We start from the raw sequence: 144,179 nt of genomic DNA, 5'->3' as shown, positions 1-144,179 counted from the left end.
TCTTTTGAAAAACAGTGTCTTTTGAAAAACAGTGTCTTTTGAAAAACAGTGTCTTTTGAAAAACAGTGTCTTTTGAAAAACAGTGTCTTTTGAAAAACAGTGTCTTTTGAAAAACAGTGTCTTTTGAAAATAGCGTACCGTACAGTACTCTATGGTAGTGGTTTGGTTCACCCCAGAGTGGTTTGGTTCACCCCAGAGTGGTTTGGTTCACCCCAGAGTGGTTTGGTTCACCCCAGAGTGGTTTGGTTCACCCCAGAGTGGTTTGGTTCACCCCAGAGTGGTTTGGTTCACCCCAGAGTGGTTTGGTTCACCCCAGAGTGGTTTGGTTCACCCCAGAGTGGTTTGGTTCACCCCAGAGTGGTTTGGTTCACCCCAGAGTGGTTTGGTTCACCCCAGAGTGGTTTGGTTCACCCCAGAGTGGTTTGGTTCACCCCAGAGTGGTTTGGTTCACCCCAGAGTGGTTTGGTTCACCCCAGAGTGGTTTGGTTCACCCCAGAGTGGTTTGGTTCACCCCAGAGTGGTTTGGTTCACCCCAGAGTGGTTTGGTTCACCCCAGAGTGGTTTGGTTCACCCCAGAGTGGTTTGGTTCACCCCAGAGTGGTTTGGTTCACCCCAGAGTGGTTTGGTTCACCCCAGAGTGGTTTGGTTCACCCCAGAGTGGTTTGGTTCACCCCAGAGTGGTTTGGTTCACCCCAGAGTGGTTTGGTTCACCCCAGAGTGGTTTGGTTCACCCCAGAGTGGTTTGGTTCACCCCAGAGTGGTTTGGTTCACCCCAGAGTGGTTTGGTTCACCCCAGAGTGGTTTGGTTCACCCCAGAGTGGTTTGGTTCACCCCAGAGTGGTTTGGGAAGTGCGTCAGGCTGCGACAGCAAAAGCAAAAAATGCAGTGTGACTCCCCGTCAGCGTCAAGTGCTGGGGTTTGATGCTGTGTTCAGCTCCAAACTAGCTATAGTGTGACCGAGACTTTATGTAGAGTCAGGAACTCAGAGATGGCAAACTCCGCAACAGGCACATTGCACTACTTTTCGAAGTGGATCCATTCTCACACTTTGAAGCGAGAAACTTTTGCTGCATGCAAATTTGGTGTTTTCGAGGATCGCACTGGGGTTCACGATGAGAAACTTTCTCGGTTTTATCTCTTTAGTTGGATTCTGTATTGTTAACAAACATTTTGCGAATGTGTAGTGGTCGCAAAAATAGACAAACATAGTCTCTAGCGAAAGCTTCTGACTTCACAGTATTCAGAGCAAAGTGCGCACCTGCCATTTGGGACATGAAATAGCACATCTAAAGTGCGCACTATACTCCGACAAATATTATAGTATACACATTGTGCTTTTGGTCCTAACGGTGTTTGTGCCTTCCATGTGTGTGTGTGTGTGTGTGTGTGTGTGTGTGTGTGTGTGTGTGTGTGTGTGTGTGTGTGTGTGTGTGTGTGTGTGTGTGTGCGTGTGTGTGTGTGTGTGTGTGTGTGTGTGTGTGTGTGTGTGCATGTGTGTGCAAGTGTGTGGGTGTGTTTTATGTGTGTGTGTGCACACGCAGGGTGGGGAGGGGTGTTGTCTGCTTGCTATGGTAATAATCGTGTGGAGAGCTAATTTCCCATTTTTGGGTTGATTTGCATACCATATTTTCCCCATTAAACGGACACGTCTCCAATACTAGTACATCTCCAATAGTAGTACATGTTGAGTGCGGATCAAAAATATAAAAGGACAAAGTCTGTAATAATTGTGTTGGGTATTTCACAATAGCAGACGGACGGAGCGAATCGGATTCGAGGTAAGGTCATCAGTACAAGTCGTCAGAGAGAGATTGTTGCAGAGAGAGAGAAAGCTCGACTGAGAAACAACGCAATATAAAGGGCCTGGGTAGCTATGGCAAACATAGGCGCGCAAGTAGCTACCCAGGCCAAATGAATAATACGAGAAGTTTGAAGCAGGAAAGTGTGCATGCCGTGTGTATGAGTGCGTGTGTACATGCATATGTGTGAGAAAGGTCGGTTGGTGTGAGGGTGCGTGCATTTTGTGGGCCTAACAATAGTATATGCCGGAATGATGTGATGAGCATTACTGGGGTACAGGCCATTCAATGGCGGTTGTCTAAAATTCCAGAGTTCAATGGCACATTGTATGTAAAATGCAACTAGAGTGGCACGCAGTTACAAAGATGCCAATAATAGGCAAATTCCAAACAGAGAGACGCACATACACAGAAACAGACGTGCTGATACGCTCCTATGTATACGCATGCACGTACATTGATGTATGGGAGGGAGTTGAAGTTATCATTCTTTGGCAATACATGTAATACCACTACATGTGCTGTGTTTGCATTTGTATGTGTGCAACACTCCAGGACCAGAGCAATGTTGGCCTATCCATGTCGACTTGGATAGAACTCGGATAGATATTCCAGCCAATCTTCCAGCCATGGAATATTACAATGTAGAAATCTTCCAGTACAATGTTTCCAATGGTCGCTATGGCAAAACACTGCCCGGCAGTCCAACACGGACAATTCGTCAAGTATCACTTCCAGCCTTGATCTGTGCCAGCCGCCAACACATGACAATGATCAATATCGTGGGTGTTGACAGCAATGGCTACTCTTATCATCTGACAAACAACTTTACTGACTTCACTTTCGGTAAGTCAAGAAGCAAAGGTCAGGGGTTAGGGCTAGGGTTAGGATTAGGGTTAGGGCTAGTGTTGGTCCAATGATTCCTGTGCTAGTAAGACTTTGTTACAATGTACAGTTACAATGTACACATACAATGTACATGTAGGTATGCACACAATACATGTACTGACTTACTGACTTACTGACTTACTGACTTACTGACCATGGCCAGCAATCAAGGACATCTGAGAGTTGTAATTTTTGTACTCCTCCGAGGTGTGATTTTTGGCGTGCTGGGCCAAGCACAAGGAAGCCATCTGCAAAAAAACTGCAGAAAATGGTTGTTGTTTGATCCTTTGGTGTAATCTTTGTTTCTAGTCGAAGCTAGTTGCTGTTTGGAGCAGAAACGCTGAAATTGACTATTTTCTGCATGTACTCATACATGTACTCATGTACTCAGGCATGCAGTCTCACTCGTATTTTAGCTCTTTTTCTGGAATGGATGCTGCTCTGCGCCCCTTGGTGAACATTTCCTGCGCTCGTGGAGCAGCTGAAAAGGACCACTGGTATGTCTGGTTCCTGGTTTGAAAGTGGAGAGTCGACTTTTGTGCCTTGAAAAAGGAGTAGAGAGCGATAAAGGTACGTCTGTGGCTGATTTTTGAGTGCTCCTCGTACATTTTTGATCGTGATAGAAATTCTCAGACCAAAGTCAGACCAAAGTCAGCGCGATGATGGTCGTACAGTTTTCTTGTGAATTTTTTAGTTGTTTCATCTCGTATCTATGTCAGTATCATGATGGTGAAGTGGAGAGGGTGATTTTCTTCCTCTAGGCTTCGTTCGGCCGACTTTGCTTCGTCCTCGTTGAAAAGTGATCCTGAAAAAAAGGTCGATTCGCAAAATTATGTTGATTTTCAATGTACGAGATGACATGCGATTGCTGGCTATGCTACTGACTTACTGACTGACTGACTTACTGACTTACTGACCTACTGACTTACTCACTTACTGACTTACTGACTTACTGACTTACTGACCTACTGACTTGCTGACCCAGGGATAACGGGGCAGAAAGCAGAAACAATGCTGACATGATTGTTTCTGAATACGACAACCAGAGATACATAAGAGCCTCAGCGTAGGACGTTCAGGTTGGTTTTAACTCTGAATTTCATGCTGCCAGAGTTACATAAAGATTTGGTTCGGTTGAGACGTTCCATGGTACGCTGAGGAAAGACCCTAGATACTTTGTCTATGTAGTGTTAATAAATTGGTTTCCCAATGTTTTCCAATCTTCGTGTTGCTGCTGCTGCCGCCGCCGCCGCCGTCGTCGTCATCATCGTCGTTGTTGTTTGCATCACATCTCATAGCACCCACTCCTGTTGTTGGCGATGGTGTTCAAGGTGCATCTGTCTCAAAACATGATGAGAGCACGGACCTGCTCAAAGTAGAGCTGACGCTGCCTGAAATACCCAAGCTGCTCACTTGGAAGTTTACTGATTGGAAGATTTCTTATAAGATGGTAAGAGAATGCCTTTTCAGCTTTATTAACTACTTCGAAGTATCATCATGTACGCAGTGTACTTCTCCATTTTCAGGTGACATGATCCACCTTTGGACCACCTGATTGAAGCCAGACAAGCTTGTGTGTTAAGTATACATCTCACAGTACTCATATGATTGTACTGTTTTGCTTCGCTGCATGCCATCAGCAGCATTGCTTGTTTCTATTTTACTTCTATATTATTGTGTTTTCATGCTTGCCTGGAAACATACACCGGCACATGTTCCTCTACTGGAGAATTCTCTTGATACAATATGCTGGCTCCTTGTCACCTATCTTGCCATCTGCATGAACCATGTACCGTAGTGACGCACATATAAGCACGTGTGCCTATACCCGGGCATAAGCGCACCCTCACAAATAAGCACATGGGCTTATTTGTGAACCTACATGCAGTCCATCCCGCGACACACAGACACCACAAAAATACCATGTTCACATAGTTCAATTTGCATTGCGGTATTGCACTATGTGCGTAATTATGCAAGGTACCGGTACACTAGCAACTCAAGCGCATTCGCCTATGTGTGAGACAAAACGACCCGCAAAAAATAGCAAAAATGCAAAAACTTACTCATAAGTGCATGTGCCTTTATGTGCGTCACTACGGTATTGCTTGTGTTTCTCTGTAATATAGGCACAGTGGAGTTCTTACTCAGAGGAAACATCACCAGCCACCAACCCAACCATGGTGCTCTTGCTGGAGAAAGGAATTTATGAGTACATACTGACTCTTGTCAGCAGTCACACTGATGCTGAAATCATATTCGGCGGATTCTTCTTTTACAGTAAGTTCTAGCACTACCGTATTTTGCCGTTTGTAAGTCGCACCCCCTCCCCCCCCCCCCCCCCTCATTTCCAGGTTCATGTCATATTGTTTAAAGGGGAAGTTAAGGCAAAAATTAAAATTTCACCAGTTGTAGTCTTCGGGGTGCTGAGTCGAATGGTCTTGGTCCGAGAAAGCTGAGACGCTCCCTTCCTACTTGAATCCCAATCGAACTCGGGCACTTCCACCGAAACTGGGTGACTGCGCCCTACTAGATGGGGATTTGTATGCAAAATATCACTAAAAGCGCCATTTCGTTCTTATAAAAGCACGGATGACCGCGATTGGCCCATATGTTGTAGTCTTTTGGACGCTGAGTCGACTGGTTTTGGTCCGAAAAGGCTGCGATGCAGCGTTCCTCCTTTATTCCAAATCGAACATGGTTGAAGAAGCGGTCACGTGCTCCTGGGTGCCCAAATCACCTGGTCACCACGCCAGCAGGTGACAACTTTCACACCAAGGTTCAACTCGAGTTCAACTCGAGTGACAGGACTGCACCCAAAAAAGGTCAAACAGGCTAGTAAGTTGTACCCTGCAGGCACAGTGACCAGGTGACTGGTGTACGCAGGAGCACGTGACCGCTTGTTCAACCATGTTCGATTGGGAATAAAGGAGGAACGCCGCATCGCAGCCTTTTCGGACCAAAACCAGTCGACTCAGCGTCCAAAAGACTACAACATATGGGCCAATCGCGGTCATCCGTGCTTTTATAAGAACGAAATGGCGCTTTTAGTGACATTTTGCATACAAATCCCCATCTAGTAGGGCGCAGTCACCCAGTTTCGGTGGAAGTGCGCGAGTTCGATTGGGATTCAAGTAGGAAGGGAGCGTCTCAGCTTCCTCGGACCACGACCATTCGACTCAGCACCCCGAAGACTACAACTGGTGAAATTTTAATTTTTGCCTTAACTTCCCCTTTAAATCTATTCACTTCAGTAATATGTCATGCTCGATTGTAAGTCGCACCCCTTGGATGACTTTGAAGATTGATGTATTAACCCTTTGAGGCCCATAGTACGGATATATCCGTACCAGTGTACAGTGCATACTTTTCAAAGCGCAACCTGGCGTAACTCGGCTGCCCCTTGACCAAATCGGACAATCGAAAGGGCTATCGACATTAGAATTGTCTCAGCTGTCGGCTCAAAAATAACCGAAAGCGATCCGAGTTCGGAGAGCGGAGATACGAGACTCGAACTAAATTCGCTCAGCAGAGTCAACTCGAGCGAGTGCATTTTGAACTCGTTTTTAGGGGTTTCCCCTGACTCGCGGCCCACGCAGCTACAGATACTTCACGTCATCGCAAAGGCATGTTTCTCAGCTCTCCAGTAAAAAAAATTTGAGCGATCTGCGATGCAATTTGTTGAAATGGCAGAGAAATTGAGTTGGGCGCTCGCAATGCTGGCTTTGGAGCGCCGTATCGCGCTGCGGCGCTGGTTCTGCGGATCGAGTGATGTATTGCTAGCTATCGCTGTGTTCCTCTGGCCAAGAGCTTTCCAGAAAGCCCAAGATCACCAAAATCGGCCAAAGGACACCAAAGTTACGACCAGATAAGTACCTGGGCTCGCGTATGCAGCGCATTTCTTGAAATAATTGTGGGCCCTAAAGGGTTAAGGTGCGACTTATAGCATGTATTCGGGGAAATGCGGTACACACACACAGTGGTCTTTGGCAACATGACCTCCACTTCGGGCAACATGACCTCCACTTCGGGCAACATGACTTCCACTTCGGGCAACATGACTTCCACTTCGGGCAACATGACCTCCACTTCGGGCAACATGACTTTCACTTCGGGCAACATGACCTCCACTTTGGGCAACATGACTTCCTCTTCGGGCAACATGACTTCCACAAAGATCACGTTTGAAAGTACTTGTGTTTGTACCTGCACTTATATTGATTCATATGGTGTTAAATACACACCTGGCAATATGGTGTTAAATACACACCTGGCAATATGGTGGTAAATACACACCTGGCAATATGGTGGTAAATACACACCTGGCAATATGGTGGTAAATACACGCCTGTCCACACACACACGTGCGTGGGCAGATGTGTATTAACTGCCCTTGTTGCCAGGTGTATATTTACCGCATCATATGAATCAAGCACAAGTACAGCTGCAGTGGAGTCTTCAATTTCATGTACATGTACCTGTGCTCAGAAGTAGCGAGAAACTCGGCCATTTAGAAATAGTTTGAACTGTCCACCTCTCCACACTGCGCTCTTGGCCCACATTCACAACACCATACTACATGGCAAGGAAGTTCGTTCTTGGATAGATGCTCCATATCCTCCAGACAGCTGTTTTGCTCATTAAGAGCTGCTCAGTGGAGGTAGATAACAAATGAATAGCAGATAAAGGAATGAGTATGTTTATAGGGTAAAAGTGGTGCAATTGTGCACTTTCTACATAGAAAAGTGGCATACCCAAAGAAGTTGAAGTTGACAAAGTTCTAAAGGTGACAACGAAACGCACAGTGCGGCTGGGACATGCATACACATGACGCTAGATTTTAGACAAGCGCATGAAGCAGACAATCTATTAGAAGTTTGCACTAACGTTGCCACACATACATGCATAATGTTCATACATGCATATTAATGGCATCATGAACATTCCACATACGGCACGGAAATAGCGGTATCCGTCTGCTTCCATCGGGTAGCTGAGTGCCTATATGTACAGTCAACTTTGCTTATAACGACACTCGGCGGGGCATCAGAAAAGTGTCCTTATTTGCGAAGTGTCGTTATACCCGAAGTCTCATATGTATTACAGTTGGATGGGACTTTGCTCTGGGCATGGAAATTCTGTCGTTATTCGCAAATTGTCGTTATATCCTCAGTCGTTATTAGCGAAGTTGACTGTAGTAACGTTCAAAGTACTGGAGTATGTCATCTGCTTCTGGAGAGATATGCGACTCCAGATATTCATAATATTCAATACAATCCCCTTGAGGAACGAAGGCCAGGGCTGCGAACTGACTCATCTCGAGGTTGAAGTTGTCGTTTGTGATGTAGAGCTCTTGATGGCCGCTGCTCTGAACGGGTTTCCATATGTTTGGGGCAAGATGGAAGAAACAGCCACGTATTTCGACCTCCGGCATCTTGATTCTGATAGTATTTACCATCCCCTTCTCGAAGTCTTTATGCATCGTATTTGGCTCAGCCTCGATCCTGTGTAACAGAACTGGCATCAGTCGCTCATACTTCAAAGTAGGTTTGCTGCGTTTTGTCCGGTAGTAGGGAGTACACTAGAGGGATGAAGGAGCTGTTCTGCTGCACACCGATGGTATACAGCTGCTTAAATAAGAGCGGCACTGTTTTGAATGTTCCATTGCCATACAAATCATCGTTAGTTTCGAGAATTGCAATATTCGCATCCGCAGAAAACACTAACATCCGTTGTGCACCCGAGGCCACACCAGAATCGTAAAGAAGGAAATTGTCGCCATTTCCTGTCTCCGTGTACATGTACGGTTCAGGCATCCCCAGTGCAGCTAGCAATGCTGGATTGGCAAGCACTTTGTCAGCTCTCACTCCCCATTCAATTTAATCCTCCCTACCCAATATCCCTTTGGTGCGTCCATGGAGCTATGAAGCCGAGACCTCTGGTCGGCGGAGCTTAATGGGCCCGACCACCACACTCCATCATTCACCCCAGTGTCTGGAGATATGTGGAGTTTGTAGAAAAAAAAGAAAAAAAACTCTTTCTCGCTAGACAAGCCGCTTGAGAGATTTAGAAGGCGGCAGTCTACATGCCGTAACGGGACTTGCTGTAGATAGAGCAGGTGATACAATTTGGTGTAAGGATTCCAGTATTTCTCTACTTCTTGCCACAACATCGTCGCTCGTCTGCGCTAATGACGTCCTGCCTGGCTCGTGTGCGTGGCAGTGCTCACCAACAACCTTGGTCACCTTCATATACATTGTAGTCAATTGACCCTTGCAATGGAGTTCATCCTTGCTTTCGTTTCCATCTCCAGTAGACCACCGTATTTGGCCCGTCTTTGTCCTTAACGTACGCATATCCTCGGTAGATGATCTTGGGCTTTCCTCTCTTGGTAGATGTCACATAGTCTAGCTCCTCCGCACGCTGGTCGCAATTATCTCCATTCTCCATTGTTGGCTTGCAAGTGGCACGTGTTATGATATCCAACTGTCCCCGAAATCTAATATTTACAGTCGCATCCTGTCATGCTCACGCTGAACACGACAGGTGAGAAAATGTAATGGTGCCGAGCGGGTCACTGTGGCATGTCGTGCTGTGAAGAGAATTGGCTGTGAATCGCTGTGTCTGATGTAATGGTGACGAGCGGATCACTGTGGCATGTCGCACTGTGGCATGTCGCACTGTGAAGCGAATTGGCTGTGAATCGCTGTGTCTGATGCTCTAGCACATCTTGGATGAGACTTTCAGCTCGTGCTTATCTTGGTTGCGCTCACCTTCCCCTCCTTATGTTATTTCTATAACTTAGAACCTTCCAAGTTGGAAGGCTGTTGGAGTGCGCATCCAAGATGTGCTAGAGCTATTAGCCAGTTAGTTGGAGAACGTCAGTACCGTCGGTCAGTGTAGTGCAATGTTATCGCATGAGCTGATTGTTTAGTAACTGGTGGTGTTAGTGGACAGTATAGCGTAACTTGTAGTTCCTTGGTCTTTCTGTTTTGTATAAATTCAACCTTGGCTCTCCATCTGAGTCCTTTCCTTTATCTGCTATTCATTCCTTGTCTACATCCACTGAGGAGCTCCTAATGAGCAAAACAGCTGTCTGGAGGATACGGAGCATCTATCCAAGAAATGAACTTCCTCGCTATGGAGTATGGTGTTATGAATGTGGGCCGAGAGCGCAGTGTGGAGTGGTGGACAGTTCAAATGATGTACCTGTACTGTACAATTTAAAACAAAAAACAGTGTCCAGTGTGGGTTTCAAATGCTGGTGTATTAAGGCAAACCAAGTCATGGTGCAGTTGCATAATACACAGATCAGGCTACGGCCCATGGACCCATGAGTGCAATTCAGCACCAATTGCTTTCGAAAGTGTGACCCTCACAACCTGGTATATATTTTATGACTACTGCAGGGTTAGGGTACACAGGGGATTCCCATATCAGATTTTGAGTTTTTTGCGCTCCATACATAATTTTATTTTCATTATTTTATTGGTTTGGTGAGACTCCCATGATAGGTATCCATTTACCTCTGGAGAATCCGTAAATAAACAAACAACAACATATCACGACTTCTGCTGCACTCTATGCATATTTACTAGGGTTGAAACTGCATATTTACTAGGGTTGAAACTGCATATTTACTAGGGTTGAAACTGCATATTTACTAGGGTTGAAACTGCATATTTACTTGAAACTGCATATTTACTAGGGTTGAAACTGCATATTTACTAGGGTTGAAACTGCATATTTACTAGGGTTGAAACTGCATATTTACTAGGGTTGAAACTGCATATTTACTAGGGTTGAAACTGCATATTTACTAGGGTTGAAAGTGCATATTTACTAGGGTTGAAAGTGCATATTTACTAGGGTTGAAACTGCATATTTACTAGGGTTGAAACTGCATATTTACTAAAGTTGAAACTGCATATTTACTAGGGTTGAAAGTGCATATTTACTAGGGTTGAAACTGCCTATTTACTAGGGTTGAAACTGCATATTTACTTGAAACTGCATATTAACTAGGGTTGAAACTGCATATTTACTAGGGTTGAAACTGCATATTTACTAGGGTTGAAAGTGCATATTTACTAGGGTTGAAACTGCATATTTACTAGGGTTGAAAGTGCATATTTACTAGGGTTGAAACTGCATATTTACTAGGGTTGAAACTGCATATTTACTAGGGTTGAAACTGCATATTTACTAGGGTTGAAAGTGCATATTTACTAGGGTTGAAACTGCATATTTACTAGGGTTGAAACTGCATATTTACTAGGGTTGAAAGTGCATATTTACTAGGGTTGAAAGTGCATATTTACTAGGGTTGAAAGTGCATATTTACTAGGGTTGAAACTGCATATTTACTAGGGTTGAAACTGCATATTTACTAGGGTTGAAACCGCATATTTACTAGGGTTAAAACTGCATATTTACTAGGGTTGAAACTGCATATTGACATGTTTCATTTGTGGGAGGAATGAAAACGGTGAAAAGTGTGAAGAAAATTTGACTGTCAGAACCTGGACTCGAACCGCTAGAAGCGAGCAATGCTGTACCACGAACTTTTGGTGTAGTTGTTGTCCAATCAAAAACAGTTTAACCTTTCCCCCGACTTTGAAACTAAAATTTGCATGTTCCATGTTCAGATCATCTGTGTGTCACGAGCAGCCGCTGCATTGTGTTCTTGGGCATTGTCAAGAGTGCATACCAGTACTTAACCTTAAGTAGTGTGCAACTGCCTGTACAACCCCTATCCAGTGCTGCGACAGCATGCCTGTACAACCCCTATCCAGTGCTGTGACAGCATGCCTGTACAGCCCCTATCCAGTGCTGCGACAGCATGCCTATACAACCCCTATCCAGTGCTGCGACAGCATGCCTGTACAACCCCTATCCAGTGCTGTGACAGCATGCCTGTACAACCCCTATCCAGTGCTGTGACAGCATGCCTGTACAACCCCTATCCAGTGCTGCGACAGCATGCCTGTACAACCCCTATCCAGTGCTGCGATAGCATGCCTGTACAACCCCTATCCAGTGCTGCGACAGCATGCCTATACAACCCCTATCCAGTGCTGCGACAGCATGCCTGTACAACCCCTATCCAGTGCTGCGACAGCATGCCTGTACAACCCCTATCCAGTGCTGCGACAGCATGCCTGTACAACCCCTATCCAGTGCTGCGATAGCATGCCTGTACAACCCCTATCCAGTGCTGCGACAGCATGCCTGTACAACCCCTATCCAGTGCTGTGACAGCATGCCTGTACAACTCCTATCCAGTGCTGTGACAGCATGCCTGTACAACCCCTATCCAGTGCTGCGACAATATGCCTGTACAACCCCTATCCAGTGCTGTGACAGCATGCCTGTACAACCCCTATCCAGTGCTGCGACAATATGCCTGTACAACCCCTATCCAGTGCTGCGACAGCATGCCTATACAACCCCTATCCAGTGCTGCGACAGCATGCCTGTACAACTCCTATCCAGTGCTGAGACAGCATGCCTGTACAACCCCTATCCAGTGCTGCGACAGCATGCCTGTACAACCCCTATCCAGTGCTGTGACAGCATGCCTGTACAACCCCTATCCAGTGCTGCGACAGCATGCCTATACAACCCCTATCCAGTGCTGCGACAGCATGCTTGTACAACCCCTATCCAGTGCTGCGACAGCATGCCTGTACAACCCCTATCCAGTGCTGCGACAGCATGCCTGTACAACCCCTGTCCAGTGCTGCGATAGCAGATCTTCACATACCGTGACATGGTTCGATAGGTTATGTTGGCACCGAGTGCAAAGTGATTACCGGAGAGTTGAAGCCAAAGCAGAATTGCTGACAACTATGTATCTATCATGCATGAGACTCAAATAATAGAGAGGTTCCGTGCTACGTAAAGATGAGCAACTTTACATAAGTGGACGGGAAACGCCTTGAATTCGCGAGTTTGCACTCCACTTACGGAAAGCTGTCTATGGAGAGTATGTAAATGGAGCTCCACTAATGGAGGTACTCCGTAAGTAGATTGGAGTGTAAGTTTACGACTCTCTCTTTTTGGGTCGTACACTTTTGTATCCGGAATTGGCATAGGCACTCCCGTGGTTTGAAAATGCCGTATGGCGGAACACGGGTCTGCATGCAGTGTGCGCAAGACTTTCTATAGATCGCTTAGGTTTTTTGCTGACGTAATTATGTAGCGTGGAGCCTCTCTAATATGAACGAGTTTTTCATGCAATGTCAAGTTCGTGCATCGCAGACCTCATAGACTGGAGTTGCACACTCTTGGGGGTATGTATGTACTCTTGGCATCATATACAATCCCCATGAAAAAGCTTCACTGGATCTCAATAGGCATTGATTGATTGGCACACTGATAGGAGAAATCCTGTCATGTTCAAGATGAGGATATGGCATATCGAAGTGCATATTCTAGTATGTGTTTTACAACTGAAAGTTCCATATTTCATGCATTTGTTTTCCATGTACAGGTTTGGAGGAGCCTGGCAGTCAAACGGGGCCCATGGAGCCTAGTGGAGGTGCAACATCAAAAAGTGTGACTGTGTTCCTGACAGAAGTAGACGTTGGACCGGTGGACGCACATCTTTACAGGTGGTCTCCAGAAATATATGGATGGATTCGCAGTGGTGAAGCTCTTGCACTGACCACTGGAAGTGGTGTTGAAAACCATGTCTTTGAGGGACTTTCCCCAGGAAAATACTCCTACATCCTATCTGCTTACAAGAACGGAACTTACAATGTTTACTTCCAAGGAGTCGAAGAGCCAGTCGGTGAGTCACTTGATCATTTTCCTATTCTGTGATCAGTGTTCTCCACAGTGGTGACTACTAGTGAGGCTGGTAGAGTGCTGATCAACAGTGGTGAGTACTAGTGAGGCTGGTAGAGTGCTGATCAACAGTAGTGAGTACTAGTGAGGCTGGTAGAGTGCTGATCAACAGTAGTGAGTACTAGTGAGGCTGGTAGAGTGCTGATCAACAGTAGTGAGTACTAGTGAGGCTGGTAGAGTGCTGATCAACAGTAGTGAGTACTAGTGAGGCTGGTAGAGTGCTGATCAACAGTAGTGAGTACTAGTGAGGCTGGTAGAGTGCTGATCAACAGTAGTGAGTACTAGTGAGGCTGGTAGAGTGCTGATCAACAGTAGTGACTACTAGTGAGGCTGGTAGAGTGCTGATCAACAGTAGTGAGTACTAGTGAGGCTGGTAGAGTGCTGATCAACAACCACAGTAGTGAGTACTAGTGAGGCTGGTAGAGTGCTGATCAACAGCCACACTACCAGTATAAACTCCTGCAAACATTCAACTGAGACCAGTGTAAACATTCACCAAGACGGTGCACTGGTTTTTCAGGGACCTGCTGAAGAAGAAAGCTGGCATTATCAAGACCACTTGATCATTATCAAGAGTAATTGATGATGAAAGCACTGGACAATTCCACGCATACTCTACACCTATAAGAAATAGTGGGGCTACTTTGGCATTTGTACCGAAATTATGTGTTGCTCTCTACTCGGGAGTTGGCACTTTCCCTGAAGATTTGACCTTACACATGACTGACTTGCAACTGCTAGTATCATTAACATGAAAAATGCATCGCAACTTCCACTCAAGAAACCTGCAAGAAAGCGCCACTACCTGCTGACTACCTGCTCACTACCTGCTCAATATACAGTCTGTCAGGGAATTCAACCCTCATTAGTTGAGCTTGAGTAGGCTGATGAAATTTGTGCTGCAGGAGCATCACAATATATAACGCTCCAAGCCAGCTAGTAGCAATGGCATGCAGAGGGTAGTGGACGGTTCTATGGACTTCTTGTGTGCTCTGTTGTGAGTCAGTCAAGTATCATGTCCAGTCTGTCGGAAAGGTGTGAGCTCCCATGTAGGGAGCGACAGCCACACTCACTCACTCCATGCCAAATTAGCTGAATCAATGAGAATAGTAGGGAGGGGGGGGGGGGGCACAGTGTCTGGCAGTGAGCTGCAGATCAATCTCTAGCAACACATCTAGCAAAACGGGTCAGCTAAGTGGAGAGTGTACTTCGTTTCGAAACATAGCCCCTTTCAAACACAGAAATCAGCATTTGAGACTCTACGTGGAGAAAACGGTCCGCTCGGCTAGTTAGGTCAGACCAACCCAGCTATATATTATGCATTGAGGGAGAATTCCCTTTTTCCACTGTTGAACGGCATCACGATTCACCCTGCTTGGCATGGCTAGGCTTTAGTGCATGAGATATACACTATGTATGCAGGGGCGTGCATAGGGCGGTTCCCGGGATGCCCGGGAACCAGTAAAAACATTCGATATGGCCATGGTGACGGAGAATTTTTTGATCCAAGACCAGCGCTCGCAGTGCATGCACTAGTGCCATCGGCCTCTTCATATTTGTGCAGCTGCACTGTTGAGCTTCCGATGTAAAACAAATAATAATAATAATAATAATAATAATAATAATGTGGAAGAGAAAAAGACATATGGATACGAGTTAAGAGTAACTCTCCATCACTGTAACATGATACTATTCCATATGTCTTTTTCTCTTCCACATTTATTTATGGCTCAACATCCGAGTTTCAAATAATAATAATAATAATAATAATACGTATTCGCATGCAACGACGCAAATCCACACAATTCAGTAGACACTTTTTCTATCAAACGTTTTCTTTCCCTTCTCTTCAGGATAGTACAGGGAATGTTGGAAATTAGAAAAACACATAACTATATAGAGAGTGAAAGAAAGAAAAAGTCAACACTTCAACATAGGTGTTAAAAATGATTAAAGTGTTAAAAACTCAAAAACAAACAGCTGCAAGTTGTAGACAAACACGTTGAACACATCAGGGAACACTTGTCACACTTTCACGAGGTGTGACACCAAACAACTGCAACGATAACACATTCTCCTTCTGTACACATAGTTCTGGATCTAGTTTACGAATATACAGAGCTTCTAACACAGCAAGATGTAACTTAGACCTTCCACGAGTCAAAATCGAAAAGATATCATCACTATACAACTTACGACAACTTTGTCGGGCAGTGCTAGTTGTCGTAAGTTGTATAGTGATGATATCTTTTCGATTTTGACTCGTGGAAGGTCTAAGTTACATCTTGCTGTGTTAGAAGCTCTGTATATTCGTAAACTAGATCCAGAACTATGTGTACAGAAGGAGAATGTGTTATCGTTGCAGTTGTTTGGTGTCACACCTCGTGAAAGTGTGACAAGTGTTCCCTGATGTGTTCAACGTGTTTGTCTACAACTTGCAGCTGTTTGTTTTTGAGTTTTTAACACTTTAAAGGGGAAGTATACCCTAAAATCAAATTTTCACCAGTTGTAGTCTTCTGGGTGCTGAGTCGAATGGTCTTGGTCCGAGGAAGCTGCGACGCTCCCTTCCTACTTGAATCCCAATCGAACTCGCGCACTTCCACCGAAACTGGGTGACTGCGCCCTACTAGATGGGGATTTGTATGCAAAATGTCACTAAAAGCGCCATTTCGTTCTTATAAAAGCACGGATGACCGCGATTGGCCAATATGTTGTAGTCTTTTGGACGCTGAGTCGACTGGTTTTGGTCCGAAAAGGCTGCGATGCAGCGTTCCTCCTTTATTCCCAATCGAACATGGTTGAACAAGCGGTCACGTGCTCCTGGGTGCCCAAATCACCTGGTCACCGCGCCAGCAGGCGACAACTTTCACACCAAGGTTCAACTCGAGTTCAACTCGAGTGACAGGACTGCACCCAAAAAAGGTCAAACAGGCTAGTAAGTTGTACCCTGCAGGCACGGTGACCAGGTGACTGGTGTACGCAGGAGCACGTGACCGCTTATTCAACCATGTTCGATTGGGAATAAAGGAGGAACGCTGCATCGCAGCCTTTTCGGACCAAAACCAGTCGACTCAGCGTCCAAAAGACTACAACATATTGGCCAATCGCGGTCATCCGTGCTTTTATAAGAACGAAATGGCGCTTTTAGTGACATTTTGCATACAAATCCCCATCTAGTAGGGCGCAGTCACCCAGTTTCGGTGGAAGTGCGCGAGTTCGATTGGGATTCAAGTAGGAAGGGAGCGTCGCAGCTTCCTCGGACCAAGACCATTCGACTCAGCACCCAGAAGACTACAACTGGTGAAAATTTGATTTTAGGGTATACTTCCCCTTTAATCATTTTTAACACCTATGTTGAAGTGTTGACTTTTTCTTTCTTTCACTCTCTATATAGTTATGTGTTTTTCTAATTTCCAACATTCCCTGTACTATCCTGAAGAGAAGGGAAAGAAAACGTTTGATAGAAAAAGTGTCTACTGAATTGTGTGGATTTGCGTCGTTGCATGCGAATACGTATTACGAAACTGTTTTTCCCACCGCCTCCAAACTACTGTTTGAATAATAATAATAATAATAATAATAATAATAATTTTACAAGAAGTCGGAGGCGGATAATACTTTAATAACGAAGGTACGTGTTAGGTCGTAAGTATCCACGCAAACACACATCCAGTCAAAATAAGGCACTTGTCAAAGTATCCGAACGTTTTCGGTCCCTTCTCATCAAGGATTATACAGGGAATGGCTCAAGTTGGAAAGACTAAAACTTATATAGCGTAAAGATATGAGATAACAACACTCGTGACAAGGTGAAAAAAAAGTATCAAGTTCAGCACGACACAAAACTCGAAGGACATAATAATAGCGACAAGAACATAGTGAGCAAATTAAGTTACATTGTTAACACCTCGACGAGGAGTAACACCAAACAATTGTAGCGACAACACATTTTCTTTTTGTACGCAAAGTTCAGGATCTAACTTACGGATATACAAAGCTTCTAACACAGCCAGATGCAACGCACATCTACCACGTGACAATATTGAGAACACATTATCACTGTACAACTCACGACAATTGGTACGGGCTGACAGATGTTGCTTGATGGACGAAGTGCGATTCTTAGCTCCGTTGGGTGTAGTCTCCTCCAATGTCCCGTCATCTCGCCTCTTCGCGGCATCACCACTAACCGTCTCTTTGCTTTTCCGCGGCCTTCCACGTTTTCTGACACTAGCCGTTGTGTGCGCGATGCCCAGTGTCCTTTCAGCTACGTCTCCTCCATTGCGGATTTCTATTGATCTTCTTACTCCAACTTGTCCGGTGTTCGATATTGAGGTTCGTTTTCGCGGTCTACCACGTTTTCGAATATTGACTGTTGTTGTCACTTCCGTTGTCGTTGTACGTGCGTCCTCACCAGTCCGTATTTTTACTTGGCTTCGCGTAACCCTTCCCGACGCAGACAGATCCTTTGTCAATTTCGGTGGTTTACGTGTCGGTCTTTCACCATCTTTCACGCTGTTCTCAGCTGGACCCTGCGCTATACACGCGGAGGAGGACGGGCATGCAGTGATATCTTCACAGGAAGAGGAAGATCCACCGATGGACTGGACAGCACATTTTGGAGGACGACCACGGCGAGGACGACACTCACGCGCATCAAGCGGAACAAAACTTAACGGCACATGTTGACGAATGCGCGCGCCCAGGTGCTGAAGGGTTCTACCTACATACCGATCTTCACATTGTCGGCATTGAAAGAAATAGATAAGGTTACTTTTACTAAGGGTAGGTAGAACATCCTTCTTCACACTGAACGCACGCACTGTACCTTCGTTATTAAAATAATAATAATAATAATAATAATAATAATAGTGCATGCGCATATGCAGTACATGCCTAGCCTAGAGTCCGCCTGACGGTCCGAGGACGGTGACTATGTGTAAAAGTGGTGCTGGGACACAGCGTAGGCCTACTGAACTGGGTGCAACAAAGTCTCTAGTTACATCGCCGGTTTTCTCGATCTCAGAGTCAAATTTTCCTTTGCAGTTTGTTTTGACAAAGTTGGTTGTGTTTTGGACGATGGTTTCACTTTGTGGAAAAAAATGAAGCGTCTACATCCAGAGGGCCAGCGCTCTATTCAGAGCTATTTTGAGCAGCAGGCAAAGCGTGTAGCCAGTGGCGAAGGTCAAGCGATAGATGAGAATGCAGACGCACCTGACTTGCAAACGGAGTCTGCAACGAGCAGCGCCGAGGAAGGAATCGTCGGCGAAGCTGTAGAGCGAGCGTTGTTGGAAGCTGCTGGATCATCCAAGACTTACTTCAGTGACATGGGAGTGTGTTGGAAGGGATATTCTGAAAGTCTACTTCCACAGTGGAATCCAATCACCCCAAATTTGCCGGACACGGAAAAGATTTCCGTCATCGACAATCATTGTGCGCCACCGAAGGCGAAGAATTTCCTGAATTTCATTTACTGTGCGTGTCCAGACGGATAGCAAACAGCGCCGCCTTCAACTATCTTTGTTGGAGGAGTTTCCTGGGTAGTCTTTCGACAGGCGTGCAATGGTGGCTTCTGCTTGCCCTGTGTGATGCTTGCTCCAGATGGTTCGAAACTTCGGCAGCTTTACCGCAGTCCTCTCGAGAATTTAACCTGATTCAAGACTGCATGTAATCGTCATGCTGAACAAAACATCCATAAAAATGGGGAAAGGTTCAGTCTTTATAAATCAAAAAATGTCTAGCAATGACATCGTCCAGCAGCTTGCGGATGTTAATTCCACCCAGTCTGAGAAGAATATGCAGAAACTACTTGGGATACGAAAAACAGCACTGGCAATTGTGTGGAATGTTAGTTGATCAGTTGGCATGGGAACCACCCCTGGAGGCGAGCGGTGTACGCCCCTGGTATGTACATGTCATGTAAGCTTGAGCGAATGAAGACTGCTGAGACCAACTACGTAACTGCCGACTTGCATGGACGTATTTGGCCCGTCCCGGAAGTAGCTGCCATTGCCTTTTTCCTTCACCGCCGGATCTTTATCCGTAGATAAATATAACGACTTCGATGCCAAAACAGCCTATGAGGACGAGGATGATACAACACTGGACACCGCCTCGGGGAGACATCTCTTTGGCGGACAGTTGGCGTGCTGATCATTGGGCATCACATACAATGGCACGTGCAGACGAACGTTGCTTGTATTCAGTCCTCGACTCCTGATGGAGGTAACGAGCTTAAAGGTCGTACCCTTTCTTGAGCATACCTCGAAAAGTATGTCTTGTCGTTAAAAGAAAATCAATCGACTGTGTGATGGAGACCAGGCTCATATTAATGGTGGTTAATTCATCAGCCTTGGAAGCGCTTGAATGGTGCAACCCATTGCTTTGTGTACCATCGATTTTAGCTATTTCTTCTTCAGCCTTCTGGCATGTATGTGTATGTGTATGCAAGTGTGTGTATGTGTATGCGAGTGTGTGTATGTGTGTGCATATGTGTGAATATATATGTGTGTGTGTGTGTGTGTGTGTGTGTGTGTGTGTGTGTGTGTGTGTGTGTGTGTGTGTGTGTGTGTGTGTGTGTGTGTGTGTGTGTGTGTGTGTGTGCAATGGCGTACCCAAGGGGGTGCACAGGGTGGTTTTTCATCCAGTTACTATATTGCAATCACAAGGTGACTGGGCACAAATGATAACATCATTCTGTCTCTGTTACAAACGATTTTTGTGGTATTCTACATTTTACGATGACATCACTGCATCGTGTATGTGTAACGTTACACCACATGAAGGGTCCCTAATTTAATTACTATCGCTGAGATTCATATATCTGTCTTATGTTAGATGTTTAGGAATGGGTTTGCTCCCACACTGGAGCTCACGCTATGTTAGATGGCGAAATCTATAGAATGATCCTGTTTGGATTATCATAATAACAATTATGCCATAACATGTACCGCTGTGGATATTGAAATTCAGTGGAAGGATTGGGGCGCCCTAAATGTGTAGAGGGGATGGTTTCAAATTGGAAATAGGTTGCAAACCGGAACGGATGCAATATTCACTTTCTCTCTTGGTATTTTTGATTAGAAAACATATGTCACCAACGCATATGGCTGATTGGTTTGCAGGCCTGCCTGCGAATCATGAGGTCCCGAGTTCAAGACCCGCCCTGGTAGCAGGGAGCGTGTAAAAAGACCTTTCACGCGTGTTGAACTGCACCGACACCCACGGTCAACTGGGTGCTCACAGCTCGGAGTGAGAATAACAAGGATGCAGTACACAGGGTTATGGGCAGTTACACGCCCGATTGGTTGAGAGACTAACCTCCTCTCCCCTGACTCACTTGTGACGTCTGCATTCGCCACTAAGGTGAACAGGCATAGTGGTGGCCTGCGGATGCGAAGGCTAGTTTGTGTGTTTCTGAACATTCAAGCGATGCCGACGCGGATCCCGCGAATATTATTATTATTAGCCCACCCAGAATCAATTCGTTGTTTCGGGTCACTTCACTCATCCGTACCAGGGTCGGTCGGTCGGGTTTATTATATATTTTATTTAATTTTTTTATTTTGGTTACTGCGGTGTGCATACATGATTATGCATATCCAATGGCTTTTGTCCATCAAGCCAGTCGATCAAATCTGACTGTACATTGTTGTAGACGATCCAGCACGCGCAGTCATTGTCCCATTACTACTGGCATTAGATCCAGGTCCCCTCCAGGACCAGATCTTTGCCTCGCTGGCAAACGAGTCTGACGAGCAGCTCTCACCAAAACCTTTGTCAATGAGCGATGCGGTAGCGGAGCTGAAGCTGTTTCAGGACCGATTGCGGATCCGAGATAATAGAAGACAACCTCGTCACCAAGCGCTGCATCATGTCATTTGGCTGCTTCTGAGCATGAGGTCGATGTCTAGACTGCTATTATAGGATCGCGTGTGTGTAGTCGACACTAGCTGTACATTTGCATGCACAATATAAAAAAAACATTTTGCTGTCGGGTGAAAAAAGACGGTCGGTCGGGTGACCCGAAACAACGAATTAATTCTGGGTGGCCTTATTAAAACATATGTCACAGTGAAACTACGATGTGTTTTACTCCAAGCCATAATTTCATGGCTCTGCCATGACCAGAAGTGCCCTACCCAGTAGGTGAATTTTGGACTTAAAATCAGCTTCCTGTCGCAGGTAAACAGCGGCTCGCCTCTCGCAAATAGAGCACCGTATACCAATGAAAACTATTGGAAGCACTCTATTGCTCTGTACTGGCCGTCGTGGAGCGATAGCAATTACCTAATTTCAGAACTCAGAGTGAATTTGACGTGCACTCTAAAACCTTTCCGGTTTGGAGCCACCTCTGATTTGAGACGAAAAATTGGGCATCTTGGAGGCAACGGCCCAACACAAAGGAGTGGCTTAGTGCGATCAACTCTGGCCTCAGAGCAAACTTCAACATGCCAGTTTCTTTCCACAAACATACTTCGAGTGAACAATCCACGCTGATGATCGGTTTGGGTCTACACAATTTTGAAGTGAAAACGTTCCGGTATCGAACCGTCCCCTCTACACATCAATACGTAGGGAGTTCATACAACAAAAGCCTACATGGTGAATGTGTACCAGATCACGGTACATACCCTGTGTCCACTGAAGAAATCGAACGCCCAGTACAAAGTCCAGTGGAAGATAAAAGATCGCGCCCGAGTGTACAGTAACATCACAAAGCGGTGTTTCCTCTGTACCAGAGAAAAGTACCACATCGGACGTCGGAGGCCATGTCCATTGCCGGACGTCCATCTCGAAAAAGAATTCCATCTTCGTCTCAATGCTACACTGCGACTCGTCGTAGAGTCGTAGAGTCTACAGAGTCGTCGTAAAAGTCACGCGATCATTGAAATAAATTATTTTTTGCGGGCAATATCGCATATTATTTCCCGCGGCGCGAAAGGTGCTGATTCGCTGGAGTACAGGCAACAATCACGTGCCATGTGACAATATACATATACTCTGCGCTAACATCACACTGCTAGCTCGGTCATTACCTCTACAGCCTCCTGCCTACAACATCCATGCACCTTGCTCACAACCGCCTGCCAGGCCATCCACACATTCTGCGCTACCATTGCACTGCTAGCCATGTCACTGCCTCTAGAGCCCCCTGCCTATAACAACCACACACTCTCCTCGCAGCCTCCTGTCGCAGCCTCCTGTCTAAAGGGTTATAACACCGCTAGCCTTGAAACCTATACAGCCCCCCACATTCACACACAGCCTTTTTCACACAGCGCTACGCGACCCACCCTCTCCTGGCATATATACCGGCATGACCAGTGCCATCCTCATGTTGCGTGATGATTGCGAAAGCAGGAAACTTTAAGTAGCAGCAAACAAGCCTTGATTGCCCCTGTTGTTCTGTACCCTGTGCCGAGATGTTCCTCTCTTGAGTGGGTAGATCTGGACAAATGGAAAAGTGGAGTACAATTTCTGAACCCTGACTAGAATTCGGAGACAGAGTACGGTATGCGTATATACATGTACAATGCAGCAAGGCCGGCGCCTCCGGTTACGTACACAGCCGGCGCCTCCGGTTACGTACACATTTTGTCGAATGTCAATATCCACAACTGTACATTGATTTCCATACAGTCATTATATCAATGTAGTGCTCTCTATTTTGAATTCACTGTTGATTCAGAAAACCAAATGGTCGGTAACATGGCTGGAGTGTCGGTTGCCCTTTCCAATCCCTACAATGGCATATTGACAATGACCGTCGGTCAGCCAATTCCTGGTACAGTTAATGTGGGAAACATTCGTCGTCAGGATTTCACATTGAAATCATTCAGTGGTCGTGAAACTCAATCAATGCTTCTTGAATCCGATACTGTGTATTATGTCTATGTGTCGAGATACCAGATTTTCCCTCCGGCCCTTTCACCCCCATCACCTCCACTTGAAATAAGGACCCCGCTCATTGCTGGTACATGTGAACTTGGATGCATGGATCCCTGAGCAGAAAATCCTCAATGCTGTGCTCGTTGCAAACGTGATCCAGAATAACCATCCGTTGTCGACTTGGGAAATTATTTCAATCTCCACGCACACACATACCGAATGTATGACCATGATTTCGTTACACCACTCTGCTTCATTCTTTTCCTTGTTTCAGTTTTCCTATTTTTTTGTGTTCTCTAACAGCATTTGCGCTCTTGTGTCGAGAAGTCGATTGTGTGTTTCTTTTGCAATCCTTCCCATCTCTTTCACTTCTTTTCATCCAGAGTGAATATTGCTTGTATGTTAGCCAAGTTTAGGACCTATCAGCTCTGGCATGTACTTTTTTTGCCTAGCCTTTATGCGAATGCATAGTAATATCTGCTTTCACGTAAATTCTTGTGCAATTTCCCAGAGCACTTTTCATCGAGAGAATTTCCAGGAGCACTTTTCATCAAGAGGATTGATTGATCGATAATAGTGTGGGATACACCGATTTAATAATAGTGGTTAACCCACATGCATGCACCTGCCACCGCACACCCAGGTGTGCGTGCACACACCCGCTAGGCCTTGTGGCCAAGCATAATAATATTATGTATACACACGCATACACACGCGTGTATTCCACATTGCAATATGCTTGTAAAACTTGCTCGCACCAGCACACCAAGCATAGAACCTAGTTGTGGGGGTTTGCCATTATCTTTTTTTCTTCACATTTGTCACTCTTTGAAATATCACCAATGACAGCAAATTGCTGTGTTAGCAAGAGCCATTGGCATTGGGCACAACAAGCCAACGCATGGCTCATAATTTGTATCGCCTCATAACGCGCACAGCACGGCAATTTGTAACAAGCACAATTGGCAAATATGTCACCTGGCAACAGCAAACGGGTACATCGTTACAAACATGGTGCCCGGCAGACTCAACGGGAACGCACCAATCCAAACACGGCCCCGGCAACAGCAAACGGGTACGCCGTTACAAACATGGTGCCCCGGCAACAGGAAACGGGAACGCACCAGTACAAACACGGCCCCGGCAACAGGAAACGGGTACGCCGTTACATACATGGTGCCCCGGCAACAGCAAACGGGAACGCACCAGTACAAACACGGCCCCGACAACAGCAAACGGGTACGCCGTTACAAACATGGTGTCCCGGCAACCACAAACGGGAACGCACCAATACAAGCTGGCCTGGCAACTTCAAACAGGCACAACTGACAAACTACGGTACCCAGCAACAGCAAATGGGTACACTGTTACAACATCAGTCCATCACATCAAGATGCTGTCCCCGGGGAAAATTGCGGAAAAAAATCGCAAAAAACGCGGGAGAAAACGCGGCATAATATGGCATAATTTGCGGTGAATTTGCGGTAAATATGCGGTGAATGCGGCAATTTTCAGTGAGTATGTAGTGAAATCAATCAGTTACAAGTCTCTGGTGTAATAACTCGTCATATTTGAGTAAAAAGCCGCCACGATGAGACGTTGCTGACCGAACAGTGCACTGTGTGTACGTGTAGTGCAACAAAATAGTTCAAAAAACGCGGGAAAATCGCGGAAAACGCGGTCTTTCAAAAAATCGCAAAAAACGCGGCCGCGGAATCGCAATTTTCCCCGGGGACAGAAGATGCCGCTGCCACAACATTGCAGCAGCAAAACAGCAGACATGTATACGTGGCCCTCCCCGCACAGGAAGTGATTGCAAAAGGGAGGGAGGGAGGGAGGGAGAGAAATTACCAGCCTGACACGGAAAGCACTTCTTGTCCAAAGGAAAAGACAACCAAATTGCAGTCGACTAGCTACTGCAGCGCACATAAAGGCAACAGTAGCAGCAGTGCAAAAATGCAAATTACAGACCATATTCGGCACAGAATAATAATTAATGATATGCATCATGAGACCATCACTGCGCATGTGCCCACGTGGGCTAACTTGGCTTTGATACTCAAAGCCGGCATTTTGCATGCCTGCAAAGTATCCAGATTTTTTCGGGATTATCCCGCAATTTTGGATGAACTCCCGCGATCCGGAAATTCCTGTCGATTATCCCGAAATTTACTGTACAAGAAACAAGCTTAATATTGTACTTGGAGCACTTCAAATGACTTGTCACAGGCCAGTAGTTGTCCTTATTGATTTCGGACCGCCATAGCATGCAGTACCAGTGGATCTACTGGTGCCCGCTAGGTCGGACGGTGCGTTGACCCTAGGGTCCAGCGGATTCTGCCGGCAGAAAAATTGGCAGAATTCGGTACTTTTTCTGGTAAGTTCCATGCATGTTTGGTATGTGGATAAAGAAAAGGAGCAGAATTCGAGGAATTGTCCGCCATAAAGTTTGTAGGGTTCTGCCAATTTTACTGCTTTTCCAGCAGAATCTGCCACCTTTTCGAGCAGAATCCGCCGGTCCCTAGCACTTGACCCCGTTGAACTTTTGCTACTGCAGTACAACGCCCTCTACAAAAAGAGCTCTTGCGCTAGTCGTCATGCATGTACAGATGTAGGTAGGGGGGGGGGGGGAGGGGGGAGGGGGGGGGGGGGGCCCACTGTGACGAATTCCCCTGTTATTTTGCACAGAACCAATATACGTCATGTACATTTATTTATTTATTTCTGCACCTCGTGGCATGGTCAAGACAGCCAATTGAATTGAGGAGAGGGTGAGACCAACCACGGAAGAAGAGAAAAAAAGAAAATGAAGAGCACGTACACAAAGTGGGAAGGGATTAGCAACTTAAAAAGCAATGGGATGCTCAGCGAGCTATGCAGCGGAAGTGGTGACTGTAACTTTGTTTACTGGGAGCATTAGCAGCATACGTGTATGTGAGCATAATATTATAACTTTTAGCATAAAAATTGCATAATTCTGCATTTTTTCACCAATGCGAAAAGCATAATTTCACAAAAATATTAGCATAATCCGTCAAGGCCTAACGTACCCAAGGCCAGGCCTTGGCACAATTAAATTTCGAATACTTTGCAGATTCTAATAAAAAAACCACTCATATTGGCCGAGTCATAAAAGCTTGTGGCGAGCCATTTACTGAAATTCTGCTCCTCTTCGTAAATCCATAAACCAAGTATGCATGTTTATGATGATGCACACCAGAAAAACAACAAAATTTTATGCTGCTGCATGTGTGAGGCCATCATCACGGTCGTCCTCGGTGAAAATTCGGATGAAACGAGTCGTGTGTGGTGTATGATGGTGTACCATATTTCTGTCCCTCCAGGAAATCGCGATTCCACGGATGCAAAAAAATTCGCGATTTTGGCCCAAACGCGCGGTATCCCGACGGTTCACCGAAAACGGGTTCACAGAACGACCATTCACAGAACGACGTTTCACCGAAAGACATTTCACAGAGTGTGAGATTTAGCGACTGTTCATTTCGCCGAAAATCAGGTTCACAGAAAACAGGTTCATCGAGAGCATGTTCACCGAATATCGGTTCACAGAATAGCAGTTCTGCCGAATAGCAGCTTCACCGAAAAAAGGTCGCTGATGACATCGATATAATTATATCGCATTCGAATCCTCTAAAGAATAGCAGTTTCACCACATAACAGTTTCACCGAAAACATGCCACCCAGCGACTCTGATATACATCGAATTTGAGTCCTTTTACTTGTGAAACAAGCCCTTGCTTTCATTCCGCTGGGAGACGTTGCGCATTACTTTTAGTCACTGGAAGCCGACTTTCCTCCCGAGGCGGAGGAAGTATAAAACGTACTTTGAAACTTACTACATAGGCAGTCTAAGAGCTAATGGGACCAGAAAAATGCCTTTGTTCCGGCATGAGTGGTGGAACGCGCACACAAGAACGGCTAATGGAGAACACAGAACGAACAACATCCAGGAAGGTTGGCATCGCCGATTTTCAGCTGAAGTAAACTGCCATCATCCGACATTGTGGAAGCTGATCGAGAACATAAGGAGCTAGCAACGAAGCACTGAAGAAAATCTGGAAAGAATGCATGCTGGGCAAGATGGGCCAACAAGGAAGGAGCGGTACAGGAAGGTTGATCAGCGCCTGCGCACTGCAGTGACCACATTTGAGCAATGCCCGCCACTGGAGTTTTTGCGTGGTATTGCCCATAATCTGGCTTTCTTTGTGGAGCCGTGATGTGATTATTTCCATCAAATTGCACCACAAGACTTAGTCTTCTTCTCCAGTGTTGTTTGGGATTTTATTTCATTGTGTTAGTTTTAGCCGATAAGAGAGGCTTGAGTACCTTTCACTACACATTTTATAAGCGGCCATGATTTTGGGTCAATTATAAGTAATTTTCGGTGAACTGTCCATTCGGTGAAAAAATGCGTCTGTGAACCGGGATTCGACGAAACAGAATTCTGTGAATGAAAATTCGGTGAATAGATATTTCGGTGAATGTGCAGTGGCGGTGAACTGTCATTCTGTGAAATGTCTTTCCGTGAAACGTCGTTCTGTGAATGGTCGTTCTGTGAACGCGTTTTCGGCGAACGGTCGTAGATCCCAAACGCGCGATTTTCAGCAAAATCCGCGATTTCCCGCGTTTTTTATTGTTTTCTGCACTATAATTATCTCATATTTTTATTTGAAACTCGGATGTTGAGCCAATAATAAGTGTAGAAAGGAAAAGGAAATATAGATACGAGTTGAGAGTAACTCTCCATCACTGGACCTGTGTACAAGGAAGTGAGATATGCGGATGCAGTTTTGAGAGCTCTGCATCCTTTTGTGGAAGTAGTCCCAAACCCGCACCTGGCCGCGGGGTCTTTCAACCCTGGAAATGGCTCTAAATGCTGATATGGACCTTGCCCTACTTGGTTATGACCAGCTACAAGAGCTTGGCCGAAAACACGGTATCAATGGCTGTGATGGATTTGCAAGGCCAGAACTGGTCTGCGCGCTTCGGAATGCCGGCATCGGATCCTCCTGGACTTCCGCCAGTAAGTGCCAAGTCGATGTCTTTGCAAGTCTTACCGAGCAAATTCTTCACCTGACCACGGAAGTATCATCATTAAATTCATTGAAAGCCGAAGTAATCTGTATCAAAAGCGAATTAGGTGAATTGCAGAAATCCAGAAAGCAATCGTATGCAGCTACTGCCCGCCCATCAACCTGCACCCAACCACAATGTACGCACACAGCAGACACACGCTCGCCAAATGCACATGTTGCACCGTACAGCACTATGGACCCTTACGCACATTCAACCAGAAAAGTCATGGGTGCACCGGATCAGCAGCAGACCATGCCTACGCGACCAAACCCCCAGCTTGATTTAGACTGGCAACAACAAGAAACCAGGCGCGAACGTCGTGCCCGTACTCAACAGGAACGCGACAGACAGGGCCCACTTTCACATGGCGCCAGCACCCCTGCAGAGATAGGGGAAGATCCAAAGAGTACGGAACCCGCACTTAGGCGCACTATCACCTCCAGCTACAAAAAAACCCGCCCCCCTGCACCAGGGAAGTCGCAGCTCTGTTGCGTCCAGCCCGTCAAATATGCAGCTCTATATGTGGGAGGGATTAATCCTGGCTGCCACGCAGATGGAATCGTACATTGGTGCAGGGATCGGGACGTTGAGGTCGTATCATGCAACATTTCAGAATCCAAATACTTTGGCACCGCTTTTGCACATGTGCTGATAGACGCAAAGGACATGGATACAGTCAGAAAACCCGACTTCTGGCCATCAAACGTCTCTGCCCGACCCTGGAGATTCAAATCCGATGATGATCGCACTTCAGGCAGTGTAGACCAGCGTCGCTACTCAACAGACGAGAAACAATGACTGAAGTCAGATCAAATCTAAATCCTCTTGCCCAACCCTTTGTGCCCCACGCAAGTTCATCACACCCTTCCCCTCATTGCATTACATATTCTTCTATATCTATTGGTCATATTAATATTTGTAGTTTGCGAAATAAGCTTTTCGTGTTGTCCAAGCTTGTCCGGGTCCATAACTTAGACATTTTAGCAGTATCAGAAACATGGCTCGACAACAGCATCTCGGACTCAGAATTTGACATCCGGGGATTCTCAATGCACCGTCTCGACAGAAAGTGCAATTAAAACTGCTCCTGTACAAATGGAACACCTTGCCAAAAGCGCGGCGGTGTAGTGATTTACAGCAGGTTGCAACTTGGGTTTAAGCGGATGTTGATTCAGCACATCGACCTGGAAATGGTTTGGTTGCGTTCCAAAAAACGAGAAGCAGGTGAATCATTCCTCATTGGCTGTCTCTACAGGCCACCGTCCGCACCGGCGGCTTTTTGGCAATCTTTACAGCAAGTCATGTATGACATTCAGGGCGAAGATCTCATTCTGATGGGCGACTTAAATGTTGATTTCTTGTCCCCTCAAACGCATCATTTTGACAATTTGAACACATACCTGCTACTTCCCCTTGATCTGAAGAATATGATTACGCACCCTACAAGGATCACACCTACATCTAAAACACTTCTCGACTGTGTACTAACGAACATGGATTGTGTTGAGCACGGAAGCGTTCACTCCTGTGAGTTCACCGATCATGAGTTTGTTCACACCAGTATTATTTTTCCGAAGTCAATTCCAACACAAGGACAAATATATCGATCCCGCCGCCGTGATTACAGTAAGGCCTCTGCCTCTGATCTCTCTCATTTATTGTCAATTTCTGATCTCGGATCCTTCTCGTCCCCGTCGGTCGATGTAATGCTAGAAGAGTGGCAAGGAAAATTTGAAGACGCCTTGGATGTGGTTGCACCCTACATAATATCACGGAGACAATCCCCTGGAAAAAGGAAGAAGTGCCCATTCATGACACCGGATTTACTAGCTCTCATTAGGCGACGTAAAACCGTCTACAGAAAGTACCGCTCGTCTGACTGCAGTAGTACGGTTCTACAGAAGGAGTTCAAAGTTTTGCGCAGCAAATGCAATAACCTTTATCGCCAACTCCGAAATGCCCACTTCCGCTCCATCTGTGACGATTACCGGCGAGATCCTAGGCGTCTCTGGAGCACCATCAACTCAGTCACCCGGCGCACAAACCCAAGAACTGAGCCTCTCGTCCAGGCAGATACCTTGAACAGGTATTTCCATAGTATTGTGTCAGATCCGAACCCGGCTTATGTTGTTCCAAGTGGTACCTCAAGACCGTGTGACTTGCACGAGTTTCGCCCTATTTCTGAGGATGAGGTACTTCGGCACCTTCAGAAACTCGACGGTACGAAAGCGCCTGGGCCAGATGGTCTCCTCCCGAGCATCCTGAAGGCCGTTGCACCAGTTATCGCCTTCTCCCTCACCCTAATATTTAATACCTCTTTGTGCACTGCTGTGTTCCCGACACAATTCAAGTTGGCTAATGTCACGCCGATATTGAAATCCCGTAAGGGTGATCCTACTTCTCCTTCGAACTATCGTCCTGTGTCACTCACGTCGATTCTGGCTAAGACTCTGGAACGCCTGGTTCTAAATCAGGTATGTGACAGTTTGACCATCGAAAATCACCTCCACGATCACCAATTTGGGTTCCGACCAGCTCGTTCCACGACACAACTGCTCACACTTGCTGTAAATGATTGGAAACTGGCTCAGGACCGCGGAGAGACTACCAGTGTAGCCTTTGTCGACCTCAGCAATGCGTTTGATCGCGTCCAGCATCAACAGTTACTCGTTGCGCTCCATGGCATGGGTGTTCATGCAAGCGCCCTGCGTTGGTTTGCGTCGTACCTCGCCGGGAGATCTCAGCGTGTCGTCACGCAAGCCAGCCAGTCTTCAAGTCTTGCAGTGTCTCGAGGAGTTCCTCAGGGAAGTATTTTAGGCCCTACCCTCTTTAATGTCTACCTGAGGGACCTTCCCCGGCTTGCGGAGACAGCGGGTTCAAAATTACTGATGTTCGCAGATGACAAGACAGTCTACTCTAGTGATCCGTCGAAGGCGCGTTCCGAAGCCAAGTTGTCATCGGCACTGGAGATACTAAACAACCACCTTGGCTCCATTGGTATGCAGATAAATACCGACAAAACCGTTGTCATGCAAATCCATCCCAAACGTGCCACAGGGAGTCAGCAACAACAACAAAGGCAACAACTGCAAATCACCTTGTCAAATGTTACGCTAGGGGAAGTGGAAAGCACCAGATGCTTAGGAGTCGTTGTTGACAATAAGCTGTCCTTTGACCAACACATTAACAATGTCGTCCGGAAAGCCTCACGGAAGACCGGTGTACTGCGTCGATCTTTCCGCCAGATGAACCTGTTTGCCCGCCGTACTTTCGTTGTCGGTGTTATTCAGCCTGATCTAGAATATGCTCTCCCTGTATACCTTTCGTTTATATCCGCTAAAAATAGAAACAAGCTAGCCTCACTCCACCGGCGCGCTGTACGAGTTGCTTGTGGCGCATCACCCCAAGCTAATATCACGCCACTTCTTCACCACCTCAATGTTTCCTCTTTCCAATATCGATCAGTATTTTTGTTCCTTGTATTCATTTTCCACTGTTACTGTATTAAGCCGGCTGTTTGCTTGCAGTCCCTCTTTCCCATCTGTACGTCTACCCGAACTACTCGCGGCTCTACAACTCATAACATGAGTATCAATCGCTATAGATCTATGTCTGGCTTTCTGTCCTTTTCAAGTAAATCGGCTCTTGTTTGGAATTATTTACCAGACGACCTGAAGTCCTGCACTACTATCGCAGATTTCCGCGTCAAATTGGCTATTTGGCTAAAAGACAGCTTAACTCTTAATCATTGTTGTGATTTGCTTTCAAGCAATGTGCATAGTCAGTAACTTGATGTTGCTGTTTTTGTTTTTTTTGTTTTTTTGGTTTCCCGTTCTCGGGGCCTTCTATTCGGTACTCTTTGTAGTTGTACAGTCGTCCCTCTCTAATCCGGCACTTTATAATCCAGCACCCTCGATAAACCAGCACAATTTTCAGTAGCCAAATGTCCTCTTCATGCACATTGCAGCAGTAGATCAGATTTGTTAATCCAGCACCCTCCCTAATCCAGCAGATTTTCGTGGCACAAATGGTGCCGGATTATAGAGGGACCACTGTACTTCTGTACTGTTGAGCTATCCGAATTCAAAATAAACATTAAAAAAAAAAAAAAAAAAAACTGTAACCAGATACTATAATACAGTCAGAAAGTGCAACAACTAGGCACAAAACTGACAGAGTACTGAGACATTCGACGTCCTGACACCTAGCTTAAACACATCTCCGTAGCGCTAACCGACAGAACCTTGAACCTTCCAAGTTGCAAAGGCTGTCGGTTAGCGCTACGGAGATGTGTTGAAGCTAGGTGTCAGGACGTCGAATATTTCAGTACTCTGTCAGTTTTGTGCCTAGTTGTTGCACTTTCTGACTGTATAATTATAGTATCTGGTTACAGTGATGGAGAGTTACTCTCAACTCGTATCTATATTTCTTTTTCCTTTCTACACTTATTATTGGCTCAACATCCGAGTTTCAAATTGCACACCTGATGAGCCGTCACGAACCATACGGCAAAACGTACGTCGTGTGAAACAACTTGTTTTGTAGTCAACTAGTCCATCACAATGTCAGGCATGAGGAGTACTGTAGGAGTTTGGCTTTCGGCTTGTACAATTCTTTTTCGCAAAGCTTCCCTTTCTTTACTTATCTTTGATATTTATGACCCACCCAAGTTGGGTGGTGTGCTGCTTTGCTGCTTCGAATTGTAGTTAGACCGCTTCGTCAAATATCCTGCTGGTCTCGTCATAGTCCAGTAACAATCGATATTCTTTGTTCCGTTGGGGCTGTAGCTTGTGCTCATTTTCGTTGCGCTTGCCTTCCCTTCTTTGGTCTTTCCATAACCTTGAACCTTCCAAGTTGGAAGGCTGTCGGTTAGCGCTACGGAGATGTGTTGAAGCTAGGTGTCAGGACGTCGAATGTCTCCGTACTCTGTCAGTTTTGTGCCTAGTTGTTGCACTTTCTGACTGTATATAGTATCTGGTTACAGTGATGGAGAGTTACTCTCAACTCGTATCTATATTTCCTTTCCCTTTCTACACTCATATTTTTATGCCCTTTCGCAGTGCTTTCAATGATCCTGTAGGTTATTTACACAGTACGACTCGTACTACTCCCGAGTAGATACATGTATACGATGCAACAGACCCTCTCTCTTTGTATTGGCCGGTGTTCTCACTGTGCTATGAGATGCTGTAATAAATAAATAAAATAAACAGATTTCGTGATTTGACCTAAATCCGCAAGTTTCTGCAAATAATTCCGCGAATTCCTGGCAAGCTCTACAACATTCCGCATTTTTCGTCGCATTTTTTGTTGTTTTCTGCCGCAATTTCTCGCGCAAGTTTTCGAGAGTTTTTCCGCAAATTCCTGCAGGGACAGGTATTTTCCCCAATAAATGTACATGTACTGTGCTTTTATTTTTCAAAGGTGGTCAGACCTGTACTACTACAAGGAGACTGTACTGGTATTGGAGACGTGTACTTTTATAGTTTCTGGAAAGATTGATTGCCTGGTTTGGGTGGCGAACAACTCGTGATAATGATACTGTATGGCTGTAAATACTAAATACATTGAATGTATTTAGTATTTACAGCCATACATATATTATTTCAACCATGGTAAGAAACAGTGTAGAAAGACACAAAGATGACGAACAGGTAAGAAAAACGATGTAAAGTGGACCCTGGTACCTCTACCCTAGTATTGCCCATCACATCATTCCGGCACGCACTATTAATATTATTAGAGACGTGTCCTTTTATATTTTTCAATTTTTTGATCCACCCTCAACATGATGAGACGTAGATCTACTGTTGTGGACATGGAAATCCGGTCGCACGTCTAGCGGCCCCAGGGCGCTGGCCATGCAACCGTGGATAAGCGGTACACACAATCATGATGCGCTGCAGCGCGCTGGTCTCATCGGCTCAACATGACTGTGCACTGCACGCAGCGTTCTGTACGCGCTGAGGGCGCCGGCCCCGGTCAATCGACTGGATTTCCAGCAGCAATGTCATAGCTTCGTGCGGAGTGTGCAGCTAGCTTCAGAGTTCCCAAAAATTAATTACCGGTATGGACTAAGTCAGCAGACGATTCATGAGTGGACCGTATGCGTGTTAAAACAAAATGGCGTCACGATTTATTGAAAGTGGTATAGTTGGTGGTACGAGTGTTCAAACCCATTTGAACTTCATACTGTTCGTCTTTTTTTTGACATGCTCTCTTTCCATCGTCCTTAGCTTTTGTTTGTTGAGAGCTGTTTTGGCTTTCTCCTATACCTCTGGGGGATGCCAAGTGATGGTTTTGAGAGGCTGGTGATGGCTGTGAGCGAGAGTTTGCCGATCGGCGTCGTCCTCGCTGTAGCGATGAAAATACTAGTTACTGCGCACCTGGCAGATATCACAACACGTCGGAGCGGCCAGGAGCAAAGGAATCTTGGGTTTTCACTGGAATCTAGTTCCTCCAGCATCGTGTAGCCCACCGTCGGTGAATGGCGGTCCAGAAAAGTCGAACCTGGTCTTCTGCAGCATCTCGCAGTCCTGCGAGGCACACTGAATACGCCTGTCATGTATTCTACAAATAAAAATCACGAAGTAGTGGACTTTATAGTGATGAGTCTATCCTGTATGCTGCAAAAGACGCAGGAAATGTGACTGGTGTCCGTACACTGGACGCCAATATCATCCCAGTCTTCTCCTGCAGGATCTGTTTGACATTGACATACCGGTATGCAGTGGGTCGACATTGGCCTGGTTTGGCAGCTATCTGCCTGGGTGGATGTAGCAGGTTTGCATTGGCGCGTCGTCAAGTCCGACATTTTCTTGTAACTGTGGAGTACCGGCAGGGTTTGAGAGGTTGCTCGTGCTGTGAACACATCTCTACTGCCTGTCTCGTCCTGGAAGTGCCGTCTCGCCGCTTCCTTGCTCTACAGTCACGCCGTTATTTCGCTTTGTTTCGTGGTGCAGCTCAAAACCTGCCCAAACAACTGTGAGCTCGCAACATGGTATGGACAAATTGCACCACTCATGCTGGTTAACTAAAACCGGGATAGTCGAGTAAGCGAGTTCACTCCCTGGGCCATGGCAAGATCTGTTCAGCGCGGGCTATTCCAACCTCCAAGTGCAGTCACCGATCGATCCATGCGATGGTGGTTGACCTACAAAGAGCCAAGGTCTACGAGTACTACTATTGGATGCTGTCTACATGCAGTCAACAACTTTAAATCGAAAGTACCTCAGTATGCCCCAGAATAGGGCATGTGCATCTATAGCATGACACAACAGGGGTTCTGGCGGCACCTGTCAAACAAGCAGTAGCGACTAGTGCCAGCTACCTATTGGAGGCTAGCCGCTACAGTCGGTCACTGGAGATAATTATTATGTTCACAGTTTAGACTGAGCACAATCAATGATGCCCAATCAATCTGCCCAATGTGTGTTCTGTTCCACCTAATTATAACGTCCCATCGCATCAACCCTACTACACGCACATGTCGTCACTCTAGCATGACTTGTGTTATTATTGTTTATTTTGATTCGCACGATAAATAGAGCACAATAAACGTTAACTTGACCGAAGGATAAAGGCGACTGCAGATAGAGGAACACATCGAGGTACAGGTACCGGCATCAATACAGTATCAGAGAGAAACAAACAAAAATGAGAGGTACGCAGAAAAAACTCCCGTAAGCCCAAGGAGAAGTGGTTGATGAGGGATGAATGCACTCTCCACGCTCATCTACACTGTTCGTGGAAATGCACACATACATACAATAATATACAACATAGCAATAGCATGCACAGAACCGAACAATTTCATGTTCACACATGAAAGCACAGACCTGAACATTAGTACCAAAAGCCGATACAGACAATATCCCCATACACACAGACGCACACACACACACACACACACACACACACACACAATGTCCCATGTATGCGCCCGTGGCGAGAAAAGCACTCAAATCTACAAATGCACTGGATGTGAACCCACAAATTTTCTCTTGTAGCAACGATAGCGGATCTGATTCTAAATGAAACACACACACAATACAATCATTGAATGCCCATCCGCAGATGATGGCAAGTCCTGAAAGAACAGGCAGTGTTCCAGTAATGGGGAACAGAACTTCGAGTGGCGAGTGAGGTATACACACACACACGTGCGTGCGTGGGCACACACTAAAGTATTCAGAAATAGAATCGACATTGTAGTATTCATTGGTTGGGGAATGGAAAGGAAAATAAAACATTGCTGTAGGTTATTGTTGTAAGGACACTGGGAGCACAACAGAAAGGTAAGCAACTTGCTTTGAAGCAAAGAAAGTTATTATTCCACGGATCTCGAACGTTCCAGAATGCTGCACTGGCAACAGGCGGCCTGCATGTGCGCGGCCCCTGCAGTCGGTCCAGCTGCCGGCCTTGCAGTGCTGAAAAGAATGTGCAGTACAGCATGTCACATAGTATCGCAGCCTGGACAAATAGGCGCAGGGAAGTCCTAGTTATGTGCTCACCTACACCACGATGCACCAATCTTCTGAGCTACTTTGGCAACAACTTTGTCCACTTGAGACTCCCATGGGCTGAGCCAGTTGTTGAGGGCTGCACCAAGGTGGACGGCAATGACCGCTGATGGCAAGGCAATCCATGACACACAGTCACTAGGGCATCGTCAACATGGCGCTGAGGCTGGATCGATAAAATCAACCTTTAGGCTGTCGCGGGGTTGACAACGAGGCCGCTGTCTCGAAGCTAGTCAGTCAGCCTGGTCACCGCCATTGACGAACCAGTCGCCACCGCCAGCAGTGGCGGTAGGTTGTGACAAGTGTGGTGCAATATTGTCAGCAAATTCAGTACTTAGGATAAGATGAGTGACAAAGGGAACGTTGTGTTTGATATTGAAGTGAACAGGGATGATCACAAACCCTGCGCGTACTCCACCGTGAGTTACAAGAAAATTCCGGACTGGACGACGAGCAAACGCCAACCTGCTACATCCAACCAGACAGATACTATTACGATAGATGCCAAACCAGGTCAATGCCGACCTACTGCATAATGTCAATGTCAAACAGATCCTGCAGGAGAAGACTGGGGTGTTGGCGTCCAGTCACTGAGTGTACAGACACCAGTCACATTTGCTGTGTCTTTTGCAGCATACAGGCTGAAACTCATCACTGTAGAGTCCACTACTGCATGAGTTTTATTTGTACAATACATGGCAGGCGTACACGGTGTGCCTCGCAGGACTGCGAGGTGCTGCAGAAGACCAGGTTCGACCTCTCTGGACCGCCATTCACCGACGGTGGGCTACACGATGCTGGAGGAACTAGATTCCAGTGAAAACCCAAGATTCCTTTGCTCCTGGACGCTCCGACGTGTTGTGATATCTGCCAAGTGCGCAGTAACTAGTATTTTCATCGCTACAGCGAGGACGACGCCGATCGGCAAACTCTCGCTCACAGCCATCACCAGCCTCTCAAAGCCATCACTTGGCATCCCCCAGAGGTACAGGAGAAAGCCAAAACAGCTCACAACAAACAAAAGCTAAGGACGATGGAAAGAGAGCATGTCAAAAAGAAGACGAACAGTATGAAGTTCAAATGGTTTTGAACACTCGTACCACCAACTATACCACTTTCAATAAATCGTGACGCCATTTTGTTTTAACATGAATATCGCGGGTTAGGCCCACAATCCCCTGTGCGCAGCTCAGAAAGCACGGTGAACGTAGTGCGGCATTTTACCCGTAGATCTATGACATGCACTGCCTGACGCGAATGGAGAAGTAACGTCCCTATCCCTAGGCTACATTACAAGGTGCGGTAGAGAACACAAACATTTTACTTCCCTAGACTAGAGACAGTAGAAATTTAGTGTTCGGAAGAGGAACTCACAGAACACTCTTTTCTTCGCTTCAGCCATGGCTGCCAGTTCTGTGGTACTATTTCCGACAGCCATCTGTCTCCGTGCAAATCAAGAAGGAAGAGGAAAGGTCGAGATCAGAATTGTCGTCCTCCGAAGACTTTTCAGTGCTGTACTGAATGAAAGCAGAAGTCAGAAACGAGAACAGTCCAGCTCTGTTTCAATCTCTTTCACCAAGCCGCACAACCTCGGCACAAGGCCAAGATAACCTGCTTGACCGGACACGAGCTGCATGCACCACCGTTTGTTCCCCAAAGGCTGCAAAATACATCGCAGGTAAGAAAGCTACTTACTCAGTTCGTTTCCTCTTTTGCCATGCCGTTGTGTTTGAATTTGACGAACTTACTTATCCTGTGTGTTTGATATAACTTACTTATCGGGTTTGTTTGTTACTACTTGAATGAATTCCCTAAAGCCGGGTTACTACTAGGCCGATTTAGCCGATGCTCCGACGCCGACTCCGACATGAAATCGGCCGACTGTGTTGGACGAGTCGGATTACCTGCTCACACAACGGCGAACTATTTCGCTTGGCGCTAGGCGCCTGTCATGCACACACGTACATGTGGTAGAGGAGACGGTAAAGCCTACTAAAGGTATAGTTTAGGGTCCCAAATTATTTTAGTGGGCCAGCATGCTCTACAGAGTCCCAGGCATGCACATTACACATAGGCCTTGGCCACAACTGACATCGAATATGATGTGGATGGACAACCACTGGTGTATGCAAAATCACCTTACGATGCGAACGAAGACGGCGCAAAGGACCATGAAAATCGCCTGAGTTTGAAGCTCGGTGATGCCGTGCGTGTCTTGAACACCTCCATGGGCAAGGGATGGTGGTGGGTAGAAGTCAATGGCGAGTCTGGCTACGTTCCATCATCATTCCTTGGCACTGAGGATGACCTGCGCGGCGCGGAGGAAGCCTCCTGGCAGAACGACGAATATTTTGACTTCTACCCACCACCTTCCCTTGCCCATGGAGGTGTTCAAGACACGCACGGCATCACCGAGCTTCAAACTCAGGCAATTTTCATGGTCCTTTGCGCCGTCTTCGTTCGCATCGTAAGGTGATTTTGCATACACCAGTGGTTGTCCATCCACATCGTATTCGATGTCAGTTGTGGCCAAGGCCTACGTGTAATGTGCATGCCTGGGACTCTGTAGAGCATGCTGACCCACTAAAATAATTTGGGACCCTAAACTATACCTTTACCGAGGAGACGGTTTCAAACAGGAACGGTTTCAAACAGGAACGGTTCGACAGCAAAATAGTGTAGACCTAAACCGATCATCAGCGTGGATTTTTCACTCGAGGTACGTTTGTGGAAGGAAGCTGGCAAGATGAAGTATGCTCTGAGGCCAGAATCGATCGAACTGAGCCACTCCTTTGTGTTGGCCTGTTGCCTCCAAGTTGCACGATGTTTCCTTTCAAATTTTTAGTGGTGTGCACGGGTAGTCGGGTACCCGTGCTACCCGTGAGGACCTCGAGTAGGCGGGTACAGAGTAGTACCCGAAAATGACATCATCATGTGTACAGTGCACGTGTACAAATTCATGTAATAGAGAGGTTTAAGATGCACGTTATTGACGTGACGCGAAAGTTCACCCCGCGCTATTTGGCTCGTGCGTTGAAAAACAACGCGAGTGACCTGCACATGTTGAAATTTGGAGTTTTACGCCAAATTTGACGTGAAATTGCGCATCACGTCGCAAATAACGTGCATCTTAAAGGGGCACTCCGGCTTCTTTTTCGATGCCGAGTTTTCGATGCCAAGACGAAGGAAGGTGAAAGAGAAGACCCCTCGAACAAGAACGAGTCTCCAGAAGCGATCAAGTCGAGCGGGAAGGCGACTTTTGAATTTCTCCGAGCGAGCGCTGATGACGTAATGAGGGATTAGCTTGCCAGTGGAAAGGCACCTGCGCATATACATTTCACATACTTTTTGGCCAATTTTCAATCGAAGGGGAGGTTGTTTTCTATGCTCTCCCAACGTAATGAGCGATCTCGTCTTCTATACCCTTCCAGGTATCCTGAGGGTCCTCCAGAGGAGAATTTATCTCCAGCAAAGCGTTGTTGATAGGCTAAATTCGTCTCGAGACATATCCACCCAGTGCTGATGAAATAATGTAGAATGTTGAATCTGTGATAATTGTCGACGAGGGAGAGAGAGGTTGATAGCCGCTGTCGCAGGGAGAGTGAAGCTGCTGGAAGTAACAACGAGGAGCCCGTTAGCATCACATGAGCACTCAGATTTCAAAGCAGCTTGACGGAATCGGGGAGTACTCTACTATTTGTCTCACCCTTCTAGTGAATTTTATGACCAGAAAATTATTCGATCAGGATCTCTTCCTCACGATGTGTAGTACAGGTGATTTCTGAACTTGACGATGTGGAGACCGACCAGTAGACCTACCAACAACGTGTACTTGCAGGAGGTTCACCCAAGCCTGCTGCTATCCTCTTCAGTGGCTGTTGTTGTTCAGTAAAAAATATGTTCACTTCTCTCAACATACTTCTGCATGGCAGCAAGAAAGTGCGCTATGGAATTCAACGCCACATTCTTCGCCCAGCTGTGGATGAAGCATGGTCAAGTCATGGCAGTACATATACTTGTAACAGAGGAGAAATTGAAGTTCATTTGTGATGGGAAGTTTGACAGCCCCAGTGACAGAGTCAAGCATTGTTATGTACTTTTGCCGTGGCACAAATTACAGAAGAATCCGAGATGGTCTTGGAATTATGCACATAGATACTACCAGAAATAATGGTGGCATGAACGATGGAATGGGACAGCTCACGGAGAATACTGGAGTAGCCCAAATATCTTTAGGTGATTGTAACTAGTTCTGTTCTGGCTGATAGCTTCGGCCTGCTGCGCCCGTAAGTGGTGGCAATCGTTAGGAATGGGCCATGGGCCGTGAGCAATCGTTAGGAATGGGCCGTGAGTTGTCAGAGTTGTCAGAGTGATGTAGTATATCAGAGAATGCTTTGTTTGTCTAATCGACGGCTCGTTTGAAGTCAGAATTGTTTCAGTCGACTTGATTCTAGACAGTAGTCGAAGGAGTACTATGAAGCATACACCAGGCGTAGTCCATGAGGTATCTCGTGAGAATTCTGTAGGTGCACATCAGGTATCAGCCTTGCCAAGATGGCTCCTCTCTGTTTCTTGAAAGCCTGTATAGTTGGACTGTGGCTCCAGCGCTTCCCTTCTCAGAGCAGATACCATACCCACTACGGTCAATGCATATTGGACAGACCTGTATGCACAACAGAAATAGTGGAGAGGAATCTCTCAGCTCATGAACACTTTGAAGTTTAATTGCCGTTGTTTGTGGCCGTCAGTATGAACCTATCGACCATAACTATAATGTGCAAAAACCTCTATACCTACAGCTGGGGGCATGGAATTATAAAGCATCTCACTTAGGGAACTGCCAATTCTGATCTGAGTTGCGTTCGAGGCCTGCAATTCATGATGGCTATTGTATGTTGCATTGACCAGAGATCATGTAAAACTTCCAAATGCCACATCGAAACGCGCACCGCTTCGAGTACTATGGTATCCCCCATCAAATGGGCATTCGTTCTCGGGGTGGCAAGCGCCACCATTCTTTATGCCTGGATCAGATTTCATTGACACCAACTGTCATGAAGAATCATTTTTACTTCGACTGGATTTCAGTACAAGTGTAGTTGTAGAACTTTAGAATCGACTTTGTTGTACTTGGGCAACCATTTCTCTACCAACGCTCTATTTGGAGAATAGAATTATTTTAATAATAATACATGTCCAGTTTCCACATCTACCCAAATCGGAATACTTGATCACGTATTCAGTACTACACGGAAATTTAGAAAACGCCAGGGATAGGAATTAGCTAAAGAGAACTCCAGGCCAGGGTACTAGTATACGAACAAAAACAAGAAAAAAAACTCACCAGTATACGTGTAGCAATTCATGTCGGTACAATATTCACGATAAGCAACGAGGGAAATAGTCAGTACCCTCCGATTTGGTCAACCTGCTTTGAAGTCTGGTTGTTCAGGTGATACAAACGGGCTTCCCGTTGTTACATCCAGCAGCTTCACTCTCCCAGCGACAGCGGATATCAACCTCTCTCTCCATCGTCGACAATTATCACAGATTCAACATTCTACATTTTATCAGCACTGGGTGAATATGCCTCGAGACGAATTTAGCGGGTCAACAACGCTTTGCTGGAGATAAATTCTCCTCCGGAGAACCCTCAGGATACCTGGAAGGGTATAGAAGATGGGATCGCTCACGGCGTTGGGAGAACATAGAAAACAACCTCCCCTTCGATTGAAAATTGGCCAAAAAGTATGTGAAATGTATATACGCTGGTGCATTTCCACTGGCAAGTCGAAAACGAAGCTGGAGTGCCCCTTTAACCTCTCTAATACTCCGCATGTCTACCCAGTGTGTAATGGAAGGGGTGCATCGTGGTGTTACCATGGAAACATTACCCGATAAGGTACCCGTGCTACCCGTGGAAAACTACCCGAACCCGATACCCGAAGAAATGCTACCCGGCTCGGCCCTACAAATTTTGGTGTCGCAGAGGTGGCTCCAAACAGGAAAGGTTTTGGAGTGCACGTCAGTTCACCCTGAGTTCTGAAATTAGGTACAGTATTTGATATTGCTCCACGAAGGCCAGTGCAGAGAAACAATACGCCTTGTGTGTGCCTCCATTAGTTTTCAATGGTATACGTTGCTTTATGGGGGGTTAGGGTTAGGGTTAGGGTTAGGGTTAAGGTTAGGGTTAGGCAAAGCAACACTTCAAAACTCACATACTTGGTATGGCGCTTCTGGTCATTGCAGAGCCATGAACGTTTGGCTCGGAGCAAACGCGTCGGTCTCACTGTGACATGTTTTCTAATCAAAATACCAAAAGAGAAAATGAATGTTGAGCCCATTCCGTTTTGCAACCTATTTACCGTACCGTCCCCTCTACACCCCCCCCCCCCCCCCCGAGACCGTAGACCCGTGTGCTTGAAGGCCGACCATGTATCTTAATTCTGACCGCCCATAATTATTTTTATTTATTTATTTATTTATTCAACATCTTATGGCTTCCGATGGCAGCCAAAACGGGAAGATGTGGGTGATAGCCAACCATGGTAAAAGAAGGAGAAGATTATACATGAAAAGGAAACAGCCGAAAAGCTATATTGATTAGTTTTTACTTGCAAGTTTTATTATTATGGTGCACTCAGTCATCAGCAGGCCCTCAGATTCACGTTAAATTCTTTCAATGATGCAGAAGTCTTCACTGAGTCAGGAAGTTGTAGCCATGCAGGCGCGTACGCAGGGGGGGGGGGGGGTTCCCGTTGCCCGGAAACCCCCCAAATGTTCCAAACGAGCAACGTTTTTTGGGCTTTTTTGGTAGGGCGCACGATCGATCTGGCAAGAATGCGAAACTTCAACAGATCGTAACTCAGTCAAATCTCGTTCTTATCCAACGATCCAAATATCCAGGTCGAATAGAAAACTCTCAGCTGTCGGTTGAAACAATTTGCGACGCGCTGCGAGCTATGTCTCTTGAGATAAATCATTTGTAAGTTGAGCCGCGATCTCGGCAATTTCCAAATCGCGCAGAGCGACTTGAGTATCGAGAATTTGAGACTTTTCGTCACCCTGACTTACTCAAATTTCCAGGGGCTTCACTGCACTTGTGATATTTTCAAGAGTACACAGCAAAAAATCAAAAGTCTGCTATCAAGAAAAACGAAATCGCTGGAGCAGGACGTGTTTGGGCCTTTGGGGCATTTTTCGCATCGTCGCTGCACTCCACTGCTATCGCTGGATATGTACATGACTGTACTGTGTCCTGGCTATCATGGTTGACCTCGTTCTCTCCCAGGTACCTTTCCACTTCCAGGAAGCCCAAGATAAGGCCACACTTTGTTTTTTCTATGTTTCTCGTCGGCTAATTTTAACAAAAGGTAAGCGGGCGGGCGGAAAAAAGAACAAAAGCCAAGAAAAAACAAGAACAATTTCTACTGAAAACTGCGCACAGTTTGTGTGATTCATACAAGACACTGCCTATACTAGTCCCATAGTGCATGATTCTACTATTATCATACCATGTACCAGTCCACGAAGTAGTAGGCAAAGTGCAACAATAATGCGAGTATAAAATTTGATGGCGAGATGGCGAAGAGAACATACATGACATTGTACATGTACCTGCTATTAGTATTACATTAACAAACTTCACTAGTTTGAGGGAAAGAGACAAACGGGAAAAGTCTGAAGAAAAAATTGACTGTCACCACCAGGACTCGAACCAGGGACATTAACAAACACTCGTCTTTTCTATTTCGTTACTTCAACGTTCTTATGTCCGCTTCGTTATTAATACTTTTGATCGCACTTGTAAAACTCTTGTCTCCACGCCTGTCAACATTTCCTCGCCATGTGTCCATTGTTCAGTTTTTCTGCTCGCGTATGATCTCCACAACGTCGTTCCGCAGACGCCAGTTGCCACAGAACTTGTCCGATTTGCGGTATTCCTGGGACCCGCGATGCTCAGGCAGTGAAAGACTGAAAGCTTCGTTGCGGCAGCCTTCATCGCAGACAACGCACGGGGAGCACTCCTTTGCTGCTGTGGTGCAAAAGCTTACGATTTTGATTGACGCATCTAGCTGCTGCAGCATGTATATGCACAGCATGTTCATGTACATGTATGAACTTTTTTCTTCTTCTGAGATTTCTGAAAACCTACGCGCGCGGTGACGAGAAACATAGAAAAAACAAAGTGTGGCCTAATGAAGATTGAGAGAGTAGAACCGAAGTTATGATCAAAAGAACACGAAAAAATGTATTATTTTCAAAATTTCCTAGGGCTCTTTACAAAGGGTTAAGAGAGCATGTCTGAGAATACCAAAGTATGTGTGCAAGTGGATCTCTCCGATTTCGCTCAAAATTTGCAGGTAGGTTCCCTTTGGGGTGTGGATCGCTCGTGCAAAGCCCTTGAAAAAGTTTCTGAAGGGAACCTTGAAATTTGCATACCCCTCAAAAATGGCCGAAATATCACATTATTTATGGGTCTAGAAACGAGTCACGCCACAGCGTATACGAACAAGCTATGAACAAAACTCCATCAAGCCAACATTGCCTCACCTTAGAAGAGTTCCTGGAGCAGTACCGCTTAGCCACGCCAGCATCCCAGAAGACGAGGTCCATCACCCCCTGACGCCACAAATGATCGTCTTGAAAATAGCCAATTTACAAGCGCTGGCAAAACAGCCAGCTACGTCCTCAATTGGCCAGAACTATACACCGGCAGATAGTAGAACACCTCTTCTAGCGCTGAGGACATGTCCCCCATCTTCCTTTTGGGGTTTTCTTGAAATAAACTTTTTTGAATTTTTCCACTCGACCATGCTGAAATACGGCCAAAGTCATACCTGCGCAGGAAAGCTCGCCCCTCCGCGACGTCTCCTCAGCAATTTCTACTCCAACACTACTCCCAAGGCCGCAGAACAAAGTGTAGTGTTGACTCTGACAAGGAAAAGCAGCGGTGATCACTTGTCACTCCAAACGACAAGCTTCTCCTTGCGCCACCAATAAATTTTTGTGCGACTGTTGATGCAAAAGTGACTGAAGGCCTGAGCGCAGTTTTTGAATCTTATTGCAAGATGCACGATGAGATCGCGTGCTCTGTGACGTAGGATGACGCACGATACGCGGCCATCGATCGCGAATGTGCCTGGAACGCTACTCGGAACAGACCATGATGGCAGAGGTAAGATGAGCTTCATTTCCTGCTTGAACTGCTGAGAACCCCCACAAACTGTCCTAGGAGTGTTGCAATGGCAGCAAGCCGTTGAAATATGCCCCTCGTACAGCATGGAGAGTTATTCGTCTTTCACACTTACCTCCTGCAATCCCGAATATAGTCCAACAGTAAAGTCCCTTGTTTTCATGTCGATGCTCGACAAAAGCGGCTAGCTCGGTCCCTTTGTGTTGACTGGCATGTAGCACTGGCTGCACGCACTTGTTGCGTGAACTGCACGAGAGATTTCTTACGTCATAAAGAATGTGATTTCATCATCATTTCACTGGTCTTCGACCTACATGGTCAGGGAAAGTCCCGGTTCGTAGGCCTACAACACGGTCAGCGTGTTCTTGAGCGCAGTAACAACACAAGTGTGATCACTTCCAGACCAACGGGCGTTCAAGGCGAGTAACAAGCGCACTTGACAAAGGTGACTCTGAAATCTCGTGAGCCGTGATCCACGCGACTTGGCATTCTTGCGTCACAAGGCACGTGATTTCACCGTGCATCTTGCAATAAAATTCAAAAACTGCGCTCAGGCCTTCAGTCACTTTTGCATCAACAGTCGCACAAAAATTTATTGGTGGCGCAAGGAGAAACTTGTCGTATGGAGTGACAAGTGATCACCGCTGCTTTTCCTTGTCAGAGTCAACACTACACTTTGTTCTGCGGCCTTGGGAGTAGTGTTGGAGTAGAAATTGCTGAGGAGACGTCGCGGAGGGGCGAGCTTTCCTGCGCAGGTATGACTTTGGCCGTATTTCAGCATGGTCGAGTGGAAAAATTCAAAAAAGTTTATTTCAAGAAAACCCCAAAAGGAAGATGGGGGACATGTCCTCAGCGCTAGAAGAGGTGTTCTATTATCTGCCGGTGTATAGTTCTGGCCAATTGAGGACGTAGCTGGCTGTTTTGCCAGCGCTTGTAAATTGGCTATTTTCAAGACGATCATTTGTGGCGTCAGGGGGTGATGGACCTCGTCTTCTGGGATGCTGGCGTGGCTAAGCGGTACTGCTCCAGGAACTCTTCTAAGGTGAGGCAATGTTGGCTTGATGGAGTTTTGTTCATAGCTTGTTCGTATACGCTGTGGCGTGACTCGTTTCTAGACCCATAAATAATGTGATATTTCGGCCATTTTTGAGGGGTATGCAAATTTCAAGGTTCCCTTCAGAAACTTTTTCAAGGGCTTTGCACGAGCGATCCACACCCCAAAGGGAACCTACCTGCAAATTTTGAGCGAAATCGGAGAGATCCACTTGCACACATACTTTGGTATTCTCAGACATGCTCTCTTAAAACTCATTGTTTAGGATTCAGTTGGAAACCCCCCTGGAGGTGACCCTGCGTACGCGCCTGCCATGCACAGTAGCCCTGGAAGAATAGCGATCTTGTGAATTGCGTTGACTTGGCCTTGGGAAGAGACACTTTGTTTCTGGTTGAGCGGCCCGAAACAAACCAGTTATAAGGCTTTATATGTTCAGGAACACAACCCAAGAGCATTCGATGAACCAATATACAGAGGCAAGTTAGTCGGCGTTGCTCTAACGGAGTAGTCTGAGCTAATAAGTACAACTCATTGGAGGGAAAGGAAGGTTTCTTCGAGAACAACATTTTTAGAACTTTCTTATGATGAACTTCAATGGAATCGGATAAGACCTTAGCTAGGCCACACCAGGCTGTGGCAGCATATTCAAACAATGGAAGGAGATACATTTTATATATAGCGGAACAGCACGGAATAGAGAGATGTTTACAATAACTTTTAATATAGCCAAGAGCACGGCTGACTTTATTACACATGTAATCTACATGAGCCGACCAGGACATGGATGAATCGAACATTACCCCTAGGTGTTTGTGCTCCTTTACCGTCTGAATTTCTGTGGGTGAATTGGGAAAGGCGTCAGGCGAAATAGCACGTCATAGTACATTTGAGATCAGCGGGAAGAAGATGACGACGTCCACTAATTTAGTATCTGTGCACACGAATCTGCTGTGTGTGTGACTCTGTGTGTCAGCTATGATATCATCTTCTGTGGTTCCATGCCTAGCATGTACGTCTGAGCCATCCTGCAAAGTTTGAATGACGTAGGTTGAGCGATCGCTCCGCGAAACATACTTTTTGAAATTCTCTTCATAGTATATCTTCCACCATTGAAATTTCGAATTTCTTCAAAAAAAGTGCCGAGAGGGGGGGGCTTGAAACCTCGATATGGCTTGTTCCAGGCATGCTTTGGAGCCATCTTCTGTTGAAGTAGTGGCGGGGATCTGCCCTGCAACTGCTACAACAAAAAATGATTCGATCTGAGAAAGGGTGAGACCGCGAATTTCGGTTGAATATGGAGTATTTCAAGCCTTTTCACGACGAAGATGGAGTTCTTTTTGGAGATGGACGTCGCGGCAAAGGACATGGTGTCCGACTTCTGGCGTCTGGTGAAGCCAGTGATCATTTGCCCAGTCAGGTCGGCAGCCTAACCGTCGGTAAGCTTGTGTTTGGATCCCGTTCTGCTCGATGTGGTAGATCACAAACAATTTGATATCGCGCAAATTGATCTCAGCATCGTGCGTACGGTATTTTATATTCAGAAAATCCCAAAGTGTCTCTGTGTGGCCGTCCTATGCCACGAGAAACTCCAATCAGGCTCCTATGTCCTCTGCCTTCATCATTGAATGTCCACTTTGTTTGAACAACGAACACAACAATCGAGGACGGCTTTGCAATGAAAAATACAGCTATACTGGAGCTGAAAAAAAAAGAAAAAAACGTGCTCAGGATGAGACTCGAGTACACGCATACTCTCCCAGCACCTGAAACGCAAATTTTTGTGAAAAATGCGTGTCGCCGACTGACCAGTAATTTTGCCTGACGTGAACTTAAACATTGAGGCAGAATCTGTTAGAAACAGTACTCTGGTTTTTGAAACGTTTGCCTGAAGCCTCCAACTGGACATCCAGGTGACAATCATATTTATCGCGTCTTGCAACTCTGACTCAAGCTGTTTGACAGTTTTACAGTGGCGCAAAGCAGCTGTATTGTCAGCAAACAATGACATTCCGGAAACATGACTTGGTAGATCATTAACATACAAAACAAAAAGCAATGGTCCAAGAATTGAGCCCTGAGGCACCCCCGACAGCACGGGTAGCTTTGGAGAGTCTGCTCCCGACACGGACACAAACTGGCTTCTCCCAGAAAGATAGCTCTCTATCCACTTCAACGGTGTGTCAGAGATGTTAAATATGACTTTAAGCTTTCTCAAGAGACCTCTATGCCACACTGTGTCGAACGCCTTGGCAAGATCGAAGAAGCAAATGCCCGTGTACAACTTTTCTGCTCTTGCTCCGATAATGTCCTGTACAAGGCGAGTCAGCTGCAGTGAAGTTGAGTCTCCACGACGAAAGCCAGACTGAGCAGGGTGAATGGCAGGGGCAACATGGCTATACAACTGATCATAAAATATTCGTTCACATAATTTTGAAATGCATGATAAGAGAGAGATTGGCCTGTAATTTCCAGGAGTAGCTTTACTACCTTTGCCCTTAAATCGGCGTTATTTTGGCCACTTTCCATACAGATGGAAACTTCCCTTTTCTGAAAGACAAATTAAATAGAAGACATAAAGGATATGATAATGATGGTGCTAGAGCCTTAACAACTTCATTGGAGATGCCGTTCATACCAGGCGATTTGTTAAGCTTAAGCTTCGCAATAGCTTTGCGCATTCCAGCTGTGGTTATTATCGGAGCACGAAACGCATTCGGGAGGCAAGGGTGTTGGTCTAAGGACGGCAATGGTATGCGTGGGTCGTCAACAACCGCCACTGATGCAAATTCAGGGCTCACAGCATCACACAAAAGCTTGGGCGCCATTTTGGACAGGCCGCTGTCACACGAGCCAGCCAGCATGCCAGAATCGTGTACATGCGATCAGGCAGATATCTCTGAAAACTTGAAAGTGGGGTGCATTCAAAATGTTCATTTGTACCAATGCTTTTGCCGAGGCCTCTGAAACTCTAGGAACATACTCTCAATACCCATTGTAAGGATTTGTCCGAGAGTTTTTTGTTTTAATCGATACGGTTTGGCGTACATATGGAGCCAAAGTATCAGTTGGTGCAGGCGTAATTCTGATTTGGATTATTGTACTAAAATTGAAAAGTCTCTCGGAGAAGTTCTTCTAATTTTCCTACTTCCTCCGCGTCATCGAAATTGTCGCAGTTTGACTAGTAACTTGCCACTTGTTACTGACAACTCCATAAGCTAAACCATTCAAAACTTATTACACAGTATGATAGTCTGAAGACTAGAGTAGCATTCCAGGACAGTTGGACTGAGAGTTTTCATGCAGAGATGAAGTCCTCGTCGTCGCTGATGTCAATGGACGCAAAAATATCGTTCCGAAATATTTCAAGGAAGGTTGAAAGTTGGTCGCGCCTCATCTCAGACGCTTTGATTTTCTCCACAGGACAAGAGCTGCTATGTTTGTCGTCTGCTAGCTCTGGATAATTTCTACTTCACCACCAACGAAGCCTAGTAAGAATAAACGATTGTTGCGAGGTCGGTTGATTACCGTCGGCGGAACCACCTCGATCTTGAAATGAACTTTTTTTAGCCGTGGCATGCCCATATATTTTAGCTGTGTGGTCACAGCTCATGCAGGTAAGTGTACTATCATCCAGCGCGCCCTCTTTTTCGGCATCACTGGTACGGCACCTGCGCGTGCATCACTAGCACTTTGTGTAGAGTCTACACCGTAGTACACTGCTCTTGCAGGTAAAATCATGTACTGAGTGTCTCAGCAAGAGCAACAAATTTTATCGCCGTTGCATGCATTTAGTTTGCTGACCCCTCGATGTTTCTCCGAGCGCTGCTACTTGTTCCACGAAGTCATTCTCACCCCAGCTAAGGTACAACAGTGATGAGGCTCGAGTGAATGGCCATAAGCACGAGAAATGTGCAGGCTGCAACGCCTGACTGATCTCAGCGAGTTGAAATTGCCATCGCAGCGACATCAGCGAAGAAATTGCGTCTAGTTCAAAAATTTCAGATTCCAATAACAGAAAATAGAACTTTGCCGTCACCCTATACTGATGACTATCGCCTATGTCCGATTCCTTGCCTCTGGTACGAGTGCTGGTGAGTAAATACCCCGTTTTATGTCAAAAGTCAAACTGCGACAATTTCGATGACGCGGAGGAAGTACTGAAAATTTTAAGCTATTGGCCATCAAAATCGGGCCAGAGACGGGTACAAACGAACATTTCAAAGGCAACCCTATCTGCTGTGCAGCCGCGAGGAAGAACCGCGCGCGCTGCACTTGTTGTGAATGCGGAAACAACACTAGCAGCAAAGCAATTTTTTGAAATGTTTTTGCTACTCGCCTGGCGCTTCATCGCTGTGTCCTCCAGGAGTTATCATGGTTATGGCAGACCGAAGAAATACATGGCCAGCACAACGGCAAAGCCATTGAACTTGTTCTCTTGCAACGAAACGGAGTGGCGAATCAAATAATTCACAACTCTACATCGTCACCACTGCGCTACACGGCTCTTCGCAGACCAGCCGTATATTTACGTTTACACAACAGGACTTCACGGCGGAGAAACTAAAACTAGAACACGACGTGAGTCATTGCTCCATGCCGTCAAGGAATGCTAGTCCTTTCCCTCTCCCATCATCCGCGCCTGTGCATCAGCGGCGTAGCTGCCCGGCTGTAGATGTTGAACTCTTTCGTCAACGACTGCAGGATTCTGCTCGGGGCTACTTTTCGCAGGACTCCGTGTGCGGACAGTCTGAATGAAGCCTTCGGCCGACAAGGCCAACACTGCTCGCGAAATAATCCACTTGGAAGGAAACAAGAACTACCGAAATGAAATAGAGATAGTGAGACAGTCTCCGGCCATCTCCTTCACCATTCACGACTCCCGTCCTTGTCACAGCAACTAAGCCCAAGCAAGTCAAAATCTCCTTGCGCGACTGCATTCTACGCCTGCGCTTAGCGGTCACGCGAGTTCGTTTCTATGGTGATCAAATCCAAGATGTCCTCCCACGTAATCGAGGTTTTGGCATGGTTGCTGTGAGCCCTGAAATTGCTCGTTCAAAGCTGCAGCTTTAGCTGCATGGTCTGCTGCCAACTTTCCATTTGATGCGAGGTCAGGTATTCCATGGCTATTTCCCGAACATCTCTGCATGCGAATGAATTTATGCAATGAAGGGTGATTACTGGTATCGCAAATCAGGACCTGCAGCTTTCGGATATACTCCCGGTGACATTTCCGGGACAGCGACCTCACAATATTTCGTTGCTTTTTATACAGATATTTGTTGACAGGACTTGGGTACTTCCTACTCCGACTATGAAGTTCCGCCTTGTGACGGATAGCACCTTTCAATTCCGCATTAATCCAGGGCGGAAGTTGTTTCGACAGGCGTGATCTCCCTGTATCCCTGATGGAGCAACGCTCATAGTGCTGGACACTAATGTGCTGCGTAAAGATGCGGTCTAGAACAGTCTGAATATTTGCAAGTGATTCGTCCACATCTGACGTAACAACCGTATGCCAGGCAACTGCCGCTAGATCATCATTAATACCTGCCCACGTGGTAGGTGTCACTCTCTTAAAATTGTACTTACGGGCAGAAGATGACTGCACAAAATCCCTGGATGAAGCACAAGAGGGAAGCGGGTCCATGGGGATATCAAACGGGCATGAAACGAGGAGGTGATCCGATGCACCCAGAGCACAGGCTGTGTCTATGGACGACACTAGTTGGCTACGATTGCTGAAGATGAGGTCCAAGCATGCCTGGTTGCCTGAAGGTGCGGTGTGCGTGTTTGTGGCGACCAGTTGTTGAAGACCAAATCAGCGAAACTCTCGTTGTATTGCAGCACCAGCAGGGCATGTATTGTCTGTTGAGCACCAGAGGCTGTTTTTTCCATTCAAATCTCCAGCAATGATGACGTGAGAGGACGATACAGGAATCATCCTGAGGGAATCACCAATCATGTCGCAGTAGCGAGTTATGTCCAAGCTCCTGGTTGAAGGCGGTCGATACATACAGCAAATGACAATTGGTTCAGTACGGCTTGACCTGGGCGTGAGCTGGACACATACAGCCTCTCACATAGGACGGAGTAGATCCGGGCGATATCGTATGGATCTAAAACGGTGTTCTAGAACAAGGATTGCAACACCACCGTATGCCCGGGAGGTGGTGCCAGACTTGTTTTCACAAGGCGGTCTGTCTCGCCGATAGGTTAGGTATCCCGGAATACAGAAAGGTATAGTACTTCCTCCGTATACAAAAACTTCGTGACTTTTTTTTGAAGGCTGCGCATAGCTCTGGAATTGTTCCGTTTGACTCGGAATAACACTCGTGGCATTGTGTAGCCTGTTTACAAGCTATATACAAAGAAAAAAGCAACTCAGACGAATGAGATTGAGTTTATTCAGAGTCTTCGTCGCTCCTGTCATTGTCACCTGACGACGCTGACTCCGCATCGCCAAAAGTCGCTGCTTCCGCTCGCATTTCGTTCAGATTCTTTTCAGCTGCAATGATGATCCGACGCGGGACTTTGGCTAGCGTACTCTTCATTTCCAGAGCTGTGTACGAATCGGTGTCGACTATTCAGTCGTTCCAACCCGCGACCTTCATTATGGCGTGAAACGAGTCGCTCAAGCGCATCCACACGCTTCGCATTTCCTCGGCAGGAGAATCCTCCCAGCATTCTACAAGTACAACGGCTTCGACGAGGTCCCTGCCATTCCCCTAGGCCACAACGGAGACATCTGACTGGAGTGGAGAGAGGCGAAGAAAGCCAGGTCATCGACATTCCGATCCGGAGTCTGCGCTGGTTGCACGACGACTGAAATGTTTCATCTTTCCGTGCGAGCGGAACCGATTTATGTTCTCACGCTGCGTATGGGGCCGCGCACCGCAAGTACGAGCCTGGCCAGTTTCAGGGCATCGAGTGCGGCGTTAGTCGTGACTCCGTGCTCCAGGCGCGAGCTCCACTTCGTCACGGTGTCAGTTTCGAGCAAGTACATGTGTTAGTTTTTTTGTCATTTGACTCGTGAGTTCCTGTCGGCAACGTCCTCATACGCATGGCTTCCGTGGAGAATCTGTTCGAGATCAACCAAACCTACCTCAACATGAATGTGGGTTGTCGATGACAGCCTTTGGCGCGGTTCGTTGAGCAGGTTCTTGCTCAAAAACGCTGTTGAAAAAAAGTCACGAAGTTTTTGTATACGGAGGAAGTAGGCTCTAGCCAAGTTTCAGTTAAGCAAATCACATCAGGGTGGTGTTGTTCGACGATTACGGACAATTCAGCATGTTTATTGACAATTGAACGGCAGTTTGTTGTATACAATAGGAGCTTCTCGAAGCTAGTCTCCTTCACTTGCTCAGCTGGATGACGCAGAGGAGCATACGGCCTGGCATTGGGGTTAAGGTTAGAACAGACACAGGATTCGGGGAAGAAGAAGAATGGCGCTGCATCTGGGTTCAACGAAGCCACGGAAGGAGAGAGCAGTCACTGAGCAGCGATGTCCGCAGACACCCCCACCCCGTCACTGAACCTCCATGGCCGAACAGCATGCTGAATAGTCTCCGGCCAGAAAGAGTCACCCATCACCCGATTGGTGGTCTCCTCAGGTACGGTAAGTCTTGCGTAGGAGGTGCCAAAGTACCGCGATGTGGCTACGGAGCATGCAAGCACCTCTACATCTCGCTCTTTACACCAGTTGATAATAGATGTCGCCTCACAGCCAGGAGTGATATTGCCGATGAAGAAAACCTTCCTCCGGGTTCGCACGGCTCCGGTTAGCACGTTCGGAGAGGTATTAACGGGTGTGGGCTTTTGATGGGCAGAAGTGACAGTCCTGGTCAGGGCCTCATTATGGGTGGTTGAAGCGGCAGCAGTCGGGGCTGTGTCAAACTTGTTGCGATGCCGCCGCCAATTGACATCCCGCCAACCGGAAGCAGTAGAACTACCGGCCCCAGGACCAGTGCGAACAGAGTCAGGACGAGCAGATGCAGCAGCAGCAGCACAAGAACCCACAGTCCCCTGCAGAACAGCGCTATACGGAGGCTGAACTCGAGAGCGGGACTCCACCGGCAGAGGCCTAGAAATGGCTGGGGGTGGTGAGGAAGCAGGCTCCTGCGCATGAATACGAGATTCAGACTCTGAGGCGTAAACGTCTTCTTTGAGAGATCCAAGTGAAGCAAGACGGAGAGCCTCTACTTCACTCTCGAGGTGTATGACTCGTGAGTCCAGACTTGCTACAACAGACGCCTCCCGTCGCCTATCAGCTCTCATAGCCACCAGCTCAGCTGAAACGCAACCCACAGCATGCACCAATTCATCAAATTTGCCCGTGACGACGCTATCAAGACCAGACTGCACAAGGGATGGCAAAACACCAATGCCAGCTTTCCGAAGCTGCGGTACCAGCTCTGCACGAGTCAGGCCGTCCGGTGCCCAAACGTTATGGCCCTGGGCAACGGCACGGAGTTGCTCAAACGTGAGCACCGCCAGGTCCAGCTTCGAGGTGGTGTCCATGGCAGTATCCATGCCAACACACAGTTCACGCCCAGAGGCGATGCACTCTACCCAGCACTTGACAGCTCTGATGCACGGAGGCCAGGACCAGTCCCAGCACAGCCCAGGAGAACGCAAGGCAAGGCGAGATACACAACCACGGAACAGAAAATGGCCAGCCTGAACAAAGCTGTTTAGCTTTGTCTAGGCTGGCCATTTTCTCCGCTGCCTCCAAACTACAATGGACCAGTCCACAATACCTCTATCAAAATTCAGCAGGCAAAGCCCAACACAGCACAGAATGTAAAGGGCTACGGCAGGGACCAACAAACTCCCAAAACCGCCAACTCAGACACCTGTAAAGCAGAGTGACAAATCGTCTACCAGCCAGCTCTATGTATTGCGGTTACATGTTGTGTGATTGAATTGGACTCGAAATCTTTGCTGAGGGAATACTACAATCATATACTTCTAGCACGCCAATTGTAAGGGCCCTGCGCTAAGGAGAAATCCCATACCACGCGGGTGAGTTTTCGAGTATTGTTGCAACATACCAATAATTGAGTTACATTTCATACTAAAATCAACTTTAACCAGACCATCTGGTAAAAGGAGAGCGATCGCTCTCGCGCGCCTTCGCTCTCCTTATTTTCATTTCGGGCGCACTTTTCGTCACGCGCCTTCCGTATCACTATGAAGTCCATTCTGCAAACACTCAAATATTTCGTAACTCGGTTTTCCCTGAACGGAATTGCGTAATCGAAAGGTCTATTCGCATTAGACAGTTCTCAGCTGTCGGCTCCAACAAAGCTGAAGTCAATCCGAAGTCGAATAGTGGAGTTACGGCACTCACAAGGTATTTTACGTCCCGTTGCAGATTTTCACTTCCGCACTTGGGTGGCAATCATCATTATTCCCGTAGCTATGCAGAAGACGTTACTTCAGTAACGTCTGGCGCTAGCCAGGGTCCACACAGCTTTAATTTGGTGTTTGTTTGTTTGTGGCGGATGGACCTCCGTCTGGCGCTATCCCGTATCTGTCCCGTACTGTACCGTACCATCAAAGACAGCTGGCCACAAACAGCTGACCAAATAGGGCTTTCGAATGCAAGATCATAACGTGAAGCAACTTGGAAGAATGAGTTTTACCTGACAATTGTCCAGAGTACCTTGGACTATGCCAGCACATGTTATGTTCACTGCTTGTCTGCTAAACTCAGAGACAAACTTGAGTCAACCAGCAATAGGTGCCTAAGGCGAGTGTTTGGCCATGATCAAGATACTTCTATCGATTTCATTCTCACCAAATATAACCTGTATACTTTCTCTCGCCGTGTAAACTTGAAGCTGTTTGTGTTTGTTTTTAGGTGTCTATCTCGTTGCACCAGTCCTCTTTTAAGCACGATATTTACCCCCTGCTCTGCATCATGCCGCACAAATGCTGCTACCCGCGGTCAAGCTTCAGCCGCTCTGAACCTACCCAGAGCTACGTCTCGTTACGGCCTGAATGCTATTTCATTTTTGGCAGCAGACAGATGGAACATGCTTCCACCTGGATGTCGTCAAGCTAAGCCCCTTTCTGCATTTGTCACAAGCACCAAGTCATTCCTAGGGTTCCCAGTAAAAAGGCAACGCCTGTTGGGAGTTCCCTAGTAAAATAATAAATTCTACTACTACTACTACTACTACTACTACTACTACTACTACTACTACTACTACTACTACTACTACTACTACTACTACTACTACTACTACTACTGAGTATGAATGCGAAGTGTATCGGGTAATGCATGTAGGGCGATTGTGCGGGTTCGAATACCAGGTTATGCCTTAAAAAAAAAATAGGAGAATTGAAAATTTTATAACATCCCTATGCTTTTTTGCCTAGGTCATCAAGGTGGTAGACGGTGTCGTATTACCCTCGACCGTACCTGTCCCGTACCGTACCATCAAAGACGGCTGGCCACAAACGGCTGGCCACAGTCTTCAATTAGGGCTTTCAAATGCAAGATCATAACGTGAAGCAACTTGGAAGAATTAGTATGTATGCAAAGTGTATCGGGGGATGCATGCAGGGCGATAGTGCAGGTTCGAATCCCAGGTTATGTCTTAAAAAAATAGGAGAAATGAAAAATGTATAACATCCCTATGCTTTTTTTTGCCTAGGTCATCAAGGCAAAAAAGCATAGCGTAGGGCCCTGAGCTTCCAAGCTCTCTCGTTATTTTGACATACGAGTAAAGAATTTCCCTCTGTTGCGTGACAGTCCGCGATCCGGGCATGCATAGACCTGTGTGACGTCAGGCACAGGTCTCTAGCGGTTAGCTACAGAAGAATGGAGCGCTCTACGATGAATACTACAAAAAAATAACATGGATCTTAGCGAATTGTCTCAATTTTCCGTTGCTCGTGTCTTCCCAGCGTTATTAGCCCTAGGCTATAGTGCCACTGCAGTAACACTCCAGCTGGTGAAAATCCCACTGGTGTGTTCCTCTTGCCAATAGCTTTCCAGAATGCTTGAGATTCATTGTTAAAATTGATGAAGGGAAACTAAAGTTGTGGTCCGAACAACTTCCATTTGTAGTGCGTACGGCGATTTTCCAGATTGAATTTGGCAGCTATTGGGTATTGAATCCGATTGGAGTATGGCAAGATGTTGAAAAACCCGTATTTTGCTCGCCTTGGATAGATAAGACGAGCAATATATTTTTTTTGGGGGGGGGGGAGTGGGTGTGCCCACCACTCTCCTTGAGAGGATAGCAAGAGTGATTGTTCACTCTCCTGGATTTTTCTTACACGAAGGTCTGTTTAACACAACCGATTTTGAGTGCACCCAGAGTCCAACAGCCCTTCACTCAAACATCAAGAGCCAGCTAAGTGATGAAAATGGCGAGACAAGAAGAGGTTACCAAGAATCACCAATCATTGCAGAAAGGTGGACACTCCTGGCATCTCCACCATTGTGTTCCCTCGGTTTTCACACCGCAGCTGCTTCTTCATCGATCCGACTAAAACAGCTTGCCTTTCGCCAACCCTTTTGCGAAGTAAACTGGTGGAGGCACACACCAAATGTATGGTTTCGGTGCATTCGTCGTAGTCGAAGGACAGCAAGTTGGATATTGGAGAGATAAGCGTACTTGGTCGAACTTATTAAAATGTGCGCTTTACTTCAAAACTCAATCATATGTACAAAGGAGCACCTGTACTAAAAAAAATCAACCAAGAGACGGTAGATAGATAACTACTGTGTCGTTTCTTGGCCTGACCTTCTAGTTTTCATCGCTGCTGGTGTTTCAGGGCACATGTGCAAGTGCATCCCCCCTGCAACACATCGACATTTTTTTCATCTCCTCCAAGCTACGCTGCGCTTCCTTGATTTTTTCACTCCATAGGCACGATTTAGATGATCGTCTTCGCCTCCTCCTCGTGCAGTACGACTGCCAGAATGGTGGCTGTAGGTGTTTTCGCCTGACGCTCCCACGACACCTTCAAATGAGGCGAACAAGTACACCACCACACATAAAAAATCACTTCTCATCACCGTGTGCCGCATGCGTGCTGAGTCGACTAGTCTGATCTGTGCCGACATGTCATGCAGTCACACCATGCGTGCTCTTCCCTGTTTTACGAATCCACTGGCCCCGGAGAGTGGCGATCTTGTGATGGAGCTTTAGCATAAGCTTGATGTAGCGATGAAGCATCGCGATCGCGGCTCCGAGAACTCCGCACCATTCACGCACCGTACATATGGGCAGAATGATTTTCCCTCTCCGTGCTTCAGTTTTCCAGCCAGGTTGTCGCCTGAGAGGCAACCTCGGGGGGCGGTTATTTATTTCGGTCAACTTCTCGGCGATCTCTTCTGTGATCTTGTTTCGTCGGCCGCCACATCTTGAAGGACTGCGACTGATATCAGCAAACTGGACGGAGCGATGCTGGTGCTTTCTGCACGAGTTTCTGGATGACACATTTGCTGAAATTCTGCCAAGGAAACAGCGACTGCAGCGATTTCAATCCGCGATGAGGCACTCGAGAACGGTCGCCCAGAAGTTTCTGGTACTCTGTGACAATTCTCCATCGCATTGGGGTGTTGATTTCAGCACTAGGCTTTCTCTGTGTTGCGTGAGAAGCAACAGGAGTCCTCTGACGACAAAATTTGGACGCGAAATGCTCGAGTCGACTAGGATGTTGAGGCGCTGCCTCCTTTGGAGTTGGAGCCATTTCTTCTTTAACATCACAAATCGACAACTGAAGGACAGTGTTAGGTATCTGGATAGTTTATTCCATCCTGAGATTATTTGAATTTGTTTGGTTTACGTTTGAACCGAAGCGCACATTTTAATAAGTCGGACCAAGTATATATTTCAAGTTCCCTTCTAGCCGGCCAGAGTCAGAGCAGCCTCTGTGACACCAAAGTTTAACGTGAAAAATCAGCACACTTGAGAGAAACAGATCGGATCGAAAGGTGGCTTGGTTCAATTCAGCCTGGCCTCAACACAAGCTTGGACAAGGCAGCCTCCTCCACAAACAGGTTTCCGGCCAGTGATTATATCTGGTATAATGAGAACATCCAGAACTGTGCCTCGAGTGTTCATGAAGACTTGTTAGTCAATGCGTATGCATGCGGCGTCTTTTGGGACAGATCTTCAGGGAATCTGCGGAACTTCTAATAGCATTCATCTTTGATGTCATTATTATTAATATTATTATTATGCACTTACGCGTCAATGTCAGCGGTGGTAAACCGCCCACAAATTCGCACGTGCTAAATGGACTTGGGAAATGAGCACCGAGTATTCGGTGCGGCATGGAAATAGAAGAGCAACGACAACAGAAATAGAAATACAATAACAAGACGTACCTGCTAAGGGGCACATGACAGCATTTCTCAGATTGAACAGAGGATGCACACACAGAATATAGGGCATTGTCGACTCCGTTTTGAGAATAATCCAGTAAAATGGTGGCAGATGGATGCAAATCCACGCACTACGTTTTAAAGAGAGGAATTGTGTTGGTATTAAAGATGTTAATTATTATTACCACAGCAGTTATGAAAAGCAGTATTGTGATATTTTGGAGCAATATTATTTGGTTTTAGTCGTAGACGCCACTATTGGACTTGCAGACGTCGATGTCATTACAGAAAAAAGGACTTAAAACAGTAATTTTATTCCATCCTGCTCATCAGAAGCGAAGGAGCAAACTTATATGCTATTGTCATAACTAAGCTAGCATTAATGTTGAAGTTCTCTGTATGAAAAAGTGGTAGCGATTTCGCGATAATTTCATAGGACAGGGTTTGCTTCCCACACTGGAGTTCGCACTTTTCCTCCGATTTGACTCACGACTGCCATCCAGAGTGAATGTTGAGCCCTTTCCGTTTTGCAACCTATTTCCTATTGGAAACCGTCCACTCTACACCCCCCACCCATAGCATGCGAGAAGTTCGTCAAACCTTCAACTCAGGAAACCTTCAAGAAAGCACCACTTACTGTTTAAATAGCAGGCAGGGGTGCTTATGCATGGCACGATTATCTTGTGATGTGTGATGTGTGTGTTTGTGTGTGTGTGTGTGTGTGTGTGTGTGTTTGTGGCATCGGCAGACTCGGTCCGGAAACAGCCGGTTGCCCTGCTCTGCTGCAGAGCGCATTGTCTCGGCTGCGGTCGCTGCTGCAAGTCATCCCGTGGTTTTGACCTGCATAGCTGTGCTAATTTCCTGTCCAGGGAGTAGAGCGGCGTTTCTGGATCAAATGCTGAACTCAGTGCTGTCGACCCCTGCACAGGGGACACGTGACCATTTGATGGCAGTGTTACCAAGGACCAAGGTGTATATATATTATATATACATGTGTGTGTGTGTGTGCTTGTTGAAAGCAAGTGTAGGGTGTGCATAGGTAACTGTCTGGCCGTCCGATGTAGTCTGTGCGGTGTAGACAAGGTGTGCATTCCCATTGGTTGTCGATTCACATGGCTTTGCAGGTTGTGTGGATTGGGCAATTACTTGGCGCTAGTCTTATCTGTCTCATTCAGATCTTGTCCGCTATCGTTGCTATAAGAGAGATTCTGTGGATGAGCATCCAATGCACTTTGCAGATTTACGTGCTTCTCTTGCGACGTGCGTATACATGGTACCAAGAGTACATGAAAACCAGAGTGTGCAGCTCGGACGGGTTGCGGTCATGGCGGAATTCCGTGAATACATTATTTTAGTGATGTAGTGCGTACAAGCAGGATTCAAGCAGGTATCTGCCTGCACAACTGCAGCTCAGTTGTACGCACTACGCCATTTCCCGCCTCAGATCTGCACCAAATATGATGTAATCACCGAATTCCGCCGTTACAGACACCCATAGTAGAAAAAGCCCCAAGCTGCACACTCTGGTTTCCATGTACTCTTTATGCTGCATGGTACATGGTGTGCTTCTTGCCAAAGCATTTGGAAGTTGGACTAGTTTCGGCTTCACAATCCCGTGTGTTGTTACTATAATAGCTTTCATGGTTGAATTTGTTGTTATGTCTGTTGGCCCTAGGTTCCCAGTACTCATTTGCCGAAATTGGTTGGAAAATTAACTCCAATTTGACTTCAAGGTACGAGTGCATCTAGGTACCAGTCTGCATATATGAAAACAGCGTGCTGTCTATGCTGGTTACCCCAGCAAGTGTTAGGTGGACATAGGTAGCTGTCTTGGCCGTCCTATTCCGATGTGCTCCGTGTGGTGTAGACCAGACGTGCATGGGGGGGGGGGGGGTCGATTCACATGGCTTAACCAGTTGTGTGCATTAGACAGATATCTGGCACTAGTCTTGATCTCATTCAGATTCCTATACCTTACCATTGCTATAAGAGAAAATCTGTGGGTGCATATCCTGTGCATTTGCAGATTTGCTTGCTTCTCTTGCGACGGGCATATACATGGTGCATGGTGTGTGTGTGTGTGTGTGTGTGTATGTGTGTGTGTTTGTGTGTGTTCGTGCGTTTGCCATACATTGGTGTATGTGGGTTGCTCTGCAGACTAAATTATGCGTCTACTTTATAAAATATATGGCAAGGGCATCAACAGGCTGTAAGTACATCACATATTCATCACGGAACAATGGGTGGCCCGTAGCTGTTATATTCCTTTCATGAGCAAAAGAAGCACGGATACCACTGTAAATGTTGACGAGGCCTTTGAACCATCACCCTTCAAAGTCGGTACTAGTACATTGATGATGAGAGTGGCAGCAAACAGGTCCTTATATCTAGCTTGCTAGCCGAGCAAAGCCGTGACAAAATGGCATCTAAGAGAGCGCAAGTCTCGCCAAATGCACAGGGAAATTCCATGGCTAACCCATCTATTTGGAGCGGAAAAAGTGCAGTATTCCAAAATGCTCGAAATTATTTATTGCACCCAGAAATGTTCGTGGTTATTGCCACCAATTCGTTTTGCAAACCAGGTTGCCTGGACTGCAAACAGCCTCTTCTACACTGGCAACGTACAGAAGTCACCGTCAAGCGAGTCTGTCATGTGTTCAGGTGTACAAAAACATCTAGCAGTACGTAGTCACGCGAGGCCAGGTCAGTGGGAACCTACCAAAAAGTCCTGTGTGCACGAGTTGTAAGTCTTATGAGAGTACGTCGAATCCATACACATTTGTATGTGCGCTTGTGGGAGGAAAATCCGTGCGACGAAAAAGGACCGTGCTAAGCAGGTGTACATTTTACCCGGATACATACTAAGCCTGGGCAAAACACATGAAGCATTATTTGAACAATCTCAAAGTAATACACTGTCTTTCTGAAGACCAAATTAGGCGCCGCGATAAATACACGGAAAAATTGCTTCTAAAGCCTTTAGCCATAGCCCATAAACATGACGACCATGCTATGGTCATGTTCATCATTTGACGATTTTTGTTGTGTGCAGCACCTCAACATGTTCCAATCCTGGGTTGTTCACTGAGTATGCTAATGTCATGTTCTGTTATCTGTGTTTGTGTGCAAATTTATTGCTTCCTTTCATTGGAGAGAACGTGTTATGACTTTGGTCATGGATCCAGTGATGAGGCTGCGTTGGTCATACATCCAGTGATGAGGCTACATCGGCTACACATCCAGTATTGAGGCTACATCTCTCACAGACCCAGTGTTGAGGCTACATCGGTCACATATCCAGTGATGAGGCTACATCGGTCACATATCCAGTGATGAGGCTACATCGGTCACATATCCAGTGATGAGGCCACATCAGTCACACATCCAGTGATGAGGCTACATCGGTCACATATCCAGTGATGAGGCTGCATCGGTCACACATCCAGTGATGACGCTACATCGGTCGCACATCCAGTGATGAGGCTACATCGGTCACACACACAGGGATGAGGCTAAATTGGAAGCAAATCCAGTGCAACGGCTATGTCGAAAAACAATAATGTAAGTATAGGGTCTAAAGACCCTCTGTATGCAGACTGTCCACTGAGCCACGTTTAAGTACCCATAAAAAATTATAATTAGTTGAACATGCAGGGCTTGCTTTGCACTGAAACGGACATGGACGGGTAAAGTAAATACCTGGATTGCCATGAACCAACACTGGTGTGGAATCAGAGGGGATGCCTATGTGTCCTTCTTTAGCTTCAGTTGAAAAGAGAACCACCAGTGCTTCCCAAAGGCCTGTGGTGCCAGCAGTTCCTTGTTTTCGCATCTTGGTGCCTCGGTGGCAGTGTGCCACAGGGTCAGTGTGTTGTAGTGTCAGCCTGCCGCAGTGTCGGTGTGTCTCTGTGTGAGTGTGTCATAGGGTCCGTGTGTCTCATTTGCAGTGTGAGACCGGGTCAGTGTGTCTCGTTGGCAGTGTGTCACAGGGTCCGTGTGTCGTAGTGTCAGTGTATCTCGGTGTGAGTGTGTCATAGGGTCAACGTGTCTCGGTGTCAGTGTGTCATAGGGTCAACGTGTCTCGGTGTCAGTGTGTCATAGGGTCAACGTGTCTCGGTGTCAGTGTGTCATAGGGTCAACGTGTCTCGGTATCAGTGAGTCATAGGGTTAGTGCGTCATAGTGTCAGTGTGCCGTAGTGTCCATGTGCCGTAGTGTCATTGTGTCATTGTGTTGTAGTGTTGAGTAAGTACCAGGATGTCGTAGTGTCATTGTGCCTGTCTGTCATTGTGTCATTGTGTTGTTGTGGTGTTGAGTAAGTACCAGTATGTCGTAGTGTCATTGTGCCATACCCCAGTGTGCCATACCCCAGTGTGCCATAGCCGCAGTGTGCCCCAGGCTCAGGGTAGCAGTGCATCGCAACATACGAGTCTTCGTGCGCTGGTGTATGATGTTATCTGTATCTGCCGTATTGTCAGTGCCTGCTTTAGTGCCAGTGTCCGTTGTAGTGCTGTCTTTTTGACCTTTGAGTGGTCTAATGGCCTCTTTTGCCAGAGGTGTGCGTGTGGAGTGAGCCTCTGCATGCGATGCTGCGCGTGGAGTGAGCCTCTGCATGCACTGCTATGATCAGACTCTGCTCGGGTGCGTCACTGTGCACAGACTCTTCTTGCATGTACTCTTTGGTTCTCCTTCTCTTGTTGCCCTTTCTCTCATTGAATTTTTTCTCGTTGTCTCCCCTTGTTTATTTGACTCATTGTCTTCTCCCCGAACTCTCCTTTTCTGACACAGGAAGCTGTTGCTCTGTGTGTGGGTCAGTGGGATGGGGCGTACTGGAAGAATCGTGCTGAAGACACTGACAACGAAGGGTTAGTGTCTTTTATAGTGTCAGTGTATGTTGTAGTGTTGGTGTCTGCTGCAGTGTCGATGTCTGTTGTCATACTGGTAGTAATAGTAGTAGTAGTTTTTATTTTTTTACTAGGGGAGTCCCAACAGCCTACTGCCTTTTTACTGGGAACCCTAGGTGAAAGTTTAACCATGTTAAAGGGGAACTGTCACCAAAATTTTTCTTTGTCTTATCTTGTAGTTCTTTGGCTCCTGATCACGATGGTGTTATTCGTTTTTCTCTGCGATGACTGGAAGTGGGTGAAAACTTGAAAAGAAGGTGCCCAAAATTGTCCCGAAGTACCGAGTGACGTCACGCCGGACTTGACCTCCACGCGTACTTTCATCGTGAAAAACGAAGTCCAGCCCGTGTGCTCGTCGATCGAACCAACTGTTCGATGTACGGTGCACGCTTGCCTTCTGAACTCGAACACTCGATGTGTACTTTGTACACAATGAGAACGCCAAAAACTGAAAAAGGGACAAAATAAACAAAAGTCGACTGCAGTTTGTCGCACTGGTACTCCCTCCACGAAGCTCCAGCTCTTTGTTTTATTTGTGATTACGAAGGAGTGGAAGGATGTTTGTTTGCTGTTAGTGTTACACACATACCTCGTACTTGAAAATGATGTCGTTGTATCAAAGGTGGCGATGTTGCCCACCCGGCTCTGAAATGAAAGACGTCGGAGTTCGTCATCTGCATCTTGAGCAACATCGCCAGATGAGTGGCCTTCACATAACTACATTGCGTTCCTTTGGGGCTCGGGTTGGTGGTGTTATCGCCGGCCGGAGGAGTTCTGTTTTCTGCAAACGCACTCATCATCGTGTTGTTCCTCGCACGAAAAGTTCAAAACAACGACGCACTTCCGTGCTCACAAAATAAAACTAATCCTTGCGGAAGAAGTCAAAAAGGTGAAAGCTCAGCTGCTTTTTATTTTGATTTGGCTGTGTAGCTCCACGTGGGTCTCTGCCTCTTGGGCATTCTCCTTCGGTACGACGTACCCATCTGTGTTACAGTTCAAAAGGCACACGTGCACCGTACATAGGAACAGCTAGCTCGATCGACGAGCACACGGGCTGGACTTCGTTTTTGATGACGAATGTACGCGTGGAGGTCAAGTCCGGCGTGACGTCACTCGGTACTTCGGGACAATTTTGGGCACCTTCTTTTCAAGTTTTCACCCACTTCCAGCCATCGCAGAGAACAACGGATAACACCATCGTGATCAGGAGCCAAAGAACTACAAGATAAGACGAAGAATTTTTTTGGTGACAGTTCCCCTTTAATGAACAGAGCAAGAGAGTGGGCCTGTCGACAGTCAGCTGGAAGAGAGTGCCATCTGCCTGCCGCCAGAAAATAAAATAAATAGAGCGCATACCATTCTGCGTATAAACAAGTGGGAGAACTAAGGTTTTCTGTGCCTTGCCCGGTTGCATGCCTGATGACCAGGTGCAGTTCTCCGAAGCTGGTACAAAGACTGGTGTCTTTTGTAGTGTCGGTGTCTGTTGTAGTGTCGGTGTCTGTTGTATGGTCGATGTCTGTTGTAGTTTTTTGTATCTGTGGTAGTGGCAGTGTATGTTATGATACCAGTGTATGTTGTAACGCAGCATCATAGAGTTATAAAGCGTTGGTGTGTTTGCGTCACAATGTCAGTGTGTCTTAGCCTCAATGTGTGCCGTAATGCCAATGTATTTTTGACATTGTGTTAGCGTAGCAGTGAGCCCTACTTCAAGCTTTGGCTATTACTGTGTCGTACTACAATGCAGTTTCATGGTTTCAAGGTGCCCTGGAATCAGTGCGTGCGCCTTAGTAGCACAGCATACGCATTAGCATCAATGTTTCGGTAGTGTATGGCAAAGTTTCTTTTGGGTTAGATCTGCCATCTTTAACTTTATTGGTACCTTCATCTTGCCCATTTCTTGTTGCTTATCTGGTGCATTAGTAGATGGCAAAGAAACGAAAAAGATGTCCTGACGATAAAGGCACATTGCCTTTGATCTCACTTCTGCAATGTACTCACAGCAACGTAATAGTATCTAGTCCAATCATAAGCTAGGCTTCTTGTCACTGCTAAAAGTGCTCGTTACAGCGAGTGCAAAGCTGTGTGACACAAGTTTTCGATGAAATAAGGCCAAGTTTTCTTGTCACTCTGGAGTTATTGTGTAGTGATTGGCTTTGATGAGATCAATTCACCATACTCAGTCTTTCATCAATTTGAAGTACAAGAATCACGCTTGATGGAAGTCGAAGTGGAAGAAGATCTACAAGGCTTCGAACTTCCGAACAATTCCAACATCTATATGTGGAGTTTATGCTGCGTACCGTTGTATGTTCGGGTCAATCTGAAGCAACCCTTGGTGTCAATAATAGCCTCGGGACATGTCACACTGTCAGTGTGTCCTGGTGTCAGTGTTTTGTGTCAGGGTGTCCTAGTGTCGGTGTGTTGTGATAACACTGTGCCATAGTGTCATTCTGTATTTCCATCATTATGTTGTAGCATTAGTGTGCCAGCAGGTCTGGTGCTGAGTCTGGTAACTTGTTGTGGAGTTGTAAGTCGTGACGTAGTGTTGTCCAGTTTGTGTGTATTAGCGCTAGTGTTCGGCAAAGACATGATATCATTCGTTTTACGAAGAAGACAATCGCCGAAGGAATGAAATAATGATATCAATATCAATCAGTCTAGTCTTGCTAATGTTGTGTGTTCTGGGTATAGACCGTTGCAGTTAGGGTTGGTGTGTGGTCTGACTATATACCGTTGCAGTTAGGGTTGGTGTGTGGTCTGAGTATATACCGTTGCAGTTAGGGTTGGTGTGTGGTCTGACTATATTCCATTGCAGTTAGGGTTGGTGTGTGGTCTGACTATATACCGTTGCAGTTAGGGTTGGTGTGTGGTCTGACTATATACCGTTGCAGTTAGGGTTGGTGTGTGGTCTGACTATATACCGTTGCAGTTAGGGTTGGTGTGCGGTCTGACTATATATATTGGTGCAGTTAGGGTTGGTGTGTGGTCTGGGTATATACCGTTGCAGTTAGGGTTGGTGTGTGGTCTGGCTATATACCGTTGCAGTTAGGGTTGGTGTGTGGTCTGACTATATACCGTTGCAGTTAGGGTTGGTGTGTGGTCTGACTATATACCGTTGCAGTTAGGGTTGGTGTGCGGTCTGACTATATATCGGTGCAGTTAGGGTTGGTGTGTGGTCTGGGTATATACCGTTGCAATTAGGGTTGGTGTGTGGTCTGGCTATATACCGTTGCAGTTAGGGTTGGTGTGTGGTCTGACTATATACCGTTGCAGTTAGGGTTGGTGTGTGGTGTGACTATATACCGTTGCAGTTAGGGTTGGTGTGTGGTCTGACTATATACCATTGCAGTTAGGGTTGGTGTGTGGTGTGACTATATACCGTTGCAGTTAGGGTTGGTGTGTGGTCTGGCTATATACCGTTGCAGTTAGGGTTGGTGCGTGGTCTGACTATAATACCGTTGCAGTTAGGGTTGGTGTGTGGTCTGACTATATACCGTTGCAGTTAGGGTTGGTGTGTGGTCTGGGTATATACCGTTGCAGTTAGGGTTGGTGTGTGGTCTGGCTATATACCGTTGCAGTTAGGGTTGGTGTGTGGTCTGGCTATATACCGTTGCAGTTAGGGTTGGTGTGTGGTCTGGGTATATACCGTTGCAGTTAGGGTTGGTGCGTGGTCTGACTATATACCGTTGCAGTTAGGGTTGGTGTGTGGTCTGGCTATATACCGTTGCAGTTAGGGTTGGTGTGTGGTCTGACTATATACCGTTGCAGTTAGGGTTGGTGTGTGGTCTGACTATATACCATTGCAGTTAGGGTTTGTGTGTGGTCTGACTATATACCGTTGCAGTTAGGGTTGTTGTGTGGTCTGACTATATACCGTTGCAGTTAGGGTTGGTGTGTGGTCTGGCTATATACCGTTGCAGTTAGGGTTGGTGTGTGGTCTGGCTATATACCGTTGCAGTTAGGGTTGGTGTGTGGTCTGACTATATACCGTTGCAGTTAGGGTTGGTGTGTGGTCTGGGTATATACCGTTGCAGTTAGGGTTGGTGTGTGGTGTGACTATATACCGTTGCAGTTAGGGTTGGTGTGTAGTCTGAGTATATACCGTTGCAGTTAGGGTTGGTGTGTGGTCTGGCTATATACCGTTGCAGTTAGGGTTGGTGTGTGGTCTGGGTATATACCGTTGCAGTTAGGGTTGGTGTGTGGTCTGACTATATACCGTTGCAGTTAGGGTTGTTGTGTGGTCTGACTATATACCGTTGCAGTTAGGGTTGGTGTGTGGTCTGGGTATATACCGTTGCAGTTAGGGTTGGTGTGTGGTCTGACTATATACCGTTGCAGTTAGGGTTGGTGTGTGGTCTGACTATATACCGTTGCAGTTAGGGTTGGTGTGTGGTCTGACTATATATAGAAAGAAATCCACTGCCAATGCGGACAAAGCAAGAACTGAAATCAGGAACAGTGGACTTCGGAGAACAATGAGCGCGTGAGAGTTTGTTAGGAACAGAGCATGCGCCTTCTGTGTTAACATATTTTTGCGCGTGCGCAAAAAATCATGTTGGTGTGTGGTCTGACTATATACCGTTGCAGTAAGGGTTGGTGTGTTCTGACTATATACGGTTGCAGTTAGGGTTGGTGTGTGGTCTGATTGTATACCGTTGCAGTTAGGGTTGGTGTGTGGTCTGGGTATATACCGTTGCAGTTAGGGTTGGTGTGTGGTCTGACTATATACCGTTGCAGTTAGGGTTGGTGTGCGGTCTGACTATATACGGTTGCAGTTAGGGTTGGAGTGTGGTCTGACTATATACCGTTGCACTTAGGGTTGGTGTGTGGTCTGCATATGTACCATTGCAGTTAGGGTTGGTGTGTGGTCTGACTATAGACCGTTGCAGTTAGGGTTGGTGTGTGGTCTGACTATATACCGTTGCAGTTAGGGTTTGTGAGGCGTCTGACCATATACCCTGGCAGTTAGGGTTGGTGTGTGGTCTGACTATATACCGTTGCAGTTAGGGTTTGTGTGTGGTGTGACTATATACCGTTGCAGTTAGGGTTGGTGTGTGGTCTGACTATATACCATTGCAGTTAGGGTTGGTGTGTGGTCTATATGCCGTTGCAGTTAGGGTTGGTGTGTGGTCTGACTATATACCGTTGCAGTTAGGGTTTGTGAGGCGTCTGACCATATACCCTGGCAGTTAGGGTTGGTGTGTGGTCTGACTGTATACCGTTGCAGTTAGGGTTGGTGTGTGGTCTGACTATATACCGTTGCAGTTAGAGTTTGTGTGTGGTGTGACTATATACCGTTGCAGTTAGGGTTGGTGTGTGGTCTGACTATATACCGTTGCAGTTAGGGTTGGTGTGTAGTCTGACTATATGCCGTTGCAGTTAGGGTTGTTGTGTGGTCTAACTATATGCCGTTGCAGTTAGGGTTGGTGTGCGGTCTGACTATATATCGGTGCAGTTAGGGTTGGTGTGTGGTCTGGGTATATACCGTTGCAGTTAGGGTTGGTGTGTGGTCTGGCTATATACCGTTGCAGTTAGGGTTGGTGTGTGGTCTGACTATATACCGTTGCAGTTAGGGTTGGTGCGTGGTCTGACTATATACCGTTGCAGTTAGGGTTGGTGTGTGGTCTGACTATATACCGTTGCAGTTAGGGTTGGTGTGTGGTCTGACTATATACCGTTGCAGTTAGGGTTGGTGTGTGGTCTGACTATATACTGTTGCAGTTAGGGCTGGTGTGTGGTCTGACTATATACCATTGCAGTTAGGGTTGGTGTGTGGTTTGACTATATACCGTTGCAGTTAGGGTTTGTGTGTGGTCTGACTATATACCGTTGCAGTTAGTGTTGTTGTGTGTTCGGACTATATACCGTTGCAGTTCGGGTCGGTGTGTGGTCTGACTTTATACCGTTGCAGTTAGGGTTGGTGTGTGGTCTGACTATATACCAATGCAGTTAGGGTTGGTGTGTGGTCTGACTATAGACCGTTGCAGTTAGGGTTGGTGTGTGGTCTGACTATATACCGTTGCAGTTAGGGTTTGTGTGTGGTCTGACTATATGCCGTTGCAGTTAGGGTTGGTGTGTGGTCTGACTATATACCATTGCAGTTAGGGTTGGTGTGTGGTCTATATACCGTTGCAGTTAGGGTTGGTGTGTGGTCTGACTATAGACCGTTGCAGTTAGGGTTGGTGTGTGGTCTGACTATATACCGTTGCAGTTAGGGTTTGTGAGGCGTCTGACCATATACCCTGGCAGTTAGGGTTGGTGTGTGGTCTGACTGTATACCGTTGCAGTTAGGGTTGGTGTGTGGTCTGACTATATACCGTTGCAGTTAGAGTTTGTGTGTGGTGTGACTATATACCGTTGCAGTTAGTGTTGTTGCGTGTTCGGACTATATACCATTGCAGTTAGGGTTGGTGTGTGGTCTGACTATATACCGTTGCAGTTAGGGTTGGTGTGTGGTCTGACTATATACCAATGCAGTTAGGGTTGGTGTGTGGTCTGACTATATACCGTTGCAGTTAGGGTTTGTGTGTGGTCTGACTATATACCGTTGCAGTTAGGGTTGGTGTGTGGTCTGACTATATACCATTGCAGTTAGGGTTGGTGTGTGGTCTATATACCGTTGCAGTTAGGGTTGGTGTGTGGTCTGACTATAGACCGTTGCAGTTAGGGTTGGTGTGTGGTCTGACTATATACCGTTGCAGTTAGGGTTTGTGAGGCGTCTGACCATATACCCTGGCAGTTAGGGTTGGTGTGTGGTCTGACTGTATACCGTTGCAGTTAGGGTTGGTGTGTGGTCTGACTATATACCGTTGCAGTTAGAGTTTGTGTGTGGTGTGACTATATACCGTTGCAGTTAGTGTTGGTGTGTGGTCTGACTATATACCGTTGCAGTTAGGGTTGGTGTGTGGTCTGACTATATACCGTTGCAGTTAGGGTTGTTGTGTGGTCTGGCTATATACCGTTGCAGTTAGGGTTGGTGTGTGGTCTGACTATATATCGGTGCAGTTAGGGTTGGTGTGTGGTCTGGGTATATACCGTTGCAGTAAGGGTTGGTGTGTGGTCTGGCTATATACCGTTGCAGTTAGGGTCGGTGTGTGGTCTGACTATATGCCGTTGCAGTTAGGGTTGGTGTGCGGTCTGACTATATATCGGTGCAGTTAGGGTTGGTGTGTGGTCTGGGTATATACCGTTGCAGTTAGGGTTGGTGCGTGGTCTGACTATATACCGTTGCAGTTAGGGTTGGTGTGTGGTCTGGCTATGTACCGTTGCAGTTAGCGTTGGTGTGTGGTCTGACTATATACCGTTGCAGTTAGGGCTGGTGTGTGGTCTGACTATATACCATTGCAGTTAGGGTTGGTGTGTGGTCTGACTATATACCGTTGCAGTTAGGGTTTGTGTGTGGTCTGACTATATACCGTTGCAGTTAGTGTTGTTGTGTGTTCGGACTATATACCGTTGCAGTTCGGGTTGGTGTGTGGTCTGACTATATACCATTGCAGTTAGGGTTGGTGTGTGGTCTATATACCGTTGCAGTTAGGGTTGGTGTGTGGTCTGACTATAGACCGTTGTAGTTAGGGTTGGTGTGTGGTCTGACTATATACCGTTGCAGTTAGGGTTTGTGAGGCGTCTGACCATATACCCTGGCAGTTAGGGTTGGTGTGGGGTCTGACTGTATACCGTTGCAGTTAGGGTTGGTGTGTGGTCTGACTATATACCGTTGCAGTTAGAGTTTGTGTGTGGTGTGACTATATACCGTTGCAGTTAGTGTTGGTGTGTGGTCTGACTGTATACCGTTGCAGTTAGGGTTGGTGTGTGGTCTGACTATATACCGTTGCAGTTAGGGTTGTTGTGTGGTCTGGCTCTATACCGTTGCAGTTAGGGTTGGTGTGTGGTCTGACTATATATCGGTGCAGTTAGGGTTGGTGTGTGGTCTGGGTATATACCGTTGCAGTTAGGGTTGGTGTGTGGTCTGACTATATACCATTGCAGTTAGGGTTTGTGTGTGGTCTGACTATATGCCGTTGCAGTTAGGGTTGGTGTGCGGTCTGACTATATATCGGTGCAGTTAGGGTTGGTGTGTGGTCTGGGTATATACCGTTGCAGTTAGGGTTGGTGTGTGGTCTGACTATATACCGTTGCAGTTAGGGTTGGTGTGCGGTCTGACTATATATCGGTGCAGTTAGGGTTGGTGTGTGGTCTGGGTATATACCGTTGCAGTTAGGGTTGGTGTGTGGTCTGACTATATACCGTTGCAGTTAGGGTTGGTGTGTGGTCTGACTATATACCGTTGCAGTTAGGGTTGGTGCGTGGTCTGACTATATACCGTTGCAGTTAGGGTTGGTGTGTGGTCTGACTATATACCGTTGCAGTTAGGGTTGGTGTGCGGTCTGACTATATATCGGTGCAGTTAGGGTTGGTGTGTGGTCTGGGTATATACCGTTGCAGTTAGGGTTGGTGTGTGGTCTGACTATATACCGTTGCAGTTAGGGTTGGTGTGTGGTCTGACTATATACCGTTGCAGTTAGGGTTGGTGTGTGGTCTGACTATATACCGTTGCAGTTAGGGTTGGTGTGCGGTCTGACTATATATCGGTGCAGTTAGGGTTGGTGTGTGGTCTGGGTATATACCGTTGCAGTTAGGGTTGGTGTGTGGTCTGACTATATACCGTTGCAGTTAGGGTTGGTGTGTGGTCTGACTATATACCGTTGCAGTTAGGGTTGGTGTGTGGTCTGACTATATACCGTTGCAGTTAGGGTTGGTGTGTGGGCTGGCTATATACCGTTGCAGTTAAGGTTGGTGTGTGGTCTGCCTATATACCGTTGCAGTTAGGGTTGGTGTGTGGTGTGACTATATACCGTTGCAGTTAGTGTTGTTGTGTGTTCGGACTATATACCGTTGCAGTTCGGGTTGGTGTGTGGTCTGACTATATACCGTTGCAGTTAGGGTTGGTGTGTGGTCTGACTATATACCAATGCAGTTAGGGTTGGTGTGTGGTCTGACTATATACCGTTGCAGTTAGGGTTTGTGTGTGGTCTGACTATATACCGTTGCAGTTAGGGTTGGTGTGTGGTCTGACTATATACCGTTGCAGTTAGGGTTTGTGAGGCGTCTGACCATATACCCTGGCAGTTAGGGTTGGTGTGTGGTCTGACTGTATACCGTTGCAGTTAGGGTTGGTGTGTGGTCTGACTATGTACCGTTGCAGTTAGAGTTTGTGTGTGGTGTGACTATATACCGTTGCAGTTAGTGTTGGTGTGTGGTCTGACTATATACCGTTGCAGTTCGGGTTGGTGTGTGGTCTGACTATATACCGTTGCAGTTAGGGTTGTTGTGTGGTCTGGCTTTATACCGTTGCAGTTAGGGTTGATGTGTGGTCTGACTATATATCGGTGCAGTTAGGGTTGGTGTGTGGTCTGGGTATATACCGTTGCAGTAAGGGTTGGTGTGTGGTCTGGCTATATACCGTTGCAGTTCGGGTTGGTGTGTGGTCTGACTATATACCGTTGCAGTTAGGGTTGTTGTGTGGTCTGGCTTTATACCGTTGCAGTTAGGGTTGATGTGTGGTCTGACTATATATCGGTGCAGTTAGGGTTGGTGTGTGGTCTGGGTATATACCGTTGCAGTAAGGGTTGGTGTGTGGTGTGACTATATACCGTTGCAGTTAGGGTTGGTGTGTGGTCTGGGTATATACCGTTGCAGTAAGGGTTGGTGTGTGGTCTGGCTATATACCGTTGCAGTTAGGGTTGGTGTGTGGTCTGACTATATGCCGTTGCAGTTAGGGTTGGTGTGCGGTCTGACTATATATCGGTGCAGTTAGGGTTGGTGTGTGGTCTGGGTATATACCGTTGCAGTTAGGGTTGGTGTGTGGTCTGACTATATACCGTTGCAGTTAGTGTTGTTGCGTGGTCTGGCTATATACCGTTGCAGTTAGGGTTGGTGTGTGGTCTGCCTATATACCGTTGCAGTTAGGGTTGGTGTGTGGTGTGACTATATACCGTTGCAGTTAGTCTTGTTGTGTGGTCTGACTATATACCGTTGCAGTTCGGGTTGGTGTGTGGTCTGACTATATACCGTTGCAGTTAGGGTTGGTGTGTGGTCTGACTATATACCAATGCAGTTAGGGTTGGTGTGTGGTCTGACTATATACCGTTGCAGTTAGGGTTTGTGTGTGGTCTGACTATATACCGTTGCAGTTAGGGTTGGTGTGTGGTCTGACTATATACCGTTGCAGTTAGGGTTCGTGAGGCGTCTGACCATATACCCTGGCAGTTAGGGTTGGTGTGTGGTCTGACTGTATACCGTTGCAGTTAGGGTTGGTGTGTGGTCTGACTATGTACCGTTGCAGTTAGAGTTTGTGTGTGGTGTGACTATATACCGTTGCAGTTAGTGTTGGTGTGTGGTCTGGCTATATACCGTTGCAGTTAGGGTTGGTGTGTGGTCTGACTATATACCGTTGCAGTTAGGGTTGTTGTGTGGTCTGGCTATATACCGTTGCAGTTAGGGTTGATGTGTGGTCTGACTATATATCGGTGCAGTTAGGGTTGGTGTGTGGTCTGGGTATATACCGTTGCAGTAAGGGTTGGTGTGTGGTCTGGCTATATACCGTTGCAGTTAGGGTTGGTGTGTGGTCTGACTATATGCCGTTGCAGTTAGGGTTGGTGTGCGGTCTGACTATATATCGGTGCAGTTAGGGTTGGTGTGTGGTCTGGGTATATACCGTTGCAGTTAGGGTTGGTGTGTGGTCTGACTATATACCGTTGCAGTTAGGATTGGTGTGTGGTCTGACTATATGCCGTTGCAGTTAGGGTTGGTGTGCGGTCTGACTATATATCGGTGCAGTTAGGGTTGGTGTGTGGTCTGGGTATATACCGTTGCAGTTAGGGTTGGTGTGTGGTCTGGCTATATACCGTTGCAGTTAGGGTTGGTGCGTGGTCTGACTATATACCGTTGCAGTTAGGGTTGGTGTGTGGGCTGGCTATATACCGTTGCAGTTAGGGTTGGTGTGTGGTCTGCCTATATACCGTTGCAGTTAGGGTTGGTGTGTGGTGTGACTATATACCGTTGCAGTTAGTGTTGTTGTGTGTTCGGACTATATACCGTTGCAGTTCGGGTTGGTGTGTGGTCTGACTATATACCGTTGCAGTTAGGGTTGGTGTGTGGTCTGACTATATACCAATGCAGTTAGGGTTGGTGTGTGGTCTGACTATATACCGTTGCAGTTAGGGTTTGTGTGTGGTCTGACTATATACCGTTGCAGTTAGGGTTGGTGTGTGGTCTGACTATATACCATTGCAGTTAGGGTTGGTGTGTGGTCTATATACCGTTGCAGTTAGGGTTGGTGTGTGGTCTGACTATAGACCGTTGCAGTTAGGGTTGGTGTGTGGTCTGACCATATACCGTTGCAGTTAGGGTTTGTGAGGCGTCTGACCATATACCCTGGCAGTTAGGGTTGGTGTGTGGTCTGACTGTATACCGTTGCAGTTAGGGTTGGTGTGTGGTCTGACTATGTACCGTTGCAGTTAGAGTTTGTGTGTGGTGTGACTATATACCGTTGCAGTTAGTGTTGGTGTGTGGTCTGACTATATACCGTTGCAGTTAGTGTTGGTGTGTGGTCTGACTATATACCGTTGCAGTTAGGGTTGATGTGTGGTCTGACTATATATTGGTGCAGTTAGGGTTGGTGTGTGGTCTGGGTATATACCGTTGCAGTAAGGGTTGGTGTGTGGTCTGGCTATATACCGTTGCAGTTAGGGTTGGTGTGTGGTCTGACTATATGCCGTTGCAGTTAGGGTTGGTGTGCGGTCTGACTATAATTATATCGGTGCAGTTAGGGTTGGTGTGTGGTCTGGGTATATACCGTTGCAGTTAGGGTTGGTGTGTGGTCTGACTATATACCGTTGCAGTTAGGGTTGGTGCGTGGTCTGACTATATACCGTTGCAGTTAGGGTTGGTGTGCGGTCTGACTATATACCATTGCAGTTAGGGTTGGTGTGTGGGCTGGCTATATACCGTTGCAGTTAGTGTTGTTGTGTGGTCTGACTATATACCGTTGCAGTTCGGGTTGGTGTGTGGTGTGACTATATACCGTTGCAGTTAGGGTTGGTGTGTGGTCTGACTATATACCGATGCAGTTAGGGTTTGTGTGTGGTCTGACTATATACCGTTGCAGTTAGGGTTGGTGTGTGGTCTGACTATATACCATTGGAGTTAGGGTTGGTGTGTGGTCTATATACCGTTGCAGTTAGGGTTGGTGTGTGGTCTGACTATATACCGTTGCAGTTAGTGTTGTTGTGTGGTCTGACTATATACCGTTGCAGTTCGGGTTGGTGTGTGGTCTGACTATATACCGTTGCAGTTAGGGTTGGTGTGTGGTCTGACTATATACCGTTGCAGTTAGGGTTGGTGTGTGGTCGGACTATATACCGTTGCAGTTAGGGTTGGTGTGTGGTCTGACTATATACCGTTGCAGTTAGGGTTGGTGTGTGGTCTGACTATATACCGTTGCAGTTAGGGTTGGTGTGTGGTCGGACTATATACCGTTGCAGTTAGGGTTGGTGTGTGGTCTGACTATATACCGTTGCAGTTAGGGTTGGTGTGTGGTCTGACTATATACCGTTGCAGTTAGGGTTGGTGTGTGGTCTGACTATATACCATTGCAGTTAGGGTTGGTGTGTGGTCTGACTATAGACCGTTGCAGTTAGGGTTGGTGTGTGGTCTGGCTATATACCGTTGCAGTTAGGGTTTGTGAGGCGTCTGACCATATACCGTTGCAGTTAGGGTTGGTGTGTGGTCTGACTGTATACCGTTGCAGTTAGGGTTGGTGTGTGGTCTGACTATGTACCGTTGCAGTTAGAGTTTGTGTGTGGTGTGACTATATACCGTTGCAGTTAGTGTTGGTGTGTGGTCTGGCTATATACCGTTGCAGTTAGGGTTGGTGTGTGGTCTGACTATATACCGTTGCAGTTAGGGTTGTTGTGTGGTCCGGCTATATACCGTTGCAGTTAGGGTTGATGTGTGGTCTGACTATATATCGGTGCAGTTAGGGTTGGTGTGTGGTCTGGGTATATACCGTTGCAGTAAGGGTTGGTGTGTGGTCTGGCTATATACCGTTGCAGTTAGGGTTGGTGTGTGGTCTGACTATATGCTGTTGCAGTTAGGGTTGGTGTGCGGTCTGACTATATATCGGTGCAGTTAGGGTTGGTGTGTGGTCTGGGTATATACCGTTGCAGTTAGGGTTGGTGTGTGGTCTGACTATATACCGTTGCAGTTAGGGTTGGTGTGTGGTGTGACTATATACCGTTGCAGTTAGTGTTGTTGTGTGTTCGGACTATATACCGTTGCAGTTCGGGTTGGTGTGTGGTCTGACTATATACCGTTGCAGTTAGGGTTGGTGTGTGGTCTGACTATATGAGCCAGCGCAAGCGAAAAACCGGATAACGGAGCTACGTCATGAACTGAGAAAACGGCTTGAGAAGTTTGAATACGGGAAATCCCCATTCAGCGAAGCGTGTCGCGTGTTCAATGCTTCGCTACGTCACAAGTATGTGACGTAGTGTTCTATGGCGCGGACCATCGCGCAGCTGAGTTCCTCAGCTTTCTTGTGCTTTTTATTTGAAGGAAATCCGTCAAGGGACGGCTGAGTTTCGGTCGCTTGACTGAAGTCGATTTTACTTTGGAGGATCGTGCTTGCACTCTTCGCTCTGAAATTTGAAAATAGTTTGGCCTTTGAAGTAAGTCGATGATTCTTTGACAGCATGAGCAGACGAGCTACGTTCACCGTGGACGATGCCCTCGCTGCTCTGCTCCTTGAAGACGAGGAAGAATTTGTACGCTCAGTTGCTCTTGACGGGCCACCTGTCCAAAATGTTTTGGAGGAATCTGACGACGATGATGACAGTAGTGACAGCCATTTCCTCGACAAGGAGCTCGACATCGATATTGCTGCCCATCGGTATGATGAACTGAGCAGCACCGACGACGGTGATGGAGAAGAAGAGACAAGCGATACTGACGATGTATTTGAGGACCTAGATGCTGGTATGGACGTTCCCCAACATGCTGCAACTGCAGCCACAGTTTTGCCAAGATGTGGATGTTCAAAAAATTGTTTGTCACTATTTTCTATTGAAGATGTTGATCAGAATCGGCTGAACATGGCAGAGCTGGAGCGACCTGATTTTGATTTACTGCTGAGTGGTGTGCTGGAGGCTATGCATTGTGGAGACAAGCTCACTGTCCACCAGAAAAAGCGTAAACGCTCAGCTTTCAAGTACGCTTTCCAGAGCAAGCGAGTGTGTGCCGGTGCGTTCCGCTACATCTTTAACATCAAGAAAGATAAACTGTGGAGTTTGTGTAAGCACGTGGAAAGCAACGGTGCAACGGCGCGGCGACACGGCAATGCTGGTCGACGACCATCAAACGCTTTCACGTTTGAGGAAGTCAAATACGCGGTTACTTTCATAAAGTCTCACGGCGAACACTATGGCATCCCACACCCTGCACCACTACATGGTCGAGATGGCGTTCCTCCCGTGTTTTTGCCTGCAAGCCAGACATACAAGGCTGTGCACAAACTGTATGTTACTGCAGGGAACTCGGCTGGCATTCGTGTCATGGGAGAATCTTCCTTCCGCAGCATCTGGCACCAATGTACGCCGCATTTGAAATTTATGTCTCCACGGACTGACGTGTGTGATCTGTGCGAGAAACTACGCCGTCGGGTCATGTCAGCTTTGACTGAGCAGGATAAGGTGGCCGCCTGTGCAGCACTGCAAGACCACATTGAAGCAGCACAACATGAGAGAGACTACTATCGTGGCGCTACTATCTCTGCTGCCGAACAGCTACAAGCCAGTGCCCAGTGTGCGCCACCATGTGCTCCATGCTCGCAAGCCACGTTCAAAACGCATTATACATTTGATTTTGCGCAAAACGTCAGCATACCTCAGGAGTGGCGACAAGTAGATCCTCTCTACTAAGTTCCAAGGAAAGTGCAGGTGTTTGGGGTGAACAACGAAGCTGTTCCGCACCAAGTGAACTACTTGATTGACGAGACGGACACCATCGGCACAAATGGCTCCAAGAGCCATGGCCCCAACAGCGTTGTAAGTCTCCTCCACCATTTCTTCGCACACCATGGTTATGGCGAAGAACAGTGTATCCTCTCTGCAGATAATTGCTGTGGCCAGAACAAGAATAAAACTGTTGTTTCCTACCTTGCATGGCGCTGTATGTCTGGCTTGCATAAGTGTATTGAGCTGCATTTCATGATCACAGGCCACACCAGATGTTTGGTCGATGGCTGCTTTGGTTTGCTGAAACGCAGCTATAGGCGCAATAATATCTATAGCATGGCCCAGTTAGCTGATGTAGTGAATGGTAGTGCTGCATGCAATCAGGCGCAGCTTATTCCTGGCTCCAATCTGGAGTGGCGTGAGTGGGATAAGTTCTTTATGCAGTTCTTTAAGCCCTTGGTCGGCATTTCCAAGCTTCACTACATGCGCTTTTCCTGTGCTGAGCCTGGTGTAGTGTATTGCAAAGAGAATGTTCATGCTGCTGAGCAGAGGCTTGCCTTGCTGAAAGTGCCTGCAGAAGATTTGCTTCGTGCTGGTCTGCCGAAAGTCCTCAGTCCTGCAGGACTGACTGCAGAGAGGCAGCAGTACCTCTTTTCTCACATTCGCGAGCATGTTCCATCAGAGTTTCAAGATGAAGTTTGCCCGCCACCTTCTGCATCTGCAGAGTGAGACAACATCCTCGCCGACCAGCCTGACATAGCACTTTGATCATTTCACATTCGTTTCTATTTTCGTGTATATACTTGTGCCATTGCTCAGTTACACACTTGCGTAACATTGCTCTTGATTACGCCTATTTGCGTAGATGCCCTCATGTACTCTAAAGAGTCTCTTGATGCTATGATGTATAGAAGACTCAATATCATGTTACCTATATGTACAGTATCTTTCACTTGATTTAATAATACTCTCCATCTGCTTCATTGGGACAGCTTTGTTTGGGCCATCAATTATTCGTTCAACACCGCTGGATTGTTTGCGTGCGCTTGAACATCATTTTCCGTATGTTTGGCAAGGACATAGGTGCAGACAAATGACTGTATCTATGGTGTTTCTTGAGATTTTTGAGTCTGGTTTTTTTTATTGGTTTCTGCATGAAATTCTGAAAGCTCTCGTATTGAAATCTCAAAATCGCCCTCCAAGTCCATTATCTGGGTTTTCGCTTGTGCTGGCTCATATACCAATGCAGTTAGGGTTGGTGTGTGGTCTGACTATATACCGTTGCAGTTAGGGTTTGTGTTAGGGCTCAAACGGTCACGGTTTTACCCCTGACGGTTAACTGCTAAGCTAACGGTCGGTTAACCGGTTATAACCTATAAGCCACGGCAATCCTGCGGACTCTTTTTTAACCGTATATTTGACTATACTCATTCAAAAAATGTACCCTATTCAGTACAACGCACACTTGTACATTCTCTTGCATGCTCATTCATACATACTCTCACACCAAGAGACCAGATATGACCGAGTTGACAGCCCAGAAATTGCGTACGCATGCGACAGCCCGCGAAAGTGCACACTTTGCAACGACCTGATACTTGAAAAATTGACTGAAAAGTTACTGCGTAGCCGTTATCTTTATCGGTTAGCCGTTAATTCTTCGTAACCGGTCTGCAACCGGTTAACCCTTTGAGCACGCGTGACGTTCTGACACGTCATGACCACTGCCACTGTGACACGCGTGACGTTCTAGAACGTCACGAGTCTGTACGGTACTACATCGATTATGCTGTTCTTCCGTGGCGTCGATCTGAGCTGTACCGCTGCACAGTGGACTCCTAGTATGTACGAGTACAGTGTATAAAAAAAACTGCGAGTTGCTCCGTAAGTTTGAACTGGAGTTACATGCGCGTGCATACATTTCAAAAAATTGAAATTTGGCCGATCTGTAGAGATGGCTCGTCGTAGGTTTGCCGCGGAAGAGGCCCTCCAGGAGGTTTTCATGGACCCTGACAGCGATGTCGAGCCGTGGTCAGGGGATGATAGCTTCGATTCTGGCGACGGGAGTGACGAGGAGTCGCTCCCGGATCTCGTATCGATACCTGGTTCGCCTGACGATATTGGTGTGACGCACGGCGACGAGCGCGATCAACACGACGTAGGTGACGGCGCTGCCAGTGCCGCGAGCGGGGAGATTGAGAGCGACAAGGACCTTTCATGCAAGAGCCACGTCCTTGCCACCGAGAATCTGAGCGCCCATGACGATGGTTCTGAAGGTAAGAATAAATTTGACGACTTGGAGAATAAATATTTGCAATGTGAAAATTTGAAAATTTGAAATTATCACGACTTGATGTGCAATGCGTGTACTGGCTACAGACTATACTATGGTATATTTAGGTTTTCTCTTTACATATGTGCCACACATGTAGGTATTTGGAAAAAAGAAGATAACACACCTCTGCTACCTCAGTTCACTGGCACACCTGGCATGCAAGTGGAAATGCCTGACGATGCGACTCCATACGAGTATGTGCGCTTGTACTTCACCGATGCTATGTGGAGTCTACTTGTTGACGAGACCAATCGCTTTGCCCGACGGTACATAGACGCTAATCTGGAAACCCTGGCACCGCGCGCCCTTGCTCGGAGCTGGAAGCCGGTGACCATGTCCGAAATGAAGATCTTCCTGGCGCTCTATCTGACGACAGGCATTCTCTGGAAGCCAGCACTGGACCAGTACTGGAGTAAGGATGCACTGACTTCCACGCCATCGTTCTCGGCTGCCATGAAGCGGGACAGATTCATGAGTATCCTCATGTTTCTGCATTTCTCGGACAACGCTGCACCGGACGAAGCTGACAAGCTACGGAAAATTCGCCGCCTGTTAGATCTGTTTATCGATCGTTTTCAGGCAGTGTACACGCCACGCAAAACCATCTGCATCGACGAGGAATTGGTGGCGTGGAAGGGCCGACTGAGCTTTCGCCAATTTATTCCATCTAAGCGTGCTCGATTTGGTATCAAGATTTTTGCCCTGTGCGAGGATTCTGGATATATGTACAACTTCATTGTGTACGTCGGCAAAGATAATGTCAATCTCAGCCCGGACATGGTGAAGCAGCTGGGAGCATCGGGCGCTGTCGTCGCAAAGCTGATGATTCCACTTGAGAATCAGGGACACCACCTGTATGTGGACAATTGGTATTCCAGCCTGCCACTCGCCAAGTACCTCAGTCAGCACCAGACCGGTGTATGCGGCACCATCCGCAAAAACCGGGTTGGTTTGCCGAAGCGACTGACTGGCTATAAGCAGCTGAAGAAATCAGAGTACACATACCGTAGCTCGCAAGGAGCGCTTGTCGTAAAGCTTCAGGACACAAAGGAAGTCATGTTCCTCTCCACTTTGCACCGTGCCAATGCTGTGCCTACTGGCAAGCGTGATCGAGAAGGAAAGGCTGTCAAGAAGCTACAGGTAGTCCATGACTACAACCGGTACATGGGTGGTGTGGACCGGAACGACGCCATGCTCTCAAACTACACTGCTGCACGCAAATCCACCAAGTGGTACAAAAAGCTCGGCACACATATCCTGGAGGAAGGGCTACCGAACGCGTTCATCTTGTACCAGAAAGCTGGCGGCAAGCGAAAACACTATGATTTTATTCGAATTGCGATGAGTGAGCTGTTGGCCGAAGGTGTCAAGGGACGACATCTAGATGCAGCAGCACCAACAGCAGCAGCGCCAACAGCAGCAGCAGCAGCACCTGCAGCAGCAGAAGCACCAGCAGCAGTACCAACAGCAACAGCATCCGGACCAGCTCCAGCTGAGCCAACGGAACCTCATCCGGCAGCAGCGACAGCAGCAGCAGTAGTTGAACCGCTACCAGCAGCGGCAGAGATTACGGAGCCCGCCCAAGTATGCCCAGCTGCCCCAGGACGCCATCCTGATGTTGTTGCAGCAGCACCGACTCGCACACAGGGTCACCACCAAAGCCCAAGCAGGTTGACTGGACGTCACCATCCAGCATTTGTCCCACCAACACCCAAGAAGGAAAAGCCGCTGAAGCGGTGCGTCGTTTGCTGGGCGAGAGGCAGGCGCAGGGAGAGCCGCGAGTGCTGCATGTCATGTCCGGGGCAGCCAGGCCTGTGTTCAGTGCCTTGCTTTGGAATCTACCACACCGAGTATGACTATGGCCAAATTTGATGGTGCTGGAGCAAAGGAGCACAGCAGTTCACTGTTATCATGTACATACTGTTAATACTGTAAATATAACGCCAAATTCGGGTAAAACTACCTTTCTGAAAACGGTCATAACTTTTGATATTTTTGTTGTATTTCCAAAACAAAAACAGTTCTGTGCTCAGGATACATGAAAGAATCGTTTAAAATCAAGTTTGCTCACATAGAGTGAATTTAAAATTTTGTCATTTTTGTACTGCGTGGCAGAGGTTTTCAATGGGCCCGGACTCAAAAGGTTAATCGGACTAATCGTTTGAGCCCTAATTTGTGTGTGGTCTGACTATATACCGTTGCAGTTAGGGTTGGTGTGTGGTCTGACTATATACCATTGCAGTTAGGGTTGGTGTGTGGTCTATATACCGTTGCAGTTAGGGTTGGTGTGTGGTCTGACTATATACCGTTGCAGTTAGGGTTGGTGTGTGGTCTGACTATATACCGTTGCAGTTAGGGTTGGTGTGTGGTCTGACTATAGACCGTTGCAGTTAGGGTTGGTGTGTGGTCTGACTATATACCGTTGCAGTTAGGGTTTGTGAGGCGTCTGACCATATACCCTGGCAGTTAGGGTTGGTGTGTGGTCTGACTGTATACCGTTGCAGTTAGGGTTGGTGTGTGGTCTGACTATGTACCGTTGCAGTTAGAGTTTGTGTGTGGTGTGACTATATACCGTTGCAGTTAGTGTTGGTGTGTGGTCTGACTATATACCGTTGCAGTTAGGGTTGGTGTGTGGTCTGGCTATATACCGTTGCAGTTAGGGTTGATGTGTGGTCTGACTATATGGGCCAGTGCATGCGAAAACGTGTCTTCGGTGGAAACCGATTTCTTTCAGAATTTTGAGAAAATCGATCGGAAAGAAGAGCAAACATTTTTTTAGCTTGATCGCTGATCTTGTCGACATTCCAGCTCGATCTCAAGAGAAGCGACAAGCGATCGACTTTCATCAATCATCATGGACGTGGTGGCACAGCAGGAGTTGGAAGAAGCACTTGAGGAAGGGCCTGTGAGTAGTCACACTCGAGGTAGAAGCCGAGCAGCACGTCGGTCCGGCTGTACCGCCCGCGTGATTATCGGCGCCTCCGAAGAGATCGGCAAAGTTCTCGAGGCGGAAGACGACAGTTTCTTTGGCGAGTCGGAGGAGTCGGCAACTAGCAGCTGCACTCGCTCACTGTCTGGTAGTGAGTCTGATGAGCCTCCTGCTAAGCGCCCGCGCGTGGAAGACTCCTGGGTTGAGCTTGAAGGTGAGTCGAGTGCCGAGGAATCAGGTGGAGACACTGATTCAGCAAGCGACGATGAAGACGATGAACAAGACGCGCTTCAGAGCGTTGCCGCTGTGGACTCTCTGATTCTTCAAGGCTGTGGCTGCGTGCAGAGCAACCACTATAGCAGCTTCACTTCGAACTCAATCCTTCACTACCAAGACCAAGTCTCGGCAATGAAATCCAAAGAGCTCGACATTTTTTTGATTGGTGTGCTGGCTGCGCGCTGCACACGCGACGACCCTGTCGTACATAATCAGTCGACAGCTTCTGCAGCTTCCGCAGCGGATCCGGAGCGTACGCGCATCACATTTGGTTATACTGTGATGGGCCACATTGTGTGTCGCACCGCGTTCATGAAGCTGCATATGGTTGGCAGAACGCGTTTGCGTCGTCTGCAACTGGATGTGGAGAATGGTAGCTGTCACCCAGGTGCTCACGGAAACGTTGGCAATGTGCCTTGGAACAAATTTCCAGCAGAAGTGGGAGACAGAGCACAGCAGTTCATATTGAACTATAGCTTAGTGTTCGGTCTCCCAATGCCTGCAGCCCCAAGAGGAAGAGGTGAGGAAGCTCCCATCTACTTACCTGCATCTGCCACTTACAAGTCCGTACACTCCGAATACGTAAAGCAGTCCGGTGAAGCGCAAACCCTGGGTTACCGTGCATTTTTGTACCTGTGGACGAAAAAGTGCAAGTCCATCAAGTTTATGACGCGGCGGATGGATGTGTGCAACAAGTGTGAGCTGCTCAGGGACGATATTCGTTCTGCTCGTGCAGAGGATGAAAAGATTTCTGCGACGGAAGCGCTCCGTGACCATGTGGTCCTTGCACAAAAAGAGCGCGAGTTCTACACGACAGTGATTGAACAGGCATCCGAATCTCTGGTGGCCAATCCAGCCAACCCTGAATTTACTCATTTGACTTTCGACTTTGCCGAGCAATTCGTCCTGCCTCAGCACGCGAGACAACCAGGGCCGGTCTACTACAAAGTTATGTTCCGTGTGAATGACTTCGGCATCGTCAATGAAGCATCCAAAGAGCAAATTCATCATCTCTACCATGAGGGTCAAACAATAGGAGAAGACAACAAGCTGAATCACAACCCTAACTGTGTGATATCAATGCTACATGCTTACCTTGAGAGCTCCGTTCATGGCCGCAAGCTCCACCTCCACTGTGACAACTGTTGCGGCCAAAACAAAAACAAAACAATGATGGCGTATCTTTGCTGGAGTTTGCTATGCGGACTGGAGGATCAGATTGATATCTCCTTTATGGTGGTCGGCCACACTCGGTGTTCAGTTGATGGAGGATTCGGTCTTGCGAAGCAAAAGTACCGACTAGGTGATATTGACACGATGGAGCAGCTCGTGAGTGTCGTTACGGAATCTGCTTGCTCGAACGTCGCCAGTACGAAAAACTGGGAGTGGAGGGACTGGGATTCCTTTCTTCAGGGTTACTTCAAGCGCCTTGCTGGCATAACACAGTACCAGCATTTCAACATGACCAAAGAACAACCAGGCAAAATCAAGATGAAAAAAACGTCGGCTGCTGAAGAAGGTGACACCATCCAGCTGCTGCGTAATCCCAGTGACACCACAGGCTTCTCAAGCAGCTCTCTTCCTGATGTGCTTCCAGAAGCAGGCTTGTCAGCTCTACGCCGAAAGTACTTGCTGGACAATGTTGCTGGGTTTTGTCATGCGGAGAACAAGGCAGCCTTCACTGAATGTCTTGGGCAAGACTAAAGTCTGCCTCGCAAACCTGTAGCTGTTTTCAGCAACACTGTAGATAATGCAATATAAGGCATATTCCGTGTTGGACAATGCCATAGAAATCATGGTCTCTGTATACTTTCAAATATGATATCCAACTTTATCTTCCACAGAGGTGTTCTTTAGACCCCTGTGATTGATTTTCAAGGGAAAATTTTTTTTCCAAAAATTTGCCCTTAGACACGGTATTGCATGCACTGGCCCATATATCGGTGCAGTTAGGGTTGGTGTGTGGTCTGGGTATATACCGTTGCAGTAAGGGTTGGTGTGTGGTCTGGCTATATACCGTTGCAGTTAGGGTTGGTGTGTGGTCTGACTATATGCCGTTGCAGTTAGGGTTGGTGTGCGGTCTGACTATAATATCGGTGCAGTTAGGGTTGGTGTGTGGTCTGGGTATATACCGTTGCAGTTAGGGTTGGTGTGTGGTCTGACTATATACCGTTGCAGTTAGGGTTGGTGTGTGGTCTGACTATATGCCGTTGCAGTTAGGGTTGGTGTGCGGTCTGACTATATATCGGTGCAGTTAGGGTTGGTGTGTGGTCTGGGTATATACCGTTGCAGTTAGGGTTGGTGTGTGGTCTGACTATATACCGTTGCAGTTAGGGTTGGTGCGTGGTCTGACTATATACCGTTGCAGTTAGGGTTGGTGTGTGGTCTGGCTATATACCGTTGCAGTTAGGGTTGGTGTGTGGTCTGACTATATACCGTTGCAGTTAGGGTTGGTGTGTGTTCGGACTATATACCGTTGCAGTTAGGGTTGGTGTGTGGTCTGAGTATATACCGTTGCAGTTAGGGTTGGTGTGTGGTCTGGCTATATACCGTTGCAGTTAGGGTTGGTGTGTGGTCTGACTATATACCGTTGCAGTTAGTGTTGTTGTGTGTTCGGACTATATACCGTTGCAGTTAGGGTTGGTGTGTGGTCTGAGTATATACCGTTGCAGTTAGGGTTGGTGTGTGGGCTGGCTATATACCGTTGCAGTTAGGGTTGGTGTGTGGTCTGACTATATAAGTTACGGTTTTTGTGTGGTCTGACTATATACCGTTGCAGTTAGGGTTGGTGTGTGGTCTGACTATATACCGTTGCAGTTAGGGTTTGTGTGTGGTCTGACTATATACCGTTGCAGTTAGTGTTGTTGTGTGTTCGGACTATATACCGTTGCAGTTCGGGTTGGTGTGTGGTCTGACTATATACCAATGCAGTTAGGGTTGGTGTGTGGTCTGACTATATACCGTTGCAGTTAGGGCTGGTGTGTGGTCTGACTATATACCATTGCAGTTAGGGTTGGTGTGTGGTCTGACTATATACCGTTGCAGTTAGGGTTTGTGTGTGGTCTGACTATATACCGTTGCAGTTAGTGTTGTTGTGTGTTCGGACTATATACCGTTGCAGTTCGGGTTGGTGTGTGGTCTGACTATATACCGTTGCAGTTAGGGTTGGTGTGTGGCCTGACTATATATCAATGCAGTTAGGGTTGGTGTGTGGTCTGACTATATACCATTGCAGTTAGGGTTGGTGTGTGGTCTGACTATATTCCGTTGCAGTTAGGGTTGGTGTGTGGTCTGGCTATATACCGTTGCAGTTAGGGTTGGTGTGTGGTCTGACTATATACCGTTGCAGTTAGGGTTGGTGTGTGGTCGGACTATATACCGTTGCAGTTAGGGTTGATGTGTGGTCTGACTATATACCATTGCAGTTAGGGGTTGTGTGTGGTGTGACTATATACCGTTGCAGTTAGGGTTGGTGTGTGGTCTGACTATATATCGGTGCAGTTAGGGTTGGTGTGTGGTCTGAGTATATACCGTTGCAGTTAGGGTTGGTGTGTGGTCTGACTATATAAGTTACGTTTTTTGTGTGGTCTGACTATATACCGTTGCAGTTAGGGTTGTTGTGTGGTCTGACTATATACCGTTGCAGTTAGGGTTGGTGTGTGGTCTGACTATATAGAAAGAAATCCACTGCCAATGCGGACAAAGCAAGAACTGAAATCAGGAACAGTGGACTTCGGAGAAAAATGAGCGCGTGAGAGTTTGTTAGGAACAGAGCATGCGCCTTCTGTGTTAACATATTTTTGCGCGTGCGCAAAAAATCATGTTGGTGTGTGGTTTGACTATATACCGTTGCAGTTAGGGTTGGTGTGTTCTGACTATATACGGTCGCAGTCAGGGTTGGTGTGTGGTCTGATTGTATACCGTTGCAGTTAGGGTTGGTGTTTGGTCTGACTATATATCATTGCAGTTAGGGTTTGTGTGTGGTGTGACTATATACCGTTGCAGTTAGGGTTGGTGTGTGGTCTGAGTAGATACCATTGCAGTTAGGGTTGGTGTGTGGTCTGACTATATACCGTTGCAGTTAGGGTTGGTGTGTGGTCTGACTATATACCGTTGCACTTAGGGTTGGTGTGTGGTCTGACTATATACCATTGCAGTGAGGGTTGGTGTGTGGTCTATATACCGTTGCAGTTAGGGTTGGTGTGTGGTCTGACTATAGACCGTTGCAGTTAGGGTTGGTGTGTGGTGTGACTATATACCGTTGCAGTTGGGGTTTGTGAGGCGTCTGACCATATACCCTGGCAGTTAGGGTTGGTGTGTGGTCTGACTTTATACCGTTGCAGTTAGGATTGGTGTGTGGTCTGACTATATACCGTTGCAGTTAGGGTTTGTGTGTGGTCTGACTATATGAGCCAGCACAAGCGAAAAGGGACCTTATCCGTTTTTTGGGCATTTTGAGTTAGCAACGGATTCTTGTAGCCAGAGAACGTATGAATCAGATAAAAAAACCGAATGAAAATCCATCAACATATAGCAAAGTTACGGACGTTTAAATCAACACTGTTTTCACCAAAACATCGCACATATTCACGAATAATCTTTGAAATACGTAAATTGCAATAATTTGGCCATAGAAGCCTTACAGAAGCCTTCGAGTCACCAGCAGAAGGGCTGGAGGATACAGTATACACACACTACTGATGTATATGGATTCCCCCATGCCATATTTGACCTGTAGTTCATGTACTCCCGTACTAGATTTGTACCACAGTTGTATGACCTCGCACCATAACGGCATGCTTGCTTGGCTTGGGAGATACTTCCGTGCTTCATGTGTTTTGCCTCTTCAGTTGTGTTTTCCTTCTCTTCAGATTTGTTTTATAATAAATGTCTTCTTGCTAACTGTAGACATATCATGGCGCAGTGAACTGTTCGTTCCTTGTAGAACTCACCTGTGTGTTTAGTTTCTCGTGCTTTGTGTTTGCACCTCGTTGTGTTGCGCACTGGCCGATTTTTTTGGTAGTTTGTTCGTGATACCAGCATTTGCGTAGGTTACGACCACGATGTCCGACTCAGACCCTGCTCCTGACATTGTTGCCCTGACCGCGATGTTGGCGGCACAAATGAAGTCCTCAGAGGAGAGTGAACGTAAAATGGCTGACCTGTTCCAACAAACTATACAACGACTGACACAACCAACACAACAACCCGTGCAACCCAGCACCACATCACCAGCTCCAAAGCCTGTCTCTGCGGAGCGACCGATTTTACTGTCGTCCTCGACATTAGCCGACTTCACGGCATGGCAGGAAATGTGGCGAGACTATTATGAGTGCCAGCACCTGTCAGCCCAGAGCCGTGAGACCAGAGTATCCTCGCTGCGGCAAGCTCTGGATGAGGAGCTACGCAGATTTCTCCGCGAGGGTATTATCGTGACTCCACCGAATCCCGATGCGGACGATGTGATTTCTGCAGTCAAGGAATATTTGCAACGGCAGCGCAACCCACTCCTGGATCGTATCGCATTTTACGACAGGTGTCAGTCGAAAGGCGAGTCTTTCGATTGTTTTTACACTTCGTTGAAAGAATTACACACTAGCTGTGATTTTCCGGACGTTGTTTTGTGCTCACAATGTTCAGCACACACATGTAGTACCTGTCGCACAAGCCTGACACGTGTGCGTGCTGACACCCTGCGTGACAGGATTGTCATTGGAATTGGTGACAACGCTACCCGGCACAAGCTATTGTCTGCCAAGGACTTGATCCTGAACGATGCAGTCACAATTTGCCGGGCGGAGGAAGCGGCTACCACGACGAGCAGCAGTATCCCGTCCACCAGCCAGCTCAATGCTGTGCGGCGGTCCGCGTACCAACGCAGTAAGCAACAATCCCGACAGGGACAGCCTGGCAGCAAGATGTCTGCACCTGTATTGCCATCTGCATCCGCTCCCTCTTCAGGAAGCGACACACACAAGAAGTGCCCCAATTGCGGCCGGAGCCCGCACACAAAGTCTAGTTGCCCTGCCAGCGGCAAGAAATGTAATGGCTGTGGCAAGACTGGTCACTTTCTCGCTATGTGTAGGTCGTCGTTACAATCGGACCGGAACGTGAAGCATGTGGGCCAACTGAAGTTGCAGCGTACTCGTCTTGCTGCGCAGCCTATTGTGCGTGTGTCCACCCGTTTAGCCACTGAGGATGAGGCAGTCACGCTACCCTGGGTCCCTGATACTGGCAGTGACGTCGATGCCATTGGCGAGCATCATCTCGAACTGCTTGGCGGGTTCCCCGAGAACCTCGACCATGACCCAGAGTGCGTCCTAGCGGCATCTGGAGAGCAGTTGCAGAACGTCGGCAGTATTCGTGCTTCACTTCAGGTTGGCGAAGTACAACACAGCACCGTAATCCACGTGTACAAGGGTCTGGACGATGCTCTTCTATCACGTTCGTCCTTGAGTGCACTCCAGCTCCTCCCGTCAGATTGGCCTGCACAGTACCCTGCTGCTAATGCTGCCGCGCCACCTAAGATCCGTGCTGTATCAAAGCCTGTTGTCAATCCTAGCTCTGCTGATATCGCTCGTGTTCGCGATGAGCTACTGCAGGAGTTCTCGGACGTGTTTTCCGACACTGGCTTGAAGGCGATGGCAGGTCCTCCGATGGACATCCAACTTCAGCCAGATGCTAAGCCGTCATGTGTCCATACCGCACGCCCGATTCCGTACGCGTTTCGTGACCAGGTCAAGTCACAACTGGACACAATGGTTGTCGATGGCATAATCGAGCCTGTCAGTGAGCCTAGTGAATGGTGTCACCCGATTGTGCTCGTCGACAAGAAAGGTACCACTGAGAAACGCCTCACCGTCGATTTCAAACGATTGAATGACCAAGTCCTGAGACCAGCCCACCCTGTTCGCACCGCTCGCGATGTGGTTTCTGGTATTGGATCGGCACAGTTCCTCACCAAGCTTGATGCAAGGCACGGATACTGGCAAATCCCACTGAGTGAGCAGGCATGTCCAATGACCACATTCATCACCCCATACGGCAGGTATCGTTTCCTACGCAACCCTCAAGGCCTGATTTCCGCCGGGGATGTTTTCAACTGCCGCACTGATGCTGCGTTCGATGCAATCCCGAATTTCGCCAAGGTTGTAGATGATTGCCTGGCCTATGATGACGACTTTGCCTCCCATGTCACCAATGTTCGTGACATCCTGCTGTGTGCTCGACAGCATGGCATTACTCTGAGCCCGTCCAAATTCACCTTTGCGTCACGTCACATCCATTTCTGCGGCTACATTGTCAGTCCAGACGGCTGTGACGCGATTTTGACATTCCTGCGAACCGCACTGATTTGCGTTCGTTTCTTGGCCTGGTGAACCAGTGTAGCGAGTTCTCACCACACCTCGCCGCCTGCACCACTCCGCTTCGTGGTCTGTTGAAGACGACCCGTGAGTTTGTCTGGGATGCCAACCACACTGTTGCGTTCGAGAAGACCAAGTCTACTCTGCTGTCCCCTCCTATCCTGGCCTTCTACCAGCATGGACACGACCTCCGTCTGGAGACTGATGCCTCTGCACTACGTGGTCTCGGCTTCGTTCTGTGGCAGAAGCAGGATGATAAGTGGCGAATCATCCAGTGTGGCTCCCGCTACCTCTCTGACGCTGAATCTCGCTATGCTGTTGTTGAGCTCGAGATGCTCGCAGTCGTTTGGGCTGTGCACAAGTGCAAGTTGTACTTATCCGGCACCCTATTTGATCTGATCACTGATCACCGTCCGTTGATCCTGATTATCAACGCGTATTCTCTGGATCAGATCGAGAATCCTCGCCTTCTTCGTCTTCGCCTGAAGCTGCAGTCGTTTCAAGTGCACGCTTCCTGGCGAAAAGGCTCTGATCACGCGTTTGCTGATGCGCTGTCTCGCAATCCCGTCGGCATCCCGTCTTCAGATGATGAACTCGGCGAAGCCCCTGCTCTTCATTGCCGCAGCATCCGTGTGTGCATGCTCCGTGACGATGGTCCTCACCCCAACCTGAAGTTTGCTGAACTTCGAGCAGCCGCCTCAGCTGATCCAGTCTATCAGTCTCTTGTCCAGTGCGTTCTGCATGGTTTTCCCGCTCGTCAGCGTGATTTGGATGCTCCACTCCAACCCTTCTGGAATGGACGTGAACACCTGTCAGTGGATCAGGGCATCGTCATGAAAGGCCAACGCATTCTAGTTCCCTTGGCTATGCGTCAACGCGTTCTTGCTAACCTTCATGCCTCGCATCAAGGTCTCGTCCGCACTAAGGCTCGCGCCCGACAGCTCGTGTACTGGCCTGGTCTCACCGCCGACATAGACACCCTTGTCCGTACCTGTTCCGCGTGTCGAGAATTCCAGTCGTCGCAGTCAGCCGAACCACCGATGAATGACCGTCATCCTACTCGGCCGTTCGAGTTTGTGTCCGCTGATCTGTTCTCTTGCCAAGGCTATGAGTTTCTTGTTTATGTCGACTGTCTGACTGGTTGGCCGTATGTTGTTCGAACCGGCAGGACCACGTCATCACACGATGTCATTCTCGCTTGTCGTCGTTGGTTTGCCGATCTGGGTGTGCCTGCTGTACTGTGCACCGACGGTGGCCCCCAGTTTGCATCGAAGAAGTTTGCCGACTTCTGTAGCCGTTGGCAAGTGCAACGCGTATCCTCTTCCCCGCATTATCCCCAGAGTAATGGACATGCGGAAGCCGCAGTGAAAGCTAAGAAGCGCTTGCTGCTCAAGACCTCGTCAAATGGCAATCTCGACACAGATGCATTTCGTCGTGGTCTACTGGAGTGGCGGAATACGCCCGGTCCGTCTGGCAAGAGCCCAGCTGAGCATCTTCTCGGGCATCCACTTCGGTCTTTCGTCATTGCTGAGTGGACGCAGTTTGATTCCTCGTGGTCGACCGTCGCTAGTGAGCGTGAAGAACAGTCACCACCCTCGACACCTGTTTCAGCCAGTACTCCAACCCACCGCTCTCTTCCCGTTCTCCGTATCGGCACTCCTGTGGACGTCCAGGATCCAAAGACGAAGCGTTGGACAACCCGTGGCGTGATTGTGGCCATTGGGCAGCACCGTGACTATTTCGTCAAGTTGGCTAGTGGTCGAGTTTATTGGAGAAATCGCCGTTTTCTTCGTCCGTTCTCTCCACCCGTGCCGTCACCAGCACCATGCGTTTCACCACAGCCGTCTGTTGTCATTGCTCCTGCTACGCCTCCTCCTCTGCGTCGCAGCACACGAGCACACCAACCACCCTCTCGTTTGAACATTTCCTCCACCCGTGGACAGTCTTATGCATCTTGATTTGTTCTGGACACATCGTGTACATGTTCTTGAGGATTGTTCTCATATCGTATCTTTCTGTATCCTTGTGTGGCATGCTATGTCTGTTCCGCCGTGTGCTATAGGCCGTTGCTTGCCATACTTATTTGTTTGTTTGTTTGGATTTGATAGATAATACTGGATTTGTTTTCTCAGCATTATCTCGAAGGGGCGTGATGTATATGGATTCCCCCATGCCATATTTGACCTGTAGTTCATGTACTCCCGTACTAGATTTGTACCACAGTTGTATGACCTCGCACCATAACGGCATGCTTGCTTGGCTTGGGAGATACTTCCGTGCTTCATGTGTTTTGCCTCTTCAGTTGTGTTTTCCTTCTCTTCAGATTTGTTTTATAATAAATGTCTTCTTGCTAACTGTAGACATATCAACTACTGGGCAGTTGGCATAAGTTTCACTGTGATGGAATTTATAGTGCCAAGCGTGACGTCTGATGGGCCATCACGCCCTTCCGTACCACGCAGGCACGCCGCATTTTAGATCTAACAACAAGAATAATAGAATGTTCTGAGGCATGTAGCTTTGACACAGCACCAGACTCTAGCAATTATCAGGCTCAAATCGTGTGTTGCACTACGCAAGTTTGTCATTCCTCCGGCACAGGCGGACACAGCTCATCCTTGTAAGGGTCTGCCACAAACGGCCGGATATCCTTGAACAGGTACTTCTGGCGTTCTTGTGACAGACCTGCTGGGGGCAACACTTGGGGAAGGCCTGCTGCTCTCACCTGCTCAGGTGTGGTCTTCAACAGCTGAACATGGTCAGTCAGCTGATGCATGCAGTCGTCTTCTGCTCCTCACTCCCAGCCGCCATCACGTTGCGCCGCAAGTCCTCGCACACCGGGCAAACATCCATGCGAGCCGTCATGAACTTAATATGCGGCAATGTCTGGTGCCAGATGGAGCGGAACGTCGACAAGGATACAGACTTCTTACCCTCCTTATGGCAGCAGTCGCAGAAGTCTGCATGCACGGACTTGTACGTTTGTGACGCTGGAAGGAAGATAGGTGGCGTGTCGTCTCTGCCACGGAGTGGCGCAGGATGTGGAATTCCAAACACTTCCGCGTGCCGAGTGATGTACTCCACGCAGTACTTCACAACAGTAAACTCCAGGACATTGTGTGGCCGTTTGCCTGTGTTGCCGTGCATTAGTGGCACAAGCCCATTCTTCTCCAGGTGGCTTCTGTACCGTTTCAGCCTCTTGCTAGACAGTGCGTACACGTGACGGAACGCACCCACACAAACAGTCAGTCCTTGGAATTTGCAGGTAAAACGCTCCCTCTTGCGCTTCTCTCCACTCTCAAAAACTGTTTCAGGATTACTCAAAGCTTCAGGAAGGCCCAGGACCACCAGCTCACTCTCGTGCGACTCCATTTCTCTCATGTTCAGGATCGACGTCTCGATGTCAGCTGGGTCAAATTGCTGCAAGCAATTTTTTGAACATCCGCAGTTCTCTTTTTGACGGACAGTGTCGTCCTCCTCTGCCGGCGCAACGGTCGCTTCACAAGCTGCTGCGGAGCTAGCCTGCGGAGGTTTGGGCTCTGCCTTTCCGACATACAGCTCTGCTGCTGCGTCGACATCCACTCGCTGCTGAAGAAAGTGTCGCCGTCGTCAGGTTGAACCGAACGTCACTGGCGTCCGACTCGTCTTCCTCACCAAAAACTTCAGCCTCATCTCTTCCAGGAGAGATTTCAGCGCTTCGTTCACGGTGAAACACTTACGATGGCTCATAGTGAACAGCTACGCCGCCCCAAGGACTTAGCAGAAAGCGAAGACGGCAAGACAACTGCGCTGAAACTGTGAAAGCAACTCTTTGTCTTTCCGCTCGCGCGTGCGATTTTATTCAGCGGAGGTGTCGACGTGTCACCTAGTACCTGGTCACGGTCGATCGATTTTGATCGCCGATCGGTGGTACATGGGTCGATTTAGCCAGGGTTTTCTTCTACAGGAGCTGTAGGATACTGGCTCTCCAATACAAAGAATGACTGAGCTCCAAAGAAGTCGCGTATCGCCAAAAAACGAACAGTTTCATGTTCGATCCGAACGTGACAGCTGAGAATCAGCTGATTCACTTCAAGTGCGGTATTCTCAAAATCACGTGCAGCAGGATAAGGTCCCTTTTCGCTTGCGCCGGCTCATATACCGTTGCAGTTAGGGTTTGTGTGTGGTGTGACTATATACCGTTGCAGTTAGGGTTGGTGTGTGGTCTGACTATATACCATTGCAGTTAGGGTTGGTGTGTGGTCTATATACCGTTGCAGTTAGGGTTGGTGTGTGGTCTGACGATAGACCGTTGCAGTTAGGGTTGGTGTGTGTTCTGACTATATACCGTTGCAGTTAGGGTTGGTGTGTGGTCTGACTATATACCATTGCAGTTAGGGTTGGTGTGTGGTCTATATACCGTTGCAGTTAGGGTTGGTGTGTGGTCTGACGATAGACCGTTGCAGTTAGGGTTGGTGTGTGTTCTGACTATATACCGTTGCAGTTAGGGTTTGTGAGGCGTCTGACCATATACCTTGGCAGTTAGGGTTTGTGTGTGGTGTGACTATATACCGTTGCAGTTAGTGTTGGTGTGTGGTCTGACTATATACCGTTGCAGTTAGGGTTGGTGTGTGGTCTGACTATATTCCGTTGCAGTTAGGGTTGGTGTGTGGTCTGGCCATATACCGTTGCAGTTAGGGTTGATGTGTGGTCTGACTATATTCCGTTGCAGTTAGGGGTGGTGTGTGGTCTGACTATATTCCGTTGCAGTTAGGGTTGATGTGTGGTCTGACTATATTCCGTTGCAGTTAGGGTTGGTGTGTGGTCTGACTATATACCGTTGCAGTCAGGGTTGATGTGTGGTCTGACTATATTCCGTTGCAGTTAGGGTTGATGTGTGGTCTGACTATATTCCGTTGCAGTTAGGGTTGGTGTGTGGTCTGGCCATATACCGTTGCAGTTAGGGTTGGTGTGTGGTCTGACTATATTCCGTTGCAGTTAGGGTTGATGTGTGGCCTTACTATATTCCGTTGCAGTTAGGGTTGGTGTGTGGTCTGACTATATACCGTTGCAGTTAGGGTTGGCGTGTGGTCTGACTATATACCATTACAGTTAGGGTTGGCGTGTGGTCTGACTATATACCATTACAGTTAGGGTTGGTGTGTCATTGTGCATTGTAGTGTCAGTGTGCAACAATCATCATTATATCTAATCGTCTGTTTGTGGACATGTCTCTTGTACTCAATGTGCCGTAGTGTCAATGTCAGTGTCAGTATGTGAACATTAGTCTGTCTTTGCATCAGTGTTTGCCATAGAGCCAGAGTGTTGTAGCAATAATTGGCGTAGTGTTAGTTTGTTCCCCGTCTCCCCTTACAGTCAGGCTGAACCATGGTCAAGGCCGTCACAACCGGGGCGGCTGGCTGCCGCCCCACTTTTTCGGTGTTTCCTTTTTTTAGCACAGTGCAACAAAACGCAATGATTGCAGCTCAGCGCAAATTGGGCGAATAATGAAGAATCCTTGTCCCCGAAAGTGGTTCGTTGCAGAATCTAAAAGTCTTTCATTGCAGTTAAACTGAAATGGCACCAAATGCCTGGAAATGCCTGCAGTTGGCTTCAATTTTTGAATTTTTCCCGTGGGAGGGTAATAAAGAATCCTTGTCCCCGATCGTAGCTTCTTCTTGGTTTGTTGCAGAATTAAAAAGTCTTTCATTTTAGTTACACTGAAATGGCACCAAATACCTGGAAAAGCTTGCAATTGGCTTCAATTTTTGAAATATTTCCCGGCGGACGGTCCCCGCACCCCTCCATAGCCACCCCACCCCCAAAGTCGGTGCGACGGGGCTGATGGTTATATGCAATAGCAGTAGGTATATCCTCCAGTGTACAGATAAGTCAGTTGTACTTACTTACCGCGGTGATGGTGTTTGTTTCACCAACCAGCATCGTTATTGGGACTTGTTGTGACTTTGGTTTGTACATTATACTTAGGGGCCATCCGTAAATATCGATAGTTTTTTCAATCCGTGAATTTTACAAAGTAACCAGGACCCACCCCCCTACTTTTTACGGAATAAAATATTGATGACACATGTGGCCTTTTGGATGATCTCCGACCTTGCCTGCGGGTCTGCGGAAAACGTCTCCATCCACTGCTTCTGTGCTTTGGTGAAAAACGCAGATCGATTATTGGACGTTTCAACAGTCTACAAGGCCTCGATGACGGCGTAGTAGCCATCGTCGTCTTCACCACGGCTGTCAAGCTCTTTGAAAAACTTATCTTTTTTGGCAGCTGTACCAAACAAAGTAGTCTGCCGTGCCATTTTCGTTAGGCAGCTGTACCAAACAAAGTAGTCTGCCGTGCCATTTTCGTTAGGCAGCTGTACCAAACAAAGTAGTCTGCCGTGCCATTTTCGTTAGGCCACGCTCCACATGGGAACTGTTCCAACCATTGGCGATGTAGCAATTCTTCGATGTGGAGTTCAAATATAAGCTGGACTTGACCCGGATTAATCGGGTATTGTGATACTTCGAATAATTGTGCAATAATTATACTTGTGAATAATATCTGACAAACTTCCCTCTTTCTTTTGCTTCAAGAGTTTCGATCTCCACTACATTTTTTGGAGACAACAATCTACGTGTACGTGTGGTTCGACGCACGCAGACCCACGCACACGCAGTACTGGGCGCCAGGTCCGCGTGTCATCGATATTTTATTTACTTTGAATTTCGGCTGCACCCACCACCCAGGTACGAAAATTTCACGGATTGTAAAAACTATCGACATTTACGGACGGCCCCTTACATGTTGACATGAAACGATCTTTTTCAGCCAGAATCCAGTCTCAGTCCAAATTGTAGTCTGGATATCTCAGTGTCATTAATTGTGTTTTTTCAATGTCTTTGTGTTCAGGTTTCATGGTGGTAATCCCAGGGCAGTTGCATCACAGAGTACTGCTGGAGGTGGTAATCCCAGGGCAGTTGCATCACAGAGTACTGCTCGAGGCGCATGCTGGTATTATGTCACGTAACGTCTGTCCGCTGGATTGCACATTGCTGAGCATGCATTGGACTGGAGATGTCTGTCAACTGGATTGCACATTGCTGAGCATGCATTGGACTGGAGATGTCTGTCAACTGGATTGCACATTGCTGAGCATGCATTGGACTGGTTACCTATCAACCAGGTATGTCACTTGATGTTTGTGTGTATTTACAATAATTGTATGGTGTGTACTCACTGCAAAGACCAAGCCAAGGAAGTTATGCTACCACAGGTTACTCGCATTGTGTATGTGTGCGTGTGCGCATGCGTGTGTGCATGCGTGTGCGCATGTGTGCGTGTGTGTGCATGTGTGTGTGTGTGTGTGTGCGCATGTGTGTGTGTGCGCATGTGTGTGCACGCATGTGTGTGCACGCATGTGTGTGCGCGCGTGTGTGTGCGCGCATGTGTGTGCGTGCGCATGTGAGTGTGTGTGTTGTGTGTGTGTTGTGTGTGGCGTGTTGTGTGTGTGTGTGTGTGTGTGTGTGTGTGTGTGTGTGTGTGTGTGTGTGTGTGTGTGTGTGTGTAGCCTTCCAATCTGTTGGAACAATACCTTTTGCCATATATTTTCGTGTGCTGTTGGCTCTGGTTTCCCAGTACTCCACGGCCGATTGTGGCTGGAAAAGTAACTCCAATTTCACTTCATGCCACCAGTGTATCTAGAGTCTGCTTCTATTAGAGCAGTGTGCTGTTTATATTGCCCCTCCCCCCCCCCCCCCACCAGGAAGTGTAGTGTGTGCATAGGTAACTGTCTCGTCCTATTCCGATGTGCTCCGTGTGGTGTAGACCAGGTGTGCATTGGTGGGTCGAATCTCATGGCTTCCCCAGTTGTGTTGATTAGGCAGTTATCTGGCGCTAGTCTTGATCAGTTTCAATCAGATTTGTCTGCTACTGCTGCTATAAGAAATCTGAGGGTCACATCCAGTGCATTTGCAGTTTCGTGTGCTTCTCTTGGGACGGGAGTATGCATGGTATATGGTACATGATACATGGCGTGTGTCTGTGTGCATGTGTGTGAGTCTGTGTGTTATTGTTTGTGTGTACATGTATGTGTCTTTGTGTGTGTGTTAATGTGTACATGTGTGTTGCTGTGTGTGTGTGTGTCTTTGTGTATATATATGTGTGTGTGTGTCTGTGTGTGTGTGTGTGTGTCTGTGTGTGTGTGTGTGTCTGTGTCTGTGCACCCGGGTGTACGGAGCCCTCATTGGAGCTGGCACAACTTGTTCCAAGTGAGATAGATACCTATAACTACACACGTAGCGTGTAGCAGGCTAGTCCCACATTAGTGGTATTGTCAAATAGGGATAGTCCACCCACAAACCTAAACGGCTGTGTTGTGTTATGTTGTGTTGCGTTCATATAAAGGGAAAATTGCATCGCTGAGAGGATAAAAACGGTCACTATGCAGTGTCCACCGGAATGTTGCAAGCCAAATCGTTCTCGCTTTGATCTAGTTCTGGACCATGTGTTGATAATCCAAATAGGGATATCAAACACTACAGCAGCTTTGTCTTATTATGCTTGTTACCTGCCAGTATTAGCATCATATTGTGTTCTGGCTAGCTGCTTGATACCAGCATGTATAGCATGTATAGCAGCTACATGCAATATCCTGCCTAGCTGCCTGATACCTGTATGTACCTATATACAATATCCTGGCTAGCTGCTTGATACCAGCATGTAGCTACATACAATATTCTGGCTGTAGTTTGATAACAGCAAGTATTATAGCTAGTATGCTGGCGTATTGTGCCAAATGGAATTGAACAAAACATTCGTGCACGGCGTCTGTTCCCCTAGTAGTGTTGTTCTTGTTCTGCACACTACGTTGCAGGCGCCGCCGCATTGTTACGTGTAGAAATTCACATGCAACACTAGTTCATCCTGAAATGCCAGCTTATGATTATCAAAGCCAAGTTAGCCCATGCGGGCACATGCGCCGTGATGGTCTCATGAGGCATGACATTAATTATTATTTTGCGCTGAGTGTCGTCTGTTATTTTCATTTTTGCACTGCTGCTACTGTTGCCTGTATACGCGCTGCAGTGGATAGTTGAGTGCAGTTTGGTGTTTTTTGTCCTGTGAACAAGAAGTGCTTTTCCTTGTCAGGCTTGTATTTTCTCTTCCTCCCTCCCTTTTGCAATACCTTTCTGTAATTATCGTACCCGTTGTTTGCTGTTGCTGGGTACCGTAGTGTATTGGTTGTGCCTGTTTGACGTTGCCAGGCCAACTAGTATTGGATTGTTCCCGTTGAAGTTGCCCGGGCACCATGGTTATGACAGCGCTCCCGTTTGCTATTGCAGGGGCCATGTTTGCAATGTTTGCTCTGCGAAACAACAAAAAGGGTCATGTCACGGTAATACATTAATGGTCTCATTTTACTGAGTCCGTTCTCCTATCATGATATCATGATAGGAGAACGGACTCATTTTACTGAGTCCGTTCTCCTATCATGATAATATTATGATAATCTTTCTCTGCACTTCATTGTATACAGTCATGTATGTAGAATAGTATGTCATCGTGACTTTCGTGGACATGGCCCGTAACTAAACTTTACATCTTGGCTGCATAACACCCGCTACACTAGCATTCCGGCATGCCAAACACTGTGTAGTTGTGTATCTGCAGTGTGTCGTCAAACATTCCTCAAATGTTCTGTTCCACAATCATAGGAACTCATTACAGGTATCCAAATCCTTCCTTCAAATCCTTCAACTACCGGTGCTAGTATACTGTAATTTACTGAAGTACGTTTCCAAACCTTCGTCAATCTATCTAGAGCCTTACGTGAAATTGAAAAAATCAAACTTAGGATTGATTGTTCGGTGCCTTAGTGAGAAACTCGGAGTCCCAACAAAATAACGTTACATTTTGCCCAGTATGTATATCTACATTATACGGTATTTCGCAAAGTGACATAACAATGTACGGTAGTACAATGCTGCTCAATGTAATCCGATGGCGTGAGTCAGGTTCGCGCCTTTTTCAGCCTGGTCTTCACAGGTCTGTTTTTTTTCAGACCTCTTTTACGGGCAAATTAACACAATGGATTAAAATGCAATAAATCATACACTGGAGAAGAAATCAGAAAAATGCATGTGTAAAAATTCACAGGTCTGTGATACAGCGCCCGGAGTACAGACATCAGTACAAGAGAGTAAGGGAGCTGGGTGTTTTTTCTCCAACAGTCCGTCTACCATCATGTTTCGTGACATACTAGCACTGACTGTAGTGTCATTGTACCTGTAGCCTGTACTAGCTATGGACCGTGGACTGGTAGCAGACCGCATCACATCCCATCAGATTGTTTATGTGCGTGTGAACTGCATCAGATCGTAATGCTGAACAGCTCGTAAAATCTACAGTCTTTGTGGCTGTGAAGGGCGATCGCCTGCATGCTGATGCTTTCTGGCCTAGGTGGGTGAGGTGCTGTTCGCACCACAGCACTTCAGTCTTCGGTGTACCATGGTGTACACTGCATTCCCGTACAAACGTAGCTCCAGTTCATCCTATGTCTTCACGGTTCTCACCCCCAAATTTACAATACACGAACACGGACATTGCATGCCGTAATGTTGTGGTGTTAATCCCCTGAAGTCTTGCGCCTTGCGATTCTCTTCAGTGCCGAAATTTGAAGGACAAAACTCGACTGTGCGAATGGTTGAGCTCATTTCTTCGGCATTTCTATTTCTAAGCCATGAGTTACGTTACGTATGTGATTAGTTCCCTCAGAACTTGGGAAGTTGTTTCCGTTCCTGAGGAAACCATCGGTCTACATTCAGGCACGAGTTTTTACGTGTCTCTGAGATCAAGACTTTTTGTAAAGGCTTTGAGATCTGTACTCTGCTGCATGTACTAGCAATCGATTGGAGGAAGTTGTTTCAAGCCATTGATGGAAGCTGTTTGGCGGTGTTGGACATTCTCCTCCTGACATTCCAGTGACCCGTGAAATGACAGACGGCAGAAAGACTTCAGGTAACTTAACATGTTTCCTGCTTTCAACCATGCTAGATACGGGCAATGTTGTACTGTACTGCGCTAACGGACATTGTTATGGTAATCATGCAGTTTAGGGTCCCAAATTATTTCGCACTTTCCCAGTGTTCAGTGTACTGTCACATGCCTTTCCCAGTGTTCAGAGTACTGTCGCACGCTTTTTCAGCGTACTTTTACATGCTTTCCGACCCTTGAACCTTGAACAACCAAGATCAACACTTGAACACAGTCAGTATCATGAACTTTATTTTCATGAAAACCGAGGACAGATCAGACTGGGTACTGCTGGTGAACACTGCGGAGCAGGGAGCCGAACGTGTTGTCTTCCGCGCGAACTCTCTGTCTCCACACGAACCGTCGCAGAGGTACGTCGGAAACAACTCACGTGATGTGCCGAAGTTGTGCTTCAGCTGGCGCTTGGCCCGCATCCACATGTTTTCCACGTTGTTGGTGGTGATCGTTCGGTCGTCCGGATCAACAAAGTTGTCCTCGTGGACGACGACATCGTGAAAAACTTCCATAAAGGAGACAAAACGTTGACAAAGGAAACAAAACTTTGACACGAGAAAAGAAGAAGCATAGTGAAAGTACACTGAAAAAGCGTGTGACCGCACACTGAACACTGGGAAAAAGGCATGTGACAGTACACTGAACACTGGGAAAGTGAGAAATAATTTGGGACCCTAAACTGCATGATTACCCCCAAAAATGTGCAACTCTAGTCTATAGGGTCTGCAAGGGCAGAACCTCAATATAATGTGACAAACCCGTAGGTCTGCACATTACTTCCACCCTGTTCATGATACATACAGCCCTGCTTTGGGTCAGCTCCCTGGTTGGCACTTTTTGTTGTTTCCTGCGTATCCTATTGAAAGATTTCACGAGATATTAGGTGTTCTGCCCGTTAGCAGAATTTGATAGAGGTTGTACGGGAAGTTACACCCTCTGGGGTTACCGGTAGTTACTCTTGCTATTACATGTACTCGATTTCCGAATCAACCGGTATCTTAATTGGTGTGCCGTAGACCGAAAAGAATGAACACAACAATCACTCTCTCTCTCTCTCGCTCTCTCTCTCTCTCTCGCTCTCTCTCTCTCTCTCTCTCTCTCTCTCTCTCTCTCACTCTCTCTCGATCTCTCTCTCTCAATCTCTCTCCTTCATCTCTTCTTCTCCCCCCCCCCATCTCCCGATAATTATTAATTCATTAGCCCCCCGTTTTCTTTCGACGCGTTTGCTGTGCAGTGAAGCCGAGACCCTAGGTCGGCAGAGCACATCAGACCCCGCCACCACGTCCACGATTCATGCCTGCGATGCTTCACCGCTGCTTTGCATGGATTGATTGGAAGCTGTGGCCTTAGTAAAAAAAAACTGTGAAAAGGAGAAGGACAGAATGTTACGAGCTATGACGAACTGTCCACCAACGTAACCAGATCTTCTACAGTCAGCGAGTGCGACAAAATGGCACAAAACTGACAGTAGCAGCAGTAGTAGTAGTAGTAGTAGTAGTAGTAGTAGTAGTAGTAGTGCCAGTGACTTCCGTGATGCACTTGCTCTACGGTATGGTCTGCAGCTCCCTGGGCTACCGTCCACTTGTGTCTGTGGTGATGCCTCCACGATGGACCATTTCCTAACCTGCCCGCCGGCGGGTATCCATCTGCCCGGCACGATAATGTGCGTGACATCCTGGCGGAGACGCTCTCCGAAGCTGTTCGCGATGTCGACACAGAGCCACGTCTCCGGCCGCTGTCTGGCGAGGATCTGCCCTATGCGACGGCTAACCGGACTGATGAGGCTCGGCTGGACATTCGTGCCCGGGGCTTCTGGACAAGGCAGCAAGACGCTTATTTTGATGTTAGGGTAACCCACCCTAAGGCGTCTGTGCTGTCTGGTCCAGAAGTCCTTAACCAACTCAGGGCCCATGAACGGCAAAAGAAGCAGCAGTACGGTGCCAGGGTCACTGAAGTCGAGAGAGGCTCTTTCACCCCTCTTGTGTTCGCAACGAATGGGATGGCGGGGCCGGAGTGCTCACGATTCCTGGCGACACTTGCCGGTCGGCTCGCAGAGCGCAATAAAGACATCCGGTATTCAAGCATTGTCAGTGCATGGCGTGTTCGGCTGGCATTCTGCCTCGTACGGTGGGCAATAACCTGCTTTCGCGGTTGCCGATCATCCTATCAGCGTCGCGTCCGCTCGTCGTTGTTGGTGCAGTGTCGACAGGCTGCCGGCTGAGATTCAGAGTCCATGCGTCAATCTGGACAATATAACAATAGCTCAAAGACCGTAACAATTGACTACTTCTCTTGACATACTAGTGCATTCTCTCTTTCTTTCTCTCTTTCGTTCTTACTCACTCTTTTCCATCACTGGTGTGCTTACCATGGTATTTTTTTGCCCGTAAAAGTGGTTTGGTCAGTAGTAGTAGTAGTAGTAGTAGTAGTAGTAGTAGTAGTAGTAGTAGTAGTAGTATTCTTTTATTTATAGTGGAGATAGTAGTAGTAGTAGTAGTAGTAGTAGTAGTAGTAGTAGTAGTAGTAGTAGTAGTAGTAGTAGTAGTAGTAGTAGTAGTAGTAGTAGTAGTAGTAGTAGTAGTAGTAGTAGTAGTAGTAGTAGTAGTAGTAGTAGTAGTAGTAGTAGTAGTAGTAGTAGTAGTAGTAGTAGTAGTAGTAGTAGTAGTAGTAGTAGTTGGCGAGTGGCGTCGCACACACATCTTCAGCTTGTGGAGCGCGTCGGATCAGCTTTCTAATCAGCTGGCGAGTGGCGTCGCACACACATCTTCAGCTTGTGGAGCGCGTCGGATCAGCTTTCTAATCAGCTTTCTCGCCATGGTTACCGTGTGCATAGTTACCGTGTGCACTGTGCAGTTGTGATCGATCTCTAGCGCTCTGGTAGCATGTCGCAGCCCGCTGGTGGATCGAAGCGATGCTGTGTGTGCAGCAAGTCGACTGGGAGCTGCCGTGGCTGCTCGTGTGCTGTGTCGGCCAGGGCCTGCGAGAGCTGCTACCCTGGTCGCGCGGGTAGGTGCCGCAATTTTGGCAATGCTCAGCTGATTCCGATTGTGCCGGTTGCAGATCCGAATCCAGCATTCCATTCGGATAGATCTCCTGAGAGGCCAGGCTTTTTGGGCAGGCGGCGCCGCTCATCACCTGGCGCTGTCGGAAGGGGCGGGAGTCATGCTCCGGATGGGTCGGCCTCCAGGTCTCCGGTGGCCCGTATACCGGGACGCCGTGGTCGTAGCCGTCGTGCACTGTCGCCCCGATTGAGACCCATTGATGGCCCTGTGCATAGCGCTTCCACTCCACCGCACGCCGGGTGTGTTGATGGTGCTGCAGCTGCTGCTGTCTCCATTGCGGCAGTGGATGTCCCCAGTGTGGATGCCAATGGTGCCTCGACCCATCAGTTCAGTGATCGTGATGGCGCTGCTGCTTCTGATGCACCTGGCACTGCAGATTCTGGTGGTGGTGGTGGTGGCGGTGGTGATCCGTGGTCGTCCGGGGCGCTGAATGCCGCCGTCAGTACCATCTACGATGAGGTGGTGCATTATAGGAGGAATCTCCTTCTCGTGCCATATGGCAAGTCAGGAAAAGAGTTTGTCCTGGAGTTGGCCCGTATTGTCCGTGGATTCGCCGAGGGAGCTGGCTGGCGCCCCATGGCCTGGAAAATGGTCACCGTTGCCTGTCACTTACTGCTCCAGAAGCCTTTGGGCTCTGGCAACGGCAGTGACCTGGCCAATGTGCTGAGGGAGCGCCTGGTGTTGTGGAGAGCTGGCCGGGTTCAGGAACTCCTCGCAGAGGCCCGCTGCATCCAGGCCCATCTGAAACCCAGGGTTGGAGGTTCGGTAGGGGATGACAGGCGCATGCCCGACACCCAGTTTGCCAAGTTGGTCTTTGATGGCAAACTACATTCAGCGGCCCGTGGTCTCTCCGATGAGGCTGGGGGTGGAGTTCTTCGACTGGATGATGTTGTTGACGCCACTGGGGACAGGACGGTCATGGATGTCCTGAGGGAGAAGCACCCTGCGCCTGCTGACCTTGTTCCGGAGTGTGAGGTTGCTGGCGACCCTGTACAGCCTCGTGCAGCTATATTTGCTGGACTTACAGCCGATCGGATCAAGAAGGTCTCCCGAGTTGTTCAGGGTTCCTCTGGGCCATCCGGTGTCGATGCCGATGGGTGGAGACGAATGACGACGTGCTTTGATGCTGCTTCAGACCAACTATGCAGTTCCCTGGCGGCTGCTGGCCGGCTGATCTGTACGGAGCGGACAGCGGATGGTGAGATGGAGGGTTTCACTGCTGCGAGACTGATTCCCCTTGACAAGCGCCCTGGGGTTAGGCCCATTGCCGTGGGTGAAGTATTCCGGCGGATCATCTCACGAGCCATTATGCAGATTGTGGAGACGGACGTTGTCGGTATCACCGTGCCGCATCAGCTGTGTGTGGGCGTACCCTCTGCCTGTGAGGTTGGTGTCCATCACATAACATCACGTTTCGCCCAGGATGATGTGGAGGGCGTATTGCTGGTTGACGCCAGCAATGCCTTCAACAGCGTTAACCGTTCAGCAGCTATTTACAACATCGCCCGTACTTGTCCCGCTATGTCACTGATCGTGGGAAACACCTACCGAGAACCGATCCGGCTTTTCGTGACGGGTGGTGGTGAGGTTCAATCTCGTGAGGGTACATGCCAAGGCGACCCAATTGCCATGGCTATGTATGCACTAGCCATCATGCCGCTTATCCATCGACTGCAGGAGCTTGTCCCAGATGCTGAGCAGTTATGGTATGCTGATGACGATTCCGCACTGGGACGTCTTCGTGCTCTACGCAAGTACTGGCGGAGCATCAGCAACCTGGGTCCGGTGTATGGGTACTTGACGGTGCTCGTTGTGAAGCCGGAAGTCGAGGTGGAGGCCCGGGATCTTTTCCGGGATACCGGCGTCTCTATTCGGACGGACGGCGCTCGTTGCCTGGGTGGTGCCTTTGGCACAGTCGAGTTCCGTCGTGAGTTTCTGGATCAGCGGGTTCAGGGACTTACAGCCCAGATGAATCGCTGTGGAGAGTACGCCACTACCCAGCATCATGCCAGCTACGCCGTTGCCGTAAGATCCCTAGTGCCAAGGTGGAAATTTCTATCACGGGCCATGGAGTGCGGTCCGGGGGTGTTGGCACCCATTGACAGCAGTGTGACTGACAAGTTGTTACCTGCTGTCACCGGCCATCACTTCTCGGACGACTCCCCGCTGCGGCGTTTGCTGTCTCTGCCCTGTCGACGTGGTGGAATTGGGTTGCCAATCGCCTCGGTTGTTGCAGAGCATGAGCACCAGCGTGCCCTGCGTGCGACTGAGCCCATGCGGGATCTACTCCATCGCTCTCGCACTGAGCCTCAGAATATTGGAGCATCTCGAGATCCTCGGCCTGGGAATGACCATCCCATCCTCGCTGCCCTTGCCCTCGCACGGACTCGTGCTGTTGCCATGCAGCGGGAGAGGGACCGCCAGGCATCGGATCTGGCTGCTGCCGTTTCTCGTGAGCTATCGCCCCCGCAGCAGTTGTTAATCGAGATTGCGGGTGAGCCCGGCATATCGTCATGGCTGACGGCGGACCCGATGTCCCGGTACGGCACCGTGCTGAATTGTAATGACTTCAGAGACGCCCTCTGTATCCGTTACGACCTGGATCTCAGGGACACCGCGGCAACCTGTGTGTGTGGTCAGCCTGCCGTGCGGGATCACATGTTTGTATGCCCAACCGGCCGCTATCCTGGTGCGCGGCACGACAACATCCGTGATCTGCTCGCGGAGGTGTTGGTTGATGTCGCCCAGGACGTTGAAAAGGAGCCTAGGCTGGCGGCCATGCATGGGGAGGATCTACCCGGACGCCAGCTGAATCGCCAGGACGAGGCCCGAGCGGACATCCGAGCCAGGGGCTTCTGGACAAGGCAGCAGGACGCCTATTTTGATGTTAGGGTAACCCACCCTAAGGCGTCTGTGCTGTCTCGTTCAGAAGTCCTTGGCCAGCTCAGGTCTCACGAGCGGCGTAAGAAGGCCGAGTATGGGCCACGGATCGTCAACATCGAGCGTGCGTCATTTACGCCGCTTGTGTTTACGACGCAGGGCCTGGCGGCACCGGAGTGCGCGAAATTTCTATCGACGTTGGCGACATACCTGTCCAGGCGTCACACCGATATCCCGTACTCCATCCTCATCAACCGGTTGCGGGTACGCATCTCATTTTGCTTACTTCGGTGGGCCGTCACCTGTTTCCGCGGGTGCCGGGCCTCGTATCAGCGGCGTCGCCAGTCGTCTTTCCTGGTGGAGTGCCGGCAGATGGGTGGCCGATGAGCTGTTGCCATGGCAAGGGGGCTGCTGAGACGCCGGCTTGGCACCGGGTGGACTCGCTGCCGATGGTACGGTGTAGGATGTATGTACAATGTAGGTACTTCACTCTGTTGTCATTTGTCTGTCTATTTGTTGAATTGGATAGGTGTACGGACAGTTCTCCACAATGCATGCACATCCAGTCATAACATTCATGACAGGTAATTTATATTGACATTGGCTTAGACTTGCATACATGACGGGACCTGTTACTTTAATTTTCACTTTGAGTTTAAAGTTTTCTTCTTTTGACATTGGATTTGACATTGGATTTGACATTGGATTTACTAATTGATTTGACGTTATTTAAAGGAGTTTTCTTTTTTTTTAAATTGAATTGATCTTCAATGATTTACGATTTCACGTTTCCGCTATTTTGCCGGTAAAAGCGGCTTGTCACCAGTAGTAGTAGTAGTAGTAGTAGTAGTAGTAGTAGTAGTAGTAGTAGTAGTAGTAGTAGTAGTAGTAGTAGTAGTAGGCTGTGTTCTGCTTCGTGGCTGGGTGCTTTCCCGCATGGTCTGTCACGAGTGACGTGCGAGGTGCTGTTCACACCTCGCGTCGCTGTGCGGCTTCTTCTGGCAGTGCTGCAGGCTGCATGACATGTCACGGCGTGAGGCTTCTGCTGGACCCTGTTGCTCCTGCAGCAAGAAAACTGGTACGTGCGGAGCATGTTCGTGCAATAGGAATGGACGCTGCTGTGTCAATTGCTACCCAGGTCAGATTGGGCGCTGCAGGAATTTTGGAAATTTGGATTTGCATGATGTTGGTGGATCGGAGGTGCCTCAAGGCCTTTCTGCTGGTGATCCGCCGGCCTGGAGTGGACGAAGAGTGCAGCCTTCTCGACCGGGTGATTCCGCTGCTGGCCGGACCGGTGGCGTGGCTCGAGAGGTACGGCATACTTCGGTATCCAGGCCCCCGTCGTTGGCCGCTGCACGCTCTGGTGTAGCACCGGCGCCTGGATTCACAGGATCTTCCCAATCTTCTTTATCTGCGCCTGCGGTTCCGTCTGTGAAGTCGCTGCGGGTGGATTTGCCTGCGGTATCCAGGCCCCCGTCGTCGGCCGCTGCACGCTCTGGTATAGCACCGGCGCCTGGAGTCACAGGATCTTCCCAATCTTCTATATCTGCGCCTGCGGTTCCGTCTGTGAAGTCGCTGCGGGTGGATTTGCCTGTTCCTGTGTGCTCGGAGACGGTTTCTGATTGCGCTGCCGCCTCTTCGTCCGCGGGTGCTTCTTCTGATCCCACTGCAGCTTCCCGGGTACCTGTGTCTGCGGCGCCGGCCTCTGTGGGTCCCGGTTCGTCTGGACAGCCTCAGGCGGAACCATCCTGTTCACCAGCATCGCTATATCAGCCATCGCATGTTCGTCTGGCCCCTCTGCGTCCGGAAAAGCAAGCGTCGCGTGAGCCGAGTACGGTGGTTGAGGGTGGCAGTAACTCATCTGCAGATGAAGGGTTTTGGAGTCAGACTACTGATGAGACTGTGAGCATGTTCGATTCTGCATACCGTGAAGTCATCTCATGGAGAAGAAACGTGTTTATGGTCCCCTTCGGCTCGGATGGCAAAGAGTTCGTCAAGGAGATTGCACGCCTCATTGGCTTATTTACGGATGGCTCGGGTGCTCGGGCCTTTGCGTGGTCGGCGGTGGTCGTCGCCTGCAGGTCATCTGTTGTTGCAGAAGCCGTTTCGTGGATCTGCGGCTAGCGACCACAAGACGTTTTTGGCCAAGCGGCTTGGGCTGTGGACTGCTGGTGATCTCTCTCCATTGCTACGGGAGTCTCGATGCATTCAGGCTCATCTCTCTGATGCAGCCGTGGGTGATTCGAGTCCACGTGCTTTGGACGATGTTCGTTTAGCGAACATGGTTTTCAATGACCGAGTTGGCAGTGCTGCCCAATACCTGGATGCTGATGGTGCTGGTGGCGTTCTTCCCCTGGATGAAGAGGTGAGTGGGAAGTCAGTTCTAGAGCGCCTGCGGGATAAGCACCCTGCTCCCCAGCCGGCTGATCCAGACATCCTACTGGACTGTAACCCCGACCCCCCAGATCCAGTTATGTTTGAGGCGATAACACCAGCAGCTATGAAGAAGACGATATTGGGAATGAAGGGAGCTGCTGGACCTTCGGCTTTGGATGCGGCTGCCTGGCGTCGGATGGTTGGCATGTTCAAGTCAGCTTCTGACGAGCTCTGTTCGGCCCTCTCTCGCGTGGCCAAATGCCTGTGCACGGAGAGGCTGGACGCTTTGCATCTGCGCCCGTTTCTGGCAGCGCGACTGATACTACTGGATAAGCGACCTGGCGTGCGGCCCATCGCTGTGGGTGAGGTTTTTCGGCGTGCAGTTGGCAAGGCAATCATGGCGGCGATTGAGAAGGATGTGGTGATTGCGACGGCGCCGACCCAGCTGTGCGTCGGGATACCATCGGCATGTGAAGTGGCTGTGGAGGCGCTGTCATCGGTATTTGCCAAGGAGGAGTCAGAGGCAATAATCCTCGTCGACGCCACTAACGCCTTTAATTCAGTGAACCGGGCAGCTGCACTGAACAACATACCACGCGTGTGCCCAGCTACAGGGCGGGTATTTGTGAACACGTGCCAAGCGGATTTCCCCTGTACCTGGATGGTGGCGAGACACTCTACTCAAGAGAGGGCACGTGCCAAGGAGATCCACTGGCCATGGCATTTTATGCTTTGGCTACCCTCCCTCTGGCCAAGCATCTGTCCACAACATGCAGTGGTTCCATGCAGGTGTGGTATGCTGACGATGATGCCGCTTTGGACCGCGTTGTGGCACTCGGTGAGTACTGGAACTGCATCTCGGCTGAGGGCCCGAAGTATGGCTACAAGCCTAATGCTGCCAAGACCGTGCTCCTCGTCAAGAGCCACCTGGTGTCAGACGCTGAGCGGGTATTTGCTGGCACTGGCACCCGGATTTGCTCTGATGGCGTCCGGTATCTCGGTGGAGTCATCGGCAGCACTGAGTTCTGTGATGGGCTTGTGGGAAGCCGTGTGGGTGACTGGTGTGCTTTAACCAAGAGGCTGGCGAGTGTTGCAGAGACCCAGCCCCACGCGGCTTACCACTTATTCATCTCTGCCATTCAGTCTCGGTGGTCATACTTGCAGCGCGTTGCTAATGCTGACGGGGCACTCTACGCACCCCTGGATCGCGTCCTAAATGTTCAGCTGCTGCCTGCATTCACGGGCCATTCTGTGCCGGTTGAGGGAGGTTTGCGAGCACTGCTTTCCCTTCCAGCGAAGCTTGGTGGTCTTGCGGTCCGTAGCAATGTGTCACGGGCGGCTGCTGAGCGCACCCTGTGCCGAGACGCCATTGCACCCATGGTGGAGTTGGTAGCCGGTGGCACCTCCACGCATGAGGTGTCGTCTGTGGTAAAAGCATGCAGGACATTGGCTGCAGGTGCTCGGGCGGCGCGCCGTGTTCAGCAGCGGAACTTGGCGTAGGAGATCCGATCCGGCCTCCCGCCCACGCAACGGCTACTGGTAGAGGTCGCAGGTGAAGATGGCGTCTCAAGTTGGTTGACGACTCCACCTGCGACTGCAATGCCTGGGACCGTTTTCAGCAGGACGGATTTCCGTGATGCTGTGGGCCTACGATATGGCCTTCCCTTGGAAGGTTTGCCAGCATCATGCGTGTGTGGCAAAGACATGACAAGCCACCACGCTATGACATGCCCCTGTGGCGGGTACCCAACGCAACGTCACAACGAGGTTCGGGACCTGCTGGCTAGTGCCATGTCCGAGGTGGCGTATGATGTCGAGTTGGAGCCTGTTCTGCTGCCTCTCGATGGTGAGACGGTCTCGGGTATTAGAGCTGATGCCGCTCGTGCAGACATACGGGCTCGCGGTTTCTGGACGCGACAGCAAAACGCCTTCTTTGATGTTCGGGTTACCCACCCAAGGCCGTCTTTGCTGTCGCGTTCGGGAGTAGCGAGCCAGTTGTCTGACAGCGAGAGGCAGAAGAAGCGCCAGTACTCGAGCCGGATCAACAACGTCGACTGCGGTTCGTTCACGCCGTTGGTTTTCGCCACCAATGGGCAGTGTGCGCCGGAGGCGTCAATATTCCTGAAGTCGTTAGCAGCTCAAATCAGTGAGAGGAACCGTGATCTCCCCTACTCACTGATCATGCGCCAGCTTCGTGCCCGGATCAGTGTGTGCCTGATTCGCTGGCAAATAACTTGTCTGCGGGGGTCACGGCACTCGTACCGCCGAAGGCTAATGGGTGCTGGTCATGGCGGTTTTGTGGTGGAGTGCAGGGCCCGTGCTCACCCGGCTGTTTAGCATGCCTGACCTAACTGTTTCATGATAGTGTCTGTATTTTTGTTGTAGCAATTTTGCTATTATATGTTGGTCATGATTTGATGGTTGACTTACCCGTTTTCTTTGTGTACCTTATCTGGTTTTCTATTGTCTGGGTTGTTGGATGAGTTGGGTAAACCGTGCTGCTTGGATGGTGCTTGCGGATGCGGGTTTACTCTTTGTTTTGGTATTCGATAGTTGACTTGATTCTTTTATTTTATTTTATTTTTGGATTTTCCGATTTATTTGATTTGATTCTCCTATCTACGATATACTTGATTGGATTTGTCACCATTGCCTTCTTTGCTTCCGTTTTTGAATTCTTCATTCCGGCACCCAGTTTGTTATCAAATAAAGTCAACGTTCTCAGTAGTAGTAGTAGTAGTAGTAGTAGTAGTAGTAGTGGTAGTGGTAGTGGTAGTGGTAGTGGTAGTGGTAGTGGTAGTGGTAGTGGTAGTGGTAGTGGTAGTGGTAGTGGTAGTGGTAGTAGTCACATCCTTTATTGCTGAACCCACAAATAATTGTGATACAAATTATTGTGATACAAGATACAAAGTGGTAGTGGTAGTGGTAGTGGTGGTGGTGGTGGTGGTGGTGGTGGTGGTGGTGGTGGTGGTGGTGGTGGTGGTGGTGGTGGTGGTGGTGGTGGTGGTGGTGGTGGTGGTGGTGGTGGTGGTGGTGGTGGTGGTGGTGGTGGTGGTGGTGGTGGTGGTGGTGGTGGTGGTGGTGGTGGTGGTGGTGGTGGTGGTGGTAGTGGTAGTGGCGACCTATGCTCGGCTCTGGCTCGTGCTGCCAAGCGTCTTTGCACTGAGGCAATTGAGCCGCGGGATCTCCGCTCATTCCTGGCAGCAAGGCTCATTCCATTGGATAAGCAGCCTGGGGTAAGGCCTATAGCCATCGGGGAGGTGTTTCGCCGCGTGATCGGGAAAGTGGTCATGTCGGTTATCGAGAGGGATGTGGCTGCGGTTACTGCTCCTCATCAGCTGTGCGTCGGCGTCCCGTCGGCTTGCGAGGTCGGGGTGCAGGCTTTGACCGGCCTCTATGACCGCGAGACGACTCAAGGTATTCTGGTGGTGGATGCGTCCAACGCCTTCAATTCTCTGAACAGGGCTGCGGCGCTACACAACATTCCAAGAATCTGTCCTGCCGCTGGGCGAATTTTCATTAACACCTACCAGGCCGACATCCCTCTATACCTCAATGGCGGAGAGGTCATTTATTCCCGGGAGGGTACATGCCAAGGGGATCCTCTTGCCATGGCGTTCTACGCTCTCGCGACTGTGCCCCTGGCATCTCGGCTGTCGCGTCGACTTCCAAGCACCAGCCAGATTTGGTACGCGGATGACGATGCCGCAGCCGGAGAGCTCCTGCCGCTGCATGGGTATTGGGATTGCATCGTGGAGGAGGGGCCCCGGTATGGCTACCACCCCAATGCCATGAAGACGGTTTTACTCGTCCGTCCACATTTAATGGAAAGGGCCCAGGAGGTATTTGCCGGCACTGATGTCCGTATCCGAAGCGACGGCGTTCGTTACCTTGGCGGGGCCATTGGAGACCAACAGTTCCGAGAGAATTTTGTGAAGAGCCGTGTTGAGGAACTGTCCACATTGGTTAGGCGCCTTGCTGGTCTGGCTGTCACCCAGCCTCAGGCGGCCTTTCGCGTCTTCTCTGCCTCTCTACAGTCCCGTTGGACCTATCTGCAGCGTGCAGTCTTTGTGGACCCTGCCCTGTATACGCCACTGGATGACGTCATCAACAAACATCTGCTGCCAGCATTAACAGGCCATCCTCTTGCGGCTGATGGTGTACTCCGTCAGCTATTTTCAATGCCTGTGAGGAATGGAGGGCTGGCTATCCGCATTGGCAGTTTGCGTGCGGAGGCTGCGTACCTCCTTTGCCGGACGTCGATAATGCCCATGGTGGATTGTGTGCTGACTGGTGCTGTCGATGGTCCTGATGCTATCGACGTTCCTGTTGCCGATATCATCGCTGCCTCCAGGGGTTTGGCCACGCAGGCTCGCCGGGAACGCCGTGCGCAGCACAATGCTGCGTTGGAGGAGATCAGGCCCGCTCTGACGGATGAGCAGCGCCTACTAGTGGATGTCGCGGGTGACGGCGGTGTGTCAACGTGGCTGGTTACGCCTCCATCGGCTTCATTCCCTTTAACTATATTCAACAAGTCTGATTTTCGAGACGCATTGTGCCTGAGGTATGGCCTCCCGCTTGATGGCATATCATTATCCTGTGTTTGTGGCCAAGACATGTCAGTTCATCACGCCCTCACGTGCCCAAGCGGGGATACCCTACCCAGAGACATAATGAACTTCGCGACCTCCTAGCGGACGCACTCGCTAGTGTTGTTTGCGATGTCGAGATTGAGCCACCGCTGATGCCGCTGGGTGGTGAAGCCGTCTCGGGAAGCTCAGCTGACGGTGCTCGTGTGGATATACGGGCTCGTGGCTTCTGGACCAGGCAGCAAAACGCCTTTTTTGATGTACGGGTCACGCACCCAAGGCCGTCTTTGCTGTCTGGACCAGAAGTGTCGAGGCAGTTATCCCAACACGAGCATCAGAAGAAACGTCAGTATTCCAATCGAATCAACCAGGTGGATCGAGGATCGTTCACTCCGCTTGTTTTCGCCACCAGTGGACAGTGTGCTCCCGAATGTGGCATCTTCCTTAAGACCCTCGCAACACAACTGCACCATAAGAACTCGGACATACCATATCGTCTCATCATCAGCCACTTGCGCTCGAGAATCAGTCTATCTCTGATGCGGTGGCAGATTACTTGCTTCCGGGGGTCACGTGCATCATACCTACGCAGTGGATCCGGCATTGGCCGACATTGCTTTGTGACGGAGTGCCGTACGTTGGCTCATATGCCGCGCTGACGGGCATCAATGGACTTGCCATAATATTGTCATTGGTTTCATTCTGTCTCAGAGTGTTCTGTTGTATTTGTTTTCGTTTTAAAAGCGTTTAAGCGGTTGGGTGAATGGAAACGTCATCGTACTGGTAGTAGCGATGCTTGGATGGTGTTTGCGGGTTTGCTCTTTGTTTATGTATTCCCTAGTTGGCTTGATTCCTTTATTTTATTTTCTGATTGGATTTTCCTATTTATTTGATTTGATTTTTGCTAATTTCTTGAATGGTTTTGTCACCATTGCCTTTCTTGCTTGCGTTTTTCAGTTTCTTCTTTCTGATACCCGGTTTGTTTTCAAATAAAGGCGAAGTTCGGTAGTGGTAGTGGTAGTGGTAGTGGTAGTGGTAGTGGTAGTGGTAGTAGTAGTAGTATTCTTTTATTCCCGTAGCTATGCAGAAGACGTTACTTCAGTAACGTCTGGCGCTAGCCAGGGTCCACACAGCTTTAATTTGGTATTTGTGTGTTTGCGCGTTTGTGTCACGCCTGGCACTATCCCGTATCTGTCCCGTACCGTACCGTACCATCAAACACAACTGGCCACATACAGCTGGCCGCAATATTCAAATAGGGCTTTCAAACGCAAGATCATAACGTCAAGCAACTTGGAAGAATGAGTATGAATGCGAAGTATATGGGGGAATGCATGTAGGGCGATAGTGCGGGTTCGAATCCCAGGTGATGCCTTGAAAAAACAAATAGGAGAATTGATAAATTTATAACATCCCTATTCTTTTGTCTCGGTCATCAAGGCGGTAGACGGTGTCTTATTACCCTCGCCCGTACCTGTCCCGTACCATACCGTACCATCAAAGACGGCTGGCCACAATATTCAAATGGGCCTTTGAAATGCAAGACCGTAACGTGAAGCAACTTGGAAGAATTAGTATGTATGCGAAGTGTAACGGGGATGCTTGCAGGGTGATAGTGCGGGTTCGAATCCCAGGCTATGTCTGCAAAACATCCCTCTGCTTTTTTGTCTAGGTCATCAAGGCAAGAAAGCATAGCGTAGGGCCCTGAGCTTCCAAGCTCTATCGTTTATAGTGGAGAAAACCAAAACAGGCAGATATCTAATAACAATGGACCCACTGTGACAAGGAGTCATAACTCGTAACATTCTGTCCTCCTTTTCACCATAATTTAATTGGCTCACCATCCGAGTTGAACAGCAATCATTGATTGGACTTGATACGTGGGACGGTCTACAAGATACTGATTGCCAGATCCTGGAAAAAGAGGCCTGAGAGCCTCTAGAGTAATTTGTAGTCACCGAACATTTTTTGTTCAATAGACAAACGCAGCATCATTTTTGATTGATTGATTGATTTTTATTTCACGGATCCTCCAGAGGCAAATAGATGCCTATCGAAGGGAGTCTCCTAAGTACGTATGGAAAATGAGAAAGTATGTTCCTAAGGGAGAAAAGGTAGAAGATACATTAGAATATAGAGTACAGAAGAAGTAAATTCAGTACTTCGGGTAATACATTGCATGCTAATCATAATGAGAATTAGAAAAGCAGCATTGCGGATTACTATAACTGACATATACACAAACTATTGAAACTATCATAGATGTGGTTAGCCTAGACACAAAAGTCAGGAATACCTTTCAAAGAAAACATAGATTGCGAATGATACCGACGAACAGCAATACTAAATTTCGCTGTTGTAGAGAGTGAACGAATATCTTCAGGAAGTTTATTCCAGGCAACACTCGAAGAAAAAAGGGTTGATTTACGAAAGTAGGTGCCAGCTTTAGGAAGAATTATGGATGAAGGGTGACGACTGCTTTGGGAAGAGGGTAGCTGGAATTGAGACAACAAGGAGGGGTGTTGGGAGAATACATGGTGGAAATAGACAAGGCCAAGAATCTGCCGTCGCCATGCTAAAGATTCCCAAGAGGACAGAACATTGAGGTCTTCTTTGGAAGTCGTCCAGTCAGGCTGACGCTTGAGTTTACTCTTTAAGTATGCTCTAGCAGCAGTAGCCTGCAGTTTATCAAGGGTTGTGGACATGGTGGCTGAAACGGAAAACATCCAAACGGGAACAGCATATTCAAGGAGGGGACGAACATAACATTTATACAAAAGATTCACAGCAGGAAAAGGAAGGAAGGTGGACATGATGTATCTCTATCAGGGAACAATACTACATTGCATGTTAAGAACCATTGCATGTTAAACATAGGATATGGTAGGTTGTGGTACGACAGTGTGCTATGGTCATGTAGACCAGTCTCCAGTCATAGATTGGGGGGGGGGGGGAGGATAATCGGTTCAATCTCACAAATATCAAAGGTTCAATTTTAGGGACTCCCTCGTCACTTACTGGTGGATGATGAGATTGGAAACACATTGCAGTTAATGCTCAAACCAAGAAACAGAAGCTGAATATGGTCGGGAACGAAGCACAACGCATGGCAAAGAGAACACCTATCGAGTCGGTAGTCATTTGGTAGATAATCCAAAGTCGGAAAGTCGAGATTTATCGAACAAACAAAATTTTAAAAAAATTTCACGGTTCGCGTGAGACTCGGCTGGAAGCCGGGTTTTCCGCATCCGTAGGAACGCTACCACCCTTCAAGGATCAAGGCGCAGATGCAGCTCCTAAAGCGGTGGGAGGTGAGTAGATCAGCTCACCAGCAAGTGGTCAAAGACCGAAAATCCCATTCACTGCATCCATCGAACAAACAAACCAATGAATAATTGAGCCGTTAAATATATAGGTATTAGAAGGCAAGCTCCAGCCTTCGACGGCTTCAAATTGGAACTTTCTCTCAGCAGAAACTACGACAGTTACTTTCCCAATCTTTAGCGTGGAATTTTCGCTCAAAATATACAGATTCGATCTCTCTAATCGGGATGAATCAATGTAGCAACAGACTCAATGTCAAGGTTTTTGTCAAACTCAAACCTAGTGAAACAGACGGTATCAGGTTCCATTCCTGCTTGGAAGTGAAGTGATATTGTCAAACGTGCTAAACCCACCTTTTTTCGTGACCTATCGGCCTGGCACCTGGGTAGTTTGGATGCAGCCGAGGCGCGTTCACACTAATGAAAAGAAGTGGCGAAAGGGACAGGTTTCCAAGGCGATGTGATCACGTGGCATTACAGGGACTTTGCCGGCGGAGGCCTTTGACTACCATGGCTGCTGCCATGAAAACAGCAGTACCGGCAGTAAATAGTTGAGCCTTCAAATGGCCAGCATGTGCATGTTTCAACTTTTAATTCTTTTGCGCAAACCGCGAAGGTTCTCCTTTTCTTTTGTCTTTGGTGACTGTTTCACGATGCTGAAGTCCTAGTTCAACTAAAGAATGCAAAAGGAGATCATGCATCTTCTTATTGAAGTGTTTCCTGGTTCGCTTGGGATAAAGGAGTAGACCCTAATTGCTCAACGAGTTTTAAAAGGTTAACGCTATGAGTATTCAAGCATAGCACTGGATGTTCATGTTGGTGACCAGCTGACTTGTACATGCAGTGCCACCGGTATGAGCACAATAATCAATGAATGATGACAACAAAATCAATGGAAGTTTAGTTTGAATTTTGCGCAGTGAATAAAGATTCGATCTGCCACGCCATATTGCAATTGGCATGAAAACAGCTGACGAGGCAGGGTAAATTCCCTTCTCGGCTCCGAGGTGTGATTACTACTTGCTCTTTATCGTCTTTCACGGTTTGATGGGTTTTAGTGTAGTCTGAATGTGTCCTAAGGGGATTTTTGATCTCTGCCCACTTTCCCGTGGGTCTGATCTACTCACCTAATATCCCTTTGGACCCATCTATGAAAACTTGAATATCACCATAGAAAGCTGTTTGCCAATAATGATATGTAAATCCTTTTTAGTGTACATGTACGTACACTGGGAACCAGAAATGAACTTGAAGTAAACGTCAGGGACTAATATCTTCCAAAGATATGTTTGGCCACACCGTTTTTTATCTGTGTTTCGCGTCCCCCGCGCGCATGTATTTCACAGCCGGAGTTTTAAAACACAGAACCAATTTTTTTAATGCAATACAAATTGAATGCAAACCCAGAAAACCGGAAAAGGTAACCCAAAAGGAAAAAAACCGAACATGATTGTTACACGTATTAAACTATAATGTTGGCATCAATTCAATATTTTGTTCTATTTATCGCATGATCGTACTCAGCTCACACACATGTACATGATTGTACATGTGTGTGTAATAAGCTGGGCCGCAAGTCACACAATCATCACGCCGCCTGTGTTTGGATGACAAGCATAGCAGAGGGGATACACTCATGTATTCATATACATGAACAGTGCCGCGTCGCTTCACTGTACACAAATGCAATGCACGTGCACTGTCTTTTTTGGATGGCTTTTATATTTTTTTCACCCTCCCTCATTGATTTCATCGAATAAGGTGACGCGAAACATAGAAAAAAACGGCGTGGCCTTTGATAGGGTTAGAGTTAGGGTTTTGTGGTTATGGTTACGGTTGGTTCTAGGGTTAGGGTTAGGGCTAGGGTTAGGGTAGGGTTTAGGGTTTAGTCCCATTTTTGTTTACAAAAGCATTGAGTGCCAGTATTCTATACATTGGAATTCGCCTGCCTGGTTGAATTTCTTACCTGCATTTGTTTCTGTACTTTCCTGTTTGACGTTGCTACTTTCCAGCATCAGACTCGCCTTGCTAATGTGGCACATTGGCAGATTGGAGGCATTTCAGTTCGCTATTTCCAAGTGATTGTTGTATCCGAGGTTAGTTCTTGTCTGTTGTCACGCGTGAAGCGTGACGCTGTGAGCTGATAGACCTACTATATTCGCCATTACTTTCTGCAGCAGCTGCTGATGCCGTTACTGATGCTACTGTACTGCAGACGTGTGGCGCTGATTGGACTTGCCTTCAGCTCATTGATATAACATTTACCGGTGGTGATATTCATGTACTCGTATATCTGCCTCGCACGTAGTGATCTAGGCAGTAAAACATAAAATGAGTCTACCGTTAAAGTTCTCAAATAGAGACGCGCCCAATGGACAATGGACCCACTGTGACAAGGAGTTATAAATTGTAACATTCTGTCCTTCTCCTTTTTCACCATAATTCAATTGGCTCACCATCCGAGTTGAACAGCAATCATTGATTGGACTTGATACGTGGGACGGTCTACAAGATACTGATGGCCAGAGCCTGGTAAAAGAGGCCTGAGAGCCTCTATAGTAATTTGTAGTCACCGAACATTTTTTGTTCAATAGACAAACGCAGCATCATTATTTTTGATGATGTATCTCTATCAGGGAACAATACTACATTGCATGTTGAGAACCATTGCATGTTAGACATAGGATATGGTAGGTTGTGGTACGACAGTGTGCTATGGTCATGTAGACCAGTCTCCAGTCATAGATTGGGGGGGGGGGGGGGGGGTAATCGGTTCAATCTCACAAATATCAAAGGTTTAATTTTAGGGACTTCATCGTCACTTACTGGTGGATGATGAGTTTGGAAACACTTTGCAGTAAATGCTCAAACCAAGAAACAGAAGCTGAATATGGTCGGGAGGGAAGCACAACGCATGGCAAAGAGAACACCTATCGAGTCGGTAGTCATTTGGTAGATAATCCAAAGTCGGAAAGTCGAGATTTATCGAACAAACAAACCAATGAATAATTGAGCCGTCGAATGTATGGGTATTAGAAGGCAAGCTCCAGCCTTCGACGGCTTCAAATTGGAACTTTCTCTCAGCAGAAACTACGACAGTTACTTTCCCAATCTTTAGCGTGGAAATTTCGCTCAGAATAATTATACAGATTCGATCTTTCTAATCGGGATGAATCAATGTAGCAACAGACTCAATGTCAAGGTTTCTGTCAAACTCTAACCTAGTGAAACAGACGGTATCAGGTTCAATTCCTACTTGGAAGTGAAATGATATTGTCAACCGTGCTTAAACCCATCTTTTTTCGTGACCTATCGGCCTGGCACCTGGGTAATTTGGATGCAGCTGAGGCGCGTTCACACTATTGATAAGAAGTGGCGAAAGGGACAGGGTTCCAAGGCGATGTCACCTGTGTGGTGGGTACGCGTTTTTGATCTCCAGATCTTGAAACCTTTTGGACAGCCCAGCCGGCATTAGGCCGGACTGGAGGTAAGTAGGTAGGTTGTAGCAGTAGTAGTAGTAGTGGCAGCAGTTGCACTAGTGTAGTTTAGGTAGCTAGGTTGTGCACAACGAGAATCTTTGCGCCATGGGTGAGCTCTCAAGCGCGGAGCAGGTGAAGCTACTTTGTAGCATTCCCGGAATCCATCAGAACGTGGTCAGCCTTGTAGAAACCTTGAATGCTTTTGTCAGTGAGGCCAGAAACAACGAAGTACGTCTCCAGCGTAGAGTAGACGAGCTCGCCGGCCTGGTCTTGGATCTAAGGCAAGAAATGAAGTCGCTGAAGGAGTCTGCCATTATGGCAGTCAAGCAACCATTTTGAAAAAGCGAGCTGGGCAAGGAGATCAAGAGTGCAGGTAGTAGTACTACCACAAGTAAGAGTACCCGTACCAGTAGTCCTGGACAGTCAAAGCCACGCGCAAGTGACAGTGCAAAACTGCCAAACCAGCAGGTAAAACACGTGGGAACCCACACTGAACCCGTACCCGTAGCGCCGCCACACCCTGGCACGCAACCAAGACAGTGCCCTCTGGGGACACAGAAATGGAGTATTCTGAGTCTGATACAGGGGATACTGGACTCCTGCCTGTCAGTGTCAAGCCCGTTTTCGGGGCTACTGCTGCCAACGCTGGGCCTAACCAGGACACCCTACCGGCCGCTGCAGGTAGTGGTGAACCTGAAACTGGCAACACAGAGCGAGAGGAAGTGGATGCCATAAATGAAGACAGCTGGCAGCTGGTCGCTGCAGCCCCACGAAGACGCCGGAGAGCAGTAGTGTTGGCAACCTTAGCAGCACCTGCACAATGGAGGGTCTCGCGGAGTTTGTGCACCGCCGGTCTGTAGCAGCCACAGGGAACATCATAGATGTCCACTCATGCAATGTACACACGGCAGCTAGCGGCAAAGTATCCGCCAGGGTCACCATCGATGCAGCTTGCCTGGCCACTGTGACCTCTGCCAACTTCTGGCCTCGGCCTCTCTACTGCAGGACATGGAAATTCAATCCACCCAAGAAGAGCAGCGGCAACGACAAGGCCCACAGCAGCAGTGACGGTGGCAGTGGCGACGGCAATGACAATGCCCACAGCAGCAGTGACGGTGGCAGTGGCGACGACAGCAGTGGAAACGACTGCGGCAGTAGCGGCAGCAGCAGCAGTGACGGTGGCAGTGGCGACGGCAACGACAATGCCCACAGCAGCAGGGACGATGGCAGTGGCAACGACAGCAGCGGAAACGACTGCGGCAGCAGCAGCCGCCGCAATAGCAGCAGCGATAGTTCTCCCAAACCCGGCGCCGAGTTAACTCGGACCCCTGGGCAGAAGTCATGACCCCACCAGCGTGGTTCTCCCGCTGAAGACCAAGCTGCAAAGTGCGTGGCTCCAGTCAGCAAACAGTGATGTCTGCTGCCAGCCATATACCCCTGCTAAACCACAATGCTACTCCCTTCCAGCCTCCAGGGTCCCGGGGCTCCCAAAGAACAACCAACTGCAACAACCTCAAACTGTTCGTCACGAGCCTCAACATCGGGTTTTTGAATATCTGCAGCCTGCGCTACAAGCTGCATGCACTGGACAGCATTGCCCACCAGCACAACTGGGACGTCGTTGGCGTTGCTGAGACCTGGCTGGATAGTACAATCTCGGATGGCGAAATTTGTATTCCCGGCTACAATGTTGTTCGCTGTGACCGGCCCGATCGCCAGAGTGGGGGCACATGCCTCTATTACAAGACATCACTCCCAGTTACCTATTGTTCGGATCTGCACAATAGCTACCTGGAGGCTACCTGGATAGCTCTTGGTGGAGGGCAACACCGGCACCTCGTTGGCTGCCTCTATCGCCCACCGAATGCAACTGCTGATTTCTGGGGCCACCTGGCCACAGTCCTCCACAATGCTGCCACGATCACGCCATCAATGACACTGGTGGGTGATTTTAATTATCAATCTGGCTCAATGCATGACCAGTCGTCCTCACCAGCGCTTCTGGGACCTTATCGGATCGTATGGGCTCCGCAACTATGTCCAGTCTGCCACACGAGTCACACCCCGATGTCCGGATGGAACGCTGCTTGATTTAGTGCTCTCCACCGTGGGTACTATAAGTCATTGTGAAGTTGTACCCTGCACGATCAGCGATCACTTCCTTGTGCATGCAAGTCTGTCTCTACCCGCCTCGCAACACCCACTGCAGCGGAAATCAGTGCGCCTCACCCGCAATATTCGTGCCATTAACCTTGCAACATTTCGTGAAGATATTGCCTCGTGCAGCCTCCACTCCTTTCCCCCTGCTGCAACTGTAGACGAGATGTGGAATGGCTGGCATGCCAAGTTTATGTCGGTTCTCGAAAGTCACGCTCGCCTGCGTGAAGTCAGAATCTCCACCAGGAGGACTCCACCGCCATGGTCCGACCGTGATCTATTCCAACTGAACATGCGCAAGAATAGACTTCACCGAAAGTGGCTACGAGATAAGACTAACGTGCATCTACATGAGGAGTACAAGCGAGCCCGTGCAGAAGCCTCAAATGCTTACCGCCGAAAACGCAATCAGCATTTCCAACAGCAGTGTCGTGATCACTCCTCCAACCTGCGGATGATGTGGTCCGTGATCAACTCTGTCAATAGCCGTTCTCGTCAACATCATCAGCCAACGTGCGACATCACAGAAGTCTCGGATGCCTTCCACAGCATTGTACATGATCCGTCCCGTCCGGCGCAGCTCCAGATTCCCATTTGTCCACAGCCGCAAGGCTCAATGCTGACCTTCCTGTCAACCACCCAAGATGTGGTCAAGCACCTCCTGGAACCGTCAGGCGAAGTTACTGGTCAGTCGGCGACACGCATTTTTCACAAATATTTGCGTTTCACCTGCTGGGAGAGTATGCGTGTACTCGAGTCTCATCCTGAGCACGTTTTTTCTTTCTTTTTTCAGCTCCAGTATAGCTGTATTTTTCATTGCAAAGCCGTCCTCGATTGTTGTGTTCGTTGTTCAAACGAAGTGAACATTCAATCATGAAGGCAGAGGACATAGGAGCCTGATTGGAGTTTCTCGTGGCATAGGACGGCCACACAGAGACACTTTGGGATTTTCTGAATATAAAATACCGTACGCACGATGCTGAGATCAATTTGTGCGATATCAAATTGTTTGTGATCTACCACATCGAGCAGAACGGGATCCAAACACAAGCTTACCGACGGTTAGGCTGCCGACCTGACTGGACAAATGATCCCTTTCTTCACCAGACGCCAGAAGTCGGACACCATGTCCTTTGCCGCGACGTCTATCTCCAAAAAGAACTCCATCTTCGTCGTGAAAAGGCTTGAAATACTCAATATTCAACCGAGATTCGCGGTCTCACCCTTTCTCAGGTCGAATCATTTTTTGTTGTAGCAGTTGCAGGGCAGATCACCGCCACTACTTCAACAGAAGATGGCTCCAAAGCATGCCTGGAACAAGCCATATCGAGGTTGCAAGCCACCCCTCTCAGCACCTTTTTGAAGAAATTCGAAATTTCAATGGTGGAAGATATACTATGAAGAGAATTTCAAAAAGTATGTTTCGCGGAGCGATCGCTCAACCTACGTCATTCAAACTTTGCAGGATGGTTCAGACGTACATGCTAGGCATGGAACCACAGAAGATGATATCATAGCTGACACACAGAGTCACACACACAGCAGATTCGTGTGCACAGATACTAAATTAGTGGACGTCGTCATCTTCTTCCCGCTGATCTCAAATGTACTGTGACGTGCTATTTCGCCTGACGGGATAAATCCCTGCAAAGCCACAGGCAGTGATGGGATTCCTGGGTGTCTGCTATGTGCTGGCGGTGACCTGTTGGCTCAATCGCTTTCAGTGCTCTTCAGCTCATCGCTGAGGCATGGTGAAGTCCCTCTGGCTTTCAAACATGCTGTAATAAGCCCTCTCTTCAAAGCTGGCGATCCATCGGTAGCTGCAAATTATCGTCCTGTGTCGCTCCTGCCGATCGTATCCAAACTACTCGAGAAGATTATCCAGAAGCAACTTGTTGCACATCTGGAGCGATCATGTGCCATACCACCGACTCAGTTTGCCTTCCGCCGTGAGCACTCCACAGAGGACGCCCTAGTTGTAGCAACAGATGCCATCTTAAAGGCCCGGGACGACAAGTTGACCACAGGCGTCTGCCTAATCGACATGTCAAAAGCCTTTGACAAGGTCAATCACAGCCAACTGGTCCGGGACCTATTCGATCTCGGCCTGGACAATGCCTCCCTTCGCTGGTTCTGCAGCTACTTAAGCGATCGAACCCAGCAAGTGCGCATTGGCCCCACCTACAGTGTTGCTGCTAAGTGCTCATCTGGTGTACCTCAGGGCTCGGTCCTAGGACCGATCCTGTTTAGCATGTACACCCATGATGTCCCTGCCATAGCCCATCCTGCTCCATCTCTGCAATTTGCCGATGACATTGCAGTGCACTGCCACAGAAAATCAGTGCTAGCCACATCAGCCTGCCTGTCAGGGGCCGTCACCAACGTCGCTGACTGGCTCAAGCATCGACATCTGCTACTAAATGACAAGAAGAGCCAGGTCCTGTCAATTGTACCACAACGCAATGCGGGTCAGCATGTCGCTGTCCGCTGCAACCAGACAGAGCTTCCCCTGAGCCCAACAGCAAGGTACCTCGGCGTGACCCTTGACGCCGCTGTGAAGTGGGACCCCCATGTTGACGCGATGGCGAAGAAAGTTGTGCAGAAGATTGGAGCACTGTGGCGATCCCGCAGATGTCTGAGCCTCAGTAGTCGCATCCAGTATGTGAGGTCAGTCATCATGCCTGACCTCCTGTATGGGTCTAACGCCTTCTCTTCCTCCCTCAAGGTTTCGCAGCTTGATCGCCTTCAGGTCCTGCAGAACTGAGCGGCGAGAGCGGTATACGGTTTGCCGCCTCACACCTCGGCTCAGCGTCTGCTCGAACGGATGTCCCTGTACAGAGTTCGCGAGTGCTACGCCCAGAAGCGGCTCGTCCTGGTGTGGCGCTGTGTCAATGGGAAAGCCAGCAGTGTCCTCCAGGACCTATTCTCACCATCAGCTGGCAGCACCACCCGGCACCCGGTTTCCAGGGGCCTCACTGTCCCCTCGGCACAGTCAGAAGCCGGCAGATCTCGCCTGGCCTTTCAGGCAGCCTTGGCCTGGAACGCTCTCCCAAGGAGTGTAAGGGAGATCAAGGCTGTCCAGCAATTTAAGCTTGCCTCCATCCCATACACCTTGCAATGAATGCTCTGTCTGACTTTTCCCGTCCACACACCATGTCATTTACTCTTCTCTGCGTGCTTGTGCGCTTATGGACTCTTTGTGTTCCCTCTGTTGACGCTTCAAAATCGCTCTATTGACACTGCAAAATCGCTCTGTTGACGCTGCAAAATTGCTTATCATCTCCCTCTCTCTCCCCCCCCCTCTCTCTCTCTCTCTCTCTCTCTCTCTCTCTCTCCCCGTAGCTCTCTCCCTTTTGAAATTCGCTTCCATAGAATTGGGCACCATTGCTCGTTTGGCCTTGCGAAGTAAAATAAAAATCAACAACAACAACAACATGTGATCACGTGGCATTACATGGACTTTGCCGGCGGAAGCCTTTGACTACCATGGCTGCTGCCATGAGAACAGCAGTACCGGCAGTAAATAGTTGAGCCTTCAAATGGCCAGCATGTGCATGTTTCAACTTTTAATTCTTTTGCGCAAACCGCGAAGGTTCTCCTTTTCTTTTGTCTTTGGTGACTGTTTCACGATGCTGAAGTCCTAGTGCAACTAAAGAATGCAAAAGGAGATCATGCATCTTCTTATTGAAGTGTTTCCTGGTTCGCTTGGGATAAAGGAGTAGACCCTAATTGCTCAACGAGTTTTAAAAGGTTTACGCTATGAATATTCAAGCATAGCACTGGTTGTTCATGTTGGTGACCAGCTGACTTGTACATGCAGTGCCACCAGTATGAGCACAATAATCAATGAATGATGACAACAAAAACAATGGAAGTTTAGTTTGAATTTTGCGCAGTGAATAAAGATTCGATCTGCCACGCCATATTGCAATTGGCATGGAAACAGCTGCCGAGGCAGGGTAAATTCCCTTCTCGGCTCCGAGGTGTGATTACCACTTGCTCTTTATCGTCTTTCATGGTTTGATGGGTTTTAGTGTAGTCTGAATGTGTCCTAAGGGGATTTTTGATCTCTGCCCACTTTCCTGTGGGTCTGATCTACTCACCTAACATCCCTTTGGACCCATCTATGAAAATTTGAATATCACCATAGAAAGCTGTTTGCCAATGATGATAAGTAAATCCTTTTTAGTGTACATGTACGTACACTGGGAACCAGAAATGAACTTGAAGTAAACGCCAGGGACTAAAATCTTCCAAAGATATGTTTGATAGGGTAGGAATTGGGGATAGGGTTAGAGTTAGGGTTTTGTGGTTATGGTTATGGTTGGTTTTAGGGTTAGGGTTAGGGTAGGGTTAGGGTTAGGGCTAGAGTTAGGGTAGGGTTTAGGGTTTAATCCCAATTTTGTTTACAAAAGCATTCCGTGCCAGGATTCTATATATTGGAGGTTGCCTGCCTGGTTGAATTTCTTACCTGCATTTGTTTCTGTACTTTCCTGTTTGATGTTGCTACCTTCCAGCATCAGACTCGCCTTGCTAATGTGGCACATTGGCAGATTGGAGGCATTTCAGTTCGCTATTTCCAAGTGAATGTTGTATCCGAGGTTAGTTCTTGTCTGTTGTCACGCGTGAAGCGTGACGCTGTGAGCTGATAGACCTACTATATTCGCCATTACTTTCTGCAGCAGCTGCTGATGCCGTTACTGATGCTACTGTACTGCAGACGTGTGGCGCTGATTGGACTTGCCTTCAGCTCATTGATATAACATTTACCGGTGGTGATATTCATGTACTCGTATATCTGCCTCGCACGTAGTGATCTAGGCAGTGAAACATAAAATGAGTCTACCGTTAAAGTTCTCAAATAGAGACGCGCCCAATGGACAATGGACCCACTGTGACAAGGAGTCATAACTCGTAACATTCTGTCCTTCTCCTTTTTCACCATAATTTAATTGGCTCACAATCTGAGTTGACAGCAATCATTGATTGGACTTGATACGTTGGACGGTCTACAAGATACTGATTGCCAGAGCCTGGTAAAACAGGCCTGAGAGCCCCTAAAGTAATTTGTAGTCACCGAACATTTTTTGTTCAATAGACAAGCGCAGCATCATTTGATGATGTATCTCTATCAGGGAACAATACTACATTGTATGTTATGAACCATTGCATGTTAGACATAGGATATGGTAGGTTGTGGTACGACAGTGTGCTATGGTCATGTAGACCAGTCTCCAGTCATAGATTGGGGGGGGGGGGAGGGGGAGGGTAATCGGTTCAATCTCACAAATATCAAAGGTTCAATTTTAGGGACTCCATCGTCACTTACTGGTGGATGATGGGTTTGGAAACACATTGCAGTAAATGCTCAAACCAAGAAACAGAAGCTGAATATGGTCGGGAGGGAAGCACAACGCATGGCAAAGAGAACACCTATCGAGTCGGTAGTCATTTGGTAGATAATCCAAAGTCGGAAAGTCGAGATTTATCGAACAAACAAACCAATGAATAATGGAGCCGTTAAATATATGGGTATTAGAAGGCAAGCTCCAGCCTTCGACGGCTTCAAATTGGAACTTTCTCTCAGCAGAAACTACAACTTTCCCAATCTTTAGCGTGGAATTTTCGCTCAAAATATACAGATTCGATCTCTCTAATCGGGATGAATCAATGTAGCAACAGACTCAATGTCAAGGTTATTGTCAAACTCTAACCTAGTGAAACAGACAGTATCAGGTTCAATACCTAGTTGGAAGTGAAATGATATTGTCAACCGTGCTTAAACCCACCTTTTTTCGTGACCTATCGGCCTGGCACCTGGGTAATTTGGATGCAGCCGGGGCGCGTTCACACTATTGATAAGAAGTGGCGAAAGGGACAGGTTTCCAAGGCGATGTGATCACGTGGCATTACAGGGACTTTGCCGGCGGAAGCCTTTGACTACCATGGCTGCTGCCATGAAAACAGCAATACCGGCAGTAAATAGTTGAGCCTTCAAATGGCCAGCATGTGTATGTTTCAACTTTCAATTCTTTTGCGCAAACTGCGAAGGTTCTCCTTTTCTTTTGTCTTTGGTGACTGTTTCACGATGCTGAAGTCCTAGTTGAACTAAAGAATGCAAAAGGAGATCATGCATCTTCTTATTGAAGTGTTTCCTGGTTCGCTTGGGATAAAGGAGCAGACCCTAATTGCTCAACCAGTTTTAACCCTAGAACAGCCAACGGTGTCATTTCACCGCGTGAGTCAAACTTTTAGAAGAACCGAAATATGGCTAATCAGTATATGCTCAAATCTTGTGACTATTCCGAATTTTGCTTCCTCTTTCGTCTGGGATAAACCTTTGATTTGTAATTGAGGAGGTACCATAATGGCGAGTACGTATACCTAGAACGGCCAACCAGTGTCATTGACACCTGCACTAAAAAAGCCATTATTGCAGCTAGATGGAAACAATAGAGAGGTTCCGCATAACGTAATTACGTTAGTAAAAAACGTAGTCGATCTACGGAAAGTCTTACGTAAACTACATGCGCATCTGTGTTCCGCCATTCGGAGTTTTCAAATCACGTAGCTGCCCTTGGCAACTCCGAACGCGGCAGTGTACGACCAGATCGACCTGGGGAGAGAGTCATAAGTTTGCACCCCAATCCACTTACGGACCAGCTACGTTATCAGAGCCCTATCTACGTACTCCACGTAGACAACTTTCCGTAAGTGGAGTGCAAACTCGCGAATTCACGGGTTTCCCCCCCCCCCACTAACGTAAAGTTGCTCAACTTTACGTAGTGCGGAACCTCTCTAATATGAACACATATCGAAGATTTCGTCCATATTGAGTTGGTCGTATGCCAACCAGACAAAAGAAAGGTGCATGGGTAGTAAAATTGCTGAATACAGGACGGAATATATGATCAACATACAACCGTCGGGCGAGAATCGCGAACTTGGGGCGGGTAAATATTAGGGCACAGATTACACAAACACTCTTCAGCTAATGTCCTTGATACTGCTCATTCCCTTTCATTTTCCTGCAAATTGCCCCAGAGGAGCCATCGCGGTCTGATGGCCAAGGAAATACTAGAATGGATGTAGCCTCATTGCGCGAAATCGCGCATCTATGAGCGACATCCACATAAACTGCTGAGACCATGGTTGTGTACTCGAATCTCATTCTGAGCACCCTTTTTTCTTCCTTTTTTCAGCCGTTTTTTTGCAAAAAGTCCTCGAGCTCGATTTTTTTTGATCGATCGTTCTTCAAGGAAAGACGAGTGGACAATCGATCAACAGGGCCGAGGACGAATGCGTCTAGTTGGAGTTCTTGCGTGGCACAGGATGACCAGACACACATATAGATACATTGCGACGATCTAATCTGCACAGTGTTTCCTAATACCGCACGCACGACGGTAAGTACAATTCATGTGATTTCAAATTGTTTGTGATCTACAACGTCGCGAGCAGGACGGAAATACAGCAACAGCACGACAACCGTTATACCAGGCAGTAACCAACAGTCACCTCCGTCACATTCTCCAGATCAGAAGGCAAGTGAGGCAGTGAACATGAAGAAATAAAGTATGAAAGAATGAAAAGTGAATAATTCAAAAATCTCAGAAACGTTGAACGTAGAAAACACTGAGAACAAGAAAAGTGACTTACTTCGATGGCAAAAGACAAAGCGAATGTTCCTCGTATGGACCTGGCTCTTGCGGAATCAGCCACACTGTGGAACCATGTGTTTGATTCCACAAGGGATGGCTACCTGCTCCTCACCAACCAGCCTCCACGACGGTGGTAAAGTCGCCAAAAATACGAAAGTTGAACATTTTGTGCATGCATGCAATAGAAAATTTGTGCTGAGTATGTCGAGTGGCCATTCGCACAGGACAAAGCCGTTGCGCAAGCTGTGACCCTGAAATTTCGTCCATTGGTAGCGAGGGTAACCCTGAGCTGGAAAGTGTAAGGGATGGCATGCTACACTCCCCCGCATACGCTTGACAGCACGATTTGAGGCGTGGAGTAGTAATATACCAGTATCTTACTACCCCCTGATACCTGATGCATGGACGTCGTCATCTTCATCCCGCAGATCGAAAATGTACAGGTGTCGCGTGATTTCGCGCAATGATTACCATGCATGAATCTGATTACCATGAAAGGGAAATTGCCCACTTTGTCTTCATTTGATAGATGTTCAAGTGTAGTGACCATTGGCAGTGGTGGATCTGTTCTGTCATATGAGGGCGAATCGTACGGTCACAACACCTGAGTACCTGTGGATTCAGAATGTATTAAGGTTTACGAACCTCCAGAGAGTGGGCAAGGATTGCAGGATAGTTCAGACAAGGAATTGTCAGAAACAGGTGCAGGAGTGGTGGAGACCACGAAATGGATAGTGTTGAGGAAGAGGAATCGCAACTCTGCAACCTGGAGATGGTACAACGCATTATCGCAAGGATGGTGCTGTGTAGATAATCTTTTCTAGCTACTTGACTCGCTAGTAAGGCACTTGAACCAAACCTCTTCCTCCCCCACTTCAGGATAAATGGGTAGGCAGCCGCTGGGATGGCGTCTCTCTCTTCATTGGCTCCAGATCCTGCAGAAGGTGATCGCTAAGTAATAACTGATAACTTCATCATCAGTGCATTACTGGTCAAGAAACTGATGGAGAAGAAAGAGTTGCAGTATGAACCACTCTGGTAAATCGAAGTTAACTACCAGCAAACTTCATTGCCAATAATCGCGGATTGCGTTTTGTTTTCAAGATTACATTGTAGGATGCAAAGACGGTAGGCGTAGAAGGTAGAAGTAGCAAGAATTAACAATGGTCCGCCTAGTGTAGACCACCTGGAGCCATGTGTTGTACATGGTGAGAGTTAAAAGCCCCACATCGTCCAATTCTAGCAAAAGACGAGATCTATCCTTGACCATGTCGATCGAATGTAGTGGATCTATCTCAACAAAGACTATTCCAGAAGATGTACCCTTGCAAGGCTGTTACATAAATGAATAGATGTGACAGGCATCAACGCCTTCACAATATCCCAGAACTTTGCTAGTTCATGCACATCCAGAAAACGCTCATTCCTGCACTGGTCAATAAGCTTGTAGATAGTCATGGCATCTGGTTGCTAAGTGGCAGCCAAGGAGAAGAGGTACACCTCTTTGAAAGAGTCTAAAATGCAGTCGTTACTAGCCTAATATTGCAACCATGTCTAGCAGCATATGTGTCAGCTTGGTGGAAAAATGATGCTCATAGTCAGTCCATGTTTGTACTTGTTACTGTGTGTCATTCATCCTGACAGTCGAGTAATCTGATCATGCCAAAGCACATATTCCCAAAAATCAGTTCCTCATGTGCCAAGTGACGTTGACACATTGCTTGCATTTAAAACTCTGTGGTTATACGAAATTCCTTTGCAAGTAATTGAGGTTTTGCCAGTAATTGAGTTCATCCTTCGCAATTGCCTTTACGCGTACATTGTACTTTAGTTGCATATAGCCAAAAATAGTGTCTGGGTGATATCCTTATGTGTTGTGTACATCATACATGCCGCTAGTGATAGCCAGCACTGAAAACAAAAAACTATAATAACCTATATCATAGGTCTTAGACATGGAAATGTATGCAGGTGTCAAATGACACCGTTTGGCCGTTCTAGGAGTAATGAAAGTGGTGGCCGTCCTAGGGTTAAAAGGTTTACGCTATGAATATTCAAGCATAGCACTGGTTGTTCATGTTGGTGACCAGCTGACTTGTACATGCAGTGCCACCAGTATGAGCACGATAATCAATGAATGATGACAACAAAAACAATGGAAGTTTAGTTTGAATTTTGTGCAGTGAATAAAGATTCGATCGGCCACGCCATATTACAATTGGCATGGAAACAGCTGCCGAGGCAGGGTAAATTCCCTTCTTTGCTCCGAGGTGTGATTACCACTTGCTCTTTATCGTCTTTCACGGTTTGATGGGTTTTAGTGTAGTCTGAATGTGTCCTAAGGGGATTTTTGATCTCTGCCCACTTTCCTGTGGGTCTGATCTACTCACCTAACATCCCTTTGGACCCATCTATGAAAACTTGAATATCACCATAGAAAGCTGTTTGCCAATAATGATACGTAAATCCTTTTTAGTGTACATGTATGTACACTGGGAACCAGAAATGAACTTGAAGTAAACGTCGGGACTAAAATCCTTCCAAAGATATGTTTGATAGGGTAAGAACTGGGGATAGGGTTAGAGTTAGGCTGTACTCACACTACTTGAAAGTTTGACGCGAATGTCGCGTTCAAAACTAGACAAAAGTACTTGAAAAAGCCTTTCCAAGCACACTGCACTCCAGTGACGACTTGAAACATTTTTGTCAGCAAATTACCATGGAGAAACATGATTGTCATGTGGTAGTTTTGCAAATCCCGAGGCTGCGTTGCTTCAATTTTTTTGCGCTCGATGAACTTATTTGAATTTTTCAGTTCATGAGAAAAATAGAAACAGTTATATCTTGCTTGGATCGTGGAGTTCATTCGCCATGCCTCGCGAAGAAGTAGTACATCGTCGACGTCGACGGATAAAGAGGTTTCTCTCCACAGCTCGATGAGCTTCTTCTCCAAGTCGTCAGAAAACACTACGCGAGGCATGATGTCGGTACAAAAGCAATGGTACAAAAGAAATGCGACAGAAACGGCAATCAAAACAACGGGAAGCTACTGGAAGAAACAAGACGGAAAATACTCGGAAAAAACACCACAGAATTCAGAAATGACAGGCAAAAAAAGGAAACTACAAGTATATGTACAGGAGCAGTACGACCACGAGGAAACAAAGCATGAAAAATATTCTGGAGCCTTTCAACGTACACCAGTACTCCGGCCTCCTGACCTCACACAGCTTTCCAAACGGCTTGAAAGCAAAAAACCTCGTAGAAGAGGGTTCCGTTTCCGCTGAAACCTTTCAAGCAGCTTTCAAGGGCTTTTTTCATTTTCGCAACCGTCACCGTGGCAACATTCACACGTTAGTCACTTGTGTGCGGTTTTCAAGTAGTGTGAGTACAGCCTAAGGGTTTAGTGGTTATGGTTACGGTTGGTTTTAGGGTTAGGGTTAGGGTTAGGGTTAGGGCTAGAGTTGTTGTTGTTGTTGTAGAAGTTTATTTAACGTCGCACCACAAACAGGCGATTTCGCCTCCTTTGATACATGTGGACGACAGTTAGGGTAGGGTTTAGGGTTTAGTCCCATTTTTCTTTACAAAAGCATTCAGTGCCAGGATTCTATACATTGGAGGTTGCCTGCCTGGTTGAATTTCTTACCTGCATTTGTTTCTGTACTTTTCTGTTTGACGTTGCTACCTTCCAGCATCAGACTCGCCTTGCTAATGTGGTACATTGGCAGAATGATGGCATTTCAGTTCGCTATTTCCAAGTGAATGTTGTATCCGAGGTTAGTTCTTGTCTGTTGTCACTCGTGAAGCGTGACGCTGTGGGTTGATAGACCTACTTTATTCACCATTACTTTCTGGAGCAGCTGCTGATGCCGTTACTGATGCTACTGTACTGCAGACGTGTGGCGCTGATTGGACTTGCCTTCAGCTCATTGATATAACATTTACCGGTGGTGATATTCATGTACTCGTATATCTACCTCGCACGTAGTGATCTAGGCAGTGAAACATAAAATGAGTCTACTGTTAAAGTTCTCAATAGAGACGCGCCCAATGGACAATGGACCCACTGTGACAAGGAGTCATAACTCGTAACATTCTGTCCTTCTCCTTTTTCACCATAATTTAATTGGCTCACCATCCGAGTTGACAGCAATTGTTGTGAACCCTCTAAGATTCTCTAAATTTTCAGGATCGTACGATCACACAGCACGAGGACAACTCTTTTCCTTTACACAGTATATTTCACTTCATCGAATAATTAACAATGAACACTAATAACACCAGCTATTTATAGCATGCAAAAAACAGCGTACATGCGAAACATACGCATATAAAACGGGACATAACAGCGTACAGTCGTCCCTCTCTAATCCGGCACTTGTTTATCCGGAACCCTTGCCAACCGGCGCACTTTCTGACGAAACCGATTTTTTTCGTTCGATTCCTACATCTTAATCCGGCACTTGAATTCCGCCTCCGGCAGTGACTTTTTGAAACGAATCGCTCAAACTGCACATAGTTTGATTTCATAATCCGGCGGTCGTAAATCGCGTACCGTACAGGTGCATTCCTTGCCAGGCCAGGCTAGGCCAGTCTGGTCAGTGCCGTGCGCGCGGGGCCACTTCAGTCAGTTCAGAGTTCAGTTCAGTTGACTGGAGTTGCGGTGCCACAATCTCTGCTGCAGACCTGACGGCCACTTCAGTCAGTTCAGAGTTCAGTTCAGTTGACTGGAGTTGCGGTGCCACAATCACTGCTGCAGACCTGACTGCTATATTTTCACAATTCGCTGACAGCAAGGAGTAGTGTGCTGCCTATTATTTTCAGGTGCGTGTGTGTGCGTGTGGGTGCAAGAGTACATGTGAGCATGTTTTCTGTTTTACTTTATCACTTTACCACTGTGTATATTCCTGGAAAACAGTTGAGAATATCAAGCCGTACACCAAATACTTGGTTTGACACGGAAAAACCCTGCGTTTTGACGTATGATACATGCATGCAATTGGGTAGGGCCGGGTCAGAGGGCAGGATTTCCTAATCCAGCACCCTCGTTAATCCAGCAGAAAACGCCGTAGCAAAAGGTGCCGGATTAGAGAGGGACGACTGTATACAGTAAAACGCACACAGCGCATATAGCGTATGCCATGCAGCAACATCAGCGGTACGGCGGAGTCGAAATACAACATTGCAACGAATACAATGCCATAAGCGGGAAGGCCTTTCCCACTTGAGAACTGGTGGTTTGCAACATTCTCCCCACCAAAGGGCTTCTCACCGCCGTACAACAATGCACACAAGTCAAAAACGATCCGGGGCTCTGACTACGCGCCCAGAACGCGTCATCTCCTGCTGCCGTGGTGGTGGTAACGGTGCTGACGGTTCATACGCTGGCTGCTGAGGGACGATAGCAGGTTGAGCGGCATCGGCAAGCCCAGGAGCCACGTCCTGTGACGATACTTCTAATGGCACTAACCTTTGGATCGGCCTCAACAGGGTACTGGTACTTAACTTAACCTTGGCAACACGACGCTTACCATCTCGACCAGGGAATAACTCGATGATCCGTCCCAAACGCCAGAACTGTTTGCGCTTGGTATCATCGAGAACAAATACAGTATCACCCACAGCTAGAGGGCGCGACATGGTTTGTTGGTGCTTGTTCAGCTGACTTAGGTACTCCACCTCCCAACGATTCTTGACATGCTTCAGTGTCCGACTGAGGTAACGCAATCTCGATGACATCTGCGGAGCGTCCAGTGTACCTGCTGGCTTCTCTGACGACATCCAGATGTTACCCATCATCATTGCAGGGGTTACTGGTGGCTCATCCAGGCTATCAGACACATAAGTTAGCGGACGACTATTCACCACTGCTTCAACCTCATACAAGAGGGTCTCAAGCTCCTGGACCTTCAGAAACGCTGTTCCCATTACCTTTTTCAAGGCACTCTTCACTGTACCAACCATTCGCTCATAGAAGCCTCCATGCCATGGTGCAGCTGGAGGATTGAACATCCATGGCACACTCAGTTTGTCAGATGCCACCTTGAACGTTGTAGCGTTGTCAGACCTGATCCGAGACGGCAAACTTCGTCTCGCGACAAAATTCCGAAATGCTATCAAGAATGACTCAGTACTTAAACTATCGACCACCTCCAAGTGAACTGCTCTGGTGGTGGCACACACAAACAATGCTATCCATACCTTCGGAGATGACTCACCACGGCGCACGTACAACGGACCAGCATAGTCGATGCCGGTAGTTGCGAACGGCCTCTCGTGAACAACTCGGTCTTCTGGCAGCGGCGGGCAGACTTCTGAGGCAGCCTTAGCCTTGTAGCGGCGGCATGTAACACATCGCTGAGTAATGTTGCGTAGCGCCCGTCGACCACCGATAATCCAGAATTTCTGACGGATGAACGACAAGAGTCCTTCTACACCTTGGTGCATCCTTTCAACATGCATTTTCTCCAACAGCAACTCGGTCAGATGATGTTTGCCTAACAGGACTGGGTGCTTGGCTCCATACGCCAACTCGCTGTGCTGAAGTCGTCCCCCGGCTCTGAGCACTCCATGCTCATCCAGAAACCGTGCAAGCTGATACACCTTCGACCCAGGCTTCACTGGTTGACCTTGCTTGATCAGCTCAAGATCCTCAGCGAAACATGCGGCTTGAACGATGCGGTACAATACGTTGTCTGCTGCAAAATAGAGTTCAGCACGAGGCTCAGTGTGCTTCCACTGCAACATCTGAGTCACCATGCCCTGTGCCCTCGACCATTTACTGAATCGGAGCCACCATTCCTTATCAGATTCTCGACTACAGGTGGTGGCTGACACTCGTACTTCTACACTGGACTCATCTGTAGCTGCGGTTGAGGATGCGGTGGGCCAGTCATTGGGCTCCGTGATCCAGGTTGGTCCGCCCCTCCAGAACGGACTACGGATCTGCTGTGCACTACTCCCACGGGACGGTAAATCTGCTGGGTTGTGAATGCCCGGGCAACGGTTCCACACAATGCCGACCTTCTTCGATATCTCTTGGACTTGACTGACGCGGTTAGCCACAAATGTTTTCCATTTGTACGATGGATTACTGATCCAATGAACGGTAGTGAGACTGTCAGTCCAGCCATAGACTTGCGTGACGGTCACACGCAGCTCCTTCACCACAAACGCAGCGTAGCGAGCCGCTAGACATATTGCTTGTAACTCAAGGCGGGCTAACGTGGGCGGAGACACGGGTGCCACTTTGGCCTTGGCAAATACCAAGTGCGACTGTCCATTGACAACTGCATACAAACAACATCCAAACGCTTTCTCACGGGCATCCGCGAAGGCATGAAGTGCAATCGGCGTGTCAAGATTGCAGCAAATCCAACGTGGTATGTCAATGCTCACCACTTCGGCCAACACTCCCCACCATTGCGCACATGCGGCTGCGATGCCATCAGGCAACGTATCATCCCAGTTGCCTCCGACTTTCCAGGCTTGCTGTAGCAGTATCTTTCCCGGCACAACTGCCGGTGCTGCTAGACCTAGCGGATCAAACACTGACGCAACACACTTGAGGAGGGATCGCCGGGTCCAAACAGACGGCCTATCGGACTCGCCTAGCACTGCTATGCTGAGCAAGTCATCACTGGTTTTCCATTTCAGACCGAGGACTTTATCTCCGGCCTCTGGATCGCACGGGATTTCGATGCCTCGCCACTTGCGTAACTCCATGCCAGCATCTGTAAGTACACACACGCTGAACTCTTGCATCTCCTTGGCTTCCGAGGCATTTGAGACACTAGAGACCAAATCGTCAACGTAGAAACTCGTGAGCAAGAGATCAATACGATCTCGCTCTTTGGGTGCAGACAACGCCCGTAGCTCCTTCAAGTGATGGTGAATCACCGCAGTAAGCATGTATGGCGAGCAGTTTACGCCAAATGGCAGTTTCGTTAGCCTCCAGGTTAACAGTTCATCGCTGTCGCTTCGACCGGGCCACAAGAAACGCAGGTGCGGACGGTCTTCGGGATTAACCGCGACCATGAAGAAAGCCTTGCGGATGTCCGCTTGCAGCGCGCTCTTATATTCACGGAACCTTAATAGCATATCTGCGAGACTCGGCAATAGCGACGGTCCAGGGTCAACCATGTGGTTCAACGACTTGCCATCTGGAGCGGTCGCCGAGGCATTGAACACCACTCTTAACTTCGTGGTTGCAGCGTGCTCGCGGAATACACCATGAAGCGGTACATACATAGTACCCGGCATCGCTCTCACATGGCTCCAGCTCAATAGACCAATCCCGAAAAGATTGCCTAGGTTCGAAAGGGGGCATGTCACCTGAGAGTACACTGTACAACACATACATGGCACTACCTGATCAGCATGCGGCACAGGACGTGTTTGATAGATCGCGTGGGAATGCGAGGGTAAGTACACGGTTTTCTCGTTAGTTGCATGCAAGGGAGACGATGCGACAGAAAGCAAAGCCCTTTGTAGTTTTCTCTCTCGCACTGGTAATGGTCTGCTGTTGGAGTTGAAATGCTAAGACATAATCCTTGTTTCGCTCTTCTGGGTAGTGTGAAGAGGTCAACGAACATGTAGAGCTCACTTTGATGAAGTAGGCAAGGCTGTGAGCGCTATGGCTCAAAGCGATAGGCCCTAAATCTTACGAGATATTTCGAGTGCTATTGTTTGTTGCGAGCGCTTCGTCTTCGATGAGTCCTGCCTCTTTCCTGGCCGCTGCCCTCCTGTAGGACCAACCACGAAGTGACTGTACTCACCTGCAGCCGATCAATGTTATATTGCACAAGAAGATATCGTTTTCGCCAAGCCAGTGCCCCACCAAAGACCATCGCCGTGTCACACCGTCGGAACGAGTTCATGATGAGAAACATCATTCGCGGCATTCGCGCGAGCGTGATGAAGAACTATTTCGAAAGACAACATAGTCTTTACCCCGGGACGACAACTATGCGCAAGGGGAGAATGTCACCAGCGACATCAACGAAGACGACGGCAGTATTTCGGAAACCTGGAGTCAGCGGTGGTCGTCCAGCTCCTCCGCTACCCGGTACAGTATAAATGACATGTCGACACGAGCGTGCGGAAACACAGCATACACTGTAGTAATGTTGCGAGAGTTTGCGGAAGGAGTCCAAGTCGGGAAATCCATCAGCTCCAAAAGCTACCTGTAGGTGGGCGATGAGACTCCAGCTTCAGACTACAACAGTCAGGACTTGTAAATAGTTGAACTCTGTGAAGCAGCAGATCGAGAAGTTAGCTGAAATCGTAGCTGTTGCAGTATGTCGGCGCTATGTAGCTTGCATTTTTTACGGAGTCGATCGCCACGCGAATGTTTCTCTCCTCACCGAGAGCTAGCTGGCCTCCAAACTCCGTCAGGGTCTGCCTAAGGTACCGAAGGTCCTTTGACTAACTGCTGGCAGGACTCCATCAAATCTTTTAGCTTCAGCTCGGCGAGCAAAAGTCTCTCTCTCATCCGCCATGAGCTGACACACACAAACTGAATACAAAACGATGCACTTCACACCTGCTGGCTTGCACGCGTGCCCCCTTTCACGAACCCAGACAATCTTTTCGGGATTGGTCTATTGCTCCAAGCTCGCGGTACTCCCTGATCAGCACATCATCATAGAGCGCACGCTTCCCATTCCTCTTCAGCTTTTCAAGAAGCCGCGTTGCGATGACTCTAGCTTGAGCATAGCTATCCGTTGGGCGACGCTCATTTCGCCACAAGAGACCCACTTGGTACCCGCTGCCCTGGCGACATAGCGGGAAAGATGGCAGGTGCTGACGTTGTTCTGGAGGTTTATCCAACTGCCATAGTTTGTCGATGTGGGCTGTGACACATGACACGGTCACCGGCTGACTGTTTCGACTTGGTGCAGACGCTGGACCAGATAATACATTACCTATCTCTGTGTTCCACACCGTCTCACCATTAACTTCCTTCTTGCTGTGCAGTACCGCGTTGATATATTCTGCACCAATCAGCATATGTATTTCGTCTGATGTCCCTTGTTGGGGCTTGTCACTCAGCTCTACTCCCCAACTGTGCCACTGCGCAATGTTCTGCGGACTTGCGCACTTCAGGTCCAGCTCTAGCGTTGGTTTCACGAACGCGCGTACCCGAATGCTAGCGG

At 47.8% G+C, this 144,179-nt stretch overlaps 1 protein-coding gene and 1 long non-coding RNA gene across 3 annotated transcripts in view; both read left to right on the top strand.

Moving 5' to 3' along the window:
- LOC135808153 (uncharacterized) overlaps positions 1-23,983 on the top strand; it is a 91,026-nt gene extending 67,043 nt beyond the window's left edge. The window contains exons 17-21 of the mRNA XM_065321299.1: positions 2,355-2,645; positions 3,986-4,137; positions 4,817-4,967; positions 13,183-13,482; positions 23,230-23,983. Coding sequence (XP_065177371.1) covers positions 2,355-2,645; positions 3,986-4,137; positions 4,817-4,967; positions 13,183-13,482; positions 23,230-23,546 — 1,211 coding nt within the window. The 3' untranslated portion in view covers positions 23,547-23,983. The remainder of the gene's footprint in view (positions 1-2,354; positions 2,646-3,985; positions 4,138-4,816; positions 4,968-13,182; positions 13,483-23,229) is intronic.
- Positions 23,984-38,278: 14,295 nt separating this feature from the next.
- LOC135810692 (uncharacterized) lies at positions 38,279-130,968 on the top strand. 2 transcript variants are annotated; one of them, XR_010552327.1, is made up of 9 exons: positions 38,279-38,726; positions 61,395-61,616; positions 62,322-62,379; positions 62,804-64,207; positions 65,433-65,509; positions 100,359-100,632; positions 104,350-104,465; positions 122,738-122,821; positions 130,879-130,968. It is a non-coding gene; the product is annotated as an uncharacterized LOC135810692 (long non-coding RNA). The 2 variants fall into 2 exon arrangements; XR_010552328.1 differs by lacking the exons at positions 104,350-104,465; positions 122,738-122,821; positions 130,879-130,968 and adding an exon at positions 101,853-102,651 and having other exon boundaries at positions 38,280-38,726.
- Positions 130,969-144,179: the final 13,211 nt, after the last annotated feature.

The sequence above is a fragment of the Sycon ciliatum genome, chromosome 2, assembly GCF_964019385.1.
Source record: "Sycon ciliatum chromosome 2, ocSycCili1.1, whole genome shotgun sequence".
Taxonomy (NCBI): Eukaryota; Metazoa; Porifera; class Calcarea; order Leucosolenida; family Sycettidae; genus Sycon; species Sycon ciliatum.
The sequence above is the reverse complement of the archived record's forward strand: the minus strand, read 5'-3'. Positions and strand labels throughout refer to the sequence as shown.